We start from the raw sequence: 144,179 nt of genomic DNA on the forward strand, positions 1-144,179 counted from the left end.
TGGACAGGTAAGTGTCCATTTTTTTAAAAGTCAGCAGCTGCCGTATTTGTAGCTGCTGGCTTTTAAAAAAAAAATCGGCCGAACCTCCACTTTAAGAACAGTAAACCGGCCCTTTGTTTGAAAAGTTTGGAGACCCCTCCTTTAGTAGATTCTCCATAGAGTATATGAAGAACAAGCTTCTGTTGGTGATAGTGGAGTGGTAGCTCAGCTGAAAAAACAAATAATATACAACATCCAGCAAGACTTGGTTGAGATCTCACCTCAATGTTCCAGACCAACATAAAAAAAAAATGACAAAACGATGATAATTTGTCCCTAGTGAACTCGAAATTTAGATATACAGTATGTTGTGTGTAGTGTTTCTGTTTACATTTCATTACTATATGGATGAAAAATGTCGCTCAGTTATTGTTCCATCATGTGCACCTTTGTCAACATTTTTGTTTACAGCATGCATTCAATAAACTGGTTGAAAAAAGAAAATTATCTACATATTTGTAAAGTAAATCCAGGATATAAATTATACGATGTGAAAATATCCATAAAGTGCAGATGTTTGAGATGTCCTTAGAAAATCATGCCATCCATTGACAAGTCCGGTGTTGGCTTTTGGACGGTGCCTGGGTGTGATGCTTGTAGGGTGAACAACTAACATTTCCACAGTTCTACATCTTTGAAAGTACCAAGAAGCAATCTTCACATGGTTTTGTAGAGGTGAGCTGGTGACTGTACAGTAGTCCTTATCTACAGTTTGACCAAGACTGGATTCCAATAACGTTGTTTTTGTAACGCTAGTATCCTCAGTATTTCCAGAATTGTTTATTAAAGAAAAGCTTTTAGTCCCAAAGGGGTATTTGCTGACAACTTAAAGAATGAAACCAAGATTATCAGCAGTGCAATGTTTGAAGACATGAACTAAGTAACTCCAATGCTGGGACATGCTGCTGGAGATGGCAAATTGACAGGTCGCCTTTTTTTGCGTGTGTTCCAAACATAATTTTCCGTATAACTGAGCAATGAAATGTGTGTACAAAGCAGCATTAACAAATGTACATTTATATATACATGTACCTCACAAATACAGTATAACCTCCAGACAGATGGTAGGCATTTAGCAAAAATGTAGTAGTTTAACCCAGTAATACCCAACGTGCAGAACATGCACCATTGGATGCATACAAGCTCTCTTCAGGTAGTACCTGGCAGAGCTTAACTACATTTGTCCATTTCATTTGCAGAATCTCCTACCTGCATATTAGTTCTGACCAATGATTGTGCTTCACTGCTCTTTCTCAAAATTCAAAACTCAAGCCTCGTACACACGACCGAGGAACTCGACGGGCGAAACACATTGTTTTCCTCGTCGAGTTCCTTGTTAGGCTGTCGAGGAACTCGACAAGGCAAGTTTCTCCATTCCCATCGAGGAAAAAGAAGACATGCTCTCTTTTTGGCTCGACGGGATCCTCGACAGTTTCCTCGTCGAAAAATGTACACACGACCGGTTTCCTCTGCAAAAAAAAACAGCAAGTTTCTTGCTGTTTTTTGCTGAGAAACTCGGTCGTGTGTACGAGGCCTCAGTATTATTCTATGGGTTAGAATTGACCATTTCAAAACAACAGCTCTATGTAGACTAACTAAGCTGCACTTTGCAGTCATTAAAGCTAAACTCCAGGTACTCCGCTAAATTCACAGCTGTAAGCATCAGCCACGGGGCAGGTAAACCTGATTGGGGATACACAGCCCTGTGGGAAGTCATTTGCCCTTGGAAATATATTGTGTATACCCAAGGCACTGGCAGCAATTCAAGTGGCAACACTAGAACCTGGAACATATAGCTGCCACACTTTGAGTTAAAGGTAAAGGAAGCATGTGGGAATTCTGCTCCAAATCATAAATGGCATGATTATGTAAAGGAAATGCTATGCCGAAGCTCAACTGCTTAATCAAACTTCAAAGGCTGGGGACCAGATCTCAGGCTGGGAAGTTTCATCCTCCAATATAGCTGATTCATAGTCAAAAAGCCAGCAACCAGGTGGACTTATCACTGATGCAAGATTTTGCAATGAGATGAGGAAGACCATTGTGGCCGAAACACGTTTGCAAGACACTGTACATGTTGTTCAGTAGTCAATAAAGATTTTGCAACGAGAACTCCACCGAGTTGCCTGCTTTTTGACTGTGGATTTGCTATAAAGGGCATGATTACAGTTGGCAAATAACAGTTTGTTTTAACACAATTATAACTAGATTAAAGAATATTGCTATTGCCAATGTACTCTGAATTGCTAGAGTGTTAGTAGCAAGAAGGTCTACATAACAAATACTCAAAACGGTCAATTCTTCAAGATTGTAATCCCACAAAAAACTGGTGGCACTATATTTTTGTTCCTTAGCAACATCATCTACCTGGAAAATATCTGCTATGCATTCCTCATCAGTTCTACTTATAGTAAACCAGTACCAAACCTGGTCTATTCAAAATTAGTCTATAATAAAATAAAAGGCATCAGAAGAATTTACCTACAGTGAAAATTGATGATCAAAAAGTTTTTCCTTTTTTATGAAAAGTTGAGCTTTGACCCACCCTGTTATTTTTTGGAGTCACGATTTTGGTTATTTTCTGTGATAGGTGACCAAATGGGATTTTTGTAGGACAGAGCAAGCGTGACTTTTGCAGGAAAAGTTGGGTTCTCCAGATCAGGGAGCCCTCAAACCCAGGGTGTTTGCAAATGTTGACTTATACAGTATGAGAGTGCTGTGGACTGTTACAAGGAAGGTGCCTCTTAGTAGGTCACTAAGGTCCCTGCATTGCATGCAATGGGAGATGTCCTGACTTTCATATGGTCAAATTGAGCATACTGCAGGCTTCCCTATATTCTGAGAGTCCAGATGTGCTTTACATTTGAATTCGAAGAAAGCCAGCATTTCCAAATGTCAACCACTGTTGTCTACACCTGTCTTGGTGTCAGAGAGGGAATTACACATAAAAAATGGTGGGAGGGATAGGTAATTTGCCTAATAAGGACATAGACAGCAATAGAACCCTTTTTAGATGGAGAAACAAAGTTATAACCTCTATGGCCTCGTACACACGACCGAGGAACTCGTCGGAAAAGACACATCGTTTTCCTCGATGAGTTCCTTGTTAGGCTTGTCGAGAAACTCGACAGGCTTTCTTTGTGTACACACGGTCAAGACCAAATCTCGTTGTTCTCAAACGTGGTGACGTACAACACATACGACGGCAGGGGAAGTTCGATTCCACTGGCACAACCCTTGGGGCTGCTTTTGCTAATCTCATGTTACTACGTGTTAAGTAAAAGTTTGGTAGGAGACGATTTGCACTTTTCAGTCTGTTACAGCGTGACGAATGTGCTATCTCCATTACAAACGCTACTTTTACCGAAGGTGCGCTCCCGTCTCATACTTTATTCTGAGCATGCGCAGGTTTTTAAGCATACACACGATCATGGTTCTCGTCGAAAACCAGCCCGACGAGGAACACGATGAGGAAATTGAGACTCCCATTGAGGAAAAAGAGAACTTGTTCTCTTTTTACCTCGTCAAGTTCCTCGACAGTTTGCTCGATGAAAAGCATACACACGACCGTTTTACTCTGCAAAAAAGCTCTGCCACCAAGTTTCTTGATGGATTCTGTCGAGAAAACCGGTCGTGTGTACGAGGCCTGACAGTTAAGAATGTTTATTTCCAACCAAGTCTCTTTCCTCCACCTCATATGGTATTCTAAGCCCTGATGAAGGGGGTATGGTTTTAGGCTACAAATTGCATTGGTTGGTTGTGGAATGGTTTTGTAAAGCTCTGATTAAATTTAAATCATTGATTAAATAAACGCTTTTAGACTCTAGAACTATTGGTACAACACGCTTATTCACTCATTGTCCTGTTTTTTTTAGTTCTCTCATTATGACCACTGTTACTGGGGCAAGATGTACAAGGATCATCTTCAATAGACTACAAGTCCCCTGGAAGAGGTTCTAACTCTTTCCTATTTCACAAAAAAAATGTTTTTATTGTTGTCTGTTTCTGTGATAGGGAGATTTCCTCTTGCTTCCTGTCACGTTGACCACCATCACTGGAACAGCAAGTGAATAGAAATCCTCTCCAGCGGGGACAAAGAGAAATTACAGGTACCTTTCCCCACACTGTCTTACTCCAAAAAATGTATATCAGGAATTGGGAGACAGGGAGAGTGGCACCAACCAAGAAACCCAATGGTTATTTCCAGTACAAACTATGAAACTTGGGGGTCCTGATATATCATACAGCACATCTGGGGCATCTAACTGGCCTGCACATGTTTGTTGTAAGACATCTAAAACAGCAAAAACAATGTGCAGTACAGTAAGTTAAACTGCTAAACGGTCTTTCATTAACATGGAAGTAAACCCTCCTATCATTTCCAGCCACTTGGCCACTATTCCATCTGCAACTACCATGATGCTGCACATGTGATCCGTTATGACACCAGCCATAGGATGTTTTAATAGTTTGTGATAGCTAGCATTTCTGGCATGCCGGGAATGCTAACTGTTTTTGGAAACTATGAAATTGATGGGTTTACTTCCGCTTTAACTAGCAATGCACTGAGGTTGGGTACCCACTACTACCGCCACCATGAATTATTATGTTCTATAGTTTGCAAACTAAAATAATTTTTGCTTGTCAAAACATACCGTTAATATGTGATGATTATCAAATGTAGCAATTATGTTCCAAAGAAAAACTCTGGTACTATTTTGCATTTAAACTGGCCACAGTAAGAGCCGGTTCTCACTGGGGCGACTCGTCAGGCGGCTCAGCCGCCTGACGAGTCGCGTCCCATTCTATGCAATAGAACCGTTCTAATAGGAGCGACGCAAGTCGCTCTGACTTAGAAAAAGGTTCTTGCATGACTTCGGGGGCGGCTCGGGGCGATTTGCAATGACTTCTATACAGAAGTCATGTTGCTAATCGCCTCTGAAGTCGTCTTCAGGACGACTTGCAGAGTCGCTCCCGAAGTGGTGCCGCTGCAGTGTGAACCGGCTCTTAGCAACTACAATGTATTTTAAGATCCACAACCCTTTTGGTCACTCTTGTGGGGGATTCCTCATGGCATATGGAATCATTTTAAAGTAAAGAATTGTGTTTGACCATTCCTCTTCAGAAATGAAAGCTCTGCGGTCACTAACCTACCGAAACCTTCCAATGACTTACATGCCAATCATAATAATGCAATAGGGGCAGGCACAGACAAAACATGGCTCTCAGGCCTCGTACACACGACCGTTTTCCTCGACAAAATCCATCAAGAAACTTGGTGGCAGAGCTTTTTTGCCGAGGAAAACGTTTGTGTGTATGTTTTTCGTCAAGGAAACTGTCGTGGATCTCGACGAGAACAAGTTCTCTTTTTTCTCATCGGGAGTCTCAATTTCCTTGTCGTGTTTCTCGTCGGGCTGGTTTACGACAAGAAACACGTTCGTGTGTATGCTTAGAAACCTGCGCATGCTCATAATAAAGTATGAGACGGGAGCGCACCTTCGGTAAAAGTAGCGTTTGTAATGGAGATAGCACATTTGTCACGCTGTAACAGACTGAAAAGCGCGAATCGTCTCTCATTAAACTTTTACTTAAAACGCAGTAACATTAGATTAGTAAAAGCAGCCCCAAGGGTGGCGCCAGTGGAATCAAACTTCCCCTTTATAGTGTCGTTGTACGTGTTGTACGTCACCGCGTTTGAGAACGACGAGATTTTGTCTTGACAGTGTGTACGCAAAGAAAGCTTGACAAGATTCTCGACAAGCCTGACAAGGAACTCGTCGAGGAAAACTATGTTTCTTTTACGACGAGATTCTCGGTCGTGTGTACAAGGCCTCACTGATTACCACTGATCTTGAAACAGGGTGACAGCTAATTATTCTAGGTGTCCAGTTTAGGAGATCAGATGATTTACATAGTAGCAGCTATCTTCAGAGACTAAGATAAAAATTTAATAAAATATATTTAGAGATCTAAAAAGCTCTGTCACTAGAAAGAAACCATAGAAAATGGTTAACTTTACACCAGATATCTTCTTTAACCACATCTGGCCTTTGAGTACTGAGGTGTTCTGTAAAATATATCCTGACACAGCAATTCTATAATACTATATAGCACGGTTTCTAAAATGTTTAAAAAGGGGAAAGAAGGAGGAACTGAAAAAACATGAGCATATTGCAAAACTATTTCTCCTGCCCACAGTTGATGATAGACTTAAATGTGAAATAAATGGTTAAAACACCTCCAAAGATGGTAATAGCAAAATAAGCACGGGGAAGAGGTTGCCACAGAAACTTAACATACTGGAATTGTGGGGCTTTAGTGGTAAATATATTTTTATATATACATAAATAGATTCCTAACAAAATTGTATATATTATTTTACCTTTTTACGAGTTTTAAATGTAAAACGTTCAAAAGAAGCACAACATGATATCTCACTGGGGTCACTTAAAAGTGTATCTAAAGCCATTTTTTTTAATTTTGTACACGGTGGGGAAGGGTTAAAAACCCTACGATTGTCACTGGGCTTATGTGTGAGGGAATATTGCAAATTTGATCACCACAACAGGAACACAAGTTCCAATGACCATTGTCTAAGAAAGATTTCCTCGAATCCCCTGTTGTGTCTCCAAGGCAAGAATGATGTAATATCTTTCCGATGGGACATAGACAGCAAAAAGTCACCCGACAGAGCTTTAGATATACTTTAATAAAGAGTAATAGAAGGTTTAAAATACTTCCCTTCCCTTTCCTGTGGAAAATGCTGCCCCAGGTGTCCATCAGTGTCTGAAAGTCTAGGAACTTAGCTCTGATCCCTACTGAAAGTTGGGATCAGAGTTTGAAATGGCTGATCCTTTCCTTCAACAGAGATCCAAGTGCCTAGGACAGGGGTCTCCAAACTGCGGCCCGTGGGCCAGATGTGGCACTTTGCTAGCCTTTTTCCGGCCCTTGGGGCACAATTCCTCCCACTGACATGAGGCACTATTCCTCCCATTGACACCAACAATGGGCCACTATATTATCCACTGATACCAATGATGAGATACTATTACTCCTACTAATAGGGGGGAATACTCCTCTTCCTATTGACCACCAACCCTGAGGCCATATATGTTCTCACTGATGCCGGGCCTGTGACTTTTTCTTCCCTTGCTGGCCCCAATCCGGCCCTCCTAAAGCCTGAAGGGCAATAAAGTGGCCCTTTGTTTGGCCTAGGGTATCAGGCATGTGGCCAGGACTGGTGGAAACCTGGGGCAGCATTTTCCTCAGGAAAAATAAGCATTTAAGTCTTTCTATTACTGTTTATTTATACAACTCAAGTCTGTTATTGTATATTTAAGTTAATATGTATATTTAGGATCAATGATCCTGCAGTGGGTGAGAGATGGGGAAGGTGTAGAAGCATTGTTGCCCAACGTCCTTGATTCTGCAATACTGTATATTCTTCCACACCCCACACCTCCCATGTCTTGAGAATGTCCCACCAGGCAGCACACAAGTTTCTATAGCAGGTGTCAAGTGATGTGCACCTCTATCTATTCCTGATGCATCAGTGTTCTCTCAATTCTTCTGGAAATGATGAAAACTTTGCAGAAGGGATTATCCATACATTCTTATGGACAATCTACTAGGAGACAGATAATTTGGAAATTTATTCTTGAGCATTTCCATGTTACCCTCGTTGTGAAGGATCCCCAATAGCAATATATGTAGCAATCACTTGAGATGGTGCAATAAGAAGCTCAGATGAAAAGCTGAGTGGCTGCTGTCATGTCTGGAAAGGTGATCTCCCCACCAATGTCACTGTAAAGATCGTTTTTTGAATTTGCATGAAGTTCTTTTTTTTTTTGACTTGTTGATAAGCCACAGTATTAATAATTGTTTTAATTATAGTACAGTTGATTTTCAAGCTTGATAAACAAGTAGCTTTAGAAAAACTGACTTATACACTTGGAAAGTCTGTTCCCTTTTATATTAAAAAAAAGTCCTTGCTGAGGTCTGGTGACCTGAGGTTGTCTTGTTAGTATTTTTAGTTGGTATTGAACTGAGAAGAAAGTTTTAGGTTTGTTGTATATATTTGTTGATTGAGAGATGGCTAGATTCTGCTGCTGATCAATCACCAAAATCCATTTGGCCAAATCAATGATATTTCCAGTGTTTCTGGCAATATGGTGGCTTTCTTCAGTCTCATCAACAAAAGTCCCATGTTCTTCACTGGAGTCTGGGCCAGTACTGGCTGAGATCTGGGTCTCCTCCTGGTACTTGTACAGGAACAGAAACTCCGGGAGAGATCAGACCTGAAGAAAGAAAGAGGAATATCTGAACATACTGTATGTTGTCACATGCTCAATGTAAATAACAGTTATGCTTTTTACTCAGTGGCGTCTCCAGCTTTCATATTTAGGGGGGCACAGGGACAAAAGTAGGGGGGCCAACTATAAAATGCAATTATATATCTATCCAGGGGCCCTTTAATACGATCCCACAATGGGCCCTTTCACATGTTCTGCAGTGAGCTCCCTTCCTACTATACTGGGGCCCCCCAGGGTGGCAGAAAACAAGAGATATATGTCACTAGCACACAAAATATAAGGGTCCAAAGCAGTGGGAGAACTTTCAGGGTTGCAAAGGTTGTCTTGCACCGGTTCTGCCACTGTGGGGTTCCCCAGCTTCCTCTTGCTGTCCTACCCTTGCTATTGACAGCCCTGGTCTGGCATCTCCTTGGCAGCGGCGGCAGTCTATTAGGACCTAGAGCTGGTGACATTATGGGTGCATGCAGGGAAAGGCTGGCACTATTGGTTATAGAGAGCCAAGCCCCCAGCTGGTCACCTAGCAGTAATAATGCTGTATAACCTTCTCTGTTGACATGCTGATCGGGATGTGATAAAGGTGATGCTCCCAGTCAGATCTAATAAACACAGTATTGATTAGCATCAAGAGTACAACCACATATATATATAACCAAACGTATGTTCAGCAGCCATGTGGGCTCTATGCCTGTAAAGTGTGGGCTTTGATCAATAAAATCACTGATATTTAACACTAGGATTTGACTAGGAGCATCACCTGTATTGCATCCCGATCAGCATGTCAGAGAAGGCTCCACTGCTGCTAAGCAACCTGCAGGGAGCTCAACTGTCTACAACCAATAGAGATGGGCTCGGGTGTGTTTGAAATCCCACATGCCCGATCGCGCCAGGAAGCCGACACTCCACACCGCTAAATCACAGGCAGTGAGACATTCCTGATCTGTGCAGCTACGGACCGGGAAATGTCTCACTGCCTGTGATTAAAGCTGTGCAGTGTGGGCTTCCTGCGGGATCGGGCATGTGGAATTTTGAACATGCCCAGCCCATCTCTAACAACAAATTTCGCTGGCCCTCCTGTGCATCAGCCCCATAAAGTAACCAGCACTGGGTTCCAATGTGCTGCCGCCGCTGCCATGGAGACAGAGACCAGCGCTGTGAAAAGCCGGGACAGGACAGCAACTCTAGTTGTTCCAGCACTGGTCCACCTATAATGTGTAGATGGGGGAATTGGATAACTTCTTTATTTTTTCATTCAACCTAATAGTTGAATGAAAACAAGTGGTCAATGTATGGGCTGCCTAAGAGCTAAGACCAGCCATAGACATTTTAAATCTCAGCTAGTTCAGCAGGAACTGGCTGAGATTTGAACCATTATTGAGCAGATTCTCTTATGATTATCACTAGTGGTTGCTGTATAGCCACTAGTGATAATCACCGTTTGTTGGGAGAATACAATTGCTGGGCAGGAGGAATATTCCCTTGTCACCACTGTCTGTGTTGATGGGGGAATCATGCAAGGTTCTTTCCTGCAATCTGTGGATGCAGGAGAGAAATGTGCACTGTATATTACCTGCCTAACTGAAAGTGAAAGTAAATTGAGAATGTCTTGAAAGAACAGGAGAGGGGGAGGGAGACAGATGGGGGAGAGAAGGGATGGAGATAATGCAGTTCAGTGATTACAGTGTACTGCAGTCTGCAGTGCACACACTTACCCACGGTCCAGGCTAGAATCTCAGGCATCATTCACACACAGCCAGGAATGCTGCTAATTTTCATATTTACTGCCCACACATTCCCTCTCTTCAGATACAGCACGCTGGGATAGTGTGGGCGGGACTGGAAGGAAGAGGAGCTGTATTCGTCCCTGCTCATATGTGAGGGGGGGGGCTGGACTCGCTGGGCTGTGAAAGAGTGTCATAGACTGACACTCGGCTCAGCTTGTAGTCACCACTCTCGGAATTTACAGGCTGGTTCTCCTGTCCTAAGGAGTCAGTCTGACCCTCAACCCCCACCCACCCCACCTCCACAGTGCTCGCTGCAACTCGCTCTTCACCGTGCCAATGAGGATGCAGGGGAAGGAGCAGATCGGGCAGCTGTGGTTGTGTGAGCGCTCACATTATGCAGTGTCAGTGAGCAGAGGGAGGGGGAGGAATCCCCCGCAGAGCTGACTGGGGATGCTCTCCCTCTCAGGAGAGACTGTGTTACTCCAGCGGCGGCCCGAGCAAAATTTTTTTTTTTGGGGGGGGGGGGGGCACATGGTGGGGCACAGCATAATGGGATGCCATTGTTTTTACTATGCAGGTACCCACCTAACCCTATAATTTACATATCCTGTTTCAATCAGTGGCTTAAAGGGACAATCAAAACAGGGCTAACTGCCAGTGGCTTTGCAAAGGGTCTACTGACTTAATGACCAATTTTCAATTAATAACAATATGTGGAAAGTTTCTGATGGTGGGTTCCCCAACTAAAATGCATAGCACCAAATCCCCTAATTGGTTAAATAGACAAGGGTAGTATTGGGATTTTTGGAGGTGCAAAGAATAATATCAAATATATTATTTAAAAATCATTTACTTTTTATTTTGAAGAACAAAACAAAAAATATATGTTAAAATGTAACATATGGCAAGTACAAATATCACAATTTTTAACAGGACAGCATTTTTAGGGTGGGGTTCCCGAAATGTTTCGCCCATAGATCGGGCTTCTACAGGGGATAACTGTCCGGTTTGAGAGCACAAGCCTTCTAGAAAAACAAAAAAGGAAAAAAGAAGAAGAGACAAAGCACAACATGTCTCTTGTGCTTTGTCTCAGGAATTTTACCTGTAGAACCTCCAGCGCTGGATCCCAGGCTCTGGTTATTCATGTGTGTCTGAAGCTGAGAAGATGTATAGGCATCATAACTGCGGACGCTCACTGAGGGGCTTGGTGGTATCATGCAGGAATAGGAGGACGTCTGGCTTGCCACTGGCTGGGATAATATAGAAATAAATAGTAGTGTGAATAGCGTTTAGGTAGGCACAGTAAAACAAATAATAAAACAGTGTAGAAATGTTATACAAGGTGGAGGGAGCGATGCAACCAGATATTGGCTGCTATTTTCTCGCACTGATCAGAAATCAAAAACCAACATCTGAGTGGCTGGACAGGTTACAATTATTGCCTAAATGTTTCCTGGCATTTTTCTGCACATACTAAAAAATGTATAATCATCCATGGTGGTGGATACAGAGGCCAAATGCTGACAAATATGGATTAGAAGATTGAAATCCTCATTGTCCATGCCCAAATGGTGAATATAAAGCTCTAAGCTTCTGAATCAGTATTTCTCAACCTTAGGAAGACCAGAGCCTTATAAATTGTTCCAAAACCTTCCATCCCTTAACATGACCATGATCGACAGGTAGATCCCAATCAATCTTTCATTCTAAACTTCCCCTATTCTATCGATAACAAACAAACAAAATGGGCTATAAATACATACCATAGTAGAAGAAGCTATAGGGCTGATCCATTAAAACAAGAATTAAAGAAAAATATAACATGATTGCAGTTGTATCCCACAGCAACCAAATTTTTTAATGTTTAATGTTTCCTCAAAAATAAATGGTGAAATCTGAATGATTCCTAGTTACAATTCAACTTCTCTATGCATTTTCAATTCTCAATTTTTCCTGTAATGATTAGTCCCTGGAGCAGACATTTTTGCACAGTGACTCGTCACATGAATGCGCACATCGGTATGAACGGATACAAACATTAAACAAGCAAATTCAAACTGGGTATCAATGAAAGAAGAGCGATCACTAGGGCATCACTGACCATGGCAGACAGAACATACGTTTTCAAGATGAAGGCAGTGTGCAGGTCCAAGGGCAGTGCGTGCATACATACACAACATTCCGGAAGTAGATTGCACACTTTCTTGCCACCCAACTATGTGTACTGTAGTTCAGGTAAACATGGTGGCCGCAGGATGCTTCTGTGTATTTTCAGTGAAGCTGATCAACAACCTCCTCTTCCCCCTCCAGCCCCAGACAGAAGTCCTGCCTATAACTGAGGCTTCACTGTTGTGTCCCAGGCAGGCATCAGCAGAATATATGCCAAGATCCTCTATGACAACATGTTCTGTACTCTTATAGCCAGCTCAGGCAGCAGCTCTGTATTAGTAGGGATGTTGAAGTCTGGTGTGCATCATTTTGCTGGTGCTGTAAGGTGCCCCTGGCAGCCAGAGCTGGTCGAAAGGACCCACACTTCTTCTCTACCCCCACTACAAAAGTCGGTAGGAGTGTCCAACCATGGTCCACACCTACTACAACAGCTAAAGTCTAGGAAACCAAGGTAGGAGGAAAGCTGTGGCACGGTACCAGTGGTTGAGAGCCACTGTTATAAATTACAGTTGTACTGTACACTAGTCTTCAACCCTGAGCAATTTAAAGGTTTCCCCTTCAAGTCCTAAACATTTCATCAGCCCTAGATAGTGTGTTTAGATGCCCCATTGGAAGATTAAGGCTTTACAACAAGAGCATTTTACACTCACCTGTATGGGTAGGTTGTTTGGCATGGTAAAACTTGGCAGAGGTGGCAAAGAACCATAGCTGTTGGTTATAGCTGCTTCACTTCGGCTTAGCATCGATCCTATGACACAAAATTGGGAGATTTTTCATCAGATTTTAATGCTTCAAACTTTAAAAAGAGGAGAAATTGGGACATTTTTTGAGAAGTGAAGATTTTTTGCTCCTGCATGCAGACAAGGAATTAAAAGGTTAAAGAGAACCCGTGACAAAAGCTGTAATAAAGTATAACAGTTATATATTATGAAAGACCATTACTTAAAGTATAACTAAAGGCATTGGCCCATATTCAGAAAGACTTACGCCGACGTATCTACTGATAAGCCGCGTAAGTCCACGGATGCGCCGTCGTATCTAGGCGCCTAATTCTCAATACAAGATACGCCTGAATTTTGGCTTGATCCGACCGACGTAAGTCTCCTACGCCGTCGTATCTTGGGCGCATATTTACGCTGGCCGCAAGGGGCGCTTCCATTGATTTACGCTTTGAATATGCAAATGACCAAGATAAGCCGATTCACAAACGTACTTGCGCCCGTCGCATGAGTTTACGCCGTTTACGTAAGGCGTACGTCCCACGTAAAGATAAACCAACAATTAGGAGGCGCAGCCAATGCAAAGGTATGGACGACAGAACAGCCGTCGGATTTTACGTCATTTACATAAGTCGTACATGAATGGGGCTGGGCGTAGGTTACGTTCACGTCGTTGCCATTGAGCCGTCGTATCTTAGGGCGTAAATTCAACGTGATTCTGAGCATGCGCCGTTCGTTCGGCCCTTCATTTACATGGGGTCGTGCTTCATTTTAATACATCACGCCCACTTCCTTGGTATGGTAAGAAAATATAAGGAATCAGTTTTGCTTTTAGTTCTATTTTAAAGGATATGTGATACAAATACAAAAAACCCAAATTTTCTTGGACACTTCCAGATCTTTGGCCAAGAGTAGCATTTCAGTGAAGGTTTTCCCCTGTGTAGTGCTGGGATCTTCAAATCTAGTCCAGTAGCTCTGGGGTTTTTTCTCTTTTCCCTGCATCTGCAAGGAGGAAGAGGCTGGACTAAGCCTGTGCCTGTAATTGGCTACCAGCGCATAAAGGACAGGACACACCCAGGCCAGGATAATTCTGAAAGGTTGGACAGCCAGAAGGGTAAGCCCCACCCACCAGAGGAGGAGGGTTCCCTGTGCTCTACTTAAAAAAAGGTGGCCCCGGAGCGGAACCTCAATGACCCACATGACAGGCTGGGGTCCCTGAAGGTTACAAGAATCACTTGAGTGTTCTACCATCTGTCCCAGTGGCGGCCCGTCCATAGGGGGCGCCCGGGCGCCGCCCCCCATCCCCCAGTCAGTAAAAAAAAAAAAAAAAATTTTTTTTAAACCTGCCCCTTTAAAAAAAAAAAAAAATCCAAAAAAGGGCCTTATATGTGCACTGTGTCCGCGCGCCGGGCGCCGGGCACAGTGCTGAAAGAGTAGCGCCACGTCTGTGCAATCATGGGATTGCAGACGCGGCGCTACATTGGAAGCCAAAATATGGCATTGTGGCGTTCTCCATCGCGCCACTTGCTTCCGGCGCGATGGACAGTATTGTTTTCGCCTTTCAGTGTGCACCCGCTCGCAAGGCAGAAGGTACCCAAAATATCCAGTGGCCCTTTCAGGAGGTGAGCGTTACATGTGCCAATCAATAAACATGTGATACCCATTGGATCCTGCCCATCTCCTGAATAGAGGCCTGGGATTAGTAGTGGAGAGCCAGTGCTCCAGTATGGAGTGCAGGCTTCCTGTTTATAGCACCAGAAAATGTACTAGTCAGGGAAAACTGATCTCCTCAATAGGAGATTGCCTATGGTCAAAAGTAGAGATATCTAAAAATCTGTGTCATCTTCTCCATTTCCATCAGGTGGCCTGATTCACTTTGCCATTGGTCCCCTTACTTCTTCACTCTGAGTGCCCAAGCTCCAATGGAGGGCAATCTGTCCACCCCTGACCCACAGTTTTTAAGTCTATAGCCCTGTACACACAACTGGGATTCTCGTCAGGAAAAAAACATTGATTTTCTTGCTGGCCGAGTGTACACACTTACGATTCAAATGAACCGCCATTCTTTTGAATGGCATGAACGCGGTGACGTCATCGACTACGACGAGCATGCGCTCGTCACATTCGATGCCGTCGCCATCTTACTTCACCCTACCTATGCCTTGGAAGCTACCGCGCATGCGTCAAAGTCATTTCGAGCATGCACGGGTTTCCATGGAGACAGGTAAGTATACACACGCTCGGGTTTCTCGGCAGGAAAACACTGCCGAGAATCATGACGAGAAACTAGAGAGCAGGTTCTCTATTTTCTCGTCAAGATTCTGGGCAGTTTTCCTGACAAGAAACCTCAAAGCCTCGTACACACACATGGTTTACTCGGCAAGAAAGCTCTGCCAGCAGTTTTCTTGCTGTTTCGAGCCAAGAAAACAATGCATGTGTACGAGGCTTTGAGGTTTCTCATCAAGAAAACTGCCCAGAATCTTGACGAGAAAATAGAGAAACTGCTCTCTATTTTCTCGTTGTGATTCTCGGCAGTGTTTTCCTGCCGAGAAACCAGAGCGTGTGTATACTTACCTGTCTCCATGGAAACCCGCGAATGCTCAAAATGACTTTGACGCATGCGCGGTAGCTTCCAAGGCATAGGTAGGGTGAAGCAAGATGGCGGCGACGGCATCGAATGTGACGAGCGCATGCGCGTCGTAGTCGATGATGTCACCGCGTTCATGCCATCTTTATAAACATGCAAAATCTGCAGGGCATTCTTCTTTTATTGAGTTGCAGAGAGCATAAGAGATTGTGCAATGGAAAAATCACTATATTATTTATTAGGTGGTGCCCTTATATGAATGTATAAATTTCTTTTGTTGCTATAAAATATTGCAGGGGAAATGGAATCCCCTGAGCCCTTTGCAACAAACTAGCCCGAGATTCTTGTAAAAAGCACACATGTGAAGTAGCAAGAGCTCAAAGGACCCTTTTCTTGTTCCACGGGGCAGATATTTTTCCATTGTCCAGGTTTACTCAGCACTAATTTTACACTGATCAGCTATAATATTATGACCACTGACAGGTAAAGTGATTATTTTGTTACAATGGCACTTGAAAGTAAATTAGACATATTAGGTAGCAGGTGAATATGTTGTCTCTGACGTTGATATGTTGAAAGCAGAAAAAATAGGCAAGTGTAAGGATTTGAGTGGCTTTGACAGAGGAGAAAATTGTATAGGCGCCGCTAGACAACTGGATCAGAGCAACTCCAAACTTGAAGCTCTAGTGGGATGTTCCTAGTCTACAGTGGTCAGGACCTACCAAAAGTGGTTCAAAGTAGGAAAGCCATCAAACCGGTGACAGTTGACCAATGCTCGTCGATGCACATAAGGAGCAAAGGCTGGCCCATGTATTCCGATCCAAAAGAAGAGCTATTGTAGCTCAAATTGCTTAAAAAGTTAATGCTGGTTCCAATAGTAAGGTATCAGAACACAAAGTGCATCCCAGCTTGTTGCATAGCTGCAGACTGGTCAGAGTGCCCATACTGTCTCTTGTCCACAGCCTAAAGCAACTACAGTGAGCACGTGAGCATCAGAACTGGACCACAGAACAATGGAAGAAGGGACCCAGATGGGAGGACATAATGTTATGGTGGGTTGTCATAATGCTATGTCTGATTAGTGCATACTATCCTACTATATGTGATGGGGTTACTATTCAAAAGTCCTCCTATGTCTAACCACCATCTCAAAAGTAATCCGAGTCTAGTGCTACACAATGCTTTTTTTTCATAAAATAAAGGATCCAAAACTAGCTGCATAGCCGCTTGCTATAGTTAAACCCTTGGGCTTCAAGTGTATATAAACCTTTTTTTATATATAATTTAGAGCAGAATAAGGGTTAGAATTCTTGGCAAAGTTTATGGTCTTCTATATGCCTGTTAGGGAGAATCGCCATCTCTGTTTGTCTAAGTGACCATTGTTACTGAGACTGAAAGTGAGAAAACTAAAACAGAAATAGAGGTGAAATCTTTCAATGCAGACACTATAACTGTTAAAGAAAGGATTTGATTTACTCTCTGTTGTGTCTACAGGATAGGAAGTGAAGGGAAATGTCCACAATGGAACATTTCCCACACTATTGGTGACGGTGCAGCTATGTTTGACCAACAGGGCGGTCTCCCTTCACGCCCCACTGAACTCTACCCATGCTTCACCAATCCCTTACACTTAAATACACAGTCCACCCATGAGGGGTTGCGGCCTACCATCCAAGAAACCAGTGACACTGGGTTTTTTCCCCAGGTCCCACATGTAACATTGAATACCTAGATCCCCCTGGGGGGGCGGGTGATGAAACATGCATTACCCCGGGCATGGACATCATTAACCTCTCCAGTCACAAACTATCTTTAGATGAGAGAATGCTATTGGCCAAAGGCCTCACTTTTTGTCCAGAATCTCAACTAGATATGTTCGAGATCACCAAAGACTTACATCTTTTCGCACGTAAACTTTTTTTCAAAAGTTTATACTCCAAACGCAAATGTGAAACTTCACTGTCTATGACCCAACAGCATCAGGCAGACCTGGAATTACTCCTATCTCTGTCAGATGATGTGGATCCTATCGATCTCATTGACACGCTTGACTTCGAAAGGCTACCATTGGAAAAACATATTCAGATACCTCTGAGAAGACAGTTTGCCTTCTTAAAAATAAATCGGACAAATTTCCCCCATTGTCAACTAATCCTAACCTAGCTGCATTTGTTACCCTCAATTCTGCCTAAATTAAAAAAATTCAAAGACCTAGAACCAGCGGAAACCTTACCCGCCAACATAAGGAAGCCCTTGACAAACTTAAAAATTGCAACTCACTAATGATTAAACCATCTGATAAAGGTGGAAATATCGTTATCCTGGACAATGACCAGTACAGGAATATGTGTCAAAGAATCCTGTCCAACACCGAGTGGTATATGTCTATATCCATGTCAAGTATCCTCAAATTCGAAACACAGTTCTATGCTCTCATTGATGGAGCTTTCGCCCAGGGTGCGATTAATCAGGACACCTGGAAATTCCTTCGGACCAAATATCCCAAAATACCAACTTTTTACTGCCTACCTAAGGTCCATAAAAGTCTCACCAACCCGCCAGGATGACCAATAGTGTCAGGCAACGGCGCTCTTACTGAAAACCTCAGCATTTTTATAGATACACAACTCCCGTCCTACATCAAGGACACGATCCACCTACTACAAAAAATTGATTCCCTACATACATCAATTGATACACTACTGGTAGCCATTGATGTTGAAGCTCTGTATAGCTCCATCCCCCATACCCTCGGGGTGGCGGCCATCAGACATGTTATTTCTCCGATTTTCCAAAGGGATCACAAGCTGGGCGAATTTCTTGTCATGGCACTCGAATTCGTCCTTGAACATGGTGTCTTTTCGTTTGATGGCTCCTATTTCCTCCAGGTACAGGGGGTTGCGATGGGGACCTCGTGTGCCTCATCGTACGCCAACCTGTACCTGGGGGAGTGGGAGCACTCCTTTCTCTCCAGTAGGGGTGCTAGGCCATGGATTCATCATGTATCGGCTTGGTTCCGATACATTGATGACATCCTCATGCTGTGGGAAGGGTCCGTTGCCGAGTTGGACCTATTTATGTCCACTATGAACTCTAATGAGTTCAACCTGAAGTTCACAGTCTCCAGCAGTAATTCCGAAATTGCATTTTTGGACGTCCTCCTATCTAAAAATCTTGAGGGTGGCCTCTCCACTGGCCTATACAGGAAACCCACTGCGGGCAACACAGTGCTACACGCTACTAGTGCTCATCCGGCAGCACTCATTAAGTCCATTCCCTATAGTCAATACCTGCGCCTCAAGCGCAATTGTTCCAACCAGGAAGTCTTCCTATTCGAAGCGGCTGCCTTGAGAGATAGACTTCTACAAAGAGGATATTCCAAGAAATCCCTAAAAAAATCCTTTAAACGTGCAGATGGACAGACCAGAACAAATCTGCTATTCAAATCCAATAAACAACAAGAGACTACCAATGACACCCTCAGAATCATTACCAAATATCCCGGTCAGCACCAACAAGTCAGATCCATCATTAATTTTTTTTAGCACCTCTTATACGTTTACCCCAGTCTGAGCCCCTTTGTACCAGCAGAACCCGCCATTACCTATCGACGGGCATCCTCCCTTAGAGATCAACTGGTCTCCAGCGAATTCAGGGGTACCTTCCGTAAGGACCCATGTAAACGCTGTGGGACCTTTACCTGTGGGGGATGCTCGATTTGTCGATACATGAACACCAAAGGTAATGTCATCCTACCAAATGGTCGACCGTATCGGCTTCGACATTTTGCTAACTGTAAAACCGCAGGTGTGGTATACCTGCTGACTTGCAGTTGTGACAGATTTTACGTCGGCAAAACGAAACTATCTTTTCACATATGTGCCCTAAGACATATTCACTCAATGAAGACAGCCAACCCAGAACTGCCACTGGGCAGGCATGTTCTGCTTCAACACAGAGGCAAGTTTTCGGGAGCCAATTTTCTTATTTTGGACAGGATTCACCCAAGCAATAGGGGTGGCGACTGGAACAAAACACTACTTCAACATGAAACCCGGTGGATTGCCAACCTAGGTGCAAATATTCCTCCAGGTCTTAATGATCTGATTAGTTTCAGACCGTTCCTGGAGGGATTTGCATCTGGAGGTTGTGAAAAATACTAATTTACCTTGTCACGATTTTTTGACAGTACTAGAGGTACCTGGGCGCTCCTTGTCATTCTTTGCTATGTGTTATCCATTATTTATTTATTTTTGAAGGTTTGTCGCTGTTTGTGTATTTTATGTAAATTTGCTCTTTCGCATGTTATATTTTGATCGTCCCCCTTTTCTACCTCCCCTCCTTCCACTTTGGGCCCTCTGGACCGTAGATGCACCACAGGTGCCGATGCCATCCCCCTCCCCCTCCTTCCTTGGGGGGCAGGGTGCCTCTGTTCTCCTCAGGCCTGGCGCACGTATGCCTACCCCCCGGCGTTTCCGGGGGGTGGCATACGTGAGACCCTGGTCTATACCAGTTGTGGTTCGTGACCATGGGGTCTTTTTCAGTGCCAGCAGGGAACACGGTTCAGCATGGTGACCTTTCCCCATTTTTTTGGTGAAACAATGCTTTCCCTCTGAATGGGGTGATCGCCGTGTCCTCGATCCGTCTTCCCTGGACCCGTTCAGGCGTTCTTTATGTACACGTACATAATTTGGCCACCAATATTTTTTGCACATCGGTCACCATTTATATGGTGATTCATGTCTTTACCCCTTATAAGACCAATATTTTTACACTTATGACCCTGCTTACTTAAATTCCCTCCTATGTTTAGGTCCCTTTTTTTTGCCCGCATATCAGTTTTGGTGCAGTCCTCCGTATGTATATTTTTTATGTTGCCATGACAGCGCATGTTGTCAGTGGACGCCTCCCTATGTCTGTTTGTTTCACACGGCGTCCATTTCCGGGTCCTACGCTTTTGTTGGGCGTCCCCCTGTAACCATAGATACTTCCCCTTCGCCTGTTTGCTATCACCCCACCCTCGCTGGGCGGCCCGTGATTCGACCAGGCGTGGTGACGTCACACGCTGGTCACCGCCGCCCACATGCGTGTCCATCACTTTTCCCTTTACATCCCCGTGCTCTTACGGAGACGCTGCCCCTCAGCACCAATCAGATCAAGGGGGCGTTATCTCCCCTGTCCCTCCCCGCATGTATCAGCCAGCTATTTAATCACATGGGCTGCCGTACTAGGACAGCGCCGGCTGACCGTGGCTACTAGCTGCATATCCTCCTACCAGGTAAGCTTGTCTACCTTTTTTGCTATGGTTGGAGACACGCTGGGCTTTGCACCCCAGGTCCTCCCCATATGCCAATCAATGATTTATACACTGTTTTTTACAGAGTCTTGGATAATTGGTGTTTTTACACTATAGTCCATCCTGACCCCTGGGACCGTCCTTGGCTCATCCCCTGCTTCACTGCAGGTATGCAGCATGTTCAGGTTTCCTATGCAATTCACGTTGAGCAATATTTTCTCATGTGTTATATACTGTTTACATCTTATTTCAATCATTACCTTTTTTTGCTCTCTTAGGAGCTCTGTTTATAAAATATTTTGGATTCCCCGATTGGGTGCTTGGCTATGTTTTAGATGATTGGAACCATACTTTTGCCTCCTGGCTGCTCCCCTGTTTTCTTCCAAGCAATTTAAGCCCTATCACAGGTAGACGTCTCCCCTATCTTGGTCTATTATACAATTGATCCTTATACATACTAATAATTACTTATGCCTATTTTAGCTATACTGTAATAATTTTTTTGCCTTCGCAGGAGTCGTGTGTGCATAACCCACACCTTCTTCTGCTCGCCCAGGGTTTGTCCTTAGGAGTTCTGGGACCCTTCTTTGTGTCCCCGTGGCTTGCTCCCTATCCACCTTAGGGATTCTGTACCACGGTGCTCTCCGGTCCTTTCGGTCCATATACGTGGTGATGGGTATGTGGTTTATGCTTTGTGCAGATTTTAATTTGTGCTTTTCTTTTCCTGTATATGAATACACATTGTAATCTGTTTCATTATAATTTTTACTATATACAGTATAAATTTCGCATGGACTCTGGCCCCTGAAGAAGGGACGAAACTCCGAAACGCGTAGGGCCTGAACTCATCCCTGCGGATGCACACACCACCTATTGATGTACCTTGTTCTTAAACAATTTTGTCGCTCTATACATTTCTTCTTTGTATTTCTTTATATAATAAATGTTATTACATTATATACCCTCTCCAATTTTTGTTACTGGTAAAGCCCCATCCTGGGGGAATTTCTCCTCTTTCCAAAAAAAAAAATGATGGGGTTTTAACCATTACCTACTCAATTTAAAACTAACAAAACAGTTTGTACACAGAATTCATGAAACAAAGAGGCCTATGTCATCTTTTGAATGTTGGTGCTTTACCTCACTGGGACATAAAGGACATATTTTCTTCTTATACACTCAATTTATTACTACTACATCCAAACTACCCTACTTGGAAAAGTGGGTACCAGACATTGAACAAACGATAATAAATTAAAGGGTCACTAAAGGAAAAACATTTTTTTGCTGAAATGACTGTTTACAGGGTATAGAGACATAATATTTAACTGATTCCTTTTAAAAATGATTAAAAATAGATAAAAAACAATCATATAATGTACCTACAGTTTAGTTTCGTTTTTGCTGTTGTTTCCTGGTTCTCTGATGTACAGAGCCAGAGAGCCAATAGAGAGCAGTGAAGGTTTTGCAAAACGAAACTGGATTGGTGCTGAGGGGTTTTAGACACACCTCCTTGATTAGTCACCACAGTGAGAAATCTCCCAGTACTGTGGTGATCAGGAAACAGACAACCAGGAAGTGTCCAGAACAGAGAGGAATTACAGCAACATCAAAGCAAAAACGAACAATGAGGACATGAAACCAGGACTGCAGTAAGGTAAAAAAAAAATTCCTTTAGTGATCCTTTAAAGATGGGCAAAAATGTTCTATACAAAGCCATAAAGGAAATAATTAATATCTCTCATAAAAGCAAACTTTAAAACCATCTCTAACCATCACTTAATTCCTTATAAAGTAGCAAAAATACTGTAGAGTAAAATACTTCAAAATGTTTTAGACAATTTGACTACTGAGGAACAATCTAACATTTTTTATGGCAGTTTCTCATTATTAGATGCTTCTGGAAAAGGATATATACTCCTATGTACTCTGTCAGCCACCCTAATATTGCCAAAAATCTACATATAGCCCAAAACACTCTTTGGTTGCGCTATATATGTTTTTCACTCACTCACTCTCAACCTCTGATATTCTAAATCTTCTTAGCAGGCAAAAATATCAATAGCTAGATCTTGGAAATCACCAACAATTAATTTAACGTTAAATGAAACCATTTTTTTAATGAGTCAAAAAGTTGGCTGAGTATTTCACATGAGCTTGAGAAAATTTAAACCCCCCCCCCCTGGATTCAATATATTTGTCAATACATCTTTGCTTTGGTTTTTCAACATCTCGTACTGTGTTTTTCGTGTAAGTTCTTCTTTTCCACAAAAAAAGAAAAGGTGAACTAACTACAAAAATCCTGCCCGCCACTCTGTACCCCAATGCACAAAGCAGCTGTGATGCCCTCTGCTGCCGGAGTAGCATTCTGTACACCACACACTACAATACACAGCACTGGATTGAGTACCAAAATTATGCTTGCACTGGCAAGTGCTCATTGGCCAACACAGCCACTTAAACATGCTGACCAATGAGAAACTCGTCTGAGACTTCTTCTTCTGGTAAGCTGTTCCAGAATAAAGAAGTGCTTCTCATCGGTCAGTGTGGTCATGCTGACCAATGAGAGCTTACCATTTGCAAGCATTACAATGGATACTCACTGAAGGGTTGTGTATTGCAGTGCATGGTCAGACGCTATAGGCAGAGGGTTGGCCAGGTTATGTGGCATTAGTTTACCTTTCACAAAAAAAAATCAAAAAAGGTGAACCTATATGCCTCATGCACACTGGACGTTTTTGGACGTTTTTACAGCAGCTGTTTTTGGCAGTAGACGTTTTTTTTCTACAGTCAATAAACTCTCCATCATGTTATCCTATGTGTCCATGCACAAATAGGCTGTTATCAGCAGTTTTGATCAGTGGCATTTTTGAGCAGTAAAAAAAAAAAAAAGTGGGTTCTGAGAGACGTTTTTCATCTGTAAAAACGCTAATAAACGCACAAAAACGTCACTCACCAGCGTGTTTTAATGTTTTTGATTCATTGAAAAAAAAAAAATTCTTCTTTAAAAAAAACGCTAACAATCGATAATACGAAAAAAACGCTACTGAAAAAAACTTTGAAAAAAGTTGAAAAACTCACTGCAAAGCTACTGCCGTTTTTATAACATTATTTTAACGTCCAGTGTGCATGAGGCCTTACTTTTATACTAGTTCTTATTGTTACTCTGTATTTTTGCTACATAAGCATTGCAACATTGTAAAAGTAAATTCTATGACCTTTTTATTTATTCAATAAGCATAATAAAAAGAAAATAGGGAAAAAAAATTGGGCTATATCATAGAAACACAAAATCAACATACATCTTCTGTAATACAAAATGGCACAGAACGTTAACCACAAATAAATGTACCCAAAGGTGGACCTCTGGGCTAAAGCCCAACTCCGGAAAAATAAAATAAATAAAATAAAATACGGTAAGTTGTCCATGCAAGGGTTAACTGCTTGTTACACATCTCGCTCTAAACATAATTGTGGGTGGGGTGGGGAGTGTATAACTCCGATGATACACATTTTTGCAAATACAAGTTTTTTAATATACAGTATAAGGGTACGTAATTTACCAAAATTTAGGTCATATTGTTACAAAGCATTTTGGTCCCATAAAAAAAAAAAAAAAAGGATTTTACATTATTATTTTATAAAATACATATAAATATCTAGTGAACCCAGAATTATCTACTGCATAAAGATACACATTTTACAAATTTTATATAAAACTAGTGACTCAAGTTGCAATGTTGAAGTCATCTCAGCTAGGCTGTGCCTACAACAACCAATCATACTGCAGCAGCAGAAAGAATGTCTTATGGGGGCGGACTGGGCTAAGAGGCAAATTAGTCAAGCGCCCCCATAAAGCAGCCGCACTTCTACCAGTATGCGGGTGGCCAGCATTCCGCAACTGTGGGTGGGGTGGGGGGGCTCTGCTTCTAATTTTGACTGTCCTATCATCCTGGACCACAAACCTTCCTCACTGTGCTATGTTTTCTGCTGCACCACTGGCATGGTTATATCTTCTTAGTCCTCTCCATAAAATTATCCGAAATTTGTGCTTAAAGTAGAACTATAGGCAACACTTTTAACTTTGGATAGAGTAAGGGAGGGTTATAGCCCGTCAGTTTATTTTTTACCATCCCTATCCCATTGCAGAGATTTCCCTTCACTTCCTGCCCCATGGCCAAACAGGAAGTGAGAGGAAATCTATGCAAATTAAGGGAATCCATTGCCCCCCCCCCCTCCCAGGTCCTCAGAACTAGTGTCTTCACTCAAAAATTTCAGGGCGGGTCTTAACAGAAAGGGGTGGGTCAAATTTAAATTAGGGGTGCATGAGTTTAGTCAGGCCTAGGGCAGCACAAATTATAAATACACTTCTGCATACAGTACAGGTTCTTTTCAGATCTTATAATAAGTGACTGTTGTTTGTAATGTTGTCTCCTTCTCTTGGTGCTTACCTGAGCTGGGTGGCGGCATGGACTGGTAAACACTGTTGGAGAAAGAACTGTTGATAGAAAGATGGCTGGACGCGCTGCCTGCCTGGCGCCTCTGGTTACGTAGTTTTTCTTCTCGTCTCCATTTGGCTCGGCGGTTTGAGAACCAAACCTAAAAGAAAGAGGACCTGTGACACGGTGTAAACACTGTACTGAAATCACAAAAATAATGCTATGAAGAACTAGGGTAAGAGAAGTAGGCAATGTAATTGATTCTTCTGTTGATTAATATTTTTATTGCACCTTGGAAGTGTCATATTTAATGTCTTTGGTCTCTCCATACTGTTTACTTGCCAATGGCAACATTAGCCACCCAGGCCGAGGATGTGTTGGATATGACAGACTCATTTGAAATTTAGCACCTCAGAAAAAGAAGTCAACTAGGCACAAACATGTGCACGGATGTTCAGAAATTCATAGCAAAATGTTAAAAAGTCTCACTTTCAATTGTATTAATGTGTTCTTTTCCAGGCGAGTGGACAAGTGCTTGGAGACAGAGAAAAGTGCGGTCTGACAAAGTAGCCATCTCCTTGCTAGATATGTTGTTGGATAGCTGTGAAGTAAGGTGGAGTGCCTTGTCTGACCTCACAGCTTTTTCTCACTGCAGAGAGTAGGTAACTATATTTGTTATTTAAAAAAAATAATTTACTTTAGTTTTACTTTTATTCCTGATGGTATTTGTTTTGCTTTCTTTTTAAGTGCGGGTTGCATGGGATGTTATCAACATGTGGTGAAAATTTTATGTCAATAGCTCCTTTAAAAATATATTTACCTAGAAAAATGGTGACAAGTTTAACCACTTCCCACCTGGTCAATAGGGGATTGACGTCCGGGAAGTGGTTTCATTATACTGACTTGACGTCCTGCAGGATAACAGCCGGCCCCCCCCCCGGGGGGGGGGGCGGCGCACATTGCGGCGGTCGGTAATGTGGTGTGTCAGTCTCACACAACGATACCCTGATCTCGGTAAAGAGGCTCTTTACCACGTGATCAGCCGTGTCCAATCATGGCTGATCACAATGTAAACAGGAAAAGCCGCAGATTGGCTTTTCCTCACTCGCGTCTGATAGACGTGAGTAAAGGAGAGCCGATCGGCTGCTCTCCTGACAGGGGGGGTTTGTGCTGATAGTTTATCAGCGCAGCCCCCCCTCGGATCACCGCACAGGACCACCAACATGCCGCCCAGAACCACCAGGGATGGGCATCCACACTGGACCACCAGGTATGCCCCCTAGACCACCAGGGAATGCCAATTGGTGCCAAGGCAGCTGCCAATCAGTGCCCATTCAAAATCCCTGCCAGTGCCAGTGCCGCCAGGGATACCCATCAGTGAATATCAGTGCTGCATATCAGTGTCCAGCAGTGCCGCCTATCAATGCCACCCATAAGTACCCACCATTGCAGCCTTTTAGTGCCGATCAGTGTCGCCTATCAGTGCCAATCAGTGCCCACCAGTGCCACCCATGAGTGCCCATCAGTGCCGCCTATCAATGCCCATCAGTGCTGCATATCAGTGCCACCCAACCGTGCCGCCTACCAGTGCCCATCAGTGCCACATGTCAGTGGCTGTCAGTGCCACCTCATTGGCGCCGCCTCATCGGTGCTGCCTTATCAGTGCCTGTCAATGCCACCTTATCAGTGCCCATCAGTGAAGGAGAAAACTTACTTATTTACAAACTTTTATAACAGAAAAAAATACTTACATTTTTTTCAAAATGTTTGGTCTTTTTTAATTTATATAGCAAAAAATAAAAACCCCAGAGGTGATCAAATATCACCAAAAGAAAGCTCTATTTGTGGGAACAAAGTGATACAAATTGTGTTTGGGTACAGTGCAGCATGACCGCGCAATTGTCATTTAAACAGCGACAGCGCAGAAAGCTGAAAATTTACTTGGGCAGGAAGGGGCGTAAGTGCCTGGTATGGAAGTGGTTAATACTTATTTTACCCGCTGTATATAGAATTAAGATATCAGAAAAGCCCACGGGGTTCACAGTAAATGTAATTGTTTCCCTTCGGTACAGCAGGGAGGAATTTAAAAATTGATGAAGTCATATCAGATGTTCATCTTTCACTGTATTGAGCGCTATAAAAGAATGAAATATGATTGCTCACTGAGCGCCACGGTTACTTATTTCAATGCAGAATATTGGGCCTCAACTTGAGAACTGCATTAAAAAGGAACTAGTGGTTCCTGTTGTGTAACAAACATCCTTCCTCTTTTATTTATTTATTGGTAAATGAAAAGTATATATAGATCACATTGTTATTAAACAGGATATATATAGTGCCAACAGTTTGCATCTCTTTACAATATAAAGGAGGATAGTACAGCTACAATACAATTCAAGACAAGATGGTTAGGGGCCCCATAAGAGCTTACAATCTAATATATCGATGAATCAGATCCAGATCACACAGCATCATAAAATACCCTCTGATGCTTTTTAATTCATGCTGCCATTGCTGAGTAATTGGGAGTGTCAAGTCTGTGGTTTAATTTCATTCTATTTTCTATTTTTGAGCCAACAGAATGGACTCTAACGTTTTAAAATTCCAAAGAAAATATATACAACTTTCATTGTAAAATAATTGTGGACACTGACGCAGTGAAATGATCTAGAATAAACCTCTCCTAAGAGAAATACTGTACATAGGCTGCCACTGCTGCTTTTTTCTCGTATTGCTAGTTGCCTGCCTGTCATAATGATCCTTTGATACAAAAACTTTCTGAGTCACTTTCTGAGTCACTGACTTAACCACTTGCTTACTGGGCAGTGGGCACTTAAACCCCCCTCCTGCCCAGACCAATTTTCAGCTTTCAGCGCTGATGCACTTTGAATGACAATTGCACGGTCATACCACACCGTACCCAAATGACATATTTTATCATTTTTTTCCCAGAAATAGAGCTTTCTTTTGGTGGTATTTGATCACCTCTGTGTTTTGAATTTTTTGTTAAATTTGTTTTTTAACCACTTCCCGACCTCCTCATGTACATTTACGTCGGCAGAATGGCACGGACAGGCACAATCACGTACCTGTACGTCCTCTGCTAGACGTGGGTGGGGGGTCCGATCGGGACCCCCCCCGGTACATGCGGAGGTCGGGTCCGCTCGGGGAGCGATCCGGGACGACGGCGCGGCTATTTGTTTATAGCCGCTCCGTCGCGATCGCTCCCCGGAGCTGAAGAACGGGGAGAGCCGGCTTCCCCGTGCTTCACTGTGTCGGCGCATCGATCGCGTCATCCCCTTTATAGGGAAGACACGATCGATGACGTCATTCCTACAGCCACACCCCCCTACACTAGTAAACACACACAAAGTAAACCCTAACTCCTACAGCGCCCCCTGTGGTTAACTCCCAAACTGCAACTGTCATTTTCACAATAAAGAATGCAATTTAAATGCATTTTTTGCTGTGAAAATGACAATTGTCCCAAAAATGTGTCAAAATTGTCCGAAGTGTCCGCCATAATGTCGCAGTCACGAAAAAAATCGCTGATCGCCGCCATTAGTAGTAAAAAAAATAAAAAAAATAAAAATGCAAAAAAACTATCCCCTATTTTGTAAACGCTATAAATTTTGCGCAAACCAACCGATAAACGATTATTGCGAAGAATACGTATCGGCCTAAACTGAGGAAAAAAAAAAATTTTATATATGTTTTTGGGGGATATTTATTACAGCAAAAAGTAAAAAATATTGAATTTTTTTCAAAATTGTCGCTCTATTTTTGTTTATAGCGCAAAAAAATAAAAACCCGCAGAGGTGATCAAATACCACCAAAAGAAAGCTCTATTTGTGGGGGAAAAAGGACGCCAATTTTGTTTGGGAGCCACGTCGCACGACCGCGCAATTGTCTGTTAAAGCGACGCAGTCCCGAACTGTAAAAACCCCTTGGGTCTTTAGGCAGCAATATGGTCCGGGGCTTAAGTGGTTAAAGACCGTTTTAAAAAATTGTGTAGCGCCCCCTTACTTCAAGTATGGGCACTACGCTAAAGTTAGTGGGGAATGGGAGAGTTATTCTTGCTCCTATTCACAATTTGTCAAAAATGGGCTGCTGTCATTCCAGAAATGTCCTGTAGGTCAGCCTGCGCTCCAGGGTGGCGCTAGAGGGGTTCTGGCAGAGCAATTTTCCCCAGCAGCCAATTGGAGGAGTTTTCCCTCGCGGAGCATGCTGGGGGAGAGTATATCTGTGGCAGACGCCATCTTTATTGGTTCTTCCCGCGGGTTCCAGGTGCGGCATCCACCTTTAGGGTGCACGCATCCAACGGACCCCGGTGATGGCCTTCCAGGCCGGGGTCAAATGCTACGCAGAGCTCTATGTTGCCGAGAGGGGCCCCAGTGACTTACTGGGTCCCCCATTCTATTGAGAGGATCCCAGGCTGGATGCCGTTCGATTGGGGGGTCGGCTTGAGGAGAACCCGGAGGCAGGTTGTCCAACAGAGCTTGAACAAACCAATCGGGGATCTGGTGACGGGAATGCTGACAGGTACTCTTTGCTGTCATCCAGTGACCTATGCTAAAACCTACTGGGAGGATTCGCTCAATTCGTCCATTTAGCTCATTCAAGTAATAGGCCTGTGGCAGAGGCCCTAGAGCTGGGTCTGTGAGAGAGATCTGTTCCTCTCAGCAATCTAAAGTGACACTTCGGCTGCCAGGCTCGTGACAGAAGTCTGTCCGGGGGCACTTCACCCACTCTGGCTAGAGTGGCAACAAACTGCAATTTGGTACTACTGAGAGCAGGATTGCTCGGTTCTTATCCAGGCCTGATACTGCAAAGTTCTCCCTCTTTCTTCATCAACCTTTTCTTCCTATTTGATGTTGATGTTGGCTGTGTTGGCCTGGAAATAAGGCATTGGAAAACCTATTCATTGTCTGGACATTCGCTCACTACTCTGTTCTCCAACTGCACCCCTAGACAACACTAAGGTAACTTAATACGCAGATCCCAACAACAAATCAGCGGCTCCTTCGGGGGTAGCACTACAATAGATAAATATTTTTTTATATTTTGTTAGAAAATTTTGCAAACAGGTAATTTTTCTCCTTCATTGATGTACGCTGATGAGGCTGCACTGATGGGCACTGATGGGCTGCAATGATGGGCACCGATGGGTTGCACTGATTGGCACTGGTGGGCACTGATAGGCAGCACTGGTGGGAACTGAGAGGTGGCACTGATGGGTGGCACTGAAGGGCATTGATCGGTGGCACTGGTGGGCACTGAGAAGTGGCACTAATAGGTGGCATTGATAGCTGGCAGTGATGGGCACTGATAGGTGGCACTGCTGGGTGGCAATAATAGGCACTGATAGGTTAAACTGATAGGCACTACTAGTGGGCATTGATAGGTGGCACTCATGGGCATTGATAGTGGGCACTGGCAGGTGGCACTGGCAGGCGGTATTTGTGGGCACAGATGAGGCAGAATTGCCTCTTCCTCTTCGGGACTGATGTCCCTTGCACACAAGCCGATGATCGGCTATTTTTTAAAACCGAGTACCGATCCTTTGTTTACACCACGTGATCAGCTGTCATTGACTGACAGCTGATCACGTGGTAAGGGGCCGGGACCAGCTCCTTATGACTCTGATCACAGTGCGCGTGCCCATTGCACGTGCAAAGAGGACGACGTATATCGATGGCCTCCCGGCATTTGGAGTCCGTGCTATGGTCATCATTCGGCTATAGCGCAGACCCCTAGTGGTTAAAACAAGTATCCAGATCAGAGGTTCTGACTATATTGGCTGCAAATAAGTTTCTGATCAGTAACTCAGTCTTCCAATGCATTTATGTTTCAAGTCAGATCACAGATTCATCAAGGCAGCCAGGCAGCTAGCATTTCCAAAGGAAGATCAGCAATGGAAAGCAGGGGAGAATTTGCTTTGTAAGAGGAAAGTTGGGAGGTATGCATAAGATGCTATTGAGAACTTTGACATCTTTTATCTAGTGCTAGTTGCTCACAGTCAACTGGACTGGCTCTTTTGGCTGTGCTTCTCCTGTGGATCACAGAAGTGCAGTTCGTTCTGCAATCCTGTGATCCGTTTTCAGCAGACAGCGGGCTGAAGCTTGCTGTTGGCTGACGTCACAGAGCTGGTCCAGGCTCGGGCAAGATCGCGACAATGGAGTCAGAATCTGCCCATATCCTTGGACCACCATACGGTTCAGCCTCTCAGCAAGCCGCTGAGAGCTCAAGCTGGCTGCTCCCACCCCCTCCACAGCCCAGCACTCCAGTGAGCACAAGGGGAGGTGAGCAGAGCAGAGAGCAGTCACAGAGCTGCGAGAACTGAGTGATCGGCGGTGTTTGATCGCTTGGTTCTCAGTCTTAGAGGTGCCGAGGGACAGATGCAGCACCACATAGGTAAGTATAGATCTTAAAAAAAAAAAAAAAGAACTACATACATCTCTTTTAAATTTCAATGAATTCTAGAAAAATACATTTGGGCAGAGAGGAAAAATTTGCAAGGGGCTTGTAGTAATAGGCCAAGCTGGAGCAATCATCATTTAACCTCTTCCCCACGAGCCATAGTAAAATGACGTCGGTGGGGACCTCTTGTCCTTCAGACTGGATGTCATATGACGTCCTGGCTTTTCCGGCCGCTAGGTGGCGCGCGCCCGCCGCATTCCTCGGGACTCGTTGCGGGTGCCCGGCAGCCGCGATGTCCGCCGGGCACCTCGCGATTACCCGCAATCACGGCAGGACCATGGATTTGTGTGTGTAAACACACAGATCCATATCCTGTCAGCGGTGAGGAGACCGATGAGTGTTCCCAGTACAGAGGAACACACATCGATCTCCTCCCCTTGTGAGTCCCCCTCCCCCTAACAGTTAGAACACACTTTAGGGAACATATTTAACCCCTTTAGTGCCCCCTAGTGTTAACCCCTTCTCTGCCAGTCACATTTACACAGTAATCAGTGCATTTTATAGCACTAATCGCTGTGTAAATGTGAATGACCCCAAAAATGTGTCAAAATTGTCCGATATGTCCGCTGCAATGTCATGGTCACAATAAAATAAAATAAAAATCGCAGATCGCCGCCATTACTAGTAAAAAATAAAGAAAAAGAAAAATGCCATAATTCTATTTCCTATTTTGTAGACGCTAGAACTTTTGCGCAAACCGATCAAATATGCTTATTGCATTTTTTTTTTTTTTACCAAAAATATGTAGAATACGGAATGGTCTAAACTGAGGGAAAAAAATGTTTTTTTTAAAAAAAATATGATATTTATTAAATCAAAAAATAAAAGATATTGTGTTTTTTTTTCAAAATTGTCGCTCTTCTTTTGGTTATAGCGCAAAAAATAAAAACCGCAGAGGTGATCAAATACCACCAAAAGAAAGCTCTATTTGTGGGAAAAAAAGGGCGTCAATTTTGTTTGGGAGCCATGTCGCACGACCGCGCAATTGTCATTCAAAGTACGACAGCGCTGAAAACGAAAAATTGGTCTGGGCAGGAAGGGGGTGAAAATGCCCTGTATGGAAGTGGTTAATAGGAGTGGAGACCTTCGATACTATTTGTCTTCCAGATACTGTAATGCCATTTTAACATATCTAACCCAGAGTTTTGACAACAATTCACACCTTCGACAATGTAAATCGAAGGATTAACATTTATGAAGCCTTCCTGACACCAAGGATGGGATTAGGGACTGTAACTAGGTTAGAGTGGTTCCAAAATGTTCACACCTCCCATCCTGTTCTTAGGCCTAGTTCACACCTATGCAGGTTTCAGTTGATGCATTTTACGGGTGTGTTGCATTGTTTTTTATGCTTTTTTAATGTGTTTTTGACTTGTTTTGTGTTTTTGGGAGGTGATTGTTTTCTTGTGGGAGAAACCAACAAGAACTTCCATTGAAGTCTATGGAACCAAAAACGCAACCTGCAGTGGGAAAAAAGCCCCTGACCCTTTAGAAAAAACACACGGTGGAAAATGCACAGATGTGAATGTGACCCATAGGAAACAATGTTAAATGGACTGTAGTGAATTTCTGCCAAACTGAAAACGCACTGAAAAATGCATAGATGTGAACCAGGCCTTAAGCTTGCCATAGACGGTTTGCATAGATGGTTTCGGCCAGGTCAGCAGGGCCTGGCTGAGAGTCGAACCATGTATGAGCAGGCTGTTTTTAAGCTGATCAGTCTATCAACTTAGGTACAACCAGCCTGTCGGATTTTACATGGGATTATTGCTGTGGCGGTTCGTCCATAGAGGGCGCTGGAGCGCTGCCCCCTCTGGCTCCCGCACCACCACTGAGTCTAATAACATAGATTCATGCATTGCATGAATCAATGTTATTCTCGCTGCTGCCGCTGGTTTATTCAGATGGCCAGACCTTGAGTGCCGACCACCTGAATAACGGCAGCTGGTTGGCTGTACGGAAGTGCCTATCAGAGCGAGCAGCTCTCATAGGCTTTCCGAGTACAGCCCTCAGCCTTCCGGAAACGTAACCAGGGAACGTACGGGGTGCGTTCCTTGGATAAGACTGACAGGCGTCTTAGCCAATCAGGTTGACCGGTTCTGGCTACCGGTAACCTGATTGGCTGAAGCGTCATCGAGGGCGGGAGAAGACATCGAGGGACGTGGATGGCTGACTCCAGTAAAGGTAAGTGCCGGGCGGGGGGGGAAGGGGCATTTTACAGGGCACAGCGGAGGCGAATGGCACAGTGACATCAATGGGCACAGTGGCGACAATAGGCACAGTGGGGACAATGGGCACAGTGGGGACAATTGGCACAGCGGCATGAATGGGCACAGTGGTGACAATTTAAGGGCACAGTGACATCAATGTGCACAGTGGTGACAATTGGCACAGTGGTGACAATTGATGGCACAGTGGCTGTGTTTGATGGCATGGCACAGTGGCTGCGTTTGATGGCATGGCACAGTGGTGACAATTAATGGCACAGTGGCTGCGTTTGATAGCATGGCACAGTGGCTGCATTTGATGGCATGGCACAGTGGTGACAATTGATGGCACAGTGGCTGCGTTTGATGGCATGGCACATTGACTGCGTTTGATGGCATGGCACAGTGACTGCGTTTGATGGCATGGCACAGTGACTGCGTTTGATGGCATGGAACAGTGGTGACAATTGATGGCACAGTGGCTGCGTTTGATGGCATGGCATAGTGACTGCATTTGATGGCATGGCACAGTGGTGCGAATTGATGGCACAGTGACTGCGTGTGATGGCATGGAACAGTGGTGACAATTGATGGCACAGTGGCTGCGTTTGATGGCATGGCACAGTGGTGACAATTGATGGCACAGTGGCTGCATTTGATGGGCACAGTGAGGCTGCAATTTTTTTTTCCATTTGTGCCCCCCCAAAAATTTCGAGCATCAGCCGCCACTGGCTAGCGGTTATTGTGTACAAATGTTGAAATATTTCTCATTAGACCCCAAGAAGTGGCTTGGACAAACTATAAGACCCCTTTCACACTAAGGGTGTTTTGCAGGCACTATAGCGTTAAAAATAGTGCCTGCAGTCTGCCCTATTCATTTCACACGGTTTTCGTGAGCTGGCCAGCAGCTTCTTTGGAGCGCATTAGGAGCAGTGAACTCACCGCTCCTATTGCGCTCCTGCCCATTGAAATCAATAGGCAGCGCCGCTGTACCGCCGGCAATACACCACTGTAGTGGCGCATTGCGGGCGGTTTTAACCCTTTCTCGGCCGCTAGCGGGGGTTAAAATGCGCTGCAAATCCAACGGTAAAATAGCGGTGTTTTACCGCTATTTTACAGCCGACGCCATGGGCGGCACCAGTGTGAAAGGGGTCTTAGACATCTACAACATTACAGAACAAGTCCAGCTGAATGTGACTACTATTACCATGACCTGAGTAAACGAGAACCTTCACAGACATATGATTACATTACTGTTATATGTAATTTCATGATATTTTAGAGGACCTTTTCCTACAAAATCATCTGAGACTGACCAGAAACAAAATTAAAAAGATTGTTGAGTTAAGCCTCGTACACATGCACGGTTTACTCGGCAAGAACCAGCAAGAAAACTGCTGGCAGAGCTTTCTTGCCGAGTAAACCGTGGGTGTGTACGAGGCTTTGAGGTTTCTCGTCAAGAAAACTGCCCAACATCTCAACGAGAAAAATAGAGAACCTGCTCTCTATTTTCTCATCGTGATTCTCTGCAGTGTTTTCCTGCCGAGAAACCCGAGCGTGTGTATACTTACCTGTCGCCCTGGAAACCCGCACATGCTCGAAATGACTTTGACGCATGCGCAGTAGCTTCCTAGGCATAGATGACGTCACCGCGTTCTTGCCATTCAAAAGAACGGCGATTCTTTTGAATGGAGTGTCTGTACACTCAGGCGGCAAGAGATTCTTGCCAAGAATCTCCTCAGGAAAAACAAAGGGGTAGATTCACAGAGGAGATACGACGGGGTATCTCCAGAGTGTGGCCGGTCGTATCTATGCGCCTGATTCATAGAATCAGTTACGCATAGATTTCTATTAGATCCGACCGGCGTAAGTCTCTTACGCCGTCGGATCTTAACTGCATATTTACGCTGGCCGCTAGGGGCGTGTACGCTGATTTACACCTAGAATATGTAAATCAGCTAGATACGCGAATTCACGAACGTACGCCGGGCCGACGCAGTACATATACGCCGTTTAAGTTAGGCTTTTCCCGGCGTAAAGTTACCCCTGCTATATGAGGCGTATATGCCGCGCACCAATGTTAAGTATGGCCGTCGTTCTCGCGACGAAATTTGAAAAATTTACGTTGTTTGTGTAAGTCGTCTGTGAATGGGGCTGGACGTCATTTACGTTCACGTCGAAACCAATGACGTCCTTGCAGGGTACTTTGGAGCAATGCACACTGGAAAATTCCATGGACGGCGCATGTGCCGTTCGTGTAAAACGTCAATCACGTCGGGTCAGGGATAATTTACATAACACACGCCCACCTCTTCACAATTTGAATTAGGCGGGCTTACGCCGGTCTATTTACACAACGCCGCCGCAACTTTCTTTTAAGAATACGGCACTTGCCTGTAAAAGTTGCGGAAGTGTAACGTAAATAGGATACGTTACGCCCGCACAAAGAAATGCCATTCTACGTGAATCTACCCCAAAGTTTTTCTCCTGACGAGATTCTGGCCCGTGTGTACAGGGCTTTAGGCTTTTGCATTACATATTTTTGGTAAATCTAAAGGACACTGTAAGCTTAAGATGTGAAGAAGTCCTATCTATTTGCACTCTTCGGCCCACCTAGTCAGGGCATTGGGTTGGCGACAAACGGAAGCCAAAACAGGAACTTTTACATGCTGTTGTGTCTTGAAAACATTAAACATAGTAGATGCAGCAAGCTGTGTTTTGGGATGTTGCTTTGGCTTGACTATGAATTGCTAAAAAGAAGTGTGAACCCCCAAGGGACAGGAATCGGATGTAAGTGCGTGCCTCTGTTTAGGTGTCCTAATCTGCATTGTCTTTCTGGGGCTTCACGTTTTTTAGCCCTCGCATACATATAAAGTGAACAACAACATTACAAAGTTAAAATGATTTAATCTTTACATCAAATCATATTATCTTTTCAAACAATAGTGTCACTAGGTCCAAACCTCTGGGGCCTGGATGTCAAGCTCACCATACATCCTACAATCTGCACAACCAATCTTTGTACAATTAACTTTAGATTCACCAAAACTATGTAATACGAGGAACTACTTTTCTATCTCATCAATTGCAGTAGATCCTTGCAATACATAGTTGTTGGTAGATCTAAAAGAGGTTGTATGTTCAAATTATAATGTTTGTGGAGAGCTTTAGACCTGCAGCTGCCATTCTCCACTACTAAGCTTTGCATCTCTGCAAACTATGGTCTCTTTAGAACAGAAAATCCACATACCGTATTTATCGGCGTATACGTGCACTATTTTGCCCTGAAAATCAGGGCAAAATCGTGGGTGCGCGGTATACGCCGATACCCGCTTTCCCGCTACGAGTTTGAATACTGCGCCGGCATATACCGAGCGCAGTACACTCGTGTATCTTCGGGCAGTCTCGGCGCCTCTCGCGCTGACGTCCTGAGCGTACAGCACATCAGCGCGAGAGTTGCCGAGCCTGCTCGACGATACATGAGTGTACTGCGCTCGGTATATGTCGGCGCAGTATTCAAACTCTGCGCGGGAAACGAGCGGGGAGGACACGAGGACGCTGCAGAAGGACGCCGGACCCGACGAAGAGGACACCCGAAGCCGCAGACGGACGCCGGACCCGACGAAGAGGACCCCCGGAAGCCGCAGAAGGACCTGTACCCGACGAAGAGGACACCCGAAGCCGCAGACGGACGCCGGACCCGACGAGGCCGCCGATGGACGCCGCGCAAGACACCAAAACTGTTAGTACAAAAAAAACTTTTTTTCCACAGGATTCGGGGCAACTTTAGGGGTGCGCGGTATACGCGGGAGCGCGTTATACCGGGATAAATACGGTACATCACATGGAGAAATATTAAATTAAAGAGGGATTCCACCCGCGATTTTTTTTTTAAAAGTCAGCAGCTACAAACAGTGTAGCTGCTGACTTTTAATAAGGACACTTACCGTATATACTAGAGTATAAGCCGAGTTTTTTAGCACTTTTTTGTGCTGAAAATGCCCCCCTCGGCTTATACTCGAGTCACCTTTTTGCGCCTGATCTTCCGGACTTTGGGGACCCGGTACCAGTAACTTGGCACACATGTAGCCCCACTCTTCCTCTACAAGTGTGCAAAGTTTGTTGGCCGGGGAGCACTGATTTTTCAAACCCGGCTACCCCTTCCATAGACTCCCACGGTCATTTCTCTGGTTATTTTTAGGGGAACCGGTACTGACCAGTCGTAGGTCCCCTGGACCCGAAACTTGGCTCACATATAGCCCCATTTCTCCTCTACACGTGTACAAAGTTTGTTGTCTGGTGGACCAACGGCTGGGGAGCACTGATTTTTCCAAACCGGGCACCCCTTCCATAGACTCCCATGTTAAATGTCAGTCTAGTCATGGGCACAGTGAGGCATGCACATGGACACAGTGTGGCAAAGTGAGGCATGCAGATGGACACCCGAGGCTTATACTCAAGTCAATACGTTTTCCCATTTTTTTGTGGTAAAATTGGGTGCCTCGGCTTATATTCGGGTCGGCTTATACTCGAGTATATACAGTACCTGTCCTAGGCACCCGCGATGTTGGCCCCCCGAGGCCGACCCCTCGATCCTGGAAGGTCCCGGCGCCGCCATCCTGCGCGAGTCTTGCAGTGTTTTCTGAATGGGCAGTTGCTCTCTGGGATACACAGTTCCCAGAAGGCAGAGCGCCCCATTACCCAGAAGACACCGCGAGTAGGATGAGGAAGAAGACCTGCCGAGGTGGAGGAAAGGGCAGATTAGGAACTTCCGCATAGCAACCGCTTTTTCTGGTGAGTAACATTTTTTTATTTTCTATTTTTTTGCAGGATTTTTGTGTATTTTTTTTAGGGTGGAGCTCCACTTTAAGCTGGCCCATGAGCAACTTTAAAGTAATCCAACCTTTAACCACAGAGGAAAACTATTACATTCCTTCTAGTATCTGAGTTTGCTCTGTTATCCTGTCATCTGATTGGTTCCTACTGTCAGTCTGAGGGTGGGAACATACAATGACACAAGAGGGAATATGCAGTCTACATGAAAGAGATACTGAATATGCAGTCTACATGAAAGAGATACTGAACACCCTGCCATCCACAATATAACATATACATCTCAGCTTAAGGTATTGAGCTCTGTAAACAACAGTTTTTTCCAGCAAATCAATAAAAGCCCAGCTCCAGACAGTTATTTTTACTGTTTAATTAACTTTTAGTATTTTTTTAAACCACATTAAAGCAATTTTTTCTTACTTCAGAAGCTCTCTGGAAGCTCCCTTGAGAGTTGCTGGATTGTACAGTGGGAGTCGCACTCCTGGTTCCTCACTGCTTTGGAAAAGGGTCTATAATAGATGCTAGTTCCAGTGTTTTCCCCCCACTCACTCTGTAGAAAGCAGTTGGCAGGACTAGATGGTGTTGATTGACAAGCTACAGGCCTGTTAATCAGCAGTAACAATGCTGATAGTGACGCCCTCTGCAACATTTTTTGATCCCACTGTAGAGCAGGATTGCACAGTCTACACGAGAGTGGTAACTCTGCTCTGAACTCAGGAGCAGTGATGCATTGTCGTCACACCATCTGCTGTAGGTAGAGGCCACTGACAGGATCAACAGGTATCTTTGAGACTTTGCAGAAGGACTAAGAAAACGTGAAAGTCAGATGCACTTATAAATAAGTGCTGCAGCACTTATTAAGGCTGGGTTCACACTGCCGTGCGGAGCTGTTCACAGCAGGTCCCTGTTCATCGTTTTAGGTCCGATTTCAGTCTAAATTTTTGGCTGAATTCAGACCTGAAATGGACCAGAAGATATACAGTTACATGGCTAGTCAGGTTGAAAAAGTCCATCTAGTTCAACCATAAAAATAAATAAATAAAAAATAATATCATACAATCCCATATACTCAATTCTATACCCACAGTTGATCCAGAGGAAGGTAAAAAAAAAACATCAAAGCATGATCCAATTTGCTGCAATAGGGGAAAAAATTCCTTCCTGATCCCCCGAGAGGCAATCAGATTTTCCCTGGATCAACTTTACCTATACATTTTAGTATCCAGTTATATTATGTACATTTAAAGCAGGGGTTCACCCAAAACATTTTTTTTTAACATTTCATACAGCCGAGTTGTCATAATGACAATCGGCTGTTTTATTTTATTTTATCCCTGTTCATACCGTATTTTCACCGCCGCTTCCGGGTATGTCTTCTGCGGGACTGGGCGTTCCTAATTGATTGACAGGCTTCCGACCGTCGCATACTGCGCGTCACGAGTTGCCAAAAGAAGCCGAACGTTGGTGCGCAGGCGCCGTATAGAGCCGACTCGCAGTCCGGCTTCTTTCGGCAACTCGTGACGCACTGTATGCGCCGGTCGGAAGCCTGTCAATCAATTAGGAACACCCAGTCCCGCAGAAGACATACTCGGAAGCGGCGGTGAAAATACGGTATGTACGGGGATAAAATAAAAAAAAACAGCCGATTGTCATTATGACAACTCAAATGAATGTAATTTTAAAAAAAATTTTGGGGTGAACCCCCGCTTTAAGAAATAATCCAGGCTTTTTTTAAAGCAATCTACTGAGCTGGCCAGAACCACCTCTGGAGGGAGTCTATTCCACATTTTTAGAGCTCTTATGCCCCGTACACACGATAGAATCCATACGCTGAAAAATCTCAGCGGATCGGTTTCAGCGGATAGATTCTATGGTGTGTACATTCCTGCGGATATTTATCCGCGGAAATTTCCCAATTCCAGCAGATAAAAATTTGTAGACATGTCTACAAATCTATCCGCTTGAATTGGCTCCCGCGGATCGATCCGGTGGTCTGTACAGACTCACCGGATCGATCCGTCCGAAGGGATCCCCCGCATGCGTCGTAATGATTCGACACATGCATGGAATTCCTTTTATGACAGCGTCGCCCACGTCGCTGCGTCATCATCGCGGCGACGGCGCGACACGTCATCGCGAGGGGATTTTGGCGCGGATTTCGATCCGATGGTGAGTACACTCCATCGGATCCAAATCCGTGGAAATCCTCGAGAGGATTTATCCGCGGATACGGTCCGGTGGACCGTATCCGCGGATAAATCCTCTCGTGTGTACTAGGCCTTACTGTGAAGAAACCTTTCCGTATTTGGAGATTAAATTGTTTTTCCACTAGACGTTAAGAGTGCCCCCTTGTCCTCTGTGGTGACCTTAAAGTGAATAACTCAACAGCAAGTTCACTATATGGACCCCTTATATATTTGTACATGTTGATCATATCCCCCCTTAATCTCCTCTTGTCAAGAGAGAATAAATTCAGTTCCTCTAATCTTTCCTCATAGCTGAGCTCCTCCATGCCTCTTATCAGTTTGGTTGCCCTTCTCTTCACTTTCTCCAGTTCCCCAATATCCTTTTTGAGAACTGGAGCCCAAAACTGAACTGTATATTCCAGATGAGGTCTTACTAATGATTTGTACAGGGGCAAAATTATATCTCTGTCTCTGGAGTCCATACCTCTCTTAATACAAGAAAGGACTTTGCTCGCTTTGGAAACCGCAGCTTGGCATTGCATGCCATTATTGAGCTTATGATCAACTAAAACCCCCAGATCCTTCTCCACTATGGATTCCTCCAGTTGTACCCCCCCCCCTAGTATGTATGATGCATGTGTTATATTTTGCGTGTGTTCCCACTCACAAGAATTAATATTAGCCTCACCTGGATGCGAGCTTCAGGCAGATCAATCTTTGCTGCTAATCTTTCCCTGGCAAAGACATCGGGGTAGTGCGTCCGTTCAAATTCTTAAAAACAAAAGATAAAAAGCTTAGGTAAATTTTCCATTCCATAGTAACTTTCTTCTCATCTGACTGCATAGTCCTCAAAATTCCCTATTAGGGCTAATACTTACATGCGGCAGCCCCTCTGAAAAGAGATCCACAGTGCATAGAACTGTAGTTGCAGCATGGTGCAGTCCTATACACTTAAATGGGTCATGTTTGGCAGCTGTACTGCCCACCAAATGCGACACGTGGTTCAACATCTGTCATGGCCTGGCTTGAAGCAAAGCATTGAGGGAGTGGCTGCATGCCCTTCTTTACATGGGCGGTTGGGGGGCACAGTAAAACTGCAGCTTAACTACATGCTATGCCACATCTAGGGATTTGGGGTCGCAGGCGGAATTGCCTCTATCCTGCCCGTGATTCCAAATTGCACTGAAATGCATTTCAAGGTTAAGATTAAGACACACTTCAAATGCACAACATTATAACACTAGAGTATGAAGCCAGCCTTAAACCTTGTACACACGATTGGATTTTTTCACAGACAAAGCGTAGGACTTTTATCTGAAGGGCATTGGCCAGGAACTTGTATTGCATACAACCAGCAAAGAATTATCGGCCAACAAACACAAAACGATGTGGTTTTTCAGCTCTTTAGCGCCACCCTTTGGGCAACTTCTGCTAATGTTGTGTTATGGTTAGCATTTCTTTTGAGCATGCGTGTTTGTACTTTTGTCTAATGTACTCGTGTACACACAATCGAAAAATCCCACAATAGACTATTGTCCACGGAAAAGTTTAAAGCATTCTATCCCACATTTGTCAACGGAAAATCCAACAACAATTGTCAGATGGAGTGTACAAACGGTCGGCTTTTCCCAGAACAGCCTGTCATCACACAATTCCCGTCGGATAATCCGATCGTGTGTATGAGGCTTAAGTCTTAAATTTTTTCAGCTTACCTACTAAGGGCCAGATTCAGGTACATTTGCGGCGGTCTAACGTATCCCATTTACGTTACACCGCCGCAAGTTTTAAGCGCAAGTGCTTGATTCACAAAGCACTTGCCTGTAAACTTGCGGCGGCATAGCGTAAATGCATCCAGCGAACGCCCCCCGAATTCAAATGGGGCGTGTATCATTTAAATTAGGCGCATTCCCGCGCCAAACGTACTGCGCATGCTCCGTTTTGAAATTTCCCGCCGTCCTTTGCGCGAAATGACGTCGCACCGACGTAATCTTTTGAACGGCGATGTGCGTTACGTCCATTCCTATTCACGGACGACTTACGCAAAAAAAAAAAAATTTAAAATTCAACGCGGGAACGACGGCCATACTTTAACATGGGCAGCCTAAATATAAGCCATGAAATAGCAGCTGTAACTATCCGCCGGGAAAAGCCGACTAGCGACGACGTAAGAGAATGCGACGAACGCGTGTACCTTCGTGGATCGCCGTAAACAGCTAATTAGCATACCCGACGTGGAAAACAACGCAAACTCCACCCAGCGGGAGGCCGAAGTATTACACCTACGATCCGAAGGCGTACGAAGCCGTACGCCTGTCGGATCGAAGCCTAAAGCTGTCGTATCTTGGTTTGAGAATTCAAACTAAAGATACGACGCGGCAAATTTGAAAATACGCCGGAGTATCAGTAGATACGCCGGCGTATTTCTACTGTAAATCTGGCCCTAAAAATTTTAATTTACTCCTTTTTTTTAGTCTTACTAAGTTTTTCTTCAAAGCTGGCCAAATCCCATAACAACTTGACTGTACAATCTCTGGCCCTTGCAGTATTTTTTTTTATAGATCTAAAGGAAATTATTCAAACTGTAGAAGGGTTTACTAAAGGCAAATTGTCTGTGCACTATGCAAGTGTAGTTCCTACAGAGCTAAGTAAACAAGAGGAAGTGCCATTGACTTCCATCATCCAATGCTGTGCAAGCAAAATGCATTTTTTTTTATTTTCCTTGCATGTGATTGGGTATACTTTGCAAAGTGAAGCTTTACCTCATTTTCTAAGCTGTGGAGCAAATGCCCTTGCAAAGTGCACAGTCTATTTGCCTTTAGTAAATCAACCCTAGAGTGGGTGACCATTAGACAGGTGCAATTCGTTTAGTTCTAAATTAAATTTTTAATGAATTTTGACAAAATTAGTTAATTCAAAAATTTCTAAGTTTTTCGGATATCTGAAATTTCTAATTTAGAATTTTCGAATTTCAAAAATTTGAAATTTCCGAAATCTCTAATTGTCAAATTTTCAAATTTCCAAAATATTGAATTTCCGAAATTTAGAATTGTCAAATTTTCAAATTTCAGAATTTCCGAAATTTAGAATTGTCAAATTTTCAAATTTCAGAATTTCTGAAGTTTGAAAATTTTACAATTAAAATTTCGGAATTTGGAAAATATCAAAAATTCTGAAATTCGAAAATCTGAAAATGTATTGGTGAGAGGTCCTCAATTTCTGCACTGTCAACTGCTTCAATTCATGCTGATAACCAGCTCCTTCCAGCTCCCAAGTAACTATTAATCTAGTTAACCATCATGGGTTTAAGTAAAGTTAAAAAGAATACTCAAATACCTTCCTCCTTGGCCTCTGGCTGCTTCCTGTAGGCACCAGTGACATCACTGTGCCTAACAATGGGATCTTGAAAAACACAAGGGGCCAGATTTTCAAAAGAGTTACACCAGTGTATCTACTGATACACCGGCGTAATTCGAAATTCCCGCCGGCGTATCATTGTTTTGTATTCGCAAAACAAGATACGCCGGAATTAGGCTAGGATCCGACTGGTGTAAGTCACTTACACCGTCGTATCCTAAATGCAATACAACGCTGGCCGCTAGGTGGCGTTTACGTTCAGGTCCCATTTGACTATGCAAATGAGCCTGATACGCCGATTCCCGAACGAATTTGCATCGCGTACTCGTCGTTTACGTCGTTTGCGTAAGGTTACCCCTGCTATATGAGGGGTAACCTTACGCCAGTCCGCCGTATGCCATGTTAAGTATGGCGTCGGGTCCGCGTCGTCTTTTTCCGTCGGTTACGTAATTTTCCTAAGTCGTTCTTGAATACGACTTTACGTCAATGACGCTCACGTCGGCGTCATTGACGTTTTCCGTCGTGAGCTGGAGCATGCGCACTGGGCTATTTTTCAGCCCGGCGCATGCGCAGTTCAATCAGCGCGGGGGCACGCTTAATTTGAATAGAAGCCGCCCCCTTTGAATTACGCGGCCATACGCCGGGCCATTTACACTACGCCGCCGCAAATTACGGAGCAAGTGCTTGGAGAATACGGCACTTGCTCCAGTAAGTTGCGGTGGCGTAGTGTAAATGGCTTACACTACGCCAACGCGGGATCTACGTGAATCTGGCCCAAGGAATCCAAATATCCACAAGATTTTATTTAGGGGTATCAGAGTAAAGGATAAAGGGGGTATGAATACGTTTTCAAGGCACTGTATATAGACAAGTTATCATCTTAAGGACTCTGATTATTCTTGGGTACCTGTGCTATATCTAGTTAGAAATAACTTTTTTTTTAAAGGTTAGAAATAACTTTATTGGGACGAAATGTTATTTAAAGAAATATAAGATAATGTAACAGGTGTCCTAGTCACACTTCCTCTTTTTCAAGACAGTTCTTCCTCTTTCTTTAAGGGTTTGGTCGTTCACTATTCTACTATACCCAGCATACCCGCAGCTCTATTTTTCTAGTATATCTTCAATTACATGCACAAGTGCAGTTCCCCAAACTTTGTTAGTTTTGTTGTAGGGAGGCTGACCACATTTTTTTTAGGGGATTATTGCTCCACATCCCTAAAGAGAAACTAAACTTATCTATCCTTTACAGCCAAGGAAGCTGCCACCTTATGCCTTGTACACACAATCGGTTTTCCCGGTGGTAAAAAGTCCGCTGGGAAAACTGAGGGGAAAACCGAGAACCTGCTCGGTAGCTTTTTCCCCCTACTCACAACCGGGTTTCCCAACAGGAAAACTGCCATGAGAGCTTTGGTCGGGAAACTCGGCCTTGTGTATGCTCCACCGCAGTGTTTCCCAAATGGTAACTGCCAGCTTAACAACCGCCGAGAACACCGGCGGGAAAAAAGAGAACGTGTTCTCTTTTTTCCCACGGGGATTCCTGGCACTTTTCCTGTTGGGAAAACTGCGATGGAGCATACACACGGCCGGCCAAAAGCTCTCATAGCAGTTTTCCTGCCAGGAAAACCAGTCGTGTGTATGAGGCAATAGCCTCTGTTTGATCTGCATTTGCCATGGTGCTGCATATGTGATTAGTTATGACACCAGAAATTTCATCAGTGGTGGTGCATCGATAGTGGGCGCAGGAGCGCCGCCCCCTCTCTCTCATGCACCGCCACTGAAACAATACATAGATTCAGGCATTGTAACAATACGCCAAGTTAGATTCAGGGTTATGGATCGCAACTGTGGAGACTTCTCAGGTTCGAACCCAGGTTTCACTCTTAACTCAGTTAAGAGTTTGGGTTCTATCATCACAGCCTCAGTAAAGTAAATAGTGCTTATTCCAGCATAAGCAACATTAAAGTAAATCTTGGTATTAATGGTATAGCACAGGTATAGGAATGAATGTAGCCGCAGTACTGGGACTGCACACTAGGGGTCAGACTGACTAGAGAAAGTGAACTCTAAGGCATAGAAGCAAAAGCAGGTAATTGGTATCTATAGCAGTGAGCATAACATGTGAGCTGTAGTTGAGACTTCAGTGAAACTCCAAAGTACTTGGTAAGATTAGCATAGCTGTGAACATGAACTTAGAAGCGAAGCGGCAAGTATGGAGAACAGCGTTTAGTAATTGGTTTCTATAGCAGAATACTTGCAGTTGCAGATAGCTGGGCATGGATGAGCGTCCTGGGAGCCTGAACCTGGTTGCTGAGAGGGCTGTGCCATGCGTGGAGTCCTGGTGGTCCTAGTTCAGGAAGCTGGAGCTCAGCAAGGTGAGTCTGGAAAGCCAAGCTGACAGTGGCGTTCTGTCAGCAACCAGGTCCAGGCTCCCAGGACCCTCATCCATGCCCAGCTATCTGCAACCGCAAGTACTCTGCTGAGAAGTCTCCGCAGTTGGGATCCATAAACCTGAATCGTATTTGGCATAACGTTACAGGCATTGCATGGCATGGCACAGTGGTGACAATTGATGGGCACAGTGGCGACAATTGATGGCACAGTGGCTGCGTTTGATGGCATGGCACAGTGGCTGCATTTAATGGCATAGCACAGTGGCGACAATTGATGGCACAGTGGCGACAATCGATGGCACAGTGGCGACAATTGATGGGCATAGTGGTGACAATTGATGGGCACAGTGGCTGCGTTTGATGGGCACAGTGGCTGCAATTGATGGGCACAGTAGTGGCAATTGTTGGACACAGTAGCTGCTTTTGATGGACAGTGAGGCTGCAATTGTTTTTTTTTTTTTTCGTTTGTTTGCGCCCCCCAAAAAAATTTGAGCACCAGCCGCCACTGCATTTCATGGCTTGGCAGTTTGGTTGAGAGTCCAAGCAGCTGTGACAGTTATTCATGGCAAGCCTTGATAGTAACTGTTTTGGTAAGCAATTAAATAAATGTTAGTAGTTCTGCTTTAACAGATTCAGTCAGGAAAGATACATTGCTAAGCCCCCCCTCTTTTTTTAATGCACGTTGCTTGGCTGACATGCTCATTCGATTCAAAAATGTTAGTCACTGGCTCATTATCAGCAAGCAGAAAAAGATTTTTGACTTCTTTCCAAATTTGTATGCTTGTTCTACTCAATATCTTGTGATTAAATTAACATAGCATTTTCAAAAGCTTGTCAGCAATTGCAGGCCGCATATTTCCCTTACGACAGGTTCACTTTAGTGTCTTGCATTTTGTAAGATGGCATCCTTCATTCCTTTGACGAGATCATGCTGCATTTGGATTCGATATCAGGATAAAACCTCTCAACTGGGAGCAAGATCATGGGGGTTATTTCTGAAAGGCAAATCCACGTTGCACTACAAGTGCAAAGTGCACTTTAAATTGCATTTGTGGCGTGGGTTTCGAAGGCGCACGCCGGCGTAGGTGGAAGTGGGCGTGAACCCATGCAAATGAGGCGTGACCCCATGCAAATGATGGGCCGAGCGTCAGACAGGTACGTATCACGAACTGCGCATGCGCCGTGACGTGGACGCATGCACAGCACCCCCCTGCGCCTGCTCACAACCACGCCGGCACAACTGCCTAAGCTACGCCGGATCACTGCGTACGCTGTGAACATAACGTACGCCCAGCCAGACACTCGTCCAACGCACAATACGCCGGCTTGCGTTCCCTGGTGCAGACCTGTGCATGTCTGTTGCCGGGTTGCACCTCATTTATGGGGAATAACTTTACGCCGGACGTACAACTTACGCGCATCTCGCGTAGCATGCACCGGGCACACGCACGTTCGTGAATCGGCGCATTTCCCTCATTTGCATGTTTGAATGGCTAATCAATGGGAGCAGCACCATGTGCCCAGTCCATATGTGCGCCCACCCTACGCCGGCGTGTGCAAGCTACGTCGGCGGGTTGTAGCCTGTTTTTAGGCGCATGTTGGTTTGTGGGTCTGCCGCACACATACGCCGGCGCACATTTGCACTTACGTCGGCGTAACGTGTTATACGTCGGCGTAAGTGCTTTGTGAATCTGGCCCATTGTTTTCAATGAGGCTGGTTCACATATGTGCGATGCATTCGCACTGCACATTGCCGAAAAAACGTGTGCCTTTTCTAGGCATTGCGGTGCGGCTCAGGTGCGAATTCAGGCCCATTATCTTCTATGGGCACGTGTCTGATTTGCAGATGTGTTCATTTCTCTCCAGGATTTCTCTCATTCACCTCAATACACTCCCCCCCCCCCTCCCAGGTCTCCAAATTCGCCGATAAAACGGAGATGATCTGCTGAACAGTTCCCTTATCTCTCTGCAGAGATAAGAGAGCTGAAATTCGCACCGCACTAGTGTAAATCCAGCTTTACAACTTTCAAGTGCACTTTCATTGCAATTTCAAGTGCACTTGTAGTGCAAAGTGGATTCGCCTTTAGTAAATAACCCCCCATGTGTTTCTATGAAAAGGTGTAGCTTTCAAGATAACATTTTTGGGCAATGGCAAGTAACATATTTAAAAAAAATGGAATAGCTTTCATCATAACGATGAAAGAGGACCTGTGACCTGCCCATGCTATCACATTTTATTTTCCAGTGCCTCTGCTTTCAGAAATGTACACGTTGGGGGGTACAGTAATTTCTCAATTCAGATTAAAAATGTGTGTAAAAAAAAACAATTGCCCACTATACACGTGGTTAAAGCGGTGGTTCCCCCTAAAACTAATTTCTAACAATAGATTCGTAAGACCCGTTACACTGCGGGTAGGCTGGCTTTTTTTTTTTTCTTTTCGTACATACCGAGATCTCCCCGTCTCGTCCCTAGGCGGTGGGCGGAACTAGTTGATTGACGTTCCTCGGACGGGCGCGTACGTGACGTCACGACTTTCCGAAAGAAGCCGAACGTCGCTGCGCATGCGCCGTATAGAGTCGGCTCTATACGGCGCATGCGCAGCGACGTTCGGCTTCTTTCGGAAAGTCGTGACGTCACGTACGCGCCCGTCCGAGGAACGTCAATCAACTAGGAACGCCCACCGACAAGGAACGAGACGGGGAGATATCGGTATGTACTAAAAAAAAAAAAAAAAAAAAGCCAGCCTACCCGCAGTGTAACGGGTCTTACGAATCTATTGTTAGCAATGTGTTTTAGGGGGAACCACCCCTTTAACAACTTTTAAAATTTGAATGTATGACCTCCATGACTCGATCCATTTCATAGGATTTTCTCACCATCCTGCTATCTGAACATACAGTATATACCAAGCAAAATAAATATTTGGACATTGAAGGTACATAAAATTAAATTTCATAAAATCAGTAATGTATTATGACTTTTAGCCAAATCAAATAATAAACTACTGATTTCATGAAATTTTATTTTGTGTACCTTCAAATTTCCAGAATTGTTATCTGTAAATTCCTCCCCCTACTTGCTAGGATTTTTTTCACATGCATGAACATGTACAATCTCGACAGCACAGAAGTTAAAACGGGGTTCCGGGCATAATTAATTTTTTTGCAAGCTAAAATTAATCACATTAAATAGTCCCTAAAACATATTAATAGCTCCCCAATCGTTCCAGAAATCATTGCAAACACTTGCCTTATATCCTCCAGCCATGTTGTGGCCGTATCCATCATATGTGTGGGCATGTGAAGCCCAGTTCCTTTTTCTTCCTGGTTTTCAGGGAGCGGTGCATGCTGGGTGATCTTTAGGCACAGTATTGCCTAGAGACTCCTGGGAAATGAGTGTCATCATTTCCCAGGAGGCAATGGGGTCTTAGGACAGGAAGTTGATCCACCTAGGACCAGGAACTAGGCAGATTCCGAAAACTGCCTAGTAACAGCCAGATAGAAGTGAGCAAAAAAAAAAATATTTGTTTACATTAAAGGCAAGCTGTTAATAGAAAGTTCATTTTTAGGGTGGAACTCCACTTTAAGTCAATTGAGCCAATCCAGACAACCAAAGACTCTACAGGCAGAAGACGACAGCGATAAAAATGGACTTGGCGTGACGAGGGAGATCTATAACCTGCGCATGCTCAGAATCAAGTCAACGCATGCTTGGACATTATAGCAATAACTCTTGTAAGGCTGAAAGACCTTCTTAACAGCCAATAGTAAAGTGAGCAAGGCAGGTAACAGTATAACCATGCAAAAGTTTGTTTGCAGTTTGCTTCATAGAGCAGGGTTTAGGGCCTCCAGGGGCTCTGGACATAAATTCAAAATCCATGCCATCACCTAGAGCAGGGGTGTCAAACTCAATTTCATCGTGGGCCGCATCAGCATTATGATTGCCCTCAAAAGGGCTGGTTGTATCTGTAAGATTAGATGTCAAGCTCCACCCCACCATCAGAAGATGAGTCCCCCACTCTCCCTTACATCACAGTGCTTATGCTGCTGCTGGGAAGAAGCTGGATGCATTGCTTGATATCAGAAAGTAAGGGTCTGGAGTAGGACCAGAGACTGCAGGAGAGGTGCAAGGGCCACATGAAATGGCCTGGATGGATGGATTCGGCCCGCGGGCCTTGTGTTTGACACCTATGACCTAGAGGCAATGCTATATCCTGGCCCAGGCCTAGGGAAGAACTTTGCAGGGGGGGGCAGCACGGAAAGAGTCCCCGCCAGCTTGCACTACACTGTTAGTGTAGCTCCAGTCTTATGGGGCGGACTGGGCAGAGAGGCAAATTGGTCTAGCGCCCCCATAAAGCGGCCGCACTGCTTCCGGTTCCGCAACTGTGGGTGGGTGGGCGGTGCTAATGTAAGAGTAAGGGAGGGTTATAGCCCCCGTTAGTTTATTTTTTACCATGCCGGTCCCACTGCAGAGATTTCCCTTCATTTCCTACCCCATTTTTAGGACGGGTCTTAAACAGCAAGGGGTGTGGCCTTGACAGGAAGGGGTGTGTCATATTTAAATTGGGGAGTGCACAAGTTTAGTCAGGCCTAGGGCAGCACAAAACCTTAATACACTACTGCCTAGAGGTATATTCTGCATAATCCCATGGCCAGTTTACAAAGTTTGACCTTTCAGGAAAGAGTATTCTGCAGCTGCTCCTGTCCCACGTTGTGCTGCTGGGAGGTTGCTGAGTAATAGCACAGCTCCTCTCAGTTCGGCGGAAGCAAAGCTGGTTTCACACTTGCAGGTCTCCCATGTGTACAATGTGGTCTCATTCGCTCAATGCATCACTGATTCCTTCCTGTGCCAACATGTGTACGGAAACCATACAAAGACAGACACTTTTATCTTTGCAAAATCTTCTTTCTGGGAGTTGGCTGTATTCATCACAGAATTTGACCAAGGCATAGCTCCCAACTGTCCCTGATTTCGAGGGAATGTCACCGATGTAACAATGTCCCTCTTTCCTCCTCATTTGTCCCTCATTTTGGTCTGATCTATATAGATGTATATAAAATGCACTTGTTATCTTTCAAAAAGTGTTCCCAAGTGCTAAAACTTTCATCCAATTTCTAAATTGCTGCATTTGTAAATTCCAAAAGCCAATATAAAGGTATAGTAGTGGTAAAAAAAACTGCTTAATTAGTTGAAATGGGTGGATTGGCATGTAGGCAGCCGCCAGTGATAGGGCAGCCTAGATGGCTGCAAGAGCAAGTGGTTGAGTAATCATATGTGTTCACACTGCAGTCGAGTTATGTTTATTTATGTATTTATGTTTAACACTACTGACCTCTGGAGTGTCTCCAACACCATTTTGGAGGAGCCCGGTGTCCTGATAGGACACACAAGATCTCGAGAGATCTGGGCGGCCATTTTGGGGGTGGTTTTCCATATATAGGAAAGCCCTGCCACGTGTGGGGGAGAACTCGGGTGTAGGCAGAGTGAGACAGAGACCCTGCTGTGAGTGATAGTTCAGGGGTCCTACGGAGTCCTGTAGTGTTAACCCTGGTCGGGTGAAAGTCGCTCAACTTCTACCGGACAATCCAGTGTCTCGCTGTGATTGCGGGAATTGCGCAACAGTATCTGTACTGCATGTTTGTGTCTCCAGGCCTGAAGAGGAACCATCTACTGTACGATTGTATTGACTATTACTACTACCGCCCACGGTAATAAACGTTGTTTTGTTCAGAGAACTTTACGTGTGTCTCCCTCTGTAAATCGCCACACCCTGACCCTGCTTACAGGCAGATTTCTGGGCTATTCATTGTCCCTGTTATAATTAGCTATGTTATGCTATTCATTTTAATTGTATTGTTTATTCTTTGAATAAAAGCATAAGAATTTTTACCTGGTCATGTTGTGCCCATAAAGTCCATCTGCCAATCCATCCATTTCAACCTATTAATTTCGGGACGTGGCACCTTATACAATCCATCATATCCCCAGTACCACTCTGGGATGCTATGACCCCCATTTATTCATGTGGGCTTAATTAATCTTTTTTTTTTCTTTAACCACTTTCCGACCGGCTAACGACGATATATACGTCGGCAGAATGGCACGGCTGCGCAAAGCAACGTACCTGTACGTTGCTTTGAATCAACCGCCATGCGGGCGTGCGCAGGATCTGCAGAACGGGGAGATGCCTATGTAAACAAGGCATTTCCCTGTTCTGCCTAGCAACATGACAGAGATCTACTGCTCCCTGTCATCGGGAGCAGTGATCACTGTCGTTTCACTTGTAGCCCACCCCCCACAGTTAGAATCACTCCCTAGGACACATTTAACCCCTTTACCGCCCCCTAGTGTTTAACCCCTTCCCTGCCAGTGTCATTTACACAGTATTTTTATAGCACTGGTCGCTGTATAAATGACAATGGTCCCAAAATAGTGTCAAAAGTGTCCGATTTGTCCACCATAATGTCACAGTCATGATAAAAATCGCTGATCGCCACCATTACTAATAAAAAGTAAATTAAAAAAATGACATAAAACTATCTCCTATTTTGTGGACGCTATAACTTTTGCGCAAACAAATCAATATACACTTATTGCGATTTATTTTACCAAAAATATGAAGAAGAATACATATCGGCCTAAACTGAGAAAGAAATGATTTTTTTTAGATATTTTTGTGGGATATTAATTATAGCAAAAAGTAAAAAATATTGCTTTTTTTTCTAAATTTTATTTTTTCTGTTTATAGCGCAAAAAATAGATCAAAATCCACCAAAAGAAAGCTCAATTTGTGTGAAAAAAGGACATTTTGTTTGGGTGCAACATCGCGCAATTGTCAGTTTTTTTTTTTTTTTTTAAAGTGTATTTTGTGCGTGTACTCGAGAGAGGAGCCAGACTGCAGGAGTTGGGAGTAGGCAGGCCTCCCCCAGAGGCAATCTGCCACCTTTCTCCATGCCCCGGGTGGCAATGGCGGGTGTGTGAGGGGGTCCTCCCACACAGCCCGCCCTACCTGCTCCGCTTTGAAGCCCAACGGGGCAGAGGGACTCCCTATAAGGGAGTGAGAGGATTAGCCCGCTCAACCAGCCCCACTAGTCCTTCGCCTCTCTTTTAGAGACCGCGTGGTCAAAGTGCGTGTGTTAACACAATTTAGAGTGCGTGTGTAGGTGTGGTGGTTTTTGTGGGAGGGGGGTGGGCGTACTAAGCACAGGCTTACCTTGCATAGCACACCCACCGGGAGCCGGGCTGAGACCACCAAACTCAATTCACATGAAGCCGAGACCGGGATCCGAACCTCTAGCTGCAGAGGTGAATGGCTTGTCAGCGCAGTGCCAATCGCGTTGAGCCACGCGCAATTGTCAGTTAAAGCGACGCATTGCCGAATCCTAAAAAGTGCTCTGGTCAGGAAGGGGGTAAATTCTTCCGGGGCTGAAGTGGGAGGTGTGTCCTATGCCTACATACTCTTGCTAATAGCTGTACCTCGTTCCCATCTCAAAAAGTTGGGAGGTATGCCAAAGGGTACCTATGCTACCTTGATTAGAATGATTAATATCTACTGTTATCATCCTTTTTCAACCCGGGTAGTTTCAGGTTTCTTTGGGAGTGCCTTAGGCCTCTTTAACATTGAGGCGTGGAGCCGCGGTGACGGTATAGCCGTGCTATTTGTAGCGCCGCTATACCGTCGTATTTACCGCGATATTCGGGCGCTAGCGGTGAGGTTTTAACTCCCGTTAGCGGCCGAAAAAGGGTTAATACCGCGGTATTACCGCGGTTTCCCATTGATTTCAATGGGAAGTCGCGGTATAGGAGCGGTAAACACACCGCTCCTTTACCGCTCCAAAGATGCGGCTAGCAGGACTTTTGGAGCGTTCCTGCTACCGCACCGCTTCAGTGTGAAAGCCTCCGGGGTTTCACATTGAAGCCTGCAGGGCATGATTTTTCATGCGGTATAGCAGCGCTATTTTTAGCGCTGTACTGCATGAAAAACGCCTCAATGTGAAAGGGGCCTTAGCAAAATCCCTAAAATTTGCCCAAAAATTTTTTACTGTAATTTTGCAATATTTTGACTAAGGGAGCTAATCTGCTTCGAAGGTCGGGAAGCAATTTTTTCTTTGTGACTCAAAACAAACTTTCTGTTTTGCTATTTTTTTTAATGAACCTAGTCAAGTGTAAAATAAATAATAAACTGTTAAATGTATATTTTACCACGACATAGTTAACTATGCATATGTCACCCTAGATGCCCAAATTTTAATTAGGACAGTAAGCTCAGCAGAAGTTTATGGAGACCTGCAGTCTGCAGAGATCCATTTACTGACCTTTTTCGAGTGCCTCAATCTGCTCCTGAGTGAAGGATGTGCGGTTGCGTTGGAGTTTACGCTTCAACTGTAGTCGAATCTGTGAGTCATCCAGGTCATCGTTCACCGCCCCAGTCTGATGTTCTGAGTCTAGACTGCTGTCCAGCTGCTGACAGCTATCTGAAAAAGAATACAATCAGGATTAAAATACTTCATGTTTAAAAGTAGCATTCCACTTTTGATCTCAAGGAACACCTTGCGTACTTATTAAAAAAATGTGGCGGTAGGCGAGGGGAGCCAAGCGTAAAATGAAAGTCTTGGGAGCGGTGTTCCAGAGTATCTGGTTTGCCACTGTAGGAATAACAGACACTCTGAAAGAGTGTGATCATATTAGGACATGGACTGCGATGTCCATGACCAAAAGATTAAAAGCTACCCAAGCACTTAAAGCGGAGGTTCACCCTAAAACAATTATATACCATTACATCCAGCATACTTCCGACATCTACAGTATGCTGTTTATTTGCCGTACATACCCTTTTATTGTTATTTTCCCCCCTGGCTTCTGGGTTCTGGCTTCCGCGGGACTAGGTGTTCCTATTGAGAGGTTAGACGATTGACGTCTGGTGAAAAACTTCCCCTGGCGCATAAGGCCCGTCACCAGTTTTCCGTAATTAGCCGACCTGCGAGTCAGCTATATACGGCGCGTGTAGAGCTGACTGCGCAGGCGCCATATAGAGGCGATTTGCAGGTCGGCTAGTTACGGAAAACTGGTGACGCGCCTTATGCGCCAGGGGAAGTTTTTCACCAGACGTCAATCATCTAACCTTCGAATAGGAACGCCCAGTCCCGCGGGAGCCAGAACCAGGAAGCCAGGGGGAAAATAACAATAAAAGGGTATGTACGGCAAAAAAAAAACCCAGCATACTGTAGATGTCGGAAGTATGCTGGATGTAATGGTATATAATTGTTTTAGGGTGAACCTACGCTTTAATGGGGTTGTAAAGGTACAATTTTTGTTTCCTAAATAGCTTCCTTTACCTTAGTGCAGTCCTCCTTCACTTATCTCATCCTTCCATTTTGCTTTTAAATGTCCTTATTTCTTCTGAGAAATCCTCACTTCCTGTTCTTCTGTCTGTAACTCCACACAGTAATGCAAGGCTTTTTTGCTGGTGTGGAGTGTCGTGCTCGCCCCCTCCCTTGGACTACAGTAGAGTCAGGACGCTCTTTACGTTGCAGATAGAGAAAGGAGCTGTGTGTTAGTGGGCGTCCTGACTCTCCTGTATTCCAAGGGAGGGGGCGAGCACGACACTCCACACCAGGGAGAAAGCCTTGCATTACTGTGTGGAGTTAGAGACAGAAGAACAGGAAGTGAGGATTTTTTTAGAAGAAATAAGGACATTTAAAAGCAAAATTGAAGGATGAGGTAAGTGAAGGAGGACTGCACTAAGGTAAAGAAAGATATTTAGGAAAACAAAAATGTGCCTTTACAACCCCTTTAAGAAAGGTAGAACACCAAGATGCCAAAATGCATTGGCTATGTTTTATGTCATACATAAATGTTGAGATAATTTTCCCTTAACCGGCTGGAGTTTCCAAGACTTTTTATTAACACACAGTATTCTTCAACCACCTGCGCATTCTTCACACTCCTAAAGGGGTCCACTCCGAGGACTCTCCACAGGTAAATGTAACAATAATGGAACTTCAAGCAACAACCTACTGCTATAAGGTCCAGATATGACTTTATTCTAAAAAAGAGTAGCCAACACATTTCGGGGATCCAAAAATGCCCCTTTATCAGGCATTAATTGAAAACGGACCGAACCTTTAAAAGTATTTCCTCCAGTGTGATTACAAACACAGGCCTTGTCAGCAGCTGGATTGACAGTGTTGTGTTACACTATGTGGTTTATTATTGCTCTGTCTTTAAGCTCTGCTCCCTTTTGTCTAGTTGAACTTTCTCTCACCGTAGTTCCTTATATTCCCCTCCACTTCCTGACTCTCTCTCTCATTAGCTCAGTATACCTTCCATGCTAAACATCTTTCCATGTGGTTAACAACTGCAACCTTTTCTACCTATGAATAGCCATCATTAAACAGAACATTCAAAAGGATTCATCGTCTGTCTCTCTAACAGTGAGTTATTCATTGAGTTAAGCTGTCTGAATTGATGCAAGGGATAAATAGAACACCAGGTCGTGTAAGCCCTACATGAAGCTGGAGATAATGGCCCAGATTCAAGAAGCACTTGCGCCCGCGCAACCATAGGTTACGCAGCGCAAGTGCTTACTTGCTCCGGTGTAACGAGTGCTCCTGATTCAGGAACCTCGTTACACCGACTGCAGGCTAAAATCTGCGCGGCATAAGGCTCTTATGCCTCGCAGATTTTAGGCTGCATTCTTGCGGGGGCCGCTAGGGGGCGCTCCCATTGTGTATCAGCGTGTAGTATGCAAATTGCATACTACCACTGATTCACAAGCTTGCCCGAGCCACGCGCAAGCCAGGTACGGAGTTTCCGTACGGCTACTTTTAGCGCAAGGCTGCCCCTTCTAATAGTAGGGGCAGCCAATGCTAAAGTATAGCCGGCCTTCCCGCGCCGTGAAATTAGAATTTAGAATTAGAATTTCACGGCGTTTGCGTAAGTGAAACGTGAATGGCGCTGGACGCCATTCACTTAGAAGCAAATGACGTCCTTGCGATGTCATTTGCCGCAATGCACGTCGGGAAAGTTTCCCGACGGAGCATGCGCTGTACGCTCGGCGCGGGAGCGCGCCTAATTTAAATGATTCCCGCCCCCGGCGGGATCATTTAACTTGCGCACGCTTACGCCGGGCAAATTTGCCGGCGCGCCCTCGCAATTCACGGAGCTACTGCTTCGTGAATCGAGGGCAGCACAAAATATTTGCGGGGGCGCAGGGCAAAATCGTTGCCCTGCTCCCCCGCAAATATCGCGCAATTCTACTTGAATCTGGGCCAATGTTTATGGCCTTGTAGTTGAGTCAGAACAGGCAGCAACGAGTCAAGAACCTACCCACCACTGACAAGGTCTAGTGCTGCCTCACACATACACTACAGAACTTTTGGTAAATGAAAATCAATGTGACATAGATAACTGCTGCACAAATGATGCTGTTGTTTTACTAAATTTACAAAATATGACAATGGTAGTTAGGTGCTAGTAGAAAGATTAAAAAAATGTGTTTTGAACTTTACTGTTGCCAGTGGAACTTGTGATTGCATTTTGCCTACTCTGGCTTCCGCAGCTGGAGACTTGCCTGTCTACTCGTCTTTCCAGAAAACTATGAAACGTAGTGGGTGGAGAGGGCAGAGCCTGAGCTGGCCCTGCATACAAGATCAGTGTCAGGACCATTAAGGTAAGTACTCACCGAGGCCGAGATGCTGAGGGCGGCTCACCTTTGCGACCCTGTGCAGACCACTCCCTGGAGTTAGAACAGAGGAGGGACGGCACAAGGAGGCACCAGTGCCGGGAACTGGTAGGCAGACTTGGTGCAGCTGACAAAAACAGGGCAGGTGCAGAGGACTGGAGACAGTCGTTGATCAGGCAGGAACAGGCAGGTAAGTCCAGAAGGGACCAACAGGAAACAAAGGCAAATCCGGGTCACAGGCCGTGGGTCAGGAGTTGGAGAGATCAGAGGAAGTCCGTGAGAGCAAGCCAAGGTCAAGGGGCAGGAGACAACAGCAAATCCGATAAGCAGGCAGGGGTCAAGTGTAGGAGATGGCAGAGAATCGTCAAGGTCCAATCCGGGTCAAGCAGGTCTGGGTATACAGGTTTCCAAGGTTCTCTCACAGGGTAAAGCTGACAACGAACCAGCAATTAGCAAAGGGGAAGGGGCTGGCTTAAATAGGCCGCACTGGCCACTGATTGGTCCAAAGTAACATGGGTTCAGAACCAGGCTCCAAGGGACAGCAAGCAAAGTAATACTTGAGCAGTGGCTCAGAGGCAAAGAGCTGGACTCACAATGGACAGGTCCCAGGTTCAATTCCACCCAGAGCCAACTGGGGAAATGTGACCGTAAAGGGCAGTGCCCTGACAGTGCCCCCCCCCTAGGGGCGGACTCCGGACGCCCAAACTGTCCACTAGTTCCGGATGCTCCTGATGGATCAAACAGGGAGCATGTAGATCTTTACTTTTTCTTTTTGGGCTTTTTTGATCCTGAAGTTCTGGTAGGGGGCGCCCTCCTTGCTTGTAAGGCCTGTTCAAATATTACCAGATCCTGTTTACGGACCATAGTACCATCCGAGGCATACGTGCAGTCTGAAGGGAGAACTTCAACTGGGGACATAGGAACTGAAGACACAGGAACTGGGGACACAGAAACTGAGGACATAAGAACTGGAACTGGGGACACTGGAACTGAAGAAACTGAGGACATAAGAACTGGAACTGGGGACACTGGAACTGAAGACCCTGGAACTGAAGACCCTGGAACTGAAGACACTGGAACTGAAGACACTGGAACTGAAGACACTGGAACTGAAGACACTGGAACTGAAGACACTGGGACTGAAGACACTGGGACTGAAGACACTGGGACTGAAGACACTGGGACTGAAGACACTGGGACTGAAGACACTGGGACTGAAGACACTGGGACTGAAGACACTGGGACTGAAGACACTGGAAAGGTAGGCACAGATTCTGAGGCATAGAAAAAACTTCCAATAGTACCCACTTGAAGAAGCTTTGGCCGAGGTGGGCGAGTTGGGCAAAGCGATATAAGGTGCCCGCTAGCACCACAATAAAAGCAAAGTCCATGGGCTCTTCTCCGCTCTCTTTCTGCCATAGATAGGCTGGACCGGATGACCCCGATCTGCATAGGTTCTTCCTCCTCCAAGGTAGGCGTGTGAGCATCCACAGAGATATCAAGACCTTGTGATGGGGAAGCTTCCTGGCTGGGCACATACAGGGTTTCATAATCTGGCACACACTGGGCTGGCTGGGTATCATAACCGCACTGGGGCTTCCTATCCCTGGGTACCCGTAGGCCCCGTGAATTAAGAGCAGACCTGGGAGCGCTGGTCTTCTTGGAAACAGAAATATATGAGTCCAGCGCAGACATGAACGTCTCCCAGCTGTCCAAGACTGGACTCTTTTCCTGCAACAGCAGATGAGCCCACGATTTGATCTGCCCTGTTAGCAAATTGATGGAGGCTCGAACCTTAATATAATCCGTGGCATAGGTCCTAGGTCTGAGGGTGAACAACAGCTCACAATCGGTTTGAAAGCACAGGAAGGATGCACGGTTCCCATCGAATTTTTCTGGCATAAGAACAAATGGCTCATAATATACAGGTTCCGGGGCTGGGCGTGTTGTCTCTTTAAATTTTTGGACCTCCTGTTGTAATTCCTGAATAGTATGGTTCAGGCTGGAGACTTGCAGAGCCAGGGAGGAGAGCATCTTGTATAAGTCCATAACATTAGTTAGTCCATTATGCAAGGGTTTACCTTCTTGCAAGTTTTGAACGGCAACCGTCACAACAGACACCTGTTGACACAGGTTTTCAAGGGGTGAGCATGCCCTGTCGGCCTCAGACATAATGGCTGGTTCGTACTGTCAGGACCATTAAGGTAAGTACTCACCGAGGCCGAGATGCTGAGGGCGGCTCACCTTTGCGACCCTGTGCAGACCACTCCCTGGAGTTAGAACAGAGGAGGGACGGCACAAGGAGGCACCAGTGCCGGGAACTGGTAGGCAGACTTGGTGCAGCTGACAAAAACAGGGCAGGTGCAGAGGACTGGAGACAGTCGTTGATCAGGCAGGAACAGGCAGGTAAGTCCAGAAGGGACCAACAGGAAACAAAGGCAAATCCGGGTCACAGGCCGTGGGTCAGGAGTTGGAGAGATCAGAGGAAGTCCGTGAGAGCAAGCCAAGGTCAAGGGGCAGGAGACAACAGCAAATCCGATAAGCAGGCAGGGGTCAAGTGTAGGAGATGGCAGAGAATCGTCAAGGTCCAATCCGGGTCAAGCAGGTCTGGGTATACAGGTTTCCAAGGTTCTCTCACAGGGTAAAGCTGACAACGAACCAGCAATTAGCAAAGGGGAAGGGGCTGGCTTAAATAGGCCGCACTGGCCACTGATTGGTCCAAAGTAACATGGGTTCAGAACCAGGCTCCAAGGGACAGCAAGCAAAGTAATACTTGAGCAGTGGCTCAGAGGCAAAGAGCTGGACTCACAATGGACAGGTCCCAGGTTCAATTCCACCCAGAGCCAACTGGGGAAATGTGACCGTAAAGGGCAGTGCCCTGACAATCAGCCAATCTCTGGTCAGGAAAGTGACCAGCAGGGGGCTGAGAGAGGTATATAGGGGCTGGAGCAGAGAATAGCGGGGCCCTTTGCCTGCTGGAGTGTGACCCAGCATGGAAGTGCTGTTAAACCTTCCAAGACTCAGCTTTAAGAAGTCCTGGATGATTTTAGCTCATCAAGAAGCTGAAGGATCACCCCAAAGTTGCAGGAACACCCAGGTAACATCTGTGACAGACTCACCTGCGACAGAGGCTTTTGGAGGGGACTGAATGCTAGCCTCTTGCCTTGCGATCATGGGCTCTGGCATTTGGGGGAACGGTGCTCTTTGTGAGCTGTATGCCTGGGGACCCTGTATATGCCATATTAGGCCCCGTACACACGATAGAATCCATCCGCTGAAAAATCTCAGCGGATCGGTTTCAGCGGATAGATTCTATGGTGTGTACAATCCAGCGGATCTGTTTCCGTGGATTTTTATCCCCTGGGATGGATTTCAAGCGGATATAAATTTGAAGACATGCTTTCAAATCTATCCGCTTGAATCCATCCCAACGGATTGATCCGCTGGTCTGTACAGACTCACCGGATCAATCCGTCCGAAGGGATCCCCCGCATGCGTCGTAATGATTCGACGCATGCGTGGAATTCCTTATATGACAGCGTCGCGCTCGTCGCCGCGTCATCATCGCGGCGACGGCGCGACACGTCATCGCGAGGGGATTTCGGCGCGGATTTCGATCCTATGGTGAGTACACTCCATCGGATCCAAATCCGCTGAAATCCTCGAGAGGATTTATCCGCGGAAACGGTCCGCTGGACCGTATCCGCGGATAAATCCTCTCGTGTGTACTAGGCCTTAGAGTGACTGATTCATACTGTTGGGACATAGAGTGTAAGGGGATGCTAATGCCCTCACCTCCAGCCATCTGTCTGTTCTCTGTGCTAATTGACCCGGCTATTGTGTGAAGATGTTCTGTGTTTACACTGATGATAATGTGTATTGTATAGCAGGTGAGCGAGGCAGCGTGACGTCTACCCTGAAAGGTCACATCTATGAGTCACCTAGTCTGGGTAAATGATTAAATTAGCTCATGTTAATTTATGTTCTGGTTACCTCCTCTTTAACTGTATATAAGGTTGTATTCTTGGTTCTATTAAACACTCCATGTTCAGCAGACAAACAAGTCTCGTCTCGTTGTGTGCTTGAGAGCAGCTGGAATATCTGATATCTATATCCAGACTGATAGGAAGCGGTATATAATGGAAGCACTCAAGCGGAGTGTGGGACGTTCCGTTACAACATCCTAAGAGGATCTTCCTGGGATACTTTAGTACCAGTGACAACTGAAGCTGGAAGGAGGCCTGGGACACAGTGAGTAGGCCTTAAGCCTCGTACACACGATCAGATTTTCTGATGGGAATTGTGTGATGGAAGGGTTTTGTCGGAAAACTTGACCGTTTGTATGCTCCATCGGACAATTGTCAGATTTTCCGACAACAAATGTGGGATAGCATGCTTTAAAAATTTCCGACAACAAATGTGTGATGTCGGATTATCCGATCGTGTGTACACAAGTCCATCGGAATAAAATCCAAAGTACAAACATGCATGCTCAGAAGCAATGCTAACCATAGCACAATATTAGCAGAAGTTTCCCAAAGGGTGGCGCCTTAAGAGTACTTACTGCAAGTAGCTGTACAGTGAACTGCAGATACTGACCAGTGACCAACAGTGCAGACTTTTAGAACATTCAACAACAATTTGACAAACCAAGGAACAATTACGACATCATTGTTGGCTATTGGTATAAACAACTGTTTATCGTACAAAACAATTGCAGTTTATTGGAGATGTAAAATCATCTAATCTGGCATTCTGATCAGGGAACATTATGGGGGTTATTTACTAAAGGCAAATCCACTTTGCACTATAAGTGCAAAGTGCACTTGAAATTGCACTGAAAGTGCACTTGGAATTGCGGTCGCTGTAGATCCGAAGGGGACATGCAAGGAAAATAAAAAAAAAGCATTTTAACTTGCACATGATTGGATAACAAAATCAGCAGAGCTTCCCCTCATTTCAGATCTACCCCGCATATTTACAGCGACTCTTCCAAGTGCAATTTCAAGTGCACTTTGCACTTGTAGTGCAAAGTGGATTTGCCTTTCGTAAATAACCCCCTATATGTGTATAGGCCATTTTCCTCCATGCACACCAAAGATATTCCACATAGAAGATAGATGAACGTCTGAACAACCATTATAAAAATCTGTGGAGAGACAAATATTCAGAAAATCTGATCTTTTATAGATGTTGCCAGGAGGATCGATCTATAGAGCTGCAATTGTTTGTTTGCCTTTAAAATAAACTTACACTTGGCTCATGTCTTACAATCTTTTTACATGTCCAGTTTTCCTCCTAAAGATAATTAAATAACTGTACACAAAATGCACGTCCTTTCCTGTGTTTGGAAGCATAATTTCAATGTAACCGGGCACTACTACTGCATGTGTATTTTGTGAAAAAAATTACCCTTAACAGAAGGTAAGATCCTTATTTATGTGGCCAGAAATCTACTACTAATAAACTGTAATGGTTTTGTTCAATATTTTTTTTTATATATATATTTATATTTATTTATTTATTTTTATATATTTATATTTATTTATTTTTATTTTTATATATGTATACATTTTTAAACTATTTGGTCTTTTTTTTTTTATTCAGTGTGTGCATGACATTTGTATTTTACAAATAAACATTAATGCATACATAACAAAGTTTAATTTCCTAAAGATAATTTATCTAAAGAAACAGCGGGCCTGATCCACAAAAACCCTGCGTAACTTAACTTTTGTCATTTAAGTTACACCGCCGCAAAATCTCTACCTAAGTGCCCGATCCACAAAGCACTTACCTAGAAATTTTGAGCGGTGTAACTTAAATCCGTCCGGCGCAAGGCGTTCCTAATCTAATGGGGCGAGTCCCATTTAAATTAGGCGCGCTCCCGCGTCGGACGTACTGCGCATGCTCCCGACGCGATTTTCCCGATGTGCATTGCGCGAAATTACGTTACGCCGAGTTTTGTGAATCGCGCCGGGTAAAAAAAGTTGCGTCGGGAAAAAAAAGAGATGCTGCGGGAAAAAATAAAAATAAAAAAATTTACAGCGTCGCGGGAAAGAAGGGTCTACTTTTACATGGTGTACTAACTTTACACCTTGTAAAAGCAGCCCTAATTTTGCGACGGCAAACTAATACTTACGGAGAAAAAACGAAGCTTAAAAGCTTCGTGGATCTCCGTAAGTGCTAATTTGCATACCCGACGCTGTATTTCGACTCGAAATGCCCCCAGCGGCGGGGCGGCTGCGGTACTGCATCCTAAGATCCGACAGTGTAAGTCCCTTACACATGACGGATCTTCTGCCTAACTATGAGAAACTGATTCTGTGGATCAGTTCCATAGATAGAAACAGGGATACGACGGCGTATCCCTTTTGTGGATCAGGCCCAGCATTTCTAACTGAAACTTTGGAAAAAGCTTCCTAATAAGGGATATGCAATTACAAGTCATTCCATAGAGTGTAAATGTCAGCCTAAGCTGCTGGTCTCTGTAAACCAGGGGCCCTCTAACTACTTCTCGCCAGGGTGATTTACTCGGCCCGTGGGCTACTCCTTTAACATCACAGCACTCCCCCTCTCCTCTATTTTAATCTTACGAAACAAGAAACATGACAGGTCTGGACAAACCTTTTGAGTTAAGAAGCGGGTAATTGGTTAAAAGGCAGCAGGGCAGTCCCAGCAATCAATCACCTGCCTGTGATGGGGGGATCTGTTATGGGGGGCTTTGTGATGGGGGATCTGCTATGGAGGGCTCTGTGTTGGGGGGGGATTTGTGATAGGGGATCTGTTGTGGAGGGTTCTGTGTTGAGGGAGTCTGTAATGGGGCGGTTCTATGATGGGGGATCTGTTATGAAGGGACTCTGTGTTGGGGGGGTTCTATGATTGGGGGCTCTGTGTTGGGATGGATCTGTTATGGGGGGCTCTGTGATGGGGGGATCTGTGATTGAGGCTCTGTAATGGGGATCTATTATGGAGGGTTCTGTGTTGGGGGAGTCTGTGATGGGGGGCTCGGTGATGGGGGGCTCTGTTATGGAGGGATTTGTGATGGAGAGGTGTCTGTGATGTTAAGGGGGAGGGGGGTTCTGTGATAAGGGGATTTTGTGAAATACTAATAAGTTTAGGTTGATTAAAATTGTTCTTTATTTTAAATATTGTTTTGTTATTTTCCCTGTTTTTTTGCACAACAAATAAGATATGTGCATAGGAATTCATTCATATTTTTTTTCAAACTATAGTCCGGTCCCCCAACAGGCTAATGGACCGCAAACTGGCCCCCTGTTTAGAAAGTGGTAACAAAATAAAATTTACATGAGAGGAACCTAAAGCTCCACTTGCTGGCTGGATAGGCGACTACTAGCTTACTAGGGTGAACAGTCTCCTCAACAGAACACAGCATTTCCTGATGCAAAATGGAGAAAGTAACCGCTTGAAAAAAATGAATTTTCTTCACTTTGTGCTACATTATGTCGGAACACTGTCTAGGCACTAGATACATCTGGCTATGCTTCCAGCTTAATTATTATTATACAGGATTTATATAGCGCCAACAGTTTGAGCAACTCTTTGCAAAATGAAGGCAGACAATACAGTTACAATACAATTTAGTACAGGAGGAATCAGAGGGATCTGCTCATTAGAGCTTACAATCTAAGAGGGAGGGCCAAGTGATACAAAAGGTTATAACTGTGGTAGATGAGCTGATGGAGAATGTAAAAACACAGGGCCAGATCCACAACGAGCGGGCGCAACGTAACCTTTGTGATTTAAGTTACACCGCTGCAAATTGCCCAAGTTAGTGCCCGATCCACAAAGCACTTACCTGGAAATTTGCAGCGGTGTAACTTAAATCCGTCCGGTGCAAGGCGGGCCAATTCAAATGGGGCGAGTCCCATTTAAATTAGGCGCGCTCCCGCGCCGGACGTACTGCGCATGCTCCCGACGCTATTTTCCCGACGTGCTTTGCGTTACGTTACGTTGCGCCGAGTTTTGTGAATCGCGACGTGTAAAAAAGAGATGTGGCGGGAAAAAAAAAATGTTAAAAAAAATTTGACAGCGACGCGGGAAAGAAGGGTATACTTTTACATGGTGTACTAAGTTTACACTTTGTAAAAGCAGCCCTAATTTTGCGACGGCAAACTAACACGGCGACTTAACGAAGGGAAAAAGCTTTGTGGATCTCCGTAAGTGCTAATTTGAATACCCGACGCTGGATTACGACGAGAAATGCCCCCAGCGGCGGCCGCGGTACTGCATCCTAAGATCCGACAGTGTAAAAGTATTACACCTGTCGGATCTTCTGCCTATCTATGCGTAACTGATTCTGTGGATCAGTCGCATAGATAGAAACAGGGATACGACGGCGTATCAGCAGATACGCCGTCGTATCCCTTTTGTGGATCTGGCCCACAGTGCATTAATTAGAAGCAGGATAGGCTTCTTTAAAGAGAAGGGTTTTCGGGGATCGTCTAAAAACAGATACATAAGAAGATAGTCAGACATATTGGGGTAGGGAGTTCCAAAGGATGAGAGAAGCTCAGGAGAAGTCCTGAAGGCGAACACAGGAGGAAGTGACAAGGGAGCTAGGGAGCAGGAGATCTCAGGAAGGTATTGATATTTCGAGACAGGGTTAGTGATGTAGCTGGGGGCAGAGTTGTGAATGGCTTTGTAAGTTGTTGTTAGTCCTTTGAATTGTATACATTGGGTGAGCGGAAGCCAGTGAAGGGATTGGCAGAGAGGGGTGGCAGATACTGGGTGGTTGATAAGTCTGGCAGCAGCATTTATGATGGACTGAACGGGGGATAGCCTATGTAAAGGCAATCTAACGAGAAGGGAGATGCAGTAGTTGATGCAAGAGATGACCAGGGAATTAATTAGAAGCTTTGCGGTGTCATTGGTTAAAAAGGGGCGTATTCTGGAGATGTTGCATAGGTTCAGACGGCATGATTTGGACAGGGATGAAACATCTCTGGTATTAGAGACTTGATGAAGCAGGACAGAACAGGGAGGATGTCCAGTAAGCAGACTGGAGATGGACCAGTGTCATGGGAAGCTGGAGAACCGAGTAGTAATGTAATGCCGCGCACACACGATTGGAAATTCCAACAAGAAAACCATGGATTTTCTCTGATGAAATGTTGGCTCAAACTTGTGTTGCATACACACAACTCTTGTCGGAAATTCTCACCATCAAGAACGCGGTGACATACAAGACGTACCACGAGCCGAGATCAATGAAGTTCAATAGGCAGTTCGGCTTTTCTCCATTTTCCCTTCACAATCAGAAGATACCAGATATCAACATAGTGGTTTAAAAAAGAACTCTGTGTTTAATCCCAAGAAGGGTATGCATCACCATATAGAGGTTTTTAAAAATATGGTACAGGATGAAATCAAATAATTACAGGTGAAACAGGTCAGAACGAATCGCGCTCTAGTAGAGGGTATTAAACAACTTGAAAAAAACAAAAACATAGTAGTCCGTCTGGTGGACAAAGGAGGAGGTGTGATGGTACTCGCCAAGGAAAGTTGTTATGCTGAGATCCAACAGTTATTAGATGACACCAGCACTTATAAGCCACTCCCATCAGATCCCTTAGTCATATTAAAAGCTGAATTAACCACTTGGGTTAACGATGGAGTCGCCCAACATATATTGGACAATAAGGAGGCTCAATACCTCATACCACGGGTACCATGTACCCCGGTCCTATATATACAGTAGTACCTAAAATTCACAAAAATAAAGATAAGCCTCCTGGCTGACCCATTATTAATGGGATTGGCTCACTTTATTCTAGAGTGGGGGAATACCTTGCCATCTACAACCCTTGGTTATTAGGGGGAGATCATATTTGAAAGACAGCCGTGAACTTATCAAATCTGTGTCCACCATAGAAGTGACCGATGCAACTTTGATGGTCACTGTTGACATCGAGTCACTTTATACCATATCAAGCCGAATGATGCCACTGTAGCAGTTAAACAGGTGCTTATGGAGAGATCCAAGCTGCAAAGGGTCTAAATAATTTTTTTAGTTGAAGGACTTCAGCAAGCCATGGGCAATAACTATTTCTGGGCACAGGACAGGTTTTATAATCAAATTAAGGGAATGGCAATGGGGGCACGCTATGCCCCTAGTGTAGCAAATGTTGTATTAAATAAGTGGGAAGGCGAAACCATATACAAAGAAAACAATCAGGCCCTGTTGTATTACAAAAGATACATTGATGATGTCATCCTGTTGTGGGAAGGCTCTCAGACATCATTGGAGTCATTTCTACTACGTTTGAATAACAACCAGTATGGCCTTATGCCACGCACACACGACCGTTTTTCGGGTTGTAAACAATTACGTTTTTTTTTATGTCATTAAAAACGATCGTGTGTGGGCTCCAGAGCATTTTTCATGATGTAAAAAATGGCTATTAAAAATTTAGAACATGCTCTAATTTTTCACAAAGTTTTTAACCTTGTCGTTTTTAACGTCGTAAAAAATGGTCGTGTGTGGGCTTTAACAACGTGAAAAAAACGTGCATGCTCAGAAGCAAGTTATGAGATTCTGGTAAAACTAGCGTTCGTAATGGTGTAAGCACATTAATCACGCTGTTATAGACTGAAAAGCGCGAATCGTCTTTTACTAACACAAAATCAGCAAAAGCAACCCCAAGGGTGGCACCATCCGAATGGAACTTCCCCTTTATAGTGCCGTCGTACGTGTTGTACGTCACCACGCTTTGCTAGAGCATTTTTTTCACGATCGTGTGTAGGCAAGTCCGTTTTAACGATCGGGTTGAAAAAACCATTAAAAACTTAATTTTTTACAACCCGAAAAACGGTCGCGTGTACGCAGCATAAGATTCATGGCGGAATTTAGTCTGATTTCAATAAATTATTTGGATCAAGAACGGCAACCAAATTGACACGAGGACATTCTTTAAAACGACCGATAGGAATGGCTTTGTGCCAACCAATAGTTGTCACCACCCACAGTGGTTGGGGGCGATACCCAAAGGTCAATACATGCGTATGCGGCGTAATTGCGATAGCATGACTGACTTTCACACACAGGCTGCAATCCTTACGAAAGGTTTAATGAAAAGGGTTATTCCCAACAAATGCTTATCAAAACCAAAAATGATGTTTCTACTATGAATAGGGAAACTCTCTTGACTTCTAAGAAGAAAACCCCGTTCTCAGGGAACCTGGCCTTTGTCTTGGGGTTCCATAGGCAATATAAAAGTATAGAGAAAACTTTAAAAAAAAATTCTGGCCCATCCTTTTAAAGGATAGGGATCTAGAAACTGTTTTACCTTCTAAACCTATATTCATCTATAGGAGGGCTCCGGGACTGAGGAACATCATCACACCCAACGTCCCAGATCCCCCCAAGAAACCCCCCCACCTTTTTGGATGGGTCGGGCTTTCACTACTGCACCAGATTCAAGGCATGTCACACCACCACTAGACACAAAGAAAATCACCACATTTAAATCCATGGTGACACAGCAAGCGTTTAGTGTCAACCCTCTCATCACCTGCTACTCTAAACATGTCACGTATGTCCTGGAATGCCCATGCTCCCTCCAGTATGTGGGGCGCACCACACAGGAGCTAGGGATTAGGATAAACGAGCATGTGGCCAATATTGCTAAGGGTTTCCCAAACCATAGCGTGTCACGTCACTTTCTCCAGTACCATGACAAAGATCCCGACAGCTTATCTTTTATGGGATAGATAGAGCTATTTACCACTGGAGAGGTACTGACCTCAAGAAGGCCAAATTCCCAGAATGAGACCCAGTGGCTGTATCGTTTGAGGACAATGCAGCCGCTGGGTCTTAATATTGATCAGGATCTTAACTGTTTTTTAACTAATGAATAATCCTGCAGATTATCTGTCCGGACAGTGAGGACTATACATATTCCTTATTAAGTAAATCCTTCAACCAATTAATTCTTCTAACCTTCATTATTTTAATGTATTGATTTTAAAATGTTATACATTATTGCATATGTCACTTGATTAATGCCATTGTAATGTATTCAATATTTTTAATTGCATTGTTCTTTTGGAGTTGTGTTATCCCATGTATTTGGTATTGCGTTGTCGGGATGTCAGTATTGTTATGCTATTTGATCTGAGACTGAGGCTGTTACAAGTTCCAATCCCCTCCCCCTGGCTAGCCCATTGACAGACACATTTAAGCGAACTCACGGAGTGACCAAGTGCGCTTCCTGAAAACATGTCATACGAAACGTACGTCGAGGCGGTACTTGGTCACGTAAGGACTTCACTTCCTGTCCCTCTGATTTACCGCTATTGAAGGTGGAATGCACACCAGCCCATCCATATTCAGGGCGCTCATCCACGTACTATTATGCCATCCAGCCTCAATGCCGGGTCCTTGGCACCCCTCAAGAAAGCAGCCATTTGGCTTTTTATGTTTCAGCGGTTTTAGGTTAATAAACGGGATTACACTATTGTGGTTCCTATTTTTCATTTGCATATTCCGTTTCGAGCCTCCATGAGGTTAGGGGTTGCTCCAGCCATATCATCCATATCCTTGCAGCAAGTGTCATCTTGCTATAAGCGTATTTGACCTCTTTTTTGAGTAAAAGGGTCAACAACTTTTGCAAAGCTGCCATCCATACTTTGAGCACTTTGGGTGTTATTTCACAGTGGGTGAAGGTGGATACTTTCAGTTTTTGGTACAGGATTTCGTTTCACAGGATGTTCACAAAGCATATTATGAGGACTTTTTAATGCTTGACGCATTGATTACAAGGACTTCTTTGCAGCAGCACACTTTTAATTTAGTTCATGCATTGTCACGTTTTGTATGATTCACTTATTATTTTTAAGCACAAGTTTTTTGCTGTTCATTATTACTTGCAATTTTTAGGGGCTCAGCACCTCAGTCTATTGCAGTGCCTTCAGCACATTATTGTTTTCAGCATCTCAATATTTATTATTACCAATTATTGTGTGTTTAGGTATGCTGTTTGTTTTTTCTAAGCAATTTTACACATATTTTCTCACATATATTTATTTTTAGTTGTAGTCACTATCCATTGTGCACAGCGCCCCCACCCATTTTTTTCACTGTTGTCTCAGTGGCCTCCACTGTTTTGGAGGTTGCAGCTTTTTTTATTGTATTTATGAAATTATCAGGCGCGAGATACCATCTTTTTCATCAGTTCGGCTCTTCTGCTTGATTCTGAGCATGCATGTTTTTTTTTTGCGCCTCAGAATTGCATACAGACGAGTGCATTTTCCGATAAGAACTTTTTCCGTTGGAGAAATAGAAAACCTGATCTCAATCTTTTGTTGGCGGAAATTCCGACAGCAAAAGTCTGATGGAGCATACACACAGTCGGAATTTCCGACCAAAAGCTCACATCGGACTTTTCTTGTCGGAATTTCCGATCGTGTGTAACCATTGTTCCACTATATAGCCATTTACTGCTTTGCAGAGAGCTGACAAGGGCCCTTCTAACCCTCTTGTATTAAATTCTATTGTTAGTGTATTGTGTCTCTTTATATTGTAAAGAGCTGCGAAAACTGTTGGCGCTACATAAATTCTGTATAATAACAATAATAATAGTGATGTCATCCAATTTTTTTTAACTGAGGTGTCCAGAAATTCACACAAATTGCAGACCTGGGTCAAGTGTCCTTTATTTAATAAAACAATCTTGTCAATTGCATTCCCCATGTGACTATAATTAGTCCACGGGTAATCTTTATAACTGTCTTCAGAGACCATCAAAAGGTCAAATAATGTGAATGTTTTTTAAAACAGGCATTTTCTAAAGAACAAACGGATTGAGTTTAGCCGATAACCATGGTATCTGAATTCATAATCACCTCTCTTTGGGATGAAGTGCACGCTTCAAGCCCTTGGGCTCAGCAACAGACACCAACAGGATGCTACAAGCTGTGCTACTTGCACAGAACAGGTTGTCATAACCCCAAGCGACGAGCCCTTATGGCTAAAGCGTGCTGGGAGCAGACATATTATTCTAGAAGACAAACCCAGTGGCAGTGATAGCTGCTGGAAGCTGTACATGTTGCTATAGTTATCAGAGGCTGCGGGGCATACAGTGCCTCCAACGCTTGTGTCATGATGGATGCAAAGTTCTTTGGGCGTAAGTCACTCGCCAACATGGAACGCTACAAGCTGCAGTCACGTCTGGTGTTAAAACCAGTCAATCAACAGTCATCCCTGCTGACCACACAGCACTGCGTGACCCCCTTACTGACCTGGATGAGATTTTAACTATTCATGCATGGGTGGAGCTGCTCCACTGACAAAGTCAATATAACATTATATACACTGGGCCACGTTAATCGAAAGCAACCAATCAAATCCTCTTTTCTCAAAGAAATGGCTGGTTCCTATGGGCAGCAGAAGGCCTAAGACATATTGAGGGGGAATTCTGTTGGGTCCCTGCATTGAAAAACATGAAAAACAAAACTCTGCTCAAGGTCAGTCCCCTCTTCTACCACCACTCACACACTAGCAGGTGCAAGCCCTGTGCGCAACAGCCTTCATGGAACAAAAGGAAAATCTGGTTGGCCGCACATCCGATAAAATCATCTTTAATGTAAAAACACTTCCACAAAACATCTAAGGTGCTGTATTATCTGCATTGAAGTTGTCGGTGCTTCCACCAGATTCATGTATCTGTCAGAAACTGGCAGGTACTGAGCTTGGATTGTCCATATTGGGCTCCTTCCTCAATGCACCTCTCCCACGGTCACTGCGCCCACCACACAGACAAGCAAAGGAGTTTTGTAAATGGGTGGGCGGATCCCGATAAGCAACTGGGAGACTAGGACCCCATCAGGGTCACCTTCCTTTTGATTGACAGAACATGGCAGTGGGTGGATCCATAGCTGTTATTTAGTCTAACTTGAATCCTCCTACTGCTGTCCATTGTCAGTCATAAGCAAAGAGGACCCAATGGAGAGTTAGGCCCCATACACACGATAGAATTTATCCGCGAATACGGTCCAGCGGACCGTTTCCGCGGATAAATCCTCTCGTGGATTTCGGCGGATTTTCATGCGATGGTGTGTACTCACCATCGCATTGAAATCCGCGCCGAAATCCTCTTGCGATGACGTGTCGCGACGTGCGCGACGCTGTCATATAAGGAATTCCACGCATGCGTCAAATCATTACGACGCATGCGGGGGATCCCTTCGGACGGATGGATTCGGTGAGTCTGTACAGACCAGCGGATCCATCCGTTGGGATGGACTCCAGCAGATGGATATGTTGTGCATGTCAGCAAATATCCGATCTGCTGGAATCCATCCCAGGGGAGATATATCCGCGGAAAAAGATCCGCTGGCGTGTACACACCATAGGATCTATCCGCTGAAACCCATTTGCTGGGATTTATCTGCGGATGGATTCTATGGTGTGTACGGGGCCTAAGACTCCCAATTCCCCATCAGGTGCACAACTGTAAGGACAAGTTCCCCATCAGGTCCGCTTCACTTGTTAGCTTGTCAAATCCAAAATATGGACACTGCAATATTTTGGTAATGACATCACCAGTATCCCTGGCCCCTCTGTTTACATTTAGCTTTTGGCCAGTGAATCTGATGGTCGACAGCTGAATGGGGCTGAGGATACAGCCCTTTATGGGGGGGCTGTCTAAATCTTAAATGCTTAGCAGCACAAACATGCCCCATTCTGTACACTGTACAGAGCTAGTTTTAGTTACCGCCAGTGTCCTTATCTGCGATCTGGTGTATTTCTTGAAGAATCTGTCGCATCCAGAAAAAAACTGAATCACTGAGTTGAAAAAAGGATCACCCCCATATGTCAGTATTTTGCTTTAATTACAGCCTTTAGTCTGTTGGGAATTGTCTCTACTAACTTTGCACATCTAGATTTGCAATTTTTGCCCACTCTTCTTTGCACAACTGCTCAAGTTCATTTTAAATTTAATGGTGACTGTTTGTGAGTCTTCAAGCCATTCCACAGATTTTCAATGGGGTTTAAGTCTGGGCTTTGACTAAGCCATGCAAGGACAATCACCCTTTTCTCCTTCAACCACTGTGTGGTCATTTTTGCTGTGTGCTTTGAGTCATTGTCATGTTTGAAGGTAAACCTTCCTGCCATTAACAACTTTCTGGCAAAGGACAGCAGAATTTTATCAGGAATTTGATGGTATTTTGCCCCATCCATGCTTCCTTCTATCCTGACAAGTTCTCCAGTCCCTGCTGCAGAAAAACACCTCTTTGCTGTAGGAATGGTGTTGGTTGGATGGTAAGCTGTATGGGATTTCCGCCAGACATATCGTTTGGTGTTGAGGCCAAATAATTAAATTTTTGTCTCATCTGACCACCTAAAATGCACCTTGAAGATAAAGATAAAGGTGTTTAGGTCAGATTATATTTTGCCTTAACACCAAACAATATGTCTGGGGGGTTACATTAGTGTCACCCTCAGAGGTTAACTGCTCTAGGGGTTAAGTGTTGCGAAGAGAAGAGAGGACAATTGTATGCTAAGGCAGTGATATGGTGGATGTAACTAGTAGCAACCATCCGCTACACTTGGTGTAGGTGATTGCGTCCCTTACTGCTATAAAATAAACCTATCTTTACAGAAGAATGGGACTGACACTGCTAGGCTTGCTTTAGGTTAAGATTGTCACTGCTAGTATAAGTCCTTACATCCCCATACACAGACAATTCATTCCCGCATTTCCGATAGCAGTAATCTTCCCGCAACGGTAGCATCACAAGAGGAAAAGGTAGAACAGCCCCCCCCCCCTACCAAGTCAGATCGGTGCCAATTTACTGCAAAACTTTCATTATCGCTGTCCCGCGATAATCCCCCCCCCCCCGCTTAACAACTTTCAGGTCAGACTCCCCCCCCCCCCTGGTCCAAACCATAGTCCAAATCAGAGCAACTTAGTTCTATGGGCTCCTTTTTACCTAATTGTACTTGTATTCAGTGTCTGACTTCCCATGTACTGAACACAGATTTGTGTACCATTTTTTCTTGCTTGCTGCCCGCCCTGACCTCACCTTGGTGTACCAGGGGGGCGCTACCTGGTTCCTGCTTGCTGTAAGTCCAACCTCACCATCAGGGGCCTTGGTGAAGAAGCAGGCAGGGGCTTAGACTTGAGTTGGTGTTCTACAAGGGCTCGCTACCACAGAAACCTGACAGTTTACTCAGGCCATGAGCTCCTCAGAGACACTGCAGCCTCTACAGTACATCAGTGGTGTCCAAACTTTTTTCAAAGAGGGCCAGATTTGATGAAGTGAACATGTTTGAGGGCCGACCATTTTGCCTGACATTCTTTGAACCATTAAAATTTGGTCTAAGTGTGTTCATTTGAGCACTAATACACTGCCCAACAAGAATCCTCTTGCCTCTGTGGCTGTGTGTGAGTAAAGAGATGAGCTCAGGCGTATTATTTGGATATACCGTATTTATTAGCGTATAACACGCACGTTCCCTTTAAGAGGGAAGTTTCAAGAAAAAAGCTTACTTTTTAAATAAAGAACTGTGAATCAAAATAAGGGTCAGTGGCCTTCTGCAGACCCACCATTGCCATGAATGCAGCACCCCCAATTGCCAGGAATGCAGCACCCACCATTTCCAGGAATGCAGCACCCACCATTGCCAGGAATGCAGCACCCACCATTGCCAGGAATGTAGTACCCACCATTGCCATCAGTGCAGCCTGATTGATGCCCATACTTCTGCAGCCTTGGAGGGGACAAGGAGGGGGCAGGACAAGCGCCAAAGATTACCTACAGGAGAATCTCCTGTTTACACAGCAACCTCTTTAATAGAAAGTCCCACCTTCTTTTGATGGACAGAACAGTCATCAAATTGCAGCGCAGGAGACGGGACTTCCTATTACAGAGGCTGCCCGTAAACAGAAAATTCTCCTCCTGTATGTATGGCACTCGTCCCACCTCCTCCCTGTTCCCTCCAAGGCAGCCAGCATATATATATATATTTTGTCCCCGGCGCTGGGAGATCGTCGGGGGCCACAAAAGATATATATTTTCAAATAACCAGGCAGGCCGTTCAAAACCGGAACACGGGCCTCGATTGGCCCACGGGCCGGACTTTGGAAATACCTGCTCTACATGAACAACTTCACTGTTTGGCCTAATGAGTTGATGTCCAGAAGGCCTATCGGAAACTGGGGTCGGTGTACAGGAAGTCAGACAATGAATACAAGTAATACTAGGCAACCTGGAGCTCAGAGAACTAGGAAGTGACGCAGGCTGCCCTGAGCATTTCTTATATAGTAAAGCAAACAGAGACAGGTCAGAAAGTGATAGAGCAATATAAAGCCATAGTATACGAGGTGATGCCCAAAGGTGAACACAGGAGACAAAGAGCACATTTAAATATAATCACAGATCTGGCAGAGCCACTGCAGAAAGGAGGTAAGAATTTCACAGACAGGAAACTGCAGGCTAAACCATGACAGAAGGTTAAAAAGATCATTGTTGTCATACATCTATCTCTGCCAAATGGCTTTGGATCCAGAACCATGCAGGATTCATAAAAACGTAGGATCAATCATCCACAGCTCAACGAATCACTGGAAACCTCTTGAGGAACCCAAGCGTTCCAAGAAACCTTGATTGACAATAGCTGATCTAAGCCCAAGAACAAGAATATAATATATTGCACATTACATGCCCTTAGAGGTATTGGCTGTAGTGATTTCCTTTTTAGGGAAAATTTTCTTTAAGTACTTAAAAATACCTGTTGATCCTGTCAGAAATTTGATGTGTGAGTTGTTGTTCATAAAGTGCCCCTTTTACTGTGTGCAGTATGAGATGCCTGCATTAATGCACCCATCAGACTTTCATTCTGAATTCCAGCAGCCCATCTATCTCAGTAGATGGCACGTCAAGTGTCAGTCAATTAGTATGCAGCATAGTTTGAACGCTACATGCCAACTTAATTTTGACTTTTTGCAATGAAGAGCAAAGCGAAAGCTAAAAGTAGCTGCTTATGGCTCATAGCTCAGCCTCCCGTTTCCAGCTGAGTGCTCCAGGGGGCACATACCGAGTGTGAGGATGAGGAACATTTGTAAATTGTCCCATTATGAAGCCCAAGTACATGAGGCCTAAGACTACAAGTGCTACAGGTATCCCTAGTGCAGTGCCGATCCTGACCTCCCTGGGGCCCTAAGCAAAATTCTGCTAAGGAGCCCTCTACCTGACCCGTGATGCCATGAGCTATTTAAACTATTAGCCTTGTGCCCAGTGCACACCATGCAGCCTTGTACCCAGTGCACACCATGCAACCTTGTGCCCAGTGCCAACCAAATGCAGCCTTGTGCCCACCAAACGCAGCCTTGTGCCCACTATGCAGCCTTGTGCCCACCGCACACCATGCAGCCTTGTGCCCAGTGCCCACCATTCAGCCTACCTGTGCAAGAGAGGAACAGGAGAGCCACCCAGATGATCAGCACGCAGCGCAGGGAACACAGCAAAACAGCTTTCATTTAAATTTCCGTGTTCACGCCGCTCTGGCCGGGGGAACTTTGATTGACAGATCACCCATCACCAGGATCACGGGTGATCTGTCTATCAAAGTCCCGTTACCAGGAGGAGGGGCTGTATCTGACAGCGAGCGGCAGGGAACACAGCAATTGAAATTAAAACGGTTATCGCTGTGTTCCCTGCGTGCGCTGCACTCTAAACATCCGGGCGGCTCTCTGTCTTCCCCTCCACAATCGCTGGGAGAAGGACTCCCATTCCACCGGTGCCACCCCTGCACCCACGAGGGGGAGGCGGGGCGTCGAGTAATTTGCGGGACCCTACGCAGCTTGCATAGCGAGCGTATAGGGCAGATCGGCTCTGCCCTAATGACAGAAACCAATATTTAGGTACTGTATTACATGTTAAAATAGAAAAAAAGACAGAATAAAAAAAATGTGTGACTATTTTCTGAAATGTGTTGTGATACCACAAGTTTCGTCTGACCTGTTTTTGCAGATCGCATAAACAAATGTGCAAGTGTTTTGCCTAGCTTAAACTCTATATTTGAAAATGAAAAAAAAAAACTGAAGCAAAAAAAAAATATGTCATTGCATAGATAGTTCTTAGATAGAAAGAAGGGTTCAGGCAATGTGCAAAAGCACAACATGTGCAGGTCTGCAGACAGCTGAGCACACAGGCTGCTTCCTGCCCCAACCACAGATCAGCGTAGCAGTGGTATCAACCGAGACACAGATCTCAATAACAGAGTATTGCCACAGACTGAAAACCTTGACTGACTCAGCACAGACAGAAATACACCGGGTGATTGGTCACAAGATTGAAACTTATCCTTTGGTAGAATTGATACAATGGTCTTTATTAGACTTGAAAGTTTTCCATCTGAAAAAACGTGGCCATCTTTTGGATGTGGCCATTAGGTGAACACACAGGACAAGTTAGCCTTAATAACTGTAGCACCTGTTTGGCTATTGTGCTAATTTGTTAATAGTAGCAGTGGCCTCCAAACTGTGGCCCTTTAGTTGCCTTTATAAAGTCCTTGGGGCACTATTCCTCCCACTGATACAAGACTCTGTTCCTCCCACTGATACACTGAAGACTCTATTCCTTCTACTGACACCAACAGTGGGGCATGATTCGTATTTCTGACACCAACCATTGGGCACAAGCTTCCTACTGACATGAATAATAAGATACAATTTCTCCCACTTACACCAATGATGGGGCACTATTCCTACCAATGATACTAATGATTAGGGATGAGCCGAACACCCCCCTGTTCGGTTCGCACCAGAACTTGCGAACCCACCAAATGTTCGTGTGAATTTTAGAACCCTGTTAAAGTCTATGGGACTCGAACATTTGAAATCTAAAGTGCTAATTTTAAGGGCTAATATGCAAGTTATTGTCCTAAAAAGTGTTTGGGGACCTGGGTCCTGTCCCAGGAAACATGTATCAATGCGGAAAAAAGTTATAAAAACGTCAGTTTTTTCGGGAGCAGTGAATTTAATAATGCCAAAAGTGAAACAATAAAAATGAAATATTACTTTAAATTTCGTACCTAGGGGGGTGTAAAGTTAGCATGTGAAATAGCGCATGTTTCCAGTACATAGAACTGTCCCTGCACAAAGTGTCATTTCTGAAAGGAAAAAAAGTCTTTTAAAACCAATTCTTTATAATGAATTGTCGGCTCTGGCAATTCAGAGAGAATTAATTCATAAAAAAAAAAAAAATAGCGTGGGGGTCCCCCCAAATATCCATTCCAGACCCTTCAGGTCTGGTGTGGATTTTAAGGGGAACTCCACCCCAAATTTAAAAAAAAATGGCGTGGAGTTCCCCCAAAAATTCACACCAGACCCCTTATCCGAGCACGTTAACCTGGCCGGCCGCAGAAAAGAGGGGGGACAGAGTGCAGCCCCCCCCCTCCTGAACCGTACCAGGCCACATGCCCTCAACATGGGGAGGATGTCCCCATGTTGATGGCACTATTCTTTCCCCCTGTCCCCAGTGTCCCAATACTGGCAGCCAGGCTCTGTTTACCTCTGCACATTTTAGCATCATTATGTGTGTGTTACATTGGAAAAAGTCCTTCTTGCTGCATCAAAGACTTCATCCACTACAGGCGGCAACAACTGGCCACTAGCGTGAAACATTGTTTCTTTCTGGCAAAGATATTAGCTGCCTATGGATAGTGTTTGCAAACCGCTGTGGCTAATAGGGGTGTCACATTTGTACCCTGTACAAACCAATGGCCTGCAACACTGTGGATTATGAACTCTATGGCCTCGTACACACGACCAGTTTCCTCGGCAGAATTCAGCTTCCGACCGAGTTTCTGGCTGAATTCTGCCGAGGAAACTGGCCGTGTGTACACTTTCGGCCGAGGAAGCCGACGAGGACCTCGGCGAGGAAATAGAGAACATGTTCTCTATTTCCTCGTTGTTCTATGGGAGCTCTCGGCCCGCCGAGGTCCTCGGCGGCTTCAGGGCTGAACTGGCCGAGGAACTCGACGTGTTTGGCACGTCGAGTTCCTCGGCCGTGTGTACGAGGCCTGACAGGGCCTGAATGTAGACAGTTTGCATCCAGGGACATCATTTCTGGGCAAATACAGCTAATTGTCCAGTTTATATGTGGCCATAGCACATAGCGTGCTGCTGTGTCCAGAGGTGGCATTCAGCCATGTCTGAATGCAATAGCGTATCCTCCCTCGTTCAAAGGTCTGAATGAAGGAAAGGTGGGAATAGTAAACAAATTATTATTTTAAGGAACGACTTAAAGCTGAGGTTCACCCAAAAATCCACTTTTTCACATTAAATCCAGCATACTGCTAACATCTGCAGTATGCTGTTGTTTTTTTTTTTTTTTTTTTTCGTACTTATCGTTATATGAGCCCTTGTTTACTGGCTCCAAGCGGGGAATGGGCGTTTCTAAGCGAAGAGGTTGATTGACGGCTGCTAAGGCATGTCACGCCTTCCGAAAATACACAAAGTCACACTCGGGCGTTTACGGCACCTGCGCCTGCCGTGTAGAGCTGACTGCGCAGGCGCCGTAAACACCCGAGTGTGACTTCGGGTATTTTCGGAAGGCATGACGCGCTTTAGCAGCCCGTCATTCAACTCCTCTTTGCTTAGGAACGCCTATACCCGGAAGTAATCCCCCGCTCGGAGCCGGATAACAAGGGCTCGTATAACGATAAGTAAAAAGAAACAGCATACTGCAGATGTTAGCAGTATGCTGGAGGCATGTAGCTAATGTCAGAATGTTTATTTTTGGGTGAACCCCCGCTTTAACCCCCGAGGGAAGCCTACTTGGGATAATATTTACTTTCCTCCCCGATTTAGCAATCTTTTCTTCTATGTGGTTCTGGCCAGGTTCCCTTCATGCTATGCATGTGCCCCAGGGCCCATTTATTACCATAGGCAAGTTGTACTCCAAGGGATCCCTAGGGGCTACCCACAGAAATGACTCTCTGTATGTATCAATGCACAGTATAGGGAAAAGACAGCCGGGACCAAGTCAAAGGAAAGATCACTGGATTGGTAAGGAAGGTGAGTATTATTCCAGATGGCCTGCACTGGGGTGGGAGAAACTAATAAATGACAACTTCATTACAACTTTTATAATATGTATCCTAGTGCACATTTCTTGTGAGGCAGGGAGAGCTGACATTCCTCCTCAGGGTGCAGGTTACTACATGGTGGGTGTAGTGCAAGATGGAAAGATGGGCGCCAGTCACTTTTAAAATGAACGAAGAGTTTTATTTCTCTTAACAGGAACAGGGGGAGAGAGGGGTAGGGCACCCCTAGGCAAATTCAATAGCAAATTGGAAGACTCCGCAGACAAAAATAGAACCAGGCAGACAGTAATACAGAAAAGGCCTTTAAGCTGACTGCAGAGACCTATATCTTGTAGCAACTGCTGTCTCCTATGGAAACATCTTCACTCACAGTATCCCACTGTAGATCTTCAAGCTCAACTCACAGTATCCTACTTTCAAGCTTAGCTCCCAGCTACCTGCTGGATTTTTCAAGCTTCACCCACAGCTACCCACTGGGTTCCTCAGGCTTGACTCAAAGCTACCCGCTGTACTTATCTTCAAGCTCTACTTACAGCTACCTGGATTCCTGGATGAGTCTCTACTGAAGCTTTCCCACTGACTTCACCATCCCTGGCTAGTAAAGCGTCTGCTCTGGTACTCCTTCAGAACTCCATACCTTTAACACCTGCCTCCGGCAACAAGAGTGGTTGACCCTCTGGCAACTTCTTCTCCTATGCCTCCTGGCAACGACCAGGCTCCTCTCAGGCTGAGACCCTTCACACGTGGCTAGGCCTCATGCTTCAGGCCTACACCTCTGCTGCTGCTTCACAAACCCCCACCCAGGCCGCAGCCCAGGTGGAAAGAACCCTGAACACATGACTCCTTCCAAATAAATAGACCATCCCATGCTCAGCGGCCAAAGAAAACTCCTGCTGATTGGCTGAGACAACATATTCACTCATAACCTGAATTCACTGTAATCTATCATCCTAATGCCAAAGGCAACAGTGCCACCTATTGACAAAAGAGAGAGATTACAATTAAACTCAAGCTTAGGAGAAAAACTAGTTTATCAGAGACTACAAATTAGCCAGGCTAGTTACCACCTAGCACAACTAAATTTACTAGAAGCCCTTTTTAGCACAAGGGTGCTACAGTTACATTTAAACTTGTTATCATCCTCCTATCTCCATGTATACAATGAATGAGGGTCCATTCACACGTGTGTCAACAATGTCAATGCACCTGCTCTATGTAAATGGGACCCCAACACACTGTACAGTAGTGCCCAAAGCACTTGAATGGCAGTGCATCACAACATATATACCAGTGGTCTCCAAACTGCCGCTCAGGGGTCGGATTCAGCCCTTTGCTTGCCTTTATCTGGCCCTTGGGGCACTATTCCTCCCACTGACACCAACAATGGGGCACTATTCCTCCCCCTAGTATCAAAGATGAGGCATTGTTTTTACTCCCACTGAAGGCAGGACAATTTCATGCGCAGTAGGGAACCAGGCTGCGAAGATGGCGGCGCCTCCACCTGAGAGCCGAGGGACAGATCAGCTTCTGGTGAGGACATCGCAGGCGCCCTGGACAGGTAAGTGTCCATATTTTAAAAGTCAGCAGCTGCAGTATTTGTATCTGCTGACTTAAAAAAAAAAATTGTCGGAACTCCGCTTTAACAGAAAATATTTAATTGCATAGTGAATGTATCCTGAATGATTCACAGTTCTGCTACTGCTGTGTTTAGCTCCTCTGTACCTAGGCAACCATGGAAGGTTCTGGGTGAACAGGAGTGACACATGCAGATCAGAAGCATGAACATGAATGCCCTCCCAGCCAATTACAGGGAGTGGTGCCCCTGAGCATGCTGGGTGCTGGTATTTATATTTAGTGAGCACATGGGATCTGGGTCTTCTTCCAAAGAGGAGGGGTCCAGTTGGGGAGGGGGCCTGTCACTTCTCCCCAGCACAGGCTGTCATGCGGCCTCAGGTGGGCGACCTGAGAGCCTGAACAGTGAATGCTGAAACCCATGGTTCTCCTAAAAAGCTGACTTAGGGAGGATGTCCATGGATCCTGTCTGGTATCACGGAGGAAGGTGACCTGTGACCAGGGCCTTGTGAGTATAGGCCCCCAAAGGGATCCTAGAGACTGGTGTTGCTGAATCCCCCTATGGGTGCTAGAAGTCAGCTGCTGGGTGTAGGCTATAGGGGACACTGACTGGTGTATTGAAAAGCAGGGTCAATTCAACTCCCTATAGTAAGAAATAGACTTTGTTCCGTTCTGTACAGTCTGCTACACAGTTCTACCAAGAAAGCTGTCTTCAATTGTGAATAGTTTTATTGGAGTATCCCACTATACCCCCTTCTCCTATCCAAGTTGCTAAACTAAAATAAAACAAACAACAAAAAAACACTACAATCCCCTAGACTGGTCATTGGAGTAACGAGTAGAAGTTGTGCATCTGGCTGTGGGAAATACTGTGTGCCTGACTGCGGGGCTGAGATAAGAAAAAAACAGAGAAAATACCAGCGGCTCTTACGGGGGTAGTGCTACATGACAAACTTGTTTTGAATTTTCATGCAAATGTTCAGACAAAATTCTACTGTGTATGGGCAGCTTGAGCTGCGATTTGTGGAGACACACGAAGCTGCAGCTAAGTGTTTGCTCTGGTTCTGAAGCTCAGATGCTGGAGCTATGGCTGGCCAAGATGGAGCATTGCCATCCCTCATATTTACTCCACTTGTTCTCAGAATCATTTATATACAGTATAATGGCCCTTCCCTGGCAGTCAAAGGTCTGTAATGTGAATTTGTACTTGTAGTTGTAATGATCATACGGAGAACTTATGTTACCTTGGCATGCTGTGTTCATCCATTCGGAATTAACAGCTCATATCAGATTTTTTTTTAAACTGGAGCAACGAAAATTGGAGCTGTTACCACCAACAACAAAGGTTCCTTACTGCCGGCATATGCAATGAAAAAACATGGCTTCCCCAATGTACTGTATGTATATAATTGCACACTATGCAGAGAATCAAGATGTATAAAACAATAAGGCTTCATGTACACAGGACGTTTTCAACCTCTTCTGAACTATTTAACTTGACAGCAAGAAACCGGCATCTAAAAATGTTTGTTTAGTCGCGTTTAGCAGCGTTTGCGTCTAGAAGCGTTTGTAAAACAAAAATTATATACATATATATATATTTTTTTTTTTTAAATTAAAAATGTCTGTAAACGAAACGGTTTACAAGCTGTTACAGGCATTTGGCGTTTCAAATTCCTCTGATCATCCGCCTGAACCCATTTTGTTTTGCGTTCCAAAAACAGGTTCTAAACTTAACTGCCTATAAATGACTATAAATGACCCTGTGTACATGTGCTGATAAGATAACACAGAGGAGAGTTCGGGGGCAGCTGAATAAATTGATTAACTGCTCCTAAACGTCTGTTTACCAGCAGCAGTGTACATGAGGCCTAACAGACATCAAGCTGGTAACGCTAATGGTTATTTAAAAAAAATACATTGAAATGACTGTACAGCACATTACATTCAATTATAAGAACAAGTAATAGCTACACCTTCTTTGAAAAAAAAACTTTAAAATAATATGCAAGAATGTCTCAATTAATTAAAATATCTTAGCAAGCATCCATCCGTTTACATAGAAGTACCTGTACTGGGCTGTCCCGTCACTAGACTGTCTTGGTACCAATCCTGTCGGCTGCCCCAAGCTGCGTTCTGTATATTCAGCATCTTGATCTTCTGGTCAGTGCCATCAGCCCCCATGGAGCAACTACCTAATCTTGTAAGAGGTGGGGCATGTGCAGTAGGTCAGGAGGACATCCTACTTTAGAATTTCCAGATTATCCTGGGACAGAACAAAATGAAAGATTGTGTTTAGTCTTTGCAAATACATAATTTTCCAAGAATCACATTCTCCGTAGTTTGTTATAAAATTATTTTAACGTCATGGCACCCTTTAAAAGTATGTAAAATCTTGAGGCACCTTAGTCTAAATTGTAAACAAACTTAAATGTTACTTCCTAGGCTGCATTCACATTGTAACGCTGCGTACGTGGCGTATTTTGCCACGATTTGTTTACTTTTTTTCTTTTTTTTTTTTTTACACAGATAATTTCCATTGATGTCTAAGCCCGAACGCCAATGCCGCCTGAAAAAAAGGGTCCGGGACTTGTTTTTAGGCGGCAGGTGTACGGCGTTTCGGTGTTCGGCGTGAGATGTGAACCATCTCATAGACATCAATGGAAATTCATCCCTCCAGCGGCACGAGCGTCGCGCTTCAGGCGTATATACGCCGAGGTGTGAATGCAGCCTTAGTGGTAAACCAAAGTCTGGGACAATGCACACAGCCATCTTGATGAAATAAGCTTCACATCAGAAGTCACCTCTTACACCAGAAGTGCTCCCATCACATCAAATGTCCCCCCCCCCCATTACATCATAACCCCCTTTCGTGTCAGAGTCCCCTCTTCACATCAGAGGCCCCCTTTCATGTCTAAGTCCCCCCATCACTTCAAAAGTCCCTCCATTATATGAAAGGCCCCCCATTATGTCAGAGGTCCCTCAATTCGAGGTGTGTCATGTGCCCACAGCCCCCCTGGTCTTGTACCCACGGCTCCCCTGGGGGAAATCAAACAGAAACCTAGTTAAAAAAACACTGGTTTAAATCAATCTCAAATTCACTTAATAAAAGAAAAAACTTTTCTGACTGAGTCAAATACCCCTTAATTACCCCTTCAATACCCCTTAAAGTGGGAGTGTTTCAGCAATAGTGGCAGTGCTGTTAACCAAAAAAGCAGTGGCCAAGTCTAGGTGTAGCCAGGTGCTGATTAGTGTTGCTCACGAATATTCGTATTGCGAATATTCGTTACGAATATTGCATATTCGATTATTCGCGAATAACTTGAACATTGCGGCCAAAATTCGCTATTACGAATATTCGCATTTTTTCAAATTTATTTTTAAAACAGATCACATCCTAGTGATCTCCATCGACGTCTAAAAGCATTGCTGGTATGATTAGAGACCCTGGGCCGAGTAGCTAAGCTGAGGCGATCCTTTTATGTTGACGAATATTCGCGAATACTTTCTCCGTCCTTCTTTTGCAGGTTCTCATCCCACTGTAGTCCAAGCAGGCACAGCCTATATGAGGTTGACAACTCTTCAAGCTTTGAGTTCAGAAGAAGTGCCGCATGGTGGCCACACTATCACAGGAAGTTGGGTAAAGCTCACTGATAAGGATTTTTCAGAGGAACCAAGGAAGATCATTTTAGTATGGCCATAGCAAACCTAGGAGTAAAAATTTGCCCTGGCATATAAAACACGCATCCCATAGAGGTTCAGAGCAGAAAAATGTAGTACCATAGCCAACTCATTATCACTGAAGGACCCAAGGGATTATTATGTATGTGTTGGATGCTCTCATAGCAGCTCACAAACACAATAAGGCTCACAACCCCGTATTGCACATATGATTGACAACCAGAACCAAATCTGTAGTCTTGATTGACAAGATTTTGCACTTTTGCAAGCAGTTGGGATAGGAAAGCTAACTTTACCTTGACATCTTGAGAAATCAGGCTCTGGGTCTGTATAGTAGAGACCTTCAAGTATCTTCTGCATTGGCTGCTTATTTCTAAAATGCAGAGGAGTGTCTAAACGAAGGGACTTAGGGCCAGATCCTCAAAAGGGATATGCCGGCGTATCTACTGATACGCCGTCGTATCCCTGTTTCTATCTTTGGAACTGATCCACAGAATCAGTTTCTCATAGATAGGCAGAAGATCCGACATGTGTAAGGGACTTACACTGCCGGATCTTAGGATGCAGTACCGCATCCGCCGCTGGGGGCATTTCGAGTCGAAATGCCGCTTCGCGTATGCAAATGAGCACTTACGGAGATCCACGAAGCGGTTTAGCTTCGTGAAATCTCCGTAAATACTTACGTTGCAATCGTAAAATTAGGGCTGCTTTTACAAAGTGTAAACTGTTTACACCTTGTAAAAGTAGACCCTTCTTTGCAGCGACGCTGATTTTTTTTTTTTTTGTATTTATTTTTTCCCGCCGTATGTTTTTTTTTTCCCGCGCAATTTTTTTTACCCAGCGCGATTCACAAAACACGGCGTAACGTAATTTCGCGCTATGCCCGTCGGGAAAATGACGTCACGAGCATGCGCAGTACGTCCGGCGCGGGAGCGCGCCTAATTTAAATGGGACTCGCCCCATTTGAATTGGGAACGCCTTGCGCCGGCCGGATTTAAGTTACACAGCCGAAAATTTCTAGGTAAGTGCTTTGTGGATCGGGCACTTAGGTAGAAATTTTGCGGCAGTGTAACTTAAATCAGAATAGTTAAGTTACGGCGACTCTTTGTGGATCTGGCCCTTAGGGTCCATTTGTGTCACAAGGCTCCCCATCCAAGATGAGGTGAGAATGGAGCAGAATAGGGGTCAGTGCCTAGTCAAGGGGTTATTTTGCCCCCAAAAATGAAATTATTAATTTGATCAAAGAAATTAGTGTTCATAGCAGCCTTGCTACAGAACCATTAAATGCTGCGTACACACGATCGGAATTTCCGACAACAAATGTTCGATGTGAGCTTTTGGTCGGATATTCCGCGTGTAGGCTCCATCGGACATTTGCTGTCAGGATTTCCGACAAGAAATGTTTGAGAGCTGGTTCTCAATTTTTCCGATAACAAAACTTCTTGTCGGAAATTCCGATCGTGTGTATTCAATTCTGATGCACAAAAGTCCACGCATGCTCGGAATCAAGCAGAAGAGCCGCACTGCCTATTGAACGTAATTTTCCTTGTCTCGTCGTTACGTGTTGTACGTCACCGTGTTCTTGACGTTCGGAATTTCAGACAACATTTGTGTGACCGTGTGTATGCAACACAAGTTGGAGCCAACATTCCGTCGGAAAAAAAAATCCACAGTTTTGTTGTCGGAATGTCCAATCGTGTCTACGCGGCATTGTTGTTTTATTTTTTACTCATCCTACAAAAAAAAAATAAAGAGATCCAAAAAATACGACCTGAGATCAGATTCTCAAAACGGAATCGTATGTGCGGGTTTTAGTGTCATGTGTTCATAGTAAAGGCTGTAGAACATGAAAATACTTGTTAGTGTAAAGAATCAGTTTATGATAAGTGCTTTTGTGATGTATTATGTAAAATTACTGTTTCATAATTCATAAGTCAACACTCTTATGATATAAAATATACAAAACTGAGAGCTGAATAACTCTTCAGATATACTCTGCTAAATAATCTTCCACCAATACCTTCTATTTACCCTTTGTGGGAATATTTAATGTCTAAAATATATCTATAGCTAATTTCTTCAATGATATTAAGAGATAATGAAAAGACATAAGAACATAAACCCACCTAGAAGGGTGTTTAACTTGTAAACTAAACTAAGGTAAACTCAACCAAGTTCCTGTGGAACTTGTTAATCGCTCTCCTGAGAGTACCTACATAATTCTGGTACGAAAGTCACTCAGCAGAGCCATTGGCATTGGACCAATGTAGCCTTCCTAATTATCTCTCATATGAATAACCACTAACAACAAAGATCATTTTAGGTGTCTATAATGAGTGTCCAGTGTTGTAAGTAACGGCGTTTAAATAAACGCTGTTACGTAACGATTGGCCTTCAAGGGGTAACTAGTAATCTACCTGATTGCTATTACCCCATCGGCAACGCGGTTGCCATTACATTGGCGGCGTTACCGAGTTACTATGAGCGCGCGCGGGGGAGCAGTCCGGGCAGTGAGGGGTGACACGTCACTGTCACTCTGTCAGGGCGGGATGGAGCTGGCCTGTGATTGGGTCACAGGCCAGCTCCGGGTCATGTGTTGTCGACGTTGTGACGCGTGACGCTGGCGCATCCACGCGCCTGAAGTCTCCTGCCCGCAGCAGTGTAGTGTGAGGGGTCGGGAGGGAGTGAGTCTGGCTCACCTCCTCACCGTCACCTCAGCCACCGACATCCGCCGACATCTCCCCCGGCCGCGGCGGAGGCTCCACTCCACCACCAACGGTCCGGACTCTGGGGACACTCACCGCGCCAGCAGTGCACCGACCGACCGACCGTGGGCCGTGGCCCTGCGCAGGTGAGGAGCCGAGGCGAGCGGCATCGGATTGGGAGTGGGGGGGCCGGGGGGGACAGATGACGGGACACTCCACCGGACCGCTCCACATGCCCAGGCAACCTTTTATCCATATTAAACTACCATTCTGCTCAGGACTGTTGTTCTGCTGAACAAAGTTTTATTATATAAGTTAATTCACTAACTACGCATAACCAATAATAATTTCTACAATTTTGTGTAACAATTGAACAGTTAATGTGCAGTGCAGTCCATAACACCAGGGCTAATGTGCACAACTGGCTTATGCCTATATTAAGTGCTTTCTCCAATAAAATAAATCTGGTCCTGCCTGACACACTCAAATATTTGTGTTTGTGGCCATTGCCTGAGCTGAATTTTTTCCTGGTTCAGGTCTGTTCAGCTGTGAAATGCTGGGGAGGAGTGGGGGTCAAACACAAGATTACACATTTAAATGCTTGCCTGCATAACTCTTAAGCCCTGTACACACGATCGGATATCTAATGGAATCTAATCCGATGGATTTTTTCGTCGGATATCCAATGAAGCTAACTTTCATCAGTCTTGCCTACACGCCACCAGTCAAAAATCTGACCGTTTCCAAACGCGGTGATGTAAAATACAATGACGTGCTGAGAAAAATAAAGTTCAATGCTTCTGAGCATGCGTCGACTTGATTCTGAGCATGCATGGATTTTTGACCAATGGACTTCCACACAGACGATGTTTTTTTTCTATCTTTTTTTATCCATAGTAAAATTTTAAAACATGTTCTATTTTTTTTCACTGATGGAAAACAAACCGATGGGGCCCACACACGATCGTTTTTTCTGATGAAAACGGTCCATCGGTCCGTTTTCATCAGACAAACCGATCATGTGTACAGGGCTTTAAAGGTTTAACGGCACAACAATACCACAGAGTAGCATTCTTCTTGACCAGATGAAGTACAATTTTCTCATTTCCTATAGCACTTCGGCCCTTAATTGACTGTGATCTGCTTTTAGTTTAGCTTATTCTACTCTAAGCATTTCTTTCAATCTCCATCTTCCAAATCCCATCTCCTAAATCTTCTTTCACATGATTCTCTTCTTTGATCCTCCATCTTTCTTCAGAACTCTGCTCAAAGATTTCTTGTGGACTCTCTTTTTCCTTGCTCATCATATGATCAAGCCAGATACAGAGTTCAATATAAAGGGACAGTCCATCCAAAACACAACAATTTATTAATGGGCAAAAGCTGGCCAGTCAGAACCCCAGTAACATCTTATATTTCTTTGGTATTCCTCTAAAACTCTCCATAAAGGCAAACAGGGAAAAAACCCAAAAGGGGGCTTAAAGTGAATTTGTTCTTTTCTCACACAAGGCAATAACAGGTTTTCTTTCAATCCCGCTGTCCACAACATATACATTCCTCCTTTTCACTGCCCCTTCCCCTTGCTACAAGTCACTGAAGTCATTGCTTACATAGGGCTCCCTATGTGACAGCACTGACTGGCCTAGCACTGTCATTTGAAATGAGTCACATACTCCCTTGTATCTCAAATGATGGGTATACCCTTCAGCTTCCAGTGCTTAAGAAGTAAATAGAGAGAACTAGAAAAGGTAAGTGTAAGCTGCTGGGGGGCCTTAATTAAAGCAAACCTATTGTTTTCCTTAAATGGGCTAAGCAAAGAGTCACTTTAAGACCCATTTTAACAGGCATCATAAGTGGGCTGACGTGGGAACTGCAGAGATCTCACAGAAAAAGTCCACTAATGGTATAATGGTCGGCGCTTAGACGCTCACTTCACAGTGGGCATTTGGCGCCTAATTAAGCTCAAAAATCAATCAATCAATCAATCAATAAGAACACATTCAGTGATTTATTCCACTGGTACCCATTAATTATTGAAATACCTGTTTTTGGTCATTTGTCACCTAATACACACTATAATCTGAATTTTCCATCCAATATTTTGGTATATCCACCTGATACTGAAAACTCATTTGTTATTACACTCAAATGTTTTAATTCGCGCGGATCAACTCCATTTACATATTACACTCAAATGCACAACTGTTATTACACTCAAATGGATGGAATGGTGACAAGACTAGGAGTAAAAATTAGCCCTGGCATATAAAACAGGCATCCCATAGAGGTTCAGAGCAGAAAACTTTAGTACCATAGCCATCCCATTACCACTGAAGGACCCAAGGGATTATTATGTACGTGTTGGATGATCTCATAGCAGCTCACAAACACAATAAGGCTCACAACCCCGTATTGCACATACAATCACCAGAACCAAATCTGTAGTCTTGATTGACAAGATTTTGCACTTGTGCAAGCAGTTGGGATAGGAAAGCTAACTGTACCTTGTAAAGTAAACCTATGACATCTTGAGGAATTAGGCTCCGGGTCTGTATAGTAGGGACCTCCAAGTGTCTTCTACATTGGCTGCTTATTTCTAAAATGCAGAGGAGTGTCTAAACAAAGGGACTTGGGGTCCATTTGTGTCTCAAGCAGGGGTCCGAACATGTTTTGTTTGACCTGGACATTGCTTATAGCAGACTTTGTAGTGGAAGTCCAAAGAAACAACCTAAGCATACTGCCACAAGTACTGTGAAACTTAGCTTTCCTCTACAGAAAAGGGTATTATTAGTATTCAGTTGGGCAGAATTTTTTGGGAAAAACTCTTCATGCGGTAATACGCTCTTTCATGCAAAAGTGCTTATTACTGCCCTCCAGTGTCCAATAATTATCCGACTGTAACAAGCAATGCTCAGATCATCCTCTGACTAAGCACATGGCCTGGTAAATCATCCGACTGTTGTATGCAACACTAACTAAATCACATCTCTTGACATTAATAAGCCGTGTTTCATGCCCTGTGGCCAGCTACAAAATATTCAGTATCTGCTTATTCTCACTGCTATGTATCACTGTCAACGTATCACATAAAGGAGGGCTGTTATGGTATGCTGGGACTTGTAGTTTAGCAACAGTTAGAGTGCCCCAACTAGCCAAAGTAACGGAACTTTAAAATTATTTAAAAAATAATAATAATAATAATAATAATACATACCATATATACATACATATACATATACATATACATAATTCATATTTTTGAAATATACCACACACACTATTGGGAGCATGACTGGCTAAGCTTATTTTCAATTTCTGGCCCTGCAGATGCAAGATACTCTCTTGACACATGACAGAAGATTCGCCCAGTAAATATTGAAAATGACAGTACAGTTTTCTCAGAAAGAATGACAAAGCCAACTTTCAATAAGGAAGCTCAGTCATGCCTAAAATATAAACTCTTGGGCTACAATGGTTCACTGGTTAAAGGAAAATGTTATCAAAAAGTATTTTAGGGAATGTAAAAAAAGGCAAAAAGTACAATAGAAACAACTTTAGGTAGCTAACGGAAAAAAAAAAAAATGATTGCAAGCTTTAAGAGCACTAGCTTCTTCGCCAGGCATATTAAAAGAAGAAAGATTAAGAAGCAAGGTATAAAAAAAAAAAATATGCATATTGTAGCTAAAGATAATGCCTACTACTAAAATATACATACAAATAATTATAAATGGACATACAATAAAGATACTGCACTATGACTGTGTCCTCCACAAGTTTGGAGCAAGAAAGGGAAACATATTACAAAATACATTTTGGCTATTTTTAACTTTATATTTATTCCTGGTCACACAATTTTTGGTTTTAAGCAATATTGCCTTTTTAATATAAAATGTACCCTACAATAAGGCAAAAGGCGCAATTAACAAATCTAACACTCCAGAATACCAGAATCTTCACACACACACACCAGGATTTTTTTTTTTTTTAAGTAAAAAAAAAAAAAAGTGAAAGTTTTTTTCTATGAATTCCAATAAGATTTGCAAATTACAGTCACATGGCTAAATTAGAGATCCTTTGCTTTGTGTTAAAGCTTAGTGAATTGAGCAAAGGACAATTCTGACTTCAAGTGCTCTTCTACTCCTGGGCTTGAAATTAAAATAGAAGCTCGCCAAAATATCTACAGTAAGATACATTTTGTACATATATTCCAAATTATGAATTAACTAGTTATACTAACCATGTAAATAGAAAATGTAATAAATACATTTAATATATAAAGATAGAGATACAGTCTTATCACAGCTCAGAAAACATGTTGTGGTTTTAAAGAACTACAAATAATATGTAAGTGGGGTGTAAACCTTCTAACAAAACATCTTTTGTTCAGTATTTTAGTTTTTTTTAGGGGATTTAATGTTCTGGGCAATTTGTACATTTTTCAGCTTTAAAAATTGATTAATGAACTAAATTGCCACTACAACATTAATGGTGATATTCTATAAGACGAAAATATGAAATGATATATTATATATAAAATAAATAAAATAAGTTATATGAAATAGTAAATTATGATTTAATATATCTAACAAATGAATGGAGCTCATCACGTTTCAAATTTTTATAATGAATAAGGCAAAAGCAATACACAAAGTGCATTAGTCAAGAGTATACAGCAGCATCTTTGATGGTTTTAACTATTCCAAATGTATGCAAGGTAAAACTTGATTGGTTACTATAGGCTTCAGTTATTAGGACATTACCATTACTCCTTGAACTACAACAATAAGACAGATTTTTAGTAACTTTTATGCATATAAGGTAAATATATAAAATATGCCTGATAAAGTTCTTATTGGTTGATGCTTAAAACATATTACTTTATTCTACTAAGGGGTAGCTGGCTATACTACTTTTTGGTTACATTATTATTATTATTATTATTATTATTATTATTATTATTAATTTAAATAATAATAAAAAAATGTATTTGTGAAGTGCTATATTTTTTATTTTAAGTGTTGAGTACATGGCTACTAGATTCACTTTATAAATAAACTCCTATGAAAAAACAAAAAAAGCCAAGCCATTTATAACTGCTTTTTGGACCTGTATATTATTGCTAAAGCGCTTGGAGAACTTTGCAGTTATCTACTTGGTCTCATCTTAAAAACTCTGCTGATTGTTATGGCACAGGGGGTTTTAAACTTGCCTCCGGTCAATCAGACTCCAACCAGGCTCATCAAACAAAAGCGACATGGCCGCTGGGCAGCTAACGATAATGACTTGTATTATTTTGATCCGCAGAGCCCTGCAATTTAAAGCGGAGACCTCAAACCCCCAAACCGCCAATTACTGTATCTGTAGAGAATGGAAAGACTTAATCTTTCTCAAGATCCATAACAACTTGTCTTGTTGTCTTTTATCTGAAGGTCAAAAGGTTTTTCGCGTAGGGTCACCAGAAGCACAAAACAGTTAATCCAATATAGAAATGTGCACAGTTTTCTAACGGCAAAACACATTAGAATCAAACATTATGAGAAAATCATCACTGGAAATGTAATAACAATATTAATCTTAATATAATATCAGTTATACCTTTCTGATCATTTATATTGCATTAAAAAGGCCTCAGCAAAATGTAATTATTGTTTTTAGACACTTCTAAAAAATCAGAAAAATGTACAAATCAGTTATTTTAACAGTTTTTAACATATATCTGTAAAATTTGACATTTTGTTATATGATGAATATGAAATATATTATTTGATGCTTTTATATACAGGTATATATATATATATATATATATATATATAGATAGATATATATATATATATATAGATATAGATAGATAGATAGCTATCATTTTGATATCATAAGCATAGCGTTTTTTTATAATATGCATTGCATAAGTGTGTATAGATATGTTTATATATAATATGTATGTGTTATGTATATACAGTGTGTTCTTCATGCATCTAAATCTAATAAATGTATATATTGTATAAATGAGTATACAAACAGAATATTAGTTCCATATGATTAAAAAAAAATGAACTAATAAATATCATACAAAAAATACATGATCTGTAGTTTGCCCTGTATCCATTGAATGGATGTTTAACCTCCCCTGGCTGCAAATTTGTCCATAGAAAAACTGTCCCTAAGGGTGTGATGTATGATAGGTATAGTGTTGAGGTGTCTACAGCCCTCCAGGAAAACAAGTAAATAGCACAATACCTCTAGAACACTCCTCATGGCCCTAGAGGTCTCTTGAGTAATAGGTACATTAGTGCTAACAACTTTTCTCTAGTCCTATCAGTCTATTGTTAGCTCCCTGCAAGAAGTAGGTACAAATCGGAAGCATTCTATCACCTTTCAGTGGCCGGAATTCTGACTTGGACCTGGCTGTATCTCCACACATATGGGTCTTCCTCACCCCCAGCTGGCAGTCGCTCCAAATGACTGTGCCACTCTGCTGCAGTAATGAATAAATAAGTTCTGGGAGCTATGAAAAACCAACAGGATGGTTCATCTGGGTGACACTTGTACTAACCATTAATGTCATGTTTGAACTTAATTCTACAGAATGGTTGGGGGATGGGTGGGAGAGGGGACATAGCAGAGGGAGAGAAATAGAGAACGGGAGGGAGTAGGGGAATGGATATGGGGAGGGGAGAGAAGAAGGGTAGTAAACGATGTAAGATGAGTAGAGGAAGGAAAGCAGCAGTCCCTGAGTATCAGCCATGGTCTGTTGGCTGAAGAGGGAGCCACAAAGGTTTCTGGCAGGGCTTGTCAGCTCTTGTCAAGGTCCAAAGCAGGCTGCGAGTACATAATCACTAAATGAGGCTCTGCATTTGACACACAGCAGTATTGGGCAAAATGCCACTGCCAGCCAATGGTGTTAGGGGCGCAGAATTGAGACATACCTGCTCTGTGACAGCAGTTTACTGCACTGGACAATCCACGTCTCATCTGCACTACCTTTTACACTCAATTCAATTTTTTTTATTACTTAACACTTTGTACAAAACATTTTATTGCGAATGTTTGTATGCTCACTGGCAATGCTGTTGAGATTAGTCGCAGTACTATTGCCAGAATCACAGAAGTTTCATAGTGCTGTTAACCTGAAAACTCAGTTATATAAATATTGGCTTCAGATCACAAAGTCAAGCTCTGACCTGCACTTTATTTACCTCAACATTGGTCTATTAGGCCTCATACACACGACCGAACATGTCCGCTGAAACTGGTCCGGCGGACCAGTTTCCGCGGACATGTTCGGTCGTGTGTACAGCCGACCGGACAATTTTCCGGCGGATCGGACAGGTTTCCAGCGGACAAATGTTTCTTAGCATGCTAAGAAACATGTCCGCTGGAAGCCTGTCCGTCGGACATGTTCGGTCGTCTGTATGACTCACCGGACATGTCCGCTCGGCCGAAAGCCCTCGCATGCGTGGAAGTGATTCGACGCATGCATGGAAGCATTGACCTTCCAGGGCCGCGCACGTCACCGCATATCCTGTTCGCGCGGATTTCCGTTTGATGGTGTGTACAACCATCAGACAGAAATCTCCGAGCGGACATGTCCGATGAAAACGGTCCGCGGACCGTTTTCATCGGACATGTCCCCTCGTGTGTACGAGGCCTCAAAGCAACAACTACAACTACTGAGGCTTGGGAGGATGAGGCATAGGCCAGAGCTTAACTATGTAAGCTAAAAATGCTCTAGTCATACACGCTCTCTGTTTAGGGCATTATGCAGGCAGTTCCAGGAGCTGGGAAAACAGAACGGATCAGGAAAAGTTTTCCAACTTTTAGGAACTTCAAAGACTGATTTATTTTCTTATATTCTCAGATTCTTGGGTGTATACAGAGGAGTGCCTGGCACAAAAGCTCATATTTCTTAAAGGTAGAGATGGGCCAAACACCCCTCAGTTCAATTTGCGCCAGAACTCTTGAACATCGCAAAAGTTCGGACCCGAACGAAAAACCCCATTAAAGTCTATGGGACCCGAACAGGCAAACTCAAAAGTGCCCATTTTGAAGGCTTATATGCAAGTTTTTGCCATAAAAAGGGTATGGGGGCCGGGTATTGCCCTGGGGACATGTACCAATGTAAAGAAAACTTTTAAAAAAGATAATTTTTAAAGGAGCAGTGATTTTAATGATGCTTCCTTTAAAAAAATTCCTTTAAATATATGGTGCCTGGGGGGGTCCCTGTAGTATGTCTGTAATGTGGCGCATCTGCACCGTGTATAGAACCTGCTGCAGCAAAACTGATATTTATAAAGAAAGAAAATTACATTTGAACTGATTTTCTTTGCAAGCTTTCTTAATTTAGTAAACAATGGCTTGGGGATCCAGTCTGTATAATGAGGCCACAATTTAGTGCAACAAGATGAGAGATTTTTTGGATATATTCTGGTGTCTCTTTGGCAGAGTTTGGATGGAAATAACAAAGTTTTGCACCACAATGAGCAAGCCTTATGTGAAGAAGCCAAATTATAATACACTCACGCCAAGATTAACTTTTTTTTTTTTTTTAAGATAAAGTTTGCTGTCTTTTTCACAGACTTTGTACATAAGTAATAAGTGCAGAAGAATTGGTCTTTGAGTGTTGGTGGTGTCTTCGCACTGCACCCTTATAGAGGTAGTTTTGATGAAAGCGAGAATTGTCCTTGCTGGAAAAAAAAATATTTGATGCACCTGTGACACAATTGTGGAAAAATTGGTGTTTGGGTGTTGCTGGTGCCTTCCCTAGGTAGTCTTGATGAAAGCAAGAATTGGTCTTGCTGTAAAAAATTGAAAATGTATATTTGACATCCCTGTCAAACAGGTGTAAATAAATTTGTTTAGGGGTGTTGTTGGTGCCTTTAACCCATAACCTTCTAGAGGTAGTCTTGATGAAAGCAAGAATTGATCTTGCTGTAAAAAATTTAAATTTGATACACAGTCGCGGAAAGATTGGTCTTTGGGTTTTGTTGGTGCCTTCACCCCATAACCTTCTAGAGGAAGTCTTGATGAAAGCAAGAATTGGCTTTGCTGTAAAAAAAAAGGTTGACCCCCCTGTCACACAGTTGTGTAAAAATTGGTCTTTGGGTGTTGTTGGTGCCTTCACCCCGTAACCTTCTAGAGGTAGGGTTGATGAAAGCAAGAATTGGCCTGGCTGTAAAAAAATATAATTTGATGCACCTATCAAACAGGTTTGTTAAAATTGGTCCTTGTGTGTAAATTGTGCCCATGAAACCTACACTAAAAATTACTTCAAGATACAATCAACACACACAAAGCTAGGCAGCCTAGACAGTCTTACAGAGATTTGAGATCACAATAATACTTAATCAGCGACATCGGTATCAATTTGATTGATAGCTGCTACTAATCCAGGACTGATTCATTTTTACAAATTTCAGCCGATCAACAGAGTCTGTGGACAGATGCGCTCTTTTATTTGTCACAAATCCTCTGGCAGCACTAATGCCCATTCAGAAAGCATGCTGGAAACAAGGCATCCCAGCAGGTCAATTGCATACTGGGCAAGTTCTGGCCAGTGGTGTATTCTCATGAACCAGTAACCTAGTGGATCATCTGCTGGTTTCCACCCCAGATAATCTTCCACCATTTAATGCAGACGCTGCTGATGGGATGTTGAAGCTGACAGCCCTGGGTGCAGAGGGCAATTTTTTTTTGTTTTAAATGCATCACTGAGGCAGCCCCCTTCTCCACTGCTCCTCCTTTGACCAACAGAAGCCTCAAAAGTAGCTTTTCCATGAGACTGTAATCTACCAGAGTCTGGAAAGGCATTGCATAATCTTCTCTTTAAGGTGTCCTCAAGATATTTAATTCTTTGTTTCCTTTTTGAGGACAGGATGAGTTCCAGGACTTTTCCCTTTTAACAGTGGTCAAGGAGGGTTGCCAACCAATAATAAGCCTTATACTTGATGCCACGAATTCTCGGGTCCTTTTGCAGGCTTTGAAAAATAAGGGAGGCCATGCACCGCAAGTTTACGGAGGCATAAGAGTCCTCAGGGTCACATAGAATTACAGTATCTGGAACTGCCTCCTTCCAGCCACATACTACTCCCAAGGGTTCTCAGGGACTAAAAACATTTCTTAAGGCTTGACGTATGTATTCCTCTGCTTCAATGGCTCCAAAACTACCATAATCTTTATTTTCCTCCTCCTCCTTCTTCCTCTCCTCTTGTGTGTTCTATAGCATCGCAAGAATGGTGTCTGCATAGAGCGAGCCTTGAGAGCAAAGGAAGGACTCCTTTTCCTCCCACCCTCAAGTGCTCTCTCCATAATGTCACAGAGTATGCTTCAGCAGAAACACAAAAGGGATTGTGTAACTGATGCATGCATTGTCACGGCTCACCATCCTTGTCAGCTCCTAAAATGGTGACAGTACAGTGCATACATCCTTTATCAGCAGCCATTGGCGTGGGAAAAAAAAGCAGAGTTGCCCTAAACCTGTCCTTGTGCCATACTCACACAGTTACTTGTTGATGGCTCTTTGCTGCATGTGCAGCATTGCCGAGTGCCAAATCCAGCTGAATTTCATCCAACCGAACACTGGCTGTGTATGACCACCTGAAATGGCTACAGACTCTTCTGGCCTGTTTTAAAAGATCTTGCAAACCTGGGTACCTGTATAAGAAACATTGCACCACCAAATTGAGGACATGTGCCAGACATGGTACATGTGTCAACTTTTCCTGTTGAAGGACAAACAGAAGTTTAGTGCCATTATCGCACACCACCATTCCTGGTTAAAGCTTCTGTGAGTTGAACCACCTCTAGACCTGCCCCGGCAGAGCTGAAAGAATCTTTGCTCCGGTGTGGCTCTTTTTCCCTAGACAGACCAGCTGAAGCACTGCATGGCATCTTTTAGCCTGACTCATTAAATGGCACCTTGAACACTTAGGGGGTACTCCAGCAAAAGTGGGCATAGAGGAATCATCACCACCAGCTGTATGGAGACATGGTGGCAAAACAAGCTCCAGCACTGAGCCATGTCCTGCATCCTTCCTAGCTGCAAGCAGAGTTACCCAGTGTGCCATGAACTAAATATATTGTTCCTGACCATGTTTGCTGGACCATGAGTCAGCAGTAACGTGAACCTTGCGGCTGACTGCCTTGCCCAATGATGCCAAAGCATTGTCTTCCACGTGATGGTAAAGAGCTGGAATGACCTTACGTGCAAAGAAATATCTACCTGCCATTGAGGTACAGCACATTCTTCAAATTCACAAAAGGGGCAGAACCCACTAGACGAAAAAGGCAAGAGTTGTAAAGCCAGCAATTTTGACAAGCTCGAATTTAGACGCTGAACATGTGGGTGGCAGGAAGTTTTTTTTTTTGCGGAGGAGAGGAACGAAGGTCGATTTAGGGGCTTTGATCTCCTATGCATACTAGCTCATTAAAAGTTCATTATGTCTTTTTCTTGCAGGTTTTTTTTTAAGGAAATGTTTTACAGGGTTTACTTCCTCTTTCAACACTGCACTACACTGACACACTATTCAGAGGCCCCGTACACACGACAGAGTTTCTCGGCAGAATTCACCGTGAAACTCGGTCAAAACCCGGATTCTGCCGAGAAACTCTGTCGTCTGTACAGTTTTGGCTCGATGGAGCCGCCGAGGAGCTCGACGACAAAATAGAGAACATGTTCTCTATTTTCTCGTTGTTCTATGGGAGAAGGCGTCCCGCCGAGCTCCTCAGCGGCTTCATCCCAGAACTCGACGAGGAACTCGACGTGCCAAGCACGTCGAGTTCCTCGGCCGTGTGTACGGGGCCTCACACTATACTAAGGCCGCGTACACACGATCAGTCCATCCGATGAGAGCGGTCCAAAGGACCGTTGTCATCGGTTAACTGATGAAGCTGACTGATGGTCCGTCGTGCGTACACACCATTAGTTAAAAAAACGATCGTGTCAGAACGCGGTGACGTAAAACACAACGACGTGCTGAAGAAACGAAGTTCAATGCTTCCAAGAATGCGTCGACTTGATTCTGAGCATGCGCGGGTTTTTGACCCATGGTTTTCCATACTAACGATCGGTTTTGACCTATCGGCTACCAGTCCATCGGTTAAATTTTAAAGCAAGTTCTCATTTTTTTTACCGACGGTTAAATAACCTATGGGGCCTACACACGATCGGTTTGGACTGATGAAAATGGTTCCTCAGACCGTTCTCCTCTGGCGATCCTGTCGTGTGTACGTGGCCAAACACTCTACACTCAAAATGTTACGTAAAGCTGTGTTAACCACTGCACTATACTGACACACTATCCTCACACACTATACTAACACTCTACACTCAGGAGTCACAATAAGTGAGCACACTAACTGCTAGTAGCAAAACAAGCTCTGCTCTGTGGAGTTTCCCCTGTGTTTGATCCCTCCATGGGCAGCAGGGTGCTAGTCTATATCATTAGGAGAAGAGGAGGGAAATTAATGCTCTGGCAAAGGTGGCGGAACGGCATTCTGGTGCGTTCCGCCAGAAAAAAAGCCCTGGGTGGGACTATGAGAACTAAGCCGTGATTGGAGAAAGTAATGATTGGACCAGCGGTCAGGTGCAAGGCTTCATCCAATTAGGACCCTAGAATGCATTGTAAAGCATACAGTACATTGTGGGGCGCTCGGCGAGAAAACACCCTGTGAGCTACCCGCAAATTCAGATGTTCACCGAACGGGGAACAGGCAATGTCCAGACCAAACTTATGCTTGGCTCGAACTGTTCACCCATCTCTACTTAAAGGGTCACTAAAGGAAAAAAAAATTTTTGCTGAAATGACTGTTTACAGGGCATAGAGACATAATAGTTAACTGATTCCTTTTAAAAATTATTAAAAATTGATAAAAAAACAATCATATAATGTGCCTGCAGTGTAGTTTCGTTTTTGCTGTTGTTTGCTGGTTCTCTGATGTACAGAGAGCCACTAGAGGGCAGTCAGCCAATAGAGATCAGTGATACTTTGTCTAAAACTCCTCAGCACCAATCCAGTTTAGTTTTACACACAATAATCACATTAGTGACCACCGTGAGAAATCTCCCAGCACTGTGGTTATCAGGAAACAGGCAACCAGGAAGTGTCCAAAACAGAGAGGATTTACAGCAACATGAAAGCAAAAACGAACAATGAGGACATGAAACCAGGACTGCAGCAAGGTAAAGGAAGCTATTTAGCTAAAAAAAAAAATTCCTTTAGTGACCCTTTAAAGGAATTTTTAAAACATTTAATGGTTAGGCGTGTCAAATATAGTATCAAATGTAGCCAAAATACTTTGGAGAAAACAAGACTCCTTCTTCTTTGGGGATTGAGCAGTTGATGTTAAAGTGGTAGTAAAATCCTGCTGATGATATTAACAAATGTGCCTCCCTGTAGGTTCAAGTCATAATGTACTAGTATGTACTAGTCTTCATTCTGGGTTCCGTATCTTCAGCCGATTGAATAGCTGGGCAGGGTCCTGTCACTCAGGGGTCAAGTCCTGGGGAAAAAAGTGTGGGAACTCCCACCCAAGATCCACTCCCCCACCAAAAAATAAATAAAAAAATTATACGCTCATATGCATATTTACTAAACCGCATGTTTTTTTTGTTTTTTTTTTCGATCCACTGTACCTTAGTAATCCTTTATGTTACTGGCCGCTTCCTGTATATGGATTCATCAGGTAGTGTGCGGGTATTCCGTCACTTCCTCAATGCTGCAATGTCTCCTGGGAGCTTTTGTCATTGTTCCCAGGAGACATTGTACTTTCTAAATCCCGCGATAACTCGCGGCAGACCTCCGCAATGTCTCCTGGGAACAATGACAAAAGCTCCCAGGAGACATTGCGGCATCGAGGAAGTGACGGAATACCCGCACACTACCCGATGAAGCCATATACAGGAAGCGGCCAGTAACATAAAGGATTACTAGGGTTCGCCTGCCCCTGACAGTGACTCGAGCTGGGCATTGCTGCTTAGTGAAGGATTGGCTCGGGCGGCTCGGCTGCTCTCGGCTGCTCTAGTCCTGCAAAGGGAACTGAGTTCCTGCTGTGAAAAAAGTGCAGGAACTCCGTTCCCACACGTTCCCGCAGGACTTGAGCCCTGCTGTCACTCCCATGCATGCTGAGTAGAGAGCAGTGGCTATCAGTCTGGGTCTCGCCAAAGCATCAGGCAAGACGGGGTGGGTGCAGCTGGCTCTGGCTCTCAGATGTGTACTAAGAGGTGGAGCCAGCTGTCAGCCAGGAGGAATATTGTTGGGATCCTGCCAGAGCCTGGAGCAGCTTTGCCGCATCAGCTGAACCCATCCTTTAAGTGAGATGAACTTTTTTAGCAGGTGCTCCGCTGTACACGCCCAATAATGTATCATCTAGTGAGGACTCACTTTGAGAAGGAGCAGCCTAGGACCAGAACAGGGCCAACCCACACTATATTCTAATCACAGATGTGTTTCTGTGAAGGAAAGAGCACTTATGAGCATATCCATCCAAACCAATTTTCACTTCACATCAGTCCAACGCTATTATATTCATCAGGTAACTTCTCAGATGTCTTTGCTACCCCAAGAATGCTTGTTCAGGGCTGTCATGTGTTACAGTGGGGAAAATAATTATCTGATCCCCAGAAAATGTTGTACGTTTGCCCACTTACAAAGAGATGAAGGGTCTATAATTTTTTATCACAGGTGTATTTTAAATGATAGAGACAGAATATCAACCAAAAATTCAGAAAAAACACATGATACAAACGTTAAAAATTTAGTTAAGTGAGTAAAATAAGTATTTGATCCCCCAGCAAAATATGACTTGGTACTTGATGAATAAACCCTTGTTGGAAAGCACAGAGGTAAGACATTTCTTGTAGTTAGTGACCGGGTTTTTACACATCTCAGGAAGGATTTTGGTCCACTCTTCTTTACAGATCTTCTCTAAATCCTTAAGTTTTCTTGTCTGTCACTTGGCAACTCAAAGTTTCAGCTCCCTCCATAAATTTACTACAGGATTAAGGTCTTGAGACTGATAAGGCGACTCCATAAACTTAATGTGCTTTTTCTTGAGCCACTCCTTTGTTGCCTTGGCGGTATGTTTTGAGTCATTGTCATGCTGAAAGACCCATCCACTACCCATCTTCAGTGTTCTGGCAGAGGGATTTCATCCAAGAATACATGGCCCCTTTCATTGGTCCTCTAATGCGGCAAAGTCATTTTGTACCTTCAGTAGAGAAACAGCCCCAAAGCATAATGTTGCCACCTCTGTGCTTGACTGTAGGGATGGTGTTATTAGGGTCATAGTCAGCATTTTTCTTCCTCCAAACACAGATCAACGACCAATCTAGCCGAAAACACCCAGATGGGAAGACTATGGCCCGGATTCTGGTACGAGTTACGCCGGCGTATCTCCAGATACGCTGTCGTAACTCTGAGTCCGAGCCATCGTATCTATGCGCCTGATTCTTAGAATCAGTTACGCATAGATTTGTATTAGATCCGACCGGCGTAAGTTTCTTACGCCGTCGTATCTTAACTGCATATTTACACTGGCCGCTAGGGGCGTGTACGCTGATTTACGCCTAGAAATATGTAAATCAGCTAGATCCACCAATTCACGAATGTACGCCCAGCCGACGCAGTACAGATACGCCGTTTATGCTTAAGCCGTACACAGCTTTTCCCGCCGTAAAGTTACCCCTGCTATATGAGGCGTACATGAGGCGTACCAATGTTAAGTATGGACGTCGTTCCCAGCGTCGAATTTTAAATTTTTTACGTTGTTTGCGTAAGTCGTTTCGCGAATAGGGCTGGGCGTCATTTACGTTCACGTCGAAAGCATTGGCTTCTTGCGGGTTAATTTGGAGCATGCGCACTGGGATACTTTCACGGACGGCGCATGCGCCGTTCGTAAAAAGCGTCATTTACGTGGGGTCACATAAAATTTACATAACACACGCCCACATCTACCACATTTGAATTAGGCGGGCTTACGCCGGCCTATTTATGCTACGCTGCCGTAACTTTCGTTTGAGAATACGGCACTTGCCTGTAAAAGTTGCGGAGGCATAACATAAATAGGATACGTTACGCCCGCACAAAGATACGCGATTCTTCGTGAATCCAGGGCCTATGTCTATAGGCCACTTTAGCAAATTGTAAGGATGAAATTCAAGCTGGCAATGATTTTTTTTATAAAGAATTTTTTTTAACAGAAATTAATATTGGTCCTATTTATAAAGATGGTAGCAATAAAAATTCCCAAGGCAGGAATCTAATTGGTGGCTATGCGCAAAATATTTGTTGCTTCTGACACTGATAGATGAAGCTAAATAAACAACTGACTGAATTAACTGCAAATCACAAAACATAAAGGGTGTACCACATAAATTGTAGTAACCAATCATAAGCTGGCTTTCAGAAGTTTAGAAAGGGTGTTGTGGTTACTGAACGTGATACTATTTGCAAATTGCAATGACCTAAATCATTCTTAAAGGATCAGTCTACCCTAGATTGATATTTTTGTTAGTGGTTTATATGATAGTGAGCTGGTTAATCCTCTGATATCTCTTTGGGGTGTCATTATTCAGATATATCTCCACTGGAGTTCTGGGCTCTGTCACTTCCGCCATACATTATTATTGCTGCCTAAGGATATCTCCTTGTAATCACTGAAGCAAAGGGGTGGAGATGGGTATTTAGATGCAGAATTGCTGTTGAATGTACTAAGGAGAATAAGCAGTCTATGTGATTCAGTCAGTTGACATCACCCAAACAATGAAGGTGGCTCTTGTATGCCTGTCCTGGGAGATTCACTTTAAAGCCGAACTCCAGCCAAACAGCTAAATGCAGAACTAAAATACATATAAGGGGGCTGCTGTATCTGCCAAATGATTTGTATTTCTGTCCATCCAGTCCTGAGATTTACACAGCTGTGACACACTTGCAGGTCATTTTCTGTAGCAGTGTTGCCAACCGTCCGTATTTTTACGGGCAGTCCGTAAAAACTGGCACTTTTTTCCCCCGTTAATAAATGTCAGTGGTTGCGGGAATGAGCCAGTAAAAATAGCCGAGATTGGTTCGGCTTGGAACTGCGCATGGAGATTGGAGGCAGGGGGTGAATGCGGTGGCACCGCAGAGGGGGATGAGGCAAGGGGGCAATAGAGGCAGGGGGAGATTGGAGGCAGGGGGTGTTAGTGGCAGGGGGTGATTGGAGGCAGGGAGTGTTGGTGGCACTGCAGAGGGTAGGGGATGGAGACAGGGGTTGTTGGTGGCACCGCAGAGGGGGATGGAGGCAGGGGACGATGGAGACAGGGGGTGATTGGCGGCAGGGGGTGTTAGTGGCAGGGGGTGATTGGAGGCAGGGAGTGTTGGTGGCACTGCAGAGGGTGGGGGATGGAGACAGGGGTTGTTGGTGGCACCGCAGAGGGGGATGGAGGCAGGGGACGATGGAGACAGGGGGTGATTGGCGGCAGGGGGTGTTAGAGGCAGGGGGTGTTAGTGGCAGGGGGTGATTGGAGGCAGGGAGTGTTGGTGGCACTGCAGAGGGTGGGGGATGGAGACAGGGGTTGTTGGTGGCACCGCAGAGGGGGATGGAGGCAGGGGACGATGGAGACAGGGGGTGATTGGAGGCAGGGGGCCTGGGGGAGATTGGAGGCAGGGGGTGTTGGTGGCACCACAGAGGGGGATGGTGGCATCGCAGAGGGTGGGGATGGAGACAGGGGTTGTTGGTGGCACCGTAGAGGGGGATGGAGGTAGGGGACGATGGAGGCAGGGGGTTATTGGAGGCAGGGGGCCTGGGGGTGATTGGAGGCAGGGGGAGATTGTGGCACCGCAGAGGGGGGGGTGAAGGCAGGGGGTGTTGGTGGCAGAGGGGGGTGGAGGCAGGGGGATGATGTGACTAAATAATTTGCCCTTATTATAAAGAAAATAACAAAATTATGTTTTTTTTACCTTAATAGCTACCTTAAATCACATTGCTATTTGCTTAGTGTACTTGTTTGTAGCCTAAATACTGAAATGTGCACCTAAAAATGTAATTTAGTAACTTTTGTGAAATGCCAGTAAAAATGTGGCTGCGCCAGTAACTTAGTTGGGGTAGGCCGTACACTTTGATGGGGGTGGGTCAGCCACCCCTTTTGACAATTGGACTCTGGGGACCCGCCTCCTGACCTTTGGGGAGGTCCCTATTCCAATCCCTGAATCCTAGCCTTGTTCTTCAAGGGGAAACCCTAACCCTTAACCTTAAACCCTAACGTAACCTTGACCTATAAACTTTGGGCCAGATTCAGGTACAAATACGTTACGCTGCGGCGGCGTAACGTATCCCATTTACGTTACACCGCCGCAGGTTTACAGCGTAAGTGCCTGATTCACAAAGCTCTTACCTGTAAACTTGCGGCGGTGTAACGTAAATCCGCTCGACGCAAGCCCGCCTAATTAAATGGGGCGGGCACCATTTAAATTAGGCGCGTTCCCGCGCCGAACATACTGCGCATGCTCCGTCCGTCAAATTACCCGACGTGCATTGCGCTAAATGACGTCGCAAGGACGTCATTGGTTTCAACGTTAACGTAAATGGCGTCCAGCGCCATTCACGGACGACTTACGCAAACGACGTGAATTTTAAAATTTCGACGCGGGAACGACGGCCATACTTAACATTGGCTAGGCCACCTAGAGGGCAGCCTTAGTTTTACGCGGCGTATCTCGACGGAAACAACGTAAATTTAGAGCGACGGGTAAAGCGTATGTTCGTGAATCGCCATAACTAGTCATTTGCATATTCTACGCCGACCGCAATGGAATCGCCACCTAGCGGCCGGCCTAGAATTGCATCCTAAGATCCGACGGTGTAAGTCAATTACACCTGTCGGATCTTAGGGCTATCTATACGTAACTGATTCTATGAATCAGCCGCATAGTTAGGACGGGCGGATCACAGAGATACGACGGCGTATCAGGAGATACGCTGTCGTATCTCGTTTGTGAATCTGGCCCCTTAACCCTAACCCTAAGTGCTTCTCCACTTACATGCATTTCCATGCCTTGCGCTGAGAAAAGTATGGCATATTCTACTTTTCTGCTTTTCAGCGCACATTAACAGTGCACTGGTATGAACTTCTCCTATTGAAATATATTGCTTTTATATATATATATATGCTGGCATGTGTTGATCAATGCATGCCAGCGCATCAGGAGTAAATGGACCCGTATGTCTATCTGGAATTTAGAATTTATTGTTTAGGGTTTTTTTTGCTGAGAAAAACGGTTGTTTGTTTTAAAATATGTGGAAGTTCAGAAGAGGAACTGCGAAGGTTATGCAAGCCATAGGGCTGATAGAGTCAACTCTGATTTAGAAATGGCATTTGATTTCAAAACTATATCATCTAATTAAATAAGTGGGAAGTGTTTTGTGGGTAGGAATGGCACATTTAATAAAAAAATACCAAAAATAATTGCTTAATTTTTATTCAATTTTAAGACACAGGGGGTTATTTACGAAAGGCAAATCCACTTTGGACTACAAGTGCAAAGTGCACTTGAAATTACACTGAAAGTACACTTGGAAGTACAGTCGCTGTAAATCTGAGGAGAAGATCTGAAATGAGAGGAAGTTCTGCTGATTTTATCATCCAATCATGTGCAAGCTAAAATGCTGTTTTTTATTTTCCTTGCATGTCCCCCTCAGATCTACAGCGACTGCACTTCCAAGTGCACTTTCAGTGCAAAGGGAATTTGCCTTCAGTAAATTATTCATATTGTCTTATTGTATTTTAGTTCCGTAACATTACGATACAATACCAAAAAAAAATGGGGGATATGGGAATTTAGGGGTACACTGAAGTATTTAATACATAGACAATAATTGTAAAAATATATAATATTTTTCTTAAATGAACAATATCATAAAACCAGTGAGTACAATACAACCACATCCATAGGTGTATGAAAACCATATGACTTCTTCAAAAAAAAGTGGAATTTCATCTACTAAATGTATGGACACACGCACCAATCAAACTTATCATGAAAGAAAAAACAAAAATGTGGGGAAAGATCAACAATCTCAAGTTTACAAGTCCATCTCCAGAGATCTAGATTTGCCATTGTCCACAGTGCGCAACACTATTAAGAAGTTTGCAACCCATGGCACTGTAGCTAATTTCTCTGGGCATGGACGGAAGAGAAAAATTGATGAAAGGTTGCAATGCAGGATAGTCCGGATGATGGATAAGCAGCCCCAAATAAATTCAAGCTGTCCTGCAGGCTCGGGGGTTATCAGTGTCAGCGCCAACTATCCGTTGACATTTAAATTAAATGAAACGCTATGGCAGGAGACCTAGGGGGACCCCACTGCTGACACAGAGACATAAAAAGCAAGACTACAGTTTCCCACAATGTACTTGAGTAAGCCAAAATCCTTCTGGGAAAACGTCTTGTGGACAAATGATAGAGCTTTTTGATAAAGCACATCATTCTACTGTTTACCGAAAACGGAATGAGGCCTAAAAAGAACCTATAGTGAAATATGGTGGAGGTTCAATGATGTTTTGGTTTTTTTTTGCCGCCTCTGGCACTGGGTGCCTTGAATGTGTGTAAAGCCCTGTACACACAATCGGATATATGATGGAATCTATTCCGATGGATTTTTTCATCGGATATCCGATGAAGCTGACTTTCATCAGTCTTGCCTACACACTATCGGTTAAAAATCCAATCGTGACCAACGCGGTGACGTAAAACACTACGACGTGCTGAGAAAAATTAAATTCAATGCTTCCGAGCATGCGTCGACTTGATTCTGAGCATGCGTGTATTTTTGACCAATGGACTTCCCCACAGACGATCGTTTTTTTCTATCGGTTTTTTAACCATAGGAAAAATTTAAAACAGGTTCTATTTTTTTTCATCAGACAAACCGATCGTGTGTACAGGGCTTAAGGCATCATGAAATCTGAGGATTACCAATAGATTTTGGGTTGCATTGTAGAGCCCAGTGTCAAAAAGCTGAGTTTGTGTCCGAGATCTTGGGTCTTCCAGCAGGACAATGACCTCCATATGTCAAAAAGCACCCAGAAAAAGATGGCAACAAAGCGCTGGAGAGTTCTAAAGTGTCCAGCAATAGGTCCAGATCTAAATCCCATTGAACACCTGTTGAGAGATCTTAAAATTGCTGTTGGGAAAAGGCGCCCTTCCAATAAGAGAGACCTGGAGCAGTTTGCAAAGTAAGAGTGGTCCAAAATTCCGGGTGAGAGGTGTAAGAAGCTTATTGATGGTTATAGGAAGGACTGATTTCAGTTATTTTTTCCAAAGGGTGTGCAACCAAATATTAAGTTAAGGGTGCCAAGAATTTTGACCAGCCTATTTTTGGAGTTTTGTGTGACATTATGTCCAATTTTCTTTTTTTCCTCCCTTTTTTTGTTTTTTTCCAATACACATAAAGGGAGTAAACATGTGTATAGCAAAACATGTGTTACTGCAATACTTTTCTGTGAGAAATAATAGATTTTCTGGAAAAATTTCTGGGGGCCCCTTATTCTAAAGGGGCTTCCAGATTCTGATAAGTTCCCGACCCCCCTGCAGACCTCCATATTCACCAGACCCCTGCAGACCCCCATATCCACCAGACCCCTGCAGACCCCTATATCCACCAGACCAGGGATTTGGGAATAAGACCTTGGCCCAGATTCACAAAGGAGATACAATCGTATCTCTGAGTTGAGCCGTTGTATCTATGCGCCTGATTCTTAGAATCAGTTACGCATAGATTTCCCTTAGATCCGACTGGCGTAAGTGTGTTACACCGTCGTATCGTAAATGCATATTTACGCTGGCCGCTAGGGGCGTGTACGCTGATTTACGCTTAGAAATATGTAAATCAGCTAGATACGCAAATTCACAAACGTACGCCCGGCCGACGCAGTACAGATACGCCGTTTACGTTAGGCTTTTCCCGGCGTAAAGTTACCCCTGCTATATGAGGCATATATGCGGCGTACCAATGTTAAGTATGGCCGTCGTTCCCGCAACGAAATTTGAAAATTTTACGTCGTTTGCGTAAGTCGTCTGTGAATGGGGCTGGACGTAATTTACGTTCACATCGAAACCAATACGTCCTTGCGGCGTATTTGGAGCAATGCACACTGGGATATGTCCATGGACGGCGAATGCGCCGTTCGTGAAAAACGTCAATCACGTCGGGTCACATAACATTAACATAAAACAAAGCCCCCCTGTCCCACATTTGAATTAGGCGGGCTTACGCCGGCCTATTTACGCTATGCTGCCGCAACTTACGGAGCAAGTGCTTTGAGAATACTGCACTTGCCCGTCTAAGTTGCGGAGGCGTAACATAAATAGGATACGTTACGCCCGCTCTAAGATACGCGGCTGTACGTAAATCCGGGCCCTTTTGTTCCCATCAGTTTTGTGTGACATTATGTCCAATTTGCCTTTTTTCCTCCCTTTTTTTGTTTTGTTCCAATACACATAAAGGGAATAAACATGTGTATAGCAAAACATGTGTTATTGCAATACTTTTCTGTGAGAAATACTTGATTTTCTGGAAAAATTTCTGGGGTGCCAACAATTTTGGCCATGACTGTATAAGTAGATTAAAAGGTGTATTTTTATATTTGCTAGAGTTTTGATGAAGCAAAGACAAGCATGACAGCCAGACAACTTACATTTTCAGAAGAAGAGTTCAACGATGGCAGCTTCCTTGTTTTTTTCATGACTTGAGGTTTACCTTAAACATTTCCTGTTGTACTTCATTATGTCTGGAGAGGATTCTCACCCCTGACCCAGTTTTTTTTAATTACCTCAAAATCTTACTTCCTCTTGAATAAGCATTAAAATAATGGGGGAATCTCGTGAATTTCACCATCTGCTGCCATGACCCTGCATAACAGCTGACCCTTATTAACCATGTGAGTGATCCGCTATTTACATGAGAAAGTAGCATCATTTTCAGGATTGCTGTGACGTGTAAGATTGGGGGGGCTGCGTTAATTGTCACATGATTTTTTTCTCATTTAGAATCTATCATTTAATGTCAAGTAGGATTATACATTTGTCCTATTCCTAACCATCATTTGTATGTACACTCACTCGATTTGAAATACTATTATATCTTATGAAATCTTTACAATCCTTCACCTGTCCAGTGATTGGCTCTGCCAATGCCTCATTGCCTCATTTTGGCTTTTAATAATACAGGTGTGAAGAATTGCAAGGATTCCACCAAATAAATTAAAGTTGAACTATAGGCAAAACTTGTTTTTCCATTTTGGATAGATCAAGGTTATAACCCGTCAGATTTTTTTTTTCCATCTGTGCCCCACTGGGTACATTTTCCTTCACTTCCGGTGAAGTGGTGGTTGCATTAGAAAGTCAGTGGTGGGTTGAATGATCGTACGCTATCCCGACATGTTATCACCATTCAAAACCACTTTATTGTGATTGACCGATATTGTGCTATCACTCTATTTTTTACCAACTTTGAATAATTAATAAAGCTTTTTGTATACCGTATTTTCCGGCGTATAAGACGACTTTTTGCATGTAAAATCATGCCCCAAAAGTCGGGGGTCGTCTTATACGCCGGGTACCTGTGTCAGACGTCGGCCATCCATTATTTAAAAAGCGCGCCTCCTCCTCTGACTGTTCCGTGATAGGCGGAACAGTAATTTTCCCAGCAGAGCCTCTGTTTAGTGTTCAGCCTATCACGGATGCCTTCTCATCCTCAGCCTTGGCCTCGGACGAAAGGACATCCGTGATAGACAAAACACTGAACAGAGGCTCTGCTGGGAAAATTACTGTTCAGCCTATCACAGGAACAGCCTGAGGCGGCTTTTGAATAATGGATGGCCGCCGTCTGACATCTATGCAAACAGGAGAAGGTAAGGAGATCGTCGAGGCATGTTACAGATGGCACAGTGAGGCATGTTACAGTTGGCACAGTGAGGCATGTTACAGATGGCACATTGAGGCATGTTACAGATGGCACAGTGAGGCATGTTACAAATGGCACAGTGAGGCATGTTACAGATGGCACAGTGAGGCATGTTACAGATGGCACAGTGAGGCATGTATGATGGCACAGTGAGGGGTCGTCTTATACAGTGAGTATATCCCAAAACCAACATTTTAGCTGGAAAATTAGGGGGTCGTCCTATACGCCCAGTCGTCTTATACACCGGCAAATACGGTACATTTTTTAATCAAATTGTACTTGAGTCTTCCATTGTTATGGTATTATCCCATACAAGCACCGCTATAGTCCCGCCTCTTTTTCCTTGTATCTCTAATTAAATTTTGGGATGAGGTGCGTCTTTTTTGGTGTCTACCCTTAGCCAGACCCAAAACTCAAGATATATTAAAGAAGGTTAGGGTAAGGGACGAGATGTGCATTTAACTCTGATGCCGCATACACATGACCGCTTTTCATGACGTGAAAAATGCAATTTTTTTAAATGTCATTAACCTCTTGACCACCGCCCCATGTCAAAAAGACGTCCTCCTTTTTAAAGTTGAATATCTCGATAACGGCAGCAGCTGCTGCCACAACCGAGACATTCATCTTTTCAGGGGGTGGTGGTGTACACGATAACGGCGGTCTCCGCGGCGGATTCGCCGCGAGATCGCCGTTATCGGTGGCGGGAGAGGGGGCCCCCCCCTCCCGCCGCTCTCCCGCGCCCTCCGCCGCTTACCGGAGCTGTCGGTAGCGGCGGAGGGGATCGGATGTGTCCGGCAGCTGAGCGGGGACGGGACTGAAGGAGAAATCTCCTTCACCCGTCCTCATAGCTCTGCTGGGCGAAAGTGACGTCAAAACGTCAGTCCCGCCCAGCCTCTTAAAGAAACATTTTTTTTTTTGTCATTTGAAAAAATGACATTTTTTTTTTTTTTTTTTTGCATTTAAGTCTAATTATGAGATCTGAGGTCTTTTTGACCCCAGATCTCATATATAAGAGGACCTGTCATGCTTTTTTCTATTACAAGGGATGTTTACATTCCTTGTAATAGGAATAAAAGTGATCAATTTTTTTTTTTTTTTTCAGTGTAAAAAATTATAAAACTAAATAAAAATAAATAAGAAAACCAAAAAAAAATGTTTAAAGCGCCCCGTCCCGACGAGCTCGCGCGCAGAAGCAAACACATACGCGAGTAGCGCCCGCATATGAAAACGGTAATCAAACCACACAAGTGAGGTATCGCCGCGATCGTTAGAGTGAGAGCAATAATTCTAGCCCTAGACCTACTCTGCAACACAAAAAATGCAACCTGTAGAATTTTTTAAACGTCGCCTATCGAGATTTTTAAGGGTAAAAGTTTGACGCCATGCCACGAGCGGGCGCAATTTTTAAGCGTGACATGTTGGGTATCATTTTACTCGGCGTAACATTATCTTTCACAATATATAAAAAAATTGGGCAAAATGTATTGTTGTCTTATTTTTTAATTCAAAAAAGTGATTTTTATCCAAAAAAAGTGCGCTTGTAAGACCGCTGCGCAAATACGGTGTGACAAAAAGTATTGCAATGACTGCCATTTTATTCCCTAGGATGTCTGCTAAAAAAAAATATATAATGTTTGGGGGTTCTGATTAATTTTCTAGCAAAAAAATTGTGATTTTCACATGAAGGAGAGAAGTGCCAGAATTTACCTGGTGGGCAAGTGGTTAAAAACGACCGTGTGTAGGCTCCAGAGCATTTTTCTCGACGAAGACTTAAAAGCGTGACCAAACTTTTACTAACACGAAATCAGCAAAAGCAGCCCAAAGGGTGGCGCCATCTGAATGGAACTTCCCCTTTATAGTGCCGTCGTTCGTCACCGTGCTTTGCTCCAGCATTTTTTTTTTCCACGATCGTGTGTATGCAAGGCAGGCTTGACAAGAATCACGTCGAGAAAAACGTTGGTTTTCTAGGACATGAAAAACATTTGTGTGTACGCGGCATGAGACTGTCTCATGCGTACTAGGCTTAGCATGAGATCCCATCGTCTTCTCTCCATTAAGAACAAAGTCCTTTGGTGGTATATGGGATGGTGGCAGATTGGAGTTTCTCCATTCAAAGATCTGTTTAAATTTAAAAAATGTCCGGAGCCTGCAAGGAGAAAAATCCAGTGATACAGGTAAGTGATGGGGGAGGGGGGGGGGAATTGATGGCTCAAGGCTGTGGATTCTGACCATGTGGGTCTAAGATGAAACATGGAACATGGTCAGACTCAGAAAGATGGATTGAAAATGATCAGCAGATTGAGATATAAGTAACTGAAGCTATATACAGGTAAAGGTTGTCCCTGTACATAACCAACACCTCCTGAATCTTCCTACTGGTATTTGTTCTTTACAATGGGTAAAAAAAAAAACTGCTTACAAAGTTGAATATTTTTCTGCCATGGCTTTGAGGAATAACCTAGACAGAGATGTGTAAAACAATGGTGAATCGGGTATCTTATACAGATGCTGCCTTGGAGGCTCCATTAAGGGTTGTGATAGAATCATATAATTAGAGGAGCCCTGGAGCAACATAACGAGTAGGAGGCAAAATGATCTCCCCTTGGAATCTCCCAGGCGATGCATGAAGCCATCTCCCAGTAAAGGGATGTATGGGCTGCAATTTATGACCAGGGTTTTGCACTCTGCCCATTGGAAGTATAGCAGACAAGGTATGAAAATCATGCTCAGCTTAATAAATTTAGCAGAAAGGCAGCACCATAGGGAATTTCATCTGGGACACTCAGACACCTCAGAATATGGATATTATTTTATAAATATGTACGCTTGTTTTCTCAGTTCTCCTGAGCCTTTTAGAAAAAACAGAAGTTGGTATATATACACTGTATATATATATATATATATATATATATATATATATATATATATATATACACACACACACATACATACATATACACACACACACACACACACACACTAGGGATAAGCTTCGGATTTGGGTCAACCATAAGTTTGGTGTGTTGTTCATTGCTGGACGATGTGATTGACATTTATTGTAAATTATTTTTACTATGTACTTCATGCTCATTTACATGGGGGGGGGTATCTGGGGGCCCCGTATTCTAAAGGGGCTTCCAGATTCTGATAAGTTCCCCCCCCCCTGCAAACCCCCATATCCACCAGACCCCTATATCCACCAGACCAGGGATTTGGGAATAAGACCTTTTGTTCCCATCATGGGAATAAAGTGCCTTGCCAGGGACAGGCTTTGCTACCCCACCTGTCAAGGTACCTTGCTTACGGTTGAAGACATGTGGGCTAGTATAGTTCAAGGGGAGAGGTAAACACCCCTTTCCTGGTCAGCCAGGATGTATGGATTTTGGGGGGGATTCACTGTATGTTTCTTTTTTGCATGGGGTCCAACTCGAAATCCATTCTAGACTTCTTCTAAAATATGTGCCTGGTTTTCATTATGAGAAGGACCTCATCATTTTTATCAGTTTTCTTTTTATGGTATCTCCAAGATATCTTGAATCCATAGTATGTCCTCAGTCTGGGCTTAATTCAACCTGGAAGGCTGAGGACCGTGGAAGATAGCTTTAAATTAAAAGGTAATTATTGCTGTCTGAGCTGCTTTATTAATTGGGAGGTTTCTGAGGGAGGTCCATTTTATTGGCCTTGTTTTATATGAGTTAATGTTTTTATCAATTTGGATACAATAAAATATGAAAATATGTAACGATACATCCCCCACAGGAGCAGTTTAAGTATGTTTGTTGCGTACTCTACCTCTCAACCCCAACAACAGTCTCTGCCCCTCTTGGCACACCTGGCAAAAGTTTCAGGCCTCGTACACACGACCGTTTTCCTTGACAAAATCCATCAAGAAAATTGGTGGCAGAGCTTTTTTGCCGAGGAAAATTTGATTCTTTTTCGTCACAAGAGAGAGAGACCACGCAGTCAATCTCTACCTCTATCTCATATACCAATTCTTATTTTATACTAATGAATATATACAAGACTAGATACAGTACAATAGCAGACACTGTATTTTCATACCACCAGATAGATTTGACCTTTAAAAAGAGATACGTTCATAAGATATAACACAGGCAGAGACTCTCTGTTACCCGCAAAGTGGTGTATTCTTTCTAGTCCATTGTCTTTGTGGTATCGGATTGATATTACAGATGTAGCACCATGCTCTGTTCATAAATAAGTACATTGGCTCGCTGTTTGAGTAGTTCTTGATTCATAATGCATAGAGCAATCAAGTTACAGCTGGGTGGTCACAATCTGTGTCAGCACAAATCTGTTCCCCTACTCATAGCTCTGTAGAAGAGCTCTGCTTTCCGCCAGTCACCTGGGATGCCCCAATTGAAATGAATTGAAACACAGCTTTTGGGACAGGGATCTGACATGCAGGATGTAAAATATTAACGGTCGTGTACCTATGAGACCAGTGAGTGCTTTATCCCAATCTGGAGGCTGGGAGAAAATCCCATTTTATTTAGTCACCTGAAGGCGCTAACAAGCTTGATCACTGAGTCGTGTGTAACTTTAGCACAAGTCAAGGAGAATGGGATGTCACCAACAGGTAAACATTAATTTCAAGAGAGGCTGAAAACCAGTTCTGCTGTATATATCATATATATGTATAAGTTTTATTTAACCACTTCCATACCGGGCACTTACGCACCTTCCTGCGACAATTTTAAAAAAAAAAACAATATTTTTTACTTTTTTATTTAATAAATATCACATTTTTTTAAAAATAAAAACATTTTTTTTTCCTCAGTTTAGGCCGATACGTATTCTTCTACATATTTTTGGTAAAAAAAAAATCGCAATAATCATATATTGTATAGGGTGGACTCCTGCGCTGTGTAGGATATGAGTGAGAGAGGGTAGGCCAAATGAGTGGCAATGGAGTGGATGGACGTGGATACTGCAGCAAACAACAGGGGTGTTGTCCTCTCAAGACAAAAAATAAATTAAGTGTGTAAAGTGTGAAAGTGTCTGCGCTGTAGGGAAACTAAACTAAGGACGAGGCAAAGGAGCGGTGGGTGGACGGAAGTCCGTGGATCAATGGGATAGTAAACGTGAAAACACAGTAGAGGTGACCCACAATTGAAGGAAATGGGTGTGGTCTGGCTTGAAAGATGTGGCGAGAAACACATAAAAAACACTTATCACTACTAAGTGAATATTTCTTAAAAGTGAGTGTAAAAAATCAACATATAGAATGAATAAGAGTGATGTAAATCTAGTGATCAATGGTAAAAAAACAATTCCAAAAACAAGCAAGGAAATAAAGATTGATGAGTGGTGGAGTATAGTAAATGCCAAACTATAGTGAGTTTATGATGTGTGATCAAGTGGGTCCACACATTGTGCACCCTTTACCAATAGTGAATCGAAAGGCTTACCTCTCTACTCACATATATACTCAGGTCAGTCAGTATACCAGCTGATTTTAAAGGATATTTGCTTGTTTCAGACGTGGTGCATACATGAAAAAGACAGCGATATAGATTTTGTTTCTGTGGCTTCTTGCAGACAACAAGGAGGCAAATATTCCACAATCAGGGGTGGTAAATTGTCCACTTACACGACTTACAATGTTGTATAAGGGGCATGTGCCTATCTCCACGAGTGCCGAACTCGTATCCCAATCTTCCTACCACTGCCAGTTTTCTCTCAGTAACGAATGGAGCCGTCCGCTCGTGGTGAGAAAAAGAATGCAGGAATAAAAGGAGAGGGGGGGGCACATCGCGTGAACCAGGCAAAATAAATTTATTAAAACAAAAGTTTAAAAATGGAGACTCACATAAGGCAGTTTCAAGGCGGTTCCGTAGCTACGAGCACCTCGCTCGTCCACTGTCCGTCAGGTACTGCTCCCGGTGTGTACTCTGTATTCCCGACGCGTATTCGTCACATCACGTGACTTCATCAGGGGAATGATGAAGTCACGTGATGTGACGAATACGCGTCGGGAATACAGAGTACACACCGGGAGCAGTACCTGACGGACAGTGGACGAGCGAGGTGCTCGTAGCTACGGAACCGCCTTGAAACTGCCTTATGTGAGTCTCCATTTTTAAACTTTTGTTTTAATAAATTTATTTTGCCTGGTTCACGCGATGTGCCCCCCCCTCTCCTTTTATTCCTGCATTCTTTTTCTCACCACGAGCGGACGGCTCCATTCGTTACTGAGAGAAAACTGGCAGTGGTAGGAAGATTGGGATACGAGTTCGGCACTCGTGGAGATAGGCACATGCCCCTTATACAACATTGTAAGTCGTGTAAGTGGACAATTTACCACCCCTGATTGTGGAATATTTGCCTCCTTGTTGTCGGCAAGTAGCCACAGAAACAAAATCTATATCGCTGTCTTTTTCATGTATGCACCACGTCTGAAACAAGCAAATATCCTTTAAAATCAGCTGGTATACTGACTGACCTGAGTATATATGTGAGTAGAGAGGTAAGCCTTTCGATTCACTATTGGTAAAGGGTGCACGATGTGTGGACCCACTTGATCACACATCATAAACTCACTATAGTTTGGCATTTACTATACTCCACCACTCATCAATCTTTATTTCCTTGCTTGTTTTTGGAATTGTTTTTTTACCATTGATCACTAGATTTACATCACTCTTATTCATTCTATATGTTGATTTTTTACACTCACTTTTAAGAAATATTCACTTAGTAGTGATAAGTGTTTTTTATGTGTTTCTCGCCACATCTTTCAAGCCAGACCACACCCATTTCCTTCAATTGTGGGTCACCTCTACTGTGTTTTCACGTTTACTATCCCATTGATCCACGGACTTCCGTCCACCCACCGCTCCTTTGCCTCGTCCTTAGTTTAGTTTCCCTACAGCGCAGACACTTTCACACTTTACACAATAATCATATATTGATTGGTTTGCGCAAAAGTTATAGCGTCTACAAAATAGGTGATAGATTTATGGCATTTTTATTTTTTAAATTTGTTTTACTAGTATTGGCGGCGATTTGCGTTTTTTTTACTGTCACCGTGACATTGCGGCGAACACATTGGACACTTTTGACACATTTTTGGGACCATTCACATTTATACAGCGATTAATGCTATAAATATGCATTGATTACTGTGTAAATGTGACTGGCAGGGAAGGGGTTAACCACTAGGGGGCGTTGAAGGGGTTAATATGTTCCCTAAGGCGTGTTCTAACTGTAGGGGGGAGGGGACTCTCAAGGGGAGGAGACCGATGTGTGTTCCTCTGTACTGGGAACACACATTAGTCTCCTCACCGCTGACAGGAGGTGGATCTGTGTGTTTACACACACAGATCCACACTCCTGCCGTGATTACCGACAATCGCGGGCACCCGGCGGCAATCGCGGCCGCCGGGCAACCCGCGCCGGGTCACGAGCGCCGCCGCACGCGCCCTAGATTGCCGGGAACGCAGGACGTCATATGACGTCCACCCGGATCGAGGAGGGGTTCCTGCCGCCGTCATTTTACAATGACGCGGTAGGGATGTGGTTAAAAATGAATGTAAAAATAACTGTAAAAATGCTGTTTTCCTTTGGAATATAAACACACATTCAACATTTATTTAAAGGGGTTGTAAAAGGTAGAAAAAAAATTCCCTAAATAGCTTCCTTTACCTTAGTGCAGTCCTCCTTCACTTACCTCATGCTTCGATTTTGCTTTTAAATGTCCTTTATTTCTCCTGAGAAATCCTCACTTCCTGTTCTTCTGTCTGCAACTAAACCCAGTAATGCGACACTTTCTCCCTGGTGTGGAGAAAGCCTCTTGAGGGGGAGGGGGTGGGCAGGAGGGTCAGGACGCTATCTACTCTGCAGATAGAGAAAGGAGCTGTGTGTTATTGGGAGTCCTGACACTCCTGCTCACCCCCTCCCCCCTTAGAGAGGCTTTCTCCGCACCAGGGAGAAAGTGTCGCATTACTGTGTTTAGTTACAGACAGAAGAACAGGAAGTGAGGATTTCTCAGAAGAAATAAGGACATTTAAAAGCAGAATCGAAGGATGAGGTAAGTGAAGGAGGACTGCACTAAGGTAAAGGAAGCTATTTAGGGAAAAAAATATTTTACCTTTACAACCCCTTTAAGAAGAATTTATAAGGTTTTAAGGTCACTTGAGTAAAAATTGAAAATTAAACCTTAAAGTAGACATAAACCCCAACTGCATGACATTTGGGCCATTTTGCCCAATATTCAGCCAAAAAGGATGATTCAAAGTATGTATCAAGCCAAGATAGTTGAAATTCACCCAAGTTTCGGCCAAGATTTACCAAGTAGAAAATTAAATTCCTTGACATTCGACATCTGTTCTTCCAAAGAAAAAAGGTCTTTGCTGTAACATTCATTCTATGTAATAACAGGGTCAATGTTACCGTCCCTTACAAATTTGCCTGATATTCCCCCAATCTAATTATTGCATTTTCTACAAAAAAATGCAATCATTGTTTATGCTTTATATAGGTTCAACACTTCCATGGTTACTATGGTTGTTTTTTTTTATGTAGAAAAAAGTAACATAGTGCTTACCTTTCCTATATACTGATACCACTTAGATGCCTTCAAAGCGTTGTTGCTAGGCAGAATAGTTAATCTTCCCACTTCCTGCACCTAGGTGCTTAATGCTTCCTAACCTACACTGCACAGACTCCTGGGAATGTAGTGGGTTCAACTTTCCAGGAGTCTGTGCACTCCCCAGTCTCAAAGAATCATGTGACTTGGACAGCACAGGTGCTGAAACCTGATCTGACACTGCTTGTGCAGCACTGAGCATGTGCGAGATCTGCAAGGCTGAAATCCAGGAAGTCATACAGTCTGGCTTCATGATGCCCACACTTAAGATGGCCCCAGTCAATTTCTATTTTATAAAGTGTCTAAATGCTGTAACAACCTAACAAAACGGACCTTATTGGTACGATCAGTATGGCAGGAGATCAAAAAATTAATGGGCTTCAGGGATATCCCTGCTGAGCTATCTATGTGGCATAATCCCTTGTTTGGAGAACTATATACATTCGAGGATAGTATATTTTGGAAGCAAAAAGGAATAGTAGCTTTGGAAGAGGTATACCAAAGTGGGAATATATGCTAATTTGATTATTTGAAAACACAATATAAACTAGTCGATACATTCTTTTACAGTTACAGATTTTTACAGTTAAGACATGCGTTAAGTGCCCAATTTGGTAGTAAAAGCAGGGCTTTTTTTCAGGGGGAACTTGGGGGAACTCAGTTCCACCACCTCTGGCTTAGACCCTTTGGTGCCTAGTCACCACAATCACTTGTAAACACAGAAGTCTGGTTTCTGTGTTTACAAGTGACAGCTCTGCACTCTGTGTGTAACCCCCTGAACTCTGCATTCTGTATGTAATGCAATCCTGGTATTTAATGCCCCTTTAAGACCCTTCTACTGTTTGTGAAATCTGAACGGGGTCGTGGTTGAGTTCCTGCACCTATTTTCTGAGAAAAAAAGCTGTGAGTAAAAGTATAGATATATCTAGATTCCCCCTTATAGGAATTATGAGAACTCAATGACCAAAGGGATTAGTATCCAAGTTGTACACATATTTTATGCAGGCCAAGATACGGGACTCTCCGCTTCAGATTAAGAGGAAGTGGCAAACGATATGTCCATCTATGACGGATGAGATTTGGGGGGAAGCCTGTAAATCACATTTGACAGTATCACCTGCAAGCAATAATAGATTGATACGGTTTTACATAATACACCAGGTTTATCTTACACCGTATAAACTAAGCCTGATGGGGAGAGTAGTAAACACGGAGTGTGCAAGATGTCACCTACCACAGCCTGACTTCGAGCACATGATGTGGTATTGTCCGGGCATCAGTAGATATTGGAGACAGGTTTTGGATATACTATCAGAAGTGGTGGGAGGATGTGTCCCATTTACTCCAGAAGTATGTCTATTGGGGTTAATCGAGAGTCAGAGGTGGAATGTATATGCTGAGACTTGTCTACAAGAAACTTTATTTATGGCCCGCAAACAAATTGTACTTGTATGGATGCAACCTACACCTCCTTCGAAGGGACAATGGCTTGGGGCGGTAAATCAAATCCTTCCATATGAGAAACTATTGTACGAGCATAGAGGAACACCCCAGAAATATTATAGAATTTGGGGTGAGTAATTGAACTTGGGGTCAACTCTTAGTGGTGAATAAGTAAAAGAGGCGCACTAATAGAAGGAAATTCTGATTATTGGAAGTCAGTAAAGAGGGGGGAGGGGCGCTGCAACCAGGGTAACGGGGTAGTTTGTCTTTATTGTTTTGTTTCCTTTTTGTTATCTGTTGTTTTTTCTTTTTCAAGGTGGAATGTAATGTATAATGACACTTTTTCTGTTGATGTGGTTGTATTTATGAAATGGGAAAACATTTAATGAAGAAATATAATAATATTGACGGATGTAGACATGTGAAAGAATAAAATAAAAACGTATTAAGAAAAAATAAAGAAATAAAGACACAGGGGGCGTGGCCAGATGGCGTAACAGATGATCGCATAGATGTATGGCTTTTGTCCATAGCAGCTCACCAGACAGTTTTCCCCAGCCACACAGAGACTCGGTTTTGCTTACCACTTACACCCTAAGCATCGGGCAGAAGGGGAGATGTCAGCAAGAAATAGAAAAGGGCATACTAAATCTGGGAAGATGACAAATTTCTTCCCCTGGCTTCAATGCTTTAGCTGCCAAGATGGCGCCTGTGGCTCTCCAGGCTCCCTGCACAGTCACTCGCCGGAGCAGATCTCCACATACAAGCGCTCCCCACAGTACAACATCCAGCTCTGGGGCAGGCCAGGGAACAGTGTCTAGATCCTCTTCATCTACCTCCAGTCCAGCGAAAGTGTGACCAAAACTGACGGTTTCCTCAGCAGCACAGGAGGTGAGTGCACTGGACACTTCCTCAGACGACATAAGGGAACTACAGGACTCCATCTTGGAATTCCCAACATCTAATCAGCCTATCCCAGACACAACCCTAAAAGATATACTAGTGTCCCTGCATACTAACATTCACAATGATGTCATGACACTGGCACAGCAATTCAAGTCAGAAGTAACAGTAATGTCTCAAAGGGTGTCTAATATTGAAACCAAGATCTGGAAGATAGATCGCGACGCAGCAATGTAAAAATATGTGGTATTCCAGGTTCAGCTAAACCGCCTGATCTGAAAGCCTACTTCACCAAGGTACTACAGGAGGCCCTCCCAGATCCCCTCCTGAAGGACTTACTGATTGATCGTATACATAGATTACCAGAGCCTAAACACCTACCATCTACTAAGAGATACGATCACCAGATTTCATTTTTACCACACCAAAGAGAAACTCCTGGCAGTCTCTAGAAATAGAGAACAGCTCCGCAAATCCTGCGAGACCTCTCGTTCTTTGCAGTTCTCTCAGCATACACAATGCAACATAGGAAGGCATTTTGCTACCATCACTAAACCGCTGCATAACCGTATCCCCTACCATTATCCAGCTAAACTACTAACAACAAAAGGGATGATACCCACGCTGTCATGTCAGTGAAAGAAGGTCTATGTCTCCTGCGGGCATGGAACATCCTGGATCCCCAGTCACATAGTCAAGACAACTCCCCAAGTTCTTTGCGAGCTTCTCGCACTGGATCCGATGCAGACGCAGCTTGATTCTGTGTGTGTATTCACATCCACATTTTTTGTTCCTTTGAGACCTGGAATATGTTTATTTACAGTTTGTTGACCCCAGTTATCTTGGCGGCGACAGTTCTGCTACTTTGTTGATCGTCAGTTTTTTACATTACGCTAGCCTTGTGCAGATTTCTTCTGTTAGTGCAGGCTGGTGATGTCTTTTTTCCTTTGTCTGACTTTTGTTATTTTCCATTCTAGACTGTAGTGTAGTTTGGATGATCTCTTGTGGCCTCTCCAATGAATATAGGAAGTATAATTTCTTCTATATTTTTTTATACTTCTGGAAAGCATTGTTTCCACTCTTACAGGTGTAACGCCACCGCCGTTACACTCTGTAGAACGGGCGCAGCTGCACCTATTCCCGAACAGCTGCGCTCCGTTCTACAATGCGCTCGGGTCACTTCCGGTGTGTGAAATTCTGCGTTTCAGGGTGGAACGCGGAAGTGCGTCCTAACCAGCTTCGGCTCCTCCTCCTGACCTCCGCGGCTAATTTAAACGCCCAGGACTGACTGCAGGGCGTTCCACTATTTTGGTTGGACGCCTGCCGCCACCTGGGACCCCCGAACCTCCGCTCCTGAGGTCACCCCCTACCCAGCACCCCCAAGGACCGGACCTTCAACATACACCGCATCCATCGGGCCTGTTCTCGGACCGGACCAGCAAGTACCCCTGGCAACCACCTGTTATTCACCAACAACCGCAAGTACTCCAAATCACATGTAGCTACCCAGTATTTCATTCATGTCTGTGGACTATGCCAATTGTTACCTAGGAGCTACTGTAGGAGCTACTGTTTGCCTTACATTCCAGCATAGTATTTCTTTCATGCCTGTGAACTAAGCCTGTGATTCCCATCTACTAATAGACGTCAAGCATACCTGTAACTTTGTTATTATAAGTTGGGAACTCTGCCATAAATACTAGGTAAACCTGGAAGCCATCCATCTCCACTTCAGCATAGCCTCACCATTTCCTCACCTGATAGACTTCAGTAGTAGTTCTGGATTTAACAACGCTTATGAAGGAATAAGCGACTCCCAAATTTCATTTGTTTTCTTTGAGGCTGTGATGATTTAACCCTAACTCTCTTCAGAGATTGAGAGTGAACCCTGGGTTCAGACCTGAGAAGCCTCCGCAGTTGTGATCCATACAGATTCTAAGCCCAGACAGGCGTGTCGTAACAACGGGAGGTGTCCCTATTCTGATATAGCCTTTGGCACAAGAGGAACTTGCTTTATATACTATTCTTTCCCTCTGATATTCCAAAATGGGCTTTAAGGTCTCTTCGTTTATTGTGAAATGCCTTAACAGCCCTGCCAAGCAGAACATGGCATGGAAAGAAATAGCTCACTTAAATTGCGATGTAATTTGTTTACAGGAGACACGTTTTTCATCACTTAAGGCACCAACGCTCAAACATCGCCACTTTCCTCATGTTTACTTCTCCAACGCTCCTAAGAAAAAAAACAGTCGCTGATGCTGTGAGAGACTCATGCCGCGTACACACGATCGGTCCATCCGATGAGAACGGACCGATGGACAGTTTTCGTTGGTTAACCGATGAAGCTGACTGATGGTCCGTCGCGCCTACACACCATAAAAAAACGATCGTGTCAGTACGCAGTGGCGTAAAACACAACGACGTGCTGAAAAAAAAATGAAGTTCAATGCTTCCAAGCATGCGTCGACTTGATTCTGAGCATGCGTGGATTTTTAACCGATGGTCGTGCCTACTAACGATCGGTTTTGTCCGGTCAGTTAGGAATCCATCGGTTAAATTTAAAGCAAGTTGGAGTTTTTTTAACTGATGGTTAAATAACCTATGGGGCCCACACACGATCGGTTTTGACCGATGAAAACGGTCCATCAGACCGTTGTCCTCTGTTTAACCTATCGTGTGTACGAGGCTTCAGTCTCCTTTAAACAATTGGAAGTAATTTCTCATGACTTGGGGAGGTACATTACATTGATTTGTGAAATTAACAATGTTATGTACACCTTAAAGTGGATGTAAATATGAGGCATCCCAGAACTAGCCGCCGCGCTGTAGCCGTCATTCAGCTATAGAGTGGTCTGCAACTGTTTAATCAATATCTCAATCAACACAAGAACAATTTCCAAAATTGTGAAAAAATGATGTTTTATAGAACATTTGTTTAGCTCATTACATGAAAGTAAGGTTAAAGTGGATGTAAACCCCAATTTTTTTATTTATTTTTTTATGTCACAATGTAGAGAATAAGATTTCCTATCATCTGTGCCCAGTCTTGCCACACAGAGTTAATCCAGCTCTAAGTAATCCTCTTTTATTGTTCAGTGAAATAAAACAGACTTATGCGGCGTACACACGGTCGTTTTTCGGCACGAAATTTTTCAGCATGTCCAAAAACCAAAGTTTTTACAACTTTATCATTAAAAACGATGTTGCCCACACACCATCGTTTTTAAAAAATGATGAACAAAGCGCGGTGACGTACAACACGTACGACGGCATTCTGAAGGGGAAGTTCTATTCGCCTTTGGGCTGCTTTTAGCTGATTCCTTGTTAGTAAATGACGATTCGCGCTTTTTGTCTGTTACAGCGTGATGAATATGCTTACTCCATTATGAATGGTAGTTTTACCTGAACGAGCGCTCCCGTCTCATAACTTGCTTCTGGGCATGCGCGGGTTTAAAACGTCGTTTTAGCCCACACACGATCATTTTTTACAACCCGAAAAACTTCATTTTAAAAAAGCCGAAAAACAATGTGATTTTAAATGACGTTTTTAAAAATGTTGTTTTTTTTCATGCCAAAAAACGACCTCGTGTACGCGGCATTACAGAGAAAAACCTGTCTAAATAAAAAGTCCTTCCTGCTCTCCTTGCTTCGAATGACAAGTTATTTACATATCTCGTGCACAAGCTTGGACACATGCACAGCCTCTGTAAAAAGTTCCCAATTCACATCCCCCTCCCCTCCTCTCCTCTCCCCTCCCCTCCAGCTCTCCCAGGATTGGCTGCCTGTCCTGGATGTTTATCATAATATGGAGTGTGATCCACAGTTCAGTGAGACAAGGAAATGTATGGTGCAGTGAACAGCCAGCAGAATATACATAGACAAGTGATTAGGGGAGATGTATTTTTTAAAAAGAGCTGGGCAGAGTAGAAGCTTGAGTGATCTTCTTCTTATTATTGTTCTTCTATTGCAATGTGGTGCATTCTGGATGTGAGGGAGGTAATCAAAAAAGTCAAGGAAGTATAAAAATAGAAGCAAATTGTGGCCTATAAAGATGATACACTTGCACAGTTTGAGTCCCAGTGGAAACGGTCGTGATCCTCATTTATTTATCCCCATACTATAACGTAAGACTTGGATGCATTGACACAATACATGGTATGCAATGCAACGGTACACCTATGTTCTTTGTTCTTTATGTTCGTTTTCATGTCTCTTTTATGCTGCTATTGTGTTTTGAGCAACATTAATTCTTACAACAGTTTTTAGAACCTTCATGTTGACTCATTTATGTTTATTCTTATGCTACTTTAATGACTGTCAGTTGCTATTTTTAGTCTGGGGAAGCTGATTCTGGTCTTCTAAGATAGTAGTTTAAGTCTGTTTAACCCCTGTAATTGTCCGACATCGAAATGATTCTTATGTTATACCACCTTGGATGAATATTGCTCAAAATCAGTTGCAATGTACACTGAATAATGTATGTATAGTAGCATGTCGGATTGTCTACCTGATTTTTTCTGTCTTTATATTGTATTTTCGAAAATCCTTAAAAAAAAATGCTATTGAAAGAAAAAGAAAAACACAGACACACTTCAAAAGAAAAGTATTTAATTAGTCTGTTTTAATAATATTTACCTTTCTAGGTTATATAGATGTTCATGGCATCCATCCAATGTAGGCATATGAGAGTAGTAGGAACAGGGTCCCCTTTCTTCATTTTTAAATAGTCCTGTTTGAGCAAAGGTAAAGTAAATATCTTGCATTTTAAACAGTTTTTATTCCCAGGGAACTCTGGAGATTCAGTTCTCTGTGACACCATTGCCCAGTTATACTGTCTATACTCACCCTGCACAGCAGCAACAATCTAAGAACTAAAGGACTGTGAATGGTCATCATTAAAGCGGGGGTTCACCCTTAGAGGGCACTTTTCCCCCTTCGCTTCCTGCTCGTTATTACTAGGGGAATCGGCTATTTATTTTAAAATATGTGCAGTACTTACCCGTTTACGAGACGCATCCTCTCCGTCGCTTCCGGGTATGGGCTTCGGGAATGGGCGGTCCTTCTTGATTGACAGGTTTCCGAGAGGCTTCCGACGGTCGCATCCATCGCGTCACGATTTTCCGAAAGAAGCCGAACGTCGGTGCGCAGGCGCAGTATAGAGCCGCACCGACGTTCGGCTTCTTTCGGCTACGAGTGACGCGATGGATGCGACCGTCGGAAGCCTCTCGGAAGAATGTCAATCAAGAAGGAACGCCCGCTCCCGAAGACCCATACCCGGAAGCGACGGAAGAAGATGCAGCTCGAAAACGGGTAAGTACTGCACCTATTTTAATATAAATAGCCGATTCCCCTAGACCGAACGAGCAGGAAGCTAAGGGGAGATTTTTTTTTTTTTTTTAAATGGGTGAACTCCCGCTTTAAGGCAAGTTAACTAGTCAGGTAACCATGCACACAGTAGTAAGTTTAAACAGAAACATGCACTAATCCGACCATCTGCCCTGACCTTAAAAAATGTCTATACTGCTTGCTGCAACACCCACACAGGAATGTAACATAATTTACACTAGGGTAGCTCTTCACAGAAGCAGAATTCTCTAGTTGTAATATATAAAAATTCTGCTTAAATATTTTTAAATATAATTTTAATGAATAGAAAGAAAAAACAGTGCAGGTAATACTTAGAGAAAATATATTACAACGCAAACCTAGCAAAAGTAAATAAAAATTGAGAAAAGAAAATACTTAAAGCATATGTTACCCCAACATTTCATATTCCCGATATGTGCCTGTTGTACAATGCACTTGTGTTAAAAAGTATCCAGTTTGGTTTGTATTTCTTCCTTTGTGTGAAATACTTGTGTGATGGATCTGGATAAAATTTCTATTTTTAATTATTCTATTAGAACCACTAAAATGTTTTAATGTTTCTATATTGTTGTATTTTATATTTATTTTTATATATGCATATGTATGTATGAGAATGATCAATACTGCTTATTTTCCTTGATAAGATTTGTCAGATATGTTTTTTAAAATATATTTCAACTTCAATGGACATACAAAAGGACTTTTATCAAGAGCAGATGCTGTCATCCTCCATTTCCCCTCATGTTACAAATGTGTTCAAACCTCCCCCTCCCCCTCCTTCTCACTCGGACCTCTTGGAAAGGAGCTGAATTAACTTGTTTACACTGGATGATGTGGGCAGCATGCCCAAACATGGACTTCCATCTCCTTGCTCCTAGACAGTCCCTACCATTGTCTGAAATCAAGATGGCTCCTGGACCTTAGGAATATGAACCATGTGCTACAGACGTCACAGGGAGGGGGAGGGAAGAATGGGTAAGGGGGCTGGGAAATGGGTAAGCTAACCAATCAAATGCATTTATTTGTGATTCTGTGGTTTTAATAAAAGAGCCAGCAGGCTCCAGTGACTTCCTGTTGGGACCAAGCTAAAAGGTGAGCAGATGTAGTTTCCTTGTCTGATCTATATATCTCACCTTATGAATTTGAATCAGGCCGCAGGAATGGGTTAGCCCTGAGATTGTCAGGATTTCAATTAATTAGTCCACATCATTTGGTGTTCCTGACAGTCCCTCTGCTCACTCTTCTTTGCAAAAACAGGGCATCTCTTGTGCACAGCCCTCTTCAGAGCACCCCACAGATTTCAATCAGATTCAGGTCTGGGCTCTGGCTGGGCATGCACAAAAGGTACATTACCCTAATCTGGTCAATAAAGAAGCATGAAGACCAGCACACAGGGAAAAGATGCTAGTGCCGGCAAGGGACTCCTTGCAGACTTTAGACATTATAGGGGAGGTTGGTATATTGACTTTATTTCTGCTTTAAATAAAGTTAAAATATTTTTGTGGATTTTATTACTTTAGCCCAGAATGTAGTCCATAACATTGCTCCTTAAAGGGAACCCGTGCGTTGCCCACTTAAGGCAAAGCAACAGGTTCACTTTAATTAGCTCTCCCCAGCAGTATATATGTACCCTTGTTTCATTGCCCCACCACTCCCTTTAGCCACTGGGAGTGTTGGAAAGTGTTCATTGGTACAGCACTGTTACGTAAACTGGGTCACATGCTTCTCCGCAGCAGGGGAAGGAAGCAAAAGGTAAGTGTCAGGATCAGCAGCTAAGACCACCAGACACATAGCTACACAGAGGAACTGAGACCAAACAAAGTATTTATCATTAAAGTGATATTTATTTACAGTGAACACACACCAATAAACATACACAGCAATCAGTGAAAGCATAAACCACTCCAGCAAACAAGAACAAGAATAACTAATGAAACTAACTGCTACCTATATACAATATCTACAGGGATGCAAGGAAGGGAAACATGACTGGGAACAAGAGCATGGAACAAGGCAGAAGGGTGCAGGATGAATCAGGACAAGGGAAGGTTATCAGGCACAATCTGGCAGCAAGGAGGCAATCAGACAGGATAGTGACGCCCTGGGGGAAGGGAGGAGCAGCCTTAAATATCCACCTGGCAGCTGAAGCCAGGTGTGGCTGATCAGAATCTGCTGGCTTCTGGGAGACACCTGCAGGTGGACACTGGAACTGCAGCCACCTACGAAGTGAACCCCAGTGCCACCAGCAGGTGAACTTAACCCTGACAGTAAGTGTGCACAGGGCAATGGTTTAAAGCAAACCTGTTGCTTTGCCCCAAATAGCTTTATTTAGGTTCCAAGGCTTTAGGCAAAAATAACTAACAAGGCTATTCTGTGTAGCTCATTGTATATCTTGTTATAGGTTTGGTAACTTAAGAAGTACAATATAATGGCACTTTTGGTACTTTGAAAATAACATGGTATAAACCGGAATTTCCCCTTTAACATCATTCTACCAAACTGAATCCTCAGACAGGAGGCACAGCGTTGCCCAGTCACCCCACCTTCTCCGTTCTCCCCTGTACAACGTGTAAATGTTTAATTCATGTTCAGCTTACGCCTGCAGCTCCATCTCAGGCCGGTGACACCAGATCTTTTGTGACAGACCCTCCTGCTTTGTGCAAACATCTCAATCCCAGATTCCATCAGCAATGGGGGGAGAGATCAGCCTAGCACTGAAGGCAGCTATCAACAGCCTGTACATGTGTCTTCTACTAGGCTGTGATACAAGACAAAAATACCTATCACACCTCTTTGACAAGGCTGATCATTGCACGCCTTGATGTCCAGAGTCCTTCACTATGCAGTCCAGAAATCAGAAAACCTATCATTGGCATAGTCCCTATTACCGCCATAGACATACACATGTAGGCATGCAGAACATCCTTGGCTCATACTCCCAAAATAAGCTTTCCGTTACAAAATAAATATTGAAAAAATATCACAGTTTCTAAATGTTTAAACTTTGAAAAAACCCAGCATAAATTTGACCAAAATCCATTATATTTTTTCTTTAAAAATAACCTGTAATGACATGTAATGGTTCAAGCTCAGTTTGATCTTTCAGTCAGACAAATGGAGCCACAAGTCTGGTACTGTGCTGAATCTTTAGCTAATTCCTAGGGCTCCAGGAATTATTTGTTGATTATTAAAGGAATAAATGTTAATTTGTAAAAAGATATGTAATCTACACACTTTGTTTTTAGAAAATAATAATATTTAATATTGAAGTATGTATTTTTTTTTTCAAACATTTTAAAGCCCAACTCAAATTCACTCTTAAAGTTTCTGAATATCCTGTGCTGAGACTGGTCCCTTGCGGCTGCCCAGGGCCGGCGCCAGCGTAAGGTAACATGGGCAGTTGCCTTACGGCGCCGTGGAACTGGGCGGAAAATTGAGTGGGTGTGCGGGGGGGGGGGTGTGGGCACAGCTAACACCGCCCGCTGCCCTACACTTATCAGCACCTCGCTCTGTGGAGGACTAAAGCCGCCAGCCAGGGCCGATCCGAGATGGGGTACTATGTACTATGTCTGCAGTCTCCGACTATTTCTTGTATCATATCTGCAGCCTCTTACCATCTTCTGTAGTATTTTTGCAGTCTCTGACCATCTCTTGTATCATGTCTGCAGTCTCTGACCATCTTATGTAGTATGTCTGCAGTCTCTGACCATTTCTTGTATCATATCTGCAGCCTCTGACCATCTCATGTATCATGTCTGCAGTCTGACCATCTCGTTTTGATTATTGTTAAAGTGGTTGTAAACCCACTTTTTATTACTTTTGCCTACAGGTAAGCCTATAATAAGGCTTACCTGTAGGTATAAAGAATATCTCCTAAACCTGTACGGTTTAGGAGATATTCCCCTCGCAATGCGCCGCTGATTGCAGCGGCGCATGCGCAGGGGGAATCCTCGGCTGAAGGGCTGGCCCCGCCGACCCATGCTGGAAAGGAAATTTCCCGCGCGCATGTGCGGGAGTGACGTCATCGCCGCTCCAGCCAATCACAGCGCTGGAGCGGCGATACCCGGGAGACACGCTCGGCTCCGCGTGGACCAGGTAAGTTCCCCACCTCGTTCCGAGGTAAGTATTTCATAATGAGCTAATATGCGGTGCATACTAGCTCATTATGGCTTTTTTCTTGCAGGTGTAAAAAAAAAAAATGATATGCGGGTTTACAACCGCTTTAAGAGATCATGGGAGGATCCCAGGGTAACAAAGACTCCTTAGGGGAGCATCTCTGTGTCTGAGTCGTTGCCATAGAAATATTTGCAATGGGGAGGAGTTAGTAAGATGACCACGCCCACATGGGGTGCCCAAAATATTTCTGCACACAGGCGTCTGTGACCCTAGGATTGGCCTTGCCGCCAGCACCTCGTCCTCTCTGTTTATATCCAGTGAGGAGGAGAAGCCAGAGTCCGCGCTGTTCTGAGGTCTGTATGTGTACTGTGCAGGGCACGCTACTATTTTTTTTTTTTTTTCGTAAGGCACCGTTATAATCCCCTCAATCCCTTTTTCTTTGCTACCACTATTGGGATGAGGTGCCGTATCTAATAGAGGATACACCAAACACCTTCACTATATTTTCTTTCTCTCAATGGGTGTTTTACTACACCACAATTCGGGTGATTTGGTGGTCCCTCTTTGGATAATATCTATAATTGTTTAACCAATATTGATTACATTGTTCAATTAATATTTACTCATTGCTTTTTTCATAATTCCTATATACAGCTCCTATTCTCCTTTCTCCTGTTTTTTTTTGTTTTTTGTTTCTTAGTTAATATTGGGGGGCTTTTGGGAGTATTTTTAGCGTTTACTGTTTGCTGGTGTTTGGCATCATGGCCGACTTTTGTGGAGATGCTTGGAATGGCTTGATGACCAAGATTGCACCCATTTTTTTTAGGGAAAGCAATGGAGACAACTGCAACCCCGCCAGATGCAGCTCCAAATCTGGCCACTCAGGATTATAAATAATACATTTATCTTCTATATCCTTAACTGATGATCAAATATATGTGCTCAAATTAGGTCTCACTTTTTGTCCCTCCACTAATATTGACAGGTTTCAACTTGTTAAAGACATCCATCTTTTCGCTAGGCGTTTATTGCTTAAGGTCATTTACGATCAACCATCTTCCTGTGAATCTATGGACTTTCCTCCTTTAGAATTTTCTGAAGCTGAACTTCAGGCTATGGATGATCTCATGCTTCTGTGGGAGGAAGGGCACATAGATGACTCGGATGACCCCCTGGATTTGTCGTCATCAGGGGTTGTCATTCCGGGTGTATCCTTCCCTCCACCCATTTCTTTCAAGCCAAAATCAGGTCATTTTCCTTTACACGCTAACCCCAATCTTTGGGCTTTTGTCCAACAAATATGGAATTGGCTATTTTACATGAACATAATCTGTCCGAGAAACACCGTAAAGCGCTTAGAGACCTCCAAACTCATCCGGGCTTGATTATCAAGCTGGCTGACAAGGGGGGTAATGTTGTTGTCATGGATGTCGAGGCGTATTAACGCATGTGCCTCGACAACCTTGACAACAAGTTATGGTATTGTCCTATCTCCAAGACGTTGGTAGACAATTTTACTCAGGAATACTATGGCCTTATTTTTAAGGCCTATCAGGAGGGTACCATTGATCAGTCTACATGGAATTATTTAAATGTTAAGGATCCTAAAATACCTACTTTTTACTCTTTACCAAAAGTACACAAATCCTTGGTCCACCCTCCGGGCCGTCCAATTGTCTCTGGATGTCAGGGACTGACAGAGAATGCGAGTGCTTTGGTTGATAAGTATTTGCACCCCCATGTTATCTCACTGTCATCTCTTGTTAAGGTCACAATTGATCTACTTCGTAGTATTGATGGAAAACAACTTCCGCAGGGTACCTGGTTAGTTGCATTGGATGTAGAAAGTCTTTTAATATTCTATTCCCCATGCAAAAGGAGTTGCTACTATTAAAACGCAGTTAAATGAACGTGGCTCATCGGCCGTTGGCTACAGCCTTTTCGTCCTTTGGCTGCTTGAGTTCATCCTTACACGCAATGTTTTTTTGTTTGGTAACTTCCACTTCCTCCAGGTGCAGGGTGCGGCTATGGGGACCATTTGTGCACCCTCTTATGCCAACTTGTACCTGGGTGGGTGGGAGAGACAACTTTTTTCTGATGACCATTTGTTGCCATTATTTCAACATGTGATCACATGGTCTAGGTATATAGATGACATTTAGATTTTTTGGTCAGGCACTAGGGATGAGCTCCAGCAGCTGATGGACGAATTGGCTGTAAATGATTACAACCTAAGTTTCACCATGGAATGCAGTCAATCCTGTATTAATTTCCTGGATTTGGAGATTCATATTGATCAGACTGGTTAGTTGCATTCTTCCTTATATCGCAAACCCTCAGCAGGTAATACTTTAGTCAATGCCTCCAGTGCAACCTTTACTCAACAGTAAGCCAATTTCTTCAGCTTAGGAGGAATTGCACTCTTGACTCTGACTTCTATAAAACCGCTGGCGAGTTACGCGACAGATTGCTCGTTGGGGGATACAGTCGATCTCTTTTAAAGAAATCGTTCAATAGAGTACTGCAACTCAATAGAAAATATCTGATTCATTCTAAAAAGATACCCAAGCAAAACCAATCTGTTCGAGTTATTACCAGATTCTCTAAACACCAGAATCAAATGAAAAGTATTCTCAAAAAATATTGGCCTATTTTGCTGGCAGATAATGCCATCAAGAAACATATTAAATTAAAAAGATAACTTTTTGTCGTGCTCCATCGATCAAAGATCGTTTGGTGTCCAGTCATTTTTTGTCATCGTTCTCAGGTTTTACCTAAACAGACGGGCACCTTCCCTTGTGGCAGATGCGATGTCTGTTGCTTTATGGCCAAATCTACAGATACACCCTTACCTACAGGTTAAACTCATAACATCAAGTATCGTGTTATCTGTAAAACAATAGGGGTTGTATATCTAGCCCTATGCCAATGTGGTTTGTTTTATGTTGGCAAAACCAAGAGACCATTTTTTAAGAGGGTTAAGGGTCATATCTTGCCCCTCTATAAGAAATGAACTACTACACATTGGTTGCCAACACAACTATGATGCGACTTGCATACGATTTTATGCTCTTGAACATGTGCCCTCACATGTTCGGGGTGGGAGTATAGATGTGACTCTCTTACAATGAGAGACAAGATGGATGCACAGCCTGGATGCTGTCACGTATCCAGGGCTTAATGAATACATCACCTTTAAGTCCTTTTTATGATTTATTCCATCATGTTAATCTTTCTGGTCTTTTCATTGTCTGGCCTTTTTCTATATGTCTCCATTTGTGTCCCTATGTCTATTTCCAGCCCCCAGTTATTGATCCCTTTTTTTCACTCTGTGGAGTGGACACGCTATTATGATTCCTCTAATTCTTTCCCCCTGACAGTGTGGCTATCCAATTGCAATTTATATATTGTTTAAATTTGTGTATAATATTGCATTATGTCTCACTTAAATAGGTCACTGCAACTTATCTAGATGTATGTGATTTTGATTACCAAGTTTGATAATTTCTTGTATTTTCTTATTCAATAACATTCCCCTTGTATTTCTTGTTATAGGCTGGTCTTTCTTCCGCTGACTGGACATTTTAGTTCCCAATTATATTTCCTACTGGTGGCCTCACTGTGCTCCTTGTGTTGTGTGGTTGTCCGTCTCCCCTAGCTCCGATTTTGGACTATTACTATGCCTCGGCTGGCTATTAGATCCCATCCTGTGGCTGCACGGACACCCAAGGGCCGTCAATCTAACGATGTTCGGCCCACCTTCAGCCAATGCCTTGTCGCGTATTCCACCCGCCCCTCAACTGTCATCACTATGCCCGCCCTCTGCGAGGCTGTTTCCATTCATTGTAACTGTGTTGCGTCATACTGACGCTTCGCCGCCATACATGATGGGACTTGTAGGCAGTTGCTGGCCTCGCACATGCGCACTGGCTGCCTTTTGTCCGCCACCGCTCAGTGACATCACACGCTGAGCGGCAAGGGGGACTATAAAAACCGGCTGAGCCAGCCTTCATTGCTGACCTGGCTCAGGCGGCTCGGCTGCTCTAGTCCTGCAAAGGGAACTGAGTTCCTGCTGTGAAAAAAGTGCAGGAACTCCGTTCCCACAGGACTTGAGCCCTGATCCTCACACATGCTGTTTGGTTATTTCAGACTGCCTTTCAGGCTTTTTGATTGTGGGATTTCTTTCCTTGCATTAGATCCCTTATTCTTAAGTTGTTTTAGAGTTATACCCATGTTCCTAGCCATTGTATTTTTTCTTTTTTGGTCCCCATTTTAGATGGTTTATTTTATTTTATTTTCAGATCTATTTACCTGCCAATACCATCAATTATATGCATTATGGCAGTTTAGCAGCGCCCCCCTTATACTTGATGTAATACTTTAATTAAAGGTAGGTTAAAGGTAGGCACTTGAGGCTATGTGTAGCCCTATGTGGGGATATCATTTTGGCCATGATTCTATTCATGACAATTAATCCTCAATTTATTTTTTGTTAATTTTTCTGTATTTTTCAGTGTATATTACAGTCCCCTGCAGCTACGTTTTCGGATTGGTGTCGGCCTATTTTGCCTGAGGCATAGTGTTTGACCTGATCTACGTTTCTGTGGGTAGGTGCGATTGATCTATGCACTTGGACTATTTGTGATGCCAACTTTTTGGGAACTTTTTTGTTTTTTCGGTCATCGTAGTTGACTTTCCAGCCTTATATTGATTATTAATTATGTCACCTCTTTTCTAGATTACATTGTACAATATATGAATTTTCACACCCCTGAAGAAGCCAACAACTTGGCGAAGCATGTTGATGAAATTGCGTCATATTTACTTATCAATGTATATCTCACATGAACTTTGTGTGCTAATTAATATACTGTAATAAAACATTGTCTTCTTTTAAATAACTGTCCTGATTATACATTTTTTCCTAAGGCACCGTTATAATCCCTTTTTCTTTGCTATTTTAAGTAGATGGACATGTGCGGGGGAAGAGGGCTGCCTATGCTGATGCGGGGTGTGTATACTGCGGGGGTCTCTGTACTAAGGGGGGATTCTTTCCCATTGTTGGGTCTGCCCTAAGGGGGTTGTGTATTCTGTGGGGGTCTGTACTAAGGGGGGATTCTGTACTGATGGGGGGTCTGCACTAAGGGGGGTGTGTATTCTGTGGGGGTCTGTACTAAGGGGGGATTCTGTACTGATGGGGGGTCTGCACTAAGGGGGGTGTGTATACTGTGGGCGTCTGTACTAAGGGGGGATTCTGTACTGATGGGGGGTCTGCACTAAGGGGGGTGTCTATACTGCGGGGGTCTGCACTAAGGGGGATTCTATACGGCGGAGCAACGGACGGACCGGCCCAGCAGGCAGTGCGGCATCCCTGTTGAGGGACTCGGGAGCCGCCCGGTGCACAGATTTGGAAGTTGGAACCGAGCGAGGAGGCGTTTTCGGTTCACCCTCTCATGGTGACCCACTCCAGACCAGACACATCGGACTCGTATCGGGAATCGGGAGCTGGCTGAAATGGAAGCAGTATGTAATATAACAAAGACAAAGTGCACGTGGTATGCTGGATTGTATTGTATTATTTTCTGTATTGTATTGTGTTGTGCATTGTATAATACAGCGGCACAATGCTGAACACCAGCAGCTATAGAGGAACAACAAATCCCAGCAATAATACATTATACAGGCTGGTTAATATATTATTGCTGGGATTTGTTGTTTCTCTATAGCTGCTGGTATTTTCCATTGCGTTGTATAATGTATTATTGCTGGGATTTGTAGTTCCTCTATAACTGGTCAGTGTATAATCATTATACAGCGCAATGGAGAAAACCACCAGCTATAGGAGGACTACAAATCCCAGCAATAGTACATTATATACAACGCAATGCAGAATACCAGCAGTTACAGAGGACTACAAATCCCAGCAATAGTACATTTATGGAAGAACTGTTGATAAAATGCACTTTACAAAACCACAAATAGTTTGTTTGCTATCCTTCTTTGTAAAAGATAAATAAGTTAAAGCGGAGTTCCAACCACAATTAGCATTTTTTAAATGTATGTCCTTTCATCCTGTGTTTTTATAATATAAATCCGGTCACTTACTATTTTACTGTCCGCCGCCGATCTGCATAGATATTCAAAAAAGATAGTTTATAAAACTATTTCCACACCGTTGTCATTTTGCTTGTGGGCATTGTGAAGCCTACAGGCACTTACTTCCTGGAAGTCTTGGATGGGGAGTGATAATTGGACAGCGCACTGCATCCTGGGAAATGATGACACACATTTCCCAGGAGCATTAGAGGGAGATGATGTCAGAATCCTAGGTGGTTTCAAAGGCAGATTTCGTGGGACTGCATAGCAACAGGCATTTCCAGATGAGTAAAAAAAAATATGTTTGTTTTACTTTTTTAGGTCTAATGAGCACAATAATGAAAAAAAAAATTTGGGATGGAAACTCCACTTTAAACGATCAATTTAAGTATCATAACCATTAAAGCTTAATTGGAGCACAAATATAATGTATGGTATGTGTGTGCGCATGTGCGTGCGTGCGTGCGTGCCGGGGGGGGGGTGGCAAAATGCACCTTCGCCTGAGTTGGCAAAAACCCTTGCACCGGCCCTGCCGCTGCCCTATAATCTGCAACTGGCTCCAGACCCACTCTAGCCACCTCAGAACACAGGATTAATCAGTGGCGTCACTAGGGTTGGTGTTACCTGCTGTGGTAAACCATGGTGTCACCCCCCACTCCCCCGGGCTCTCTACTGTCTAGCCTGTCACTAGCTTGCCCAGCACCCTGCAGGGGCATTGTATCGGGCCGGTAGCATGCGGTCTGGGGGAAACCCCAAATTGACCCCTGTAAAAGTTTGATATCACTTCATACTTGATAGTGCCACTAGGGCCAGCATTGATATTGATTGGACCCTGGGAAACATTTTCTTGGGACCCCCTGAAGAAATACAACAGGAGATGGTCACAGACTGCAGACCTACTACTGGAGATGGTCAGAGACTGCAGACCTACTACTGGAGATGATCAGAGACTGCAGACCTACTACAGGACATGGTTAGAGACTGCAGACCTACTACAGGAGATGGTCAGATACTGCAGACCTACTACAGGACATGGTCAGAGACTGCAGATCTACTACAGGACATGGTCAGAGACTGCAGACCTACTACAGGACATGGTCAGAGACTGCAGACCTACTACAGGACATGGTCAGAGACTGCAGACCTACTACAGGACATGGTCAGAGACTGCAGACCTACTACAGGACATGGTCAGAGACTGCAGACCTACTACTGGAGATGGTCAGAGACTGCAGACCTACTACTGGAGATGGTCAGAGACTGCAGACCTACTACAGGACATGGTGAGAGACTGCAGACCTACTACAGGACATGGTCAGAGACTGCAGATCTACTACAGGACATGTCAGAGACAGCAGACCTACTACAGGACATGGTCAGAGACTGCAGACCTACTACTGGAGATGGTCAGAGACTGCAGACCTACTACAGGAGATGGTCAGGTACTGAAGACCTACTACAGGAGATGGTCAGAGACTGCAGACCTAATACAGGACATGGTCAGAGACTGCAGACCTACTACAGGACATGGTCAGAGACTGCAGACCTACTACTGGAGATGGTCAGAGACTGCAGACCTACTACTGGAGATGGTCAGAGACTGCAGACCTACTACAGGACATGGTCAGAGACTGCAGATCTACTACAGGAGATGGTCAGGTACTGAAGACCTACTACAGGAGATGGTCAGAGACTGCAGACCTACTACAGGACATGGTGAGAGACTGCAGACCTACTACAGGACATGGTCAGAGACTGCAGATCTACTACAGGACAGGTCAGAGACTGCAGACCTACTACAGGACATGGTCCGAGACAGCAGACCTACTACAGGACATGGTCAGAGACTGCAGACCTACTACTGGAGATGGTCAGAGACTGCAGACCTACTACAGGACATGGTCAGAGACTGCAGACCTACTACAGGACATGGTCAGAGACTGCAGACCTACTACAGGACATGGTCAGAGACTGCAGACCTACTACAGGAGATGGTCAGGTACTGAAGACCTACTACAGGAGATGGTCAGAGACTGCAGACCTAATACAGGACATGGTCAGAGACTGCAGACCTACTACAGGACATGGTCAGAGACTGCAGACCTACTACTGGAGATGATCAGAAACTATTTGTTAGGCCCCGTACACACGACCGAACATGTCTGCTGAAACTGGTCCGCGGACCAGTTTCAGCAGACATGTTCGGTCGTGTGTACGGCCGATCGGACAGGTTTCCAGCATACATTTGTCCGCCCGAACGTTTTCGAGCGGACAAATATTTCTTAGCATGCTAAGAAACATGCCCGCTGGAATCCTGTCCGTCGGACATGTTCAGTCGTCTGTACAGACTCACCGTACATGTCCGACCGGCCACCATCCCTCGCATGCGTCGAATGACTTTGACGCATGCGTGGAAGCATTGACCTTTCAGCTTCGCGCACGTCGCCGCGTCATCGTCAACTACAGGAGATGGTCAGACCTACTACAGGACATGGTCAGAGACTGCAGATCTACTACAGGACAGGTCAGAGACTGCAGACCTACTACAGGACATGGTCAAAGACTGCAGACCTACTACTGGAGATGGTCAGAGACTGCAGACCTACTACTGGAGATGGTCAGAGACTGCAGATCTACTACAGGACAGGTCAGAGACTGCAGACCTACTACAGGACATGGTCCGAGACAGCAGACCTACTACTGGAGATGGTCAGAGACTGCAGACCTACTACAGGACATGATCAGAGACTGCAGACCTACTACAGGAGATGGTCAGGTACTGAAGACCTACTACAGGAGATGGTCAGAGACTGCAGACCTAATACAGGACATGGTCAGAGACTGCAGACCTACTACTGGAGATGATCAGAAACTATTTGTTAGGCCCCGTACACACGACCGAACATGTCTGCTGAAACTGGTCCGCGGACCAGTTTCAGCAGACATGTTCAGTTGTGTGTACGGCCGATCGGACAGGTTTCCAGCGTACATTTGTCTGCCCGACCGTTTTCGAGCGGACAAATATTTCTTAGCATGCTAAGAAACATGCCCGCTGGAATCCTGTCCGTCGGACATGTTCGGTCGTCTGTACAGACTCACCGTACATGTCCGACCGGCCACCATCCCTCGCATGCGTGGAAGCATTGACCTTTTAGCGTCGCGCACGTCGCCGCGTCATCGTCGCCGCGACGGCGCAGACACGTCACCGCGCTGTCTGTCCGCGGGGATTATCTCTCATTTCTGTCTGATGGTGTGTACAACCATCAGACAGAAATCCCCGACCGGACATGTCCGCTGAAAACGGTCCGGCGGACCGTTTTCAGCGGACTGTCCGGTCGTGTGTACGAGGCCTTAAAATTCTTGCCCCAACAACTTGCTTCTGCTCTGTTCAGTGCTGCTTCCCTGAACTTCCAGTCTTCACAGGAAACAGTTAACAGTGGACAGTGAAATCTCCAGCCAGTCATTTCAGAGAAGGGAGGGGGAGGAGCAGGGAATTGTCTTGCCCTCCTTGGTTATGGGGCTGTGCGTTTCTATTGTTGCACACAACTCTAGTCCCTGCATGCCTGGGTCGATCCATAGGACACTGCAAGAGAAAGCAGCCGCCCAGAAACAGGTAACCTGAGGCTGTGATCACGACACCACCTGGAACACAGACAAAGACTGAAAGATGCATACTCAGTAAGTGATTGAATCAGCTGACAAAAGAGTTTAAAAAATTGAGGGTTTAATATTACTTTAAGTGAACCCATTAATTTATTTCTGTATGGGTAAAGGACTAGTTCAATTTAAACCAATAAACATACAAGAGGCCAGATCAGTACTTAGCAGCAGCATTAATCGGACTAGATCGATATTTAGAATATTGCTGCCACCTATTGGATGAATTGTGCCAAGCTTTTTGTGTTCACCACGCAAAACATTATCAGACCAATTCTCCAAACTTTTTAACCAGCTAGGTGATTACCTTTAATTCCAAAATTAAGGAATGCCCATTTCATAAATTCATATTCGCTATTATGTGCCTAATTCATTGTCCTATAGGCTTTTAAATATGGAGGTGGACATCAGTTTAAAAGAAACCAGTCATAACAAAAGTATGAAGGCTCCCATTGCCAACTTGTTTTTAAAGGTGTATGCTCCAGGGCTGTCCCCTACTTTGTGAGCCATATAACTTGCATGTTCATAGCAGGTGACATTCTTGTTCCAAGTCAGTGACTTACTATGAGCCATCTGGGGCATTCACCTTCAA

General features: G+C 43.9%; 1 protein-coding gene across 1 annotated transcript; it reads right to left on the reverse strand.

The window, feature by feature from the left end:
• Positions 1-7,179: 7,179 nt before the first annotated feature.
• Positions 7,180-96,096, reverse strand: LOC120916496 (paired box protein Pax-6-like). The gene is made up of 10 exons (XM_040327493.1): positions 95,827-96,096; positions 85,138-85,334; positions 55,052-55,210; positions 41,677-41,759; positions 25,301-25,442; positions 14,164-14,175; positions 13,129-13,140; positions 12,892-12,989; positions 11,175-11,322; positions 7,180-8,336 (listed from the first exon to the last, which is right to left on the reverse strand). Exons 2-10 carry the CDS (start codon positions 85,250-85,252, stop codon positions 8,251-8,253), a joined length of 855 nt encoding a protein of 284 aa, XP_040183427.1. The 5' UTR covers positions 85,253-85,334; positions 95,827-96,096; the 3' UTR covers positions 7,180-8,250.
• Between the last annotated feature and the right edge of the window lie 48,083 nt (positions 96,097-144,179).

The sequence above is a fragment of the Rana temporaria genome, chromosome 10 (genome assembly GCF_905171775.1).
Source record: "Rana temporaria chromosome 10, aRanTem1.1, whole genome shotgun sequence".
Taxonomy (NCBI): Eukaryota; Metazoa; Chordata; class Amphibia; order Anura; family Ranidae; genus Rana; species Rana temporaria.

Bases quoted from the DNA above. Each gene is read 5' to 3' on its own strand.
- LOC120916496 (XM_040327493.1), bottom strand. From the start codon at position 85,252: ATGGGGGCTGATGGCACTGACCAGAAGATCAAGATGCTGAATATACAG. The intron at 41,760-55,051 runs GTCAGTAAATGG...TTTGTTTTTAAG, and splicing joins GATTGAGGCACTCGAAAAAG to AATTTGAACGGACGCACTAC. The intron at 8,337-11,174 runs GTAAAATTCCTG...TTCTTTCTTCAG, and splicing joins CAGCGCTGGAGGTTCTACAG to GTCTGATCTCTCCCGGAGTT.